We start from the raw sequence: 144,179 nt of genomic DNA on the forward strand, positions 1-144,179 counted from the left end.
TTTTTCTTTTTCATTTTGCTGAAGAGAATAAATAGAGAAAATATAATTTGGAGATTTCTTTGCTGTAGGTCTTTAGGCAGTTGTTAGGAGAGAATAGATAAGATCTTGAAAAGGGAAAATGAAGCAAAGGGAAAGAAAATTATGTTACTATGAATAATTATTAACTGCATTTGGTGTTTGAGTAGGAATTGATGTTTTCCTGCATCATGAAATTTTGAGGAGGGAGGAGGTTCTTTTATTAATTTTTTAATATATTTTTAAGATCCTTCAAGAATAATTTGTTTTAACAGGTATGAGGCAACTGTAGTTGCATATTTAGTCTAGGACAAAAGGATTAATTACCTTACCCTAAGGCCCATCATGCATAATCAGAAAGTGCAGATTTGACAGGAATGTATTTCACCAGTGGATAGCTCATTTCTCTATTTTACATCCAGAAGTTGGGGCCTCAATATTTAGCCATTGTTTTATTGGGTAGAACACTATTATAGCCCTTAGATATACATGGTATATACTGACATGGAACTATATCCAAGACATAATATCAATTAGAATTAGAATACTGAGAAATAACAGTGTAGCATGATCACTTTTGTAGAAAATATAATTTATATACCTATATCTGTATGTGTGCATAAATAGTCAAAAAATGTGTACACCAAGAGTTAATTGTAGTTTTCTCTAAGTAATGAAATTGCTTAATTTTTGTGTTATTCTTTATATTGTTGTATATTTTTGGTTATGCATACATTAATTTTAGGAAAAAAAAAAACACCTTAAATCCATTGAGCAAAGGAAATAGTTAAAATCAAAAGCAAAACAGAACTTAAGGGGAAAAAAAAAAAAAAAAAAGATCCCAAACTCCACGGTGTAAAATGGGAGTCCTCTTGGTTCCAAACAGTTGACCAAAGTTAAGTGATGTTTTTCTCAGCAATAAGTTAGCAAATAAACACTGGAATAGGATATCAAAATATAGTACAAACAATTTTTGTTTTCAGAGATTATATTAATTAGAATATAACAAATTTTTTCATTGTTGAGTTTATGACTTGACTTTTTAAAGTGAACTGCACCAGAAGACCTACTGAAGTATTTTCTGCTATAAAGTATTACTGATATTGTCTCAGCTGAATCTTCTATATTAAGTGGAAGTGGCTGGCTACTGGGAGGGAAATGTAGATGGATAACAACTGTTATGCCATAGACTCTTGAATAAACCAGGCTTTGGACGTATTTAGGAATATTAACATTTTTCTTTTAAGCCAGGTACAAATAACCATAACACAATTAAGAGCTAAACATAAATTTGATGTATTTGAACAGTATACATAACAATTCTGATTAATTCAGGACTTTAAGTGTGAATTCTATTTTATGCAAATCACACAAATAGGCTCACATCATTGTCTGAAATTACCTCAGAAATGCTGACATTTCCCTTTGAAATAGTAATATAAATCTGGCATTAACATTAGGATAATAAGTATGAAAACTATTTGGTAATTTATAAGTCTTTCTTAAAGATAATATATTTCAGAATTTGAATGGAGACTAAAGCTTCAATTGCATAATTGTTATAAAAATATTTTAAGTTTGTTTATATAGGAAAAGTCAATTCAACTATTGTTAGATGGTAGCATACTTTAAAATTTCAAGCCACTTCATACCCATTAGAATGGCTATTTAAAATACATATATATATATATATATATATATATATATATATATATCAAGTATTGGACAGAAAACAACATCTGTTGGCCAGATTGGGATTGGCATTGGCACCTTGTTGGGGATATAAATGGGTGAGGCCTCTGTGGAAGATGATACAGTGATTCTTTCAAGAAATTTAAACAATTACCATATGACCTAGCAATTCCACTTCTGGGTATTTACCCAAAAGAAATGAAAGCAGAGACTTGAACAGATATTTGTACACCTTTGTTTGTAACAGCATTACTTACAATAGGCAGAATGTGGAAGTGACCTAAGTGGCCGTTGATGAATGAATACACAAATTGTGGTAAATATATTATATATATGTATATACACATCTTTTAGTATTTGACTTACCTCAACCATAATTCCATCACCTTCACTAGGTTTGTTCATAGTAATGCATCCTAAGGGCATCCTTTGCACTCCAGGATGTCTGGCTCTAGGTGAGTGATCACACCTCCATGGTTATCTGTGTCATTAAAATCTTTTTTGTATAGTTCTTCTGTGTAGTCTCACCATCTCTTCTTAATATCTTCTGCTTCTGTTAGGTCCATACCATTTCTGTCCTTTATCGAGCCCATCTTTGCATGAAATATTCCCTTGGTATCTCTAATTTTCTTAACAAGAACTCTGTTTTACCCATTCTATTGTTTGCCTCTATTGCTTTACATTGATCACTTAAGGAAGGCTTTCTTATCTCTTCTTGCTATTCTTTGGAACTCTGCATTCAGATGGGTATATCTTTCTTTTTCTCCCATGCCTTTGGCTTCTCTTCTTTTCTCAGCTGTTTGTAGGGCCTCCTCAGACACCCATTTTGCCTTTTTGCATTTCTTTTTCTTGGGGAAGATTTTGATCTCTGCCTCCTGTACAATGTCATTAACCTCTGTCCATAGTTCTTCAGGCACTCTGTTTATCAGATTTAATCAAATCTATTTGTCCCTTCCACTGTATAGTCATAAGGGATTTAATTTAAGTCCTACCTGAATGATCTACTGGTTTTCCCTACTTCCTTCAATTTCAGTCTGAATTTGGCAATAAGAAGTTCATGATCTGAGCCACAGTCAGCTCCCAGTCTTGGTTTGCTGACATGAAGAGCTTCTCCATTTTCGGAGTTCAGTTGAGTTCAGTCACTCAGTTGTGTCCGACTCGGTGACACCATGGACTGCAGCACAACAGGCTTCCCTGTCCATCACGAATTCCCAGAGCTTACTCAAGCTCATGTGCATTGGGTCAGTGATGCCATCCAAACATCTCATCCTCTGTTGATCCCTTCCCCTCCTGCCTGCAGTCTTTCCCAGCACCAGGGTCTTTTCCAAAGAGTCAGTTCTTCCCATCAGGTGGCAAAAAGTATTGGAGCTTTAGCTTCAGCATCAGTCCTTCCAATGAATATTCAGGACTGATTTCCTTTAGGATTTTCTGGTTGGATCTCCTTGCAGTTCAAGTGACTCTCAAGAGTGTTCTCCAACACCAAAGGTCAAAAGCATAAATTCTTCAGTGCTCAGCTTTTTATATGGTCCAACTGTCACATCCATACATGACTATTGGGAAAAACAACAGCTTTGACTATACAAAGTTGTGTCAGCAAAGTAACATTTCTGCTTTTTAATACTCTAGCTTTGTAATAGATTTTCTTCCAAGGAGCAATATTCTTTTAATTTCATGACCACAGTCACAATCTGCAGTAATTATGGAGCCCAAGAAAATAAAGTCTGTCACTGTTTCCATTGTTTCCCCATCTATTTGCCGGGAAGTGATGGGACTGGATGCCATAAATTTATTTTTTATGTAAATTTATTTCAATTGGAGGTTAATTACTTTACAATATTGTATTGGTTTTGCCATACATCAACATGAATCCACCACAGGTATACATGTGTTCCCCACCCTGAACCCCTCCCATCTCCCTCCCAGAACCATCCCTCTGGGTCGTCTCAGTGATTCAGCCCCAAGCATCCAGTATCATGTATTGAACCTGGACTGGTGAATCATTTCATATATGATATTACACATGTTTCAATGCCATTCTCCCTAATCATCCAACCCTCGCCCTCTCCCACAGAGTCCAAAAGACTGTTCTATACATCTGTGTCTCTTTTGCTGTCTCGCATACAGGGTTAACATTACCATCTTTCTAAATTCCATATATATGTGTTATATACTGTATTGGTGTTTTTCTTTCTGGCTTACTTCACTCTGCATAATTGGCTTCAGTTTCATCCACCTCATCAGAACTGATTCAAATGTGTTTTTTAATGGCTGAGTAATATTCCATTGTGTATATGTACCACAGATTTCTTATCCATTCATCTGCTGATGGATATCTAGGTTGCTTCCATGTCCTGGCTATTATAAACAGTGCTGCAATGAACATTGGGGTACACGTGTCTTTCAATTCTGGTTTCCTCAGTGTGTATGCCCAGCTGTGGGATTGCTGGGTCATGAGGTAGCCCTATTTCCAGTTTTCTAAGGAATCTCCATGCCGTTCTTCATAGTGGCTGTACTAGTTTGCATTCCCACCAACAGTGTAAGAGGGTTCCCTTTTCTCCACACCCTCTCCAGCATTTATTGCTTGTAGACTTTTGGATCGCAGCCATTCTGACTGGCACGAAATGGTACCTCATTGTGGTTTTGATTTGCATTTCTCTGATAATGACTGATGTTGAGCATCTTTTCATGTGTTTGTTACCCATCTGTATGTCTTCTTTGGAGAAATGCCTATTTAGTTCTTTGGCCCATTTTTTGACTGGATCGATTATTTTTCTGGAATTGAGCTGCAGGAGTTGCTTGTATATTTTTGAGATTAGTTGTTTGTCAGTTGTTTCATTTGCTCATATTTTCTCCCATTCAGAAGGCTGTCTTTTCACCTTGCTTATAGTTTCCTTTGTTGTGCAGAAGCTTTTAAGTTTAATTAGGTGCCATATGTTTAGTTTTGCTTTTATTTCCAATATTCTGGGAAGTGGGTCATAGAGGATCCTGCAGGAATGCATATCAGAGAGTGTTTTGCCTATGTTCTCCTCTAGGAGTTTTACTGTTTCTTGTCTTAGTTTAGATCTTTAATCCATTTTGATTTTATTTTTGTGTATATTTTGAGAGACTGTTCTAGTTTCATTCTTTTACATGTGGTTGACCAGTTTTCCCAGCACCACTTGTTAAAGAGATTGTCTTTTCTCTTTTCTTGCCTCCTTTGTCAAAGATAAGGTGTCCATAGTTGCGTGGATTTATCTCTGGAATTTCTATTTTGTTCCATTGATCTATATTTGTGTCTTTGTGCCAGTACCATGCTGTCTTGATGACTGTGGCTTTGTAGTAGAGCCTGAAGTCAGGCAGGTTGATTCCTCCAGCTCCATTCTTCTTTCTCAAGATTGCTTTGGCTATTCGAGGTTTTCTGTATTTCCATACAAATTGTGAAATCATTTGTTCTAACTCTGTGAAAAAACTGTTGGTAGCTTGATAGGGATTGCATTGAATCTAAAAGTTGCTTTGGGTAGTATACTCATTTTCACTATATTGATTATTACGATCCATGGACATGGTATATTACACCATCTATTAGTGTCTTCTTTGACTTCCTTCACCAGTGTTTTATAGTTTTCTATATATAGGTCTTTAGTTTCTTTGGGTAGATATATTCCTAAGTATTTTATTCTTTTCGTTGCAATGGTGAATGGAATTGTTTCCTTAATTTATTTTTCTACTTTCTCATTATTAGTGTATAGGAATGCAAGGGATTTCTGTGTGTTGATTTCATATCCTGAAACTTTCTTATATTCATTGATTAGCTCTAGTAATTTTATGGAGGAGTCTTTAGGGTTTTCTATGTAGAGGATCATGTCATCTGCAAACAGTGAGAGTTTTGCTTCTTCTTTTCCAATTTGGATTCCTTTTATTTCTTTTTCTGCTCTGATTGCTGTGGCCAAAACTTCCAGACCTATGTTGAATAGTAGCAGTGAAAGTGGGCATCCTTGTCTTGTTCCTGACTTTAGGGGAAATGCTTTCAATTTGTCGCCATTGAGGATAATGTTTGCTGTGTGTTTGTCATATATGGCTTTTATTATGTTGAGGTACGTTCCTTCTAGTCCTGCTTTCTGGAGAGTTTTATCATAAATGGATGTTGAATTTTATCAAAGGCCTTCTCTGCATCTATTGAGATAATCATATGGCTTTTATTTTTCAATTTGTTAATGTGGTGTATTACATTGATTGATTTGCGGATATTGAAGAATCCTTGCATCCCTGGGATAAAGCCCACTTAGTCATGGTGTATGATCTTTTTAATGTGTTGCTGGATTCTGATTGCTAGAATTTTGCTGAGGATTTTTGCATCTATGTTTATCAGTGATATTGGCCTGTAGTTTTCTTTTTTTGTGGTATCTTTTTCAGGTTTTGGTATTAGGGTGATGGTGGCCTCATACAATGAGTTTGGAAGTTTACATTCGTCTGCAATTTTCTGGAAGAGTTTGAGTAGGATAAGCGTTAGCTCTTCTCTATATTTTTGGTAGACTTCAGCTGTGAAGCCGTCTGGACCTGGGCTTTTGTTTGTTGGAAGATTTCTGATTACAGTTTCAATTTCCTTGCTTGTGATGGATCTGTTAAGATTTTCTATTTCTTCCTGGTTCTGTGTTGTAAAGTTGTACTTTCTAAGAATTTGTCCATTTCTTCCATGTTGTCCATTTTATTGGCATATAATTGCTGATAGTAGTTTCTCATGATCCTTTGTATTTCTGTGTTGTCTGTTGTGATCTCTCCATTTTCATTTCTAATTTTATTGATTTGATTTTTCTCTCTTTGTTTCTTGATGAGTCTGGCTAATGGTTTGTCAATTTTATGTATCCTTTCAAACAACCAGCTTTTGGCTTTGTTGATTTTTGCTATGGTCTCTTTTGTTTCTTTTGCATTTATTTCTGCCCTAATTTTTTAGATTTCTTTCCTTCTACTAACTCTGTGGTTCTACATTTCTTTTTTTTCTTGTTGCTTTAGGTGTAGGGTTAGGTTATTTATTTGACTTTTTTTCTTGTTTCTTGAGGTATGCCTCTATTGCTATGAACTTTCCTCTTAGCACTGCTTTTTTAGTGTCCCACAGGTTTTGGGTTGTTGTGTTTTCATTTTCATTCATTTCTATGCATATTTTGATTTCTTTTTTGATTTCTTCTGTGATTTGTTGGCTATGCTTGAAATGATTTCGATGTTTTTAAATTTATTAAAGTTACATGTATGGCCTAGGATGTGATCTATACTGGAGAACATTCTGTGAGCACTTGAGAAAAAGGTGAAATTCATTGTTTTGGGGTGAAATGTCCTATAGATATCAATTAGATTTAACTGGTCTATTGTATCATTTAAAGTTTGTGTTTCTTTGTTAATTTTCTCTTTAGTTTATCTGTCCATAGGTGTGAGTAGGGTATTAAAGTCTCCCACTGTTATTGTGTTATTGTTAATTTCCCCTTTCATACTTGTTAGCATTTGTCTTACACATTACGGTGCTCCTATATTGGGTGCATATATATTTATAATTGTTATATCTTCTTCTTGGATTCATCCTTTGATCATTATGTAGTGGCCTTCTTTGTTACTTTTCATAGCCTTTGTTTTAAAGTCTATTTTATCGGATATGAGTATTGCTGCTCCTGCTTTCTTTTGGTCTCTATTAGCATGAAATACCTTTTTCCAGCCCTTCATTTTCAGTCTGTATGTGTCCCTTGTTTTGAGGTGGGTCTCTTGTAAGCAGCATAGAGAGGGGTCTTGTATTTGTATCCATTCAGCCAGTCTTTGCCTTTTGGTTGGGGCATTCAATCCATTTACGTTTAAGGTAATTATTGATAAGTATGATCCCATTGCCATTTACTTTATTGTTTTGGGTTCGGGTTTATACACCCTTTTGTGTTTCCTGTCTAGAGAATATCCTTTAGAATTTGTTGGAGAGCTGGTTTTGTGGTGCTGATTTCTCTCAGCTTTTGCTTGTCTGTAAAGCTTTTGATTTCTCCTTCATATTTGAATGAGATCCTTGCTGGGTACAGTAATCTGGGCTGTAGGTTATTTTCTTTCATCACTTTAAATATGTCTTGCCATTCCCTCCTGGCCTGAGGAGTTTCTATTAAAAGCTCTGCTGTTATTCTTATGGGGATCCCTTTGTGTGTTATTTTTTATTTCCCTTGCTGCTTTTAATATTTGTTCTTTGTGTTTGATCTTTGTTAATTTGATTAATATGTGTCTTGGGTGTTTCGGCTTGGGTTTATCCTGTTTGGGACTCTCTGGGTTTCTTGGACTTGAGTGATTATTTCCTTCTCCATTTTAGGGGGGTTTTCATCTGTTATCTCCTCAAGGATTTTCTCATGGTTTTCTTTTTGTCTTCTTCTTTGGGACTCCTATAATTCGAATGTTGGATCATTTCATATTGTCCTGGAGGTCTCTGAGATTGTCCTCATTTCTTTTAATTCGTTTTTCTTTTTTCCTCTCTGATTCATTTATTTCTACCATTCTATCTTCTATTTCACTAATCCTATCTTCTGCCTCCATTATTCTACTATTTGTTGCCTCCGAAGTGTTTCTGATCTCATTTATTGCATTATTCATTATATATTGACTCTTTTTTATTTCTTCTAGGTCCTTGTTAAACCTTTCTTGCATCTTCTCAATCCTTGTCTCCAGGCTATTTATCTGTGATTCCATTTTGATTCCAAGAGTTTGGATCAGTTTCACTATCAATATTTGGAATTCTTTCTCAGGTAGATTCCCTATCTCTTCCTCTTTTGTTTGGTTTGGTGGGCATTTCTCCTGTTCCTTTACCTTCTGAGTATTCCTCTGTCTCTTCATCTTGGTTATATTGCTGCGTTTGGGGTGGCTTTTCTGTATTCTAGGAATTTGTGGAGTTCTCTTTATTATGGAGCTTCCTTACTGTGGGTGGGGTTGTATCAGTGGCTTGTCAAGGTTTCCTATTTAGGGAGGCTTGTGTTGGAATTCTGGTGGGTGGAGCTGGGTTTCTTCTCTCTGGAGTGCAGTGGAGTGACCAGGAATGAGTTATGAGTTGTCAGTGGTTTTGGAGTAACTTAGAGCTGCCTGTATATTGAAGCTCAGGTGTGTGTTCCTGTGTTGCTGGAGAATTTGTGTTGTATGTCTTGCTCTGGAACTTTTTGGCCCTTGGGTGGAACTTGGTTTCAGTGTAGGTATGGAGGCATTTGATGAGCTCCTATTTATTAATGTTCCCTGAATTCAGGGGTTCTCTGATGTTCTCAGGCTTTGGACTTAAGCCTCCTGCTTCTAGTTTTCAGTTTTATTTTTACAGTAGCCTCAAGACTTCTCCATCTATACAGCACCAATGATAAAACATCTAGGTTAAATATGAAAAGTTTCTCCACATTGAGGGACACCCAGAGAGGTTCACTGAGTTACATGGAGAAGAGAAGAGGGAGAGGGTAGTTAGAGGTGATTGGAATGAGATGTGGTGAGATCAAAAGAGGAGTTAGCAAGCTAGCCAGTAATCACTTCCTTATGTGTGCTCCATAGTCTGTACTCAGAGGTATTCATGGAGTTAAATAAGGAAGAGGAGAGGGAGAAAGTAGAGAGAGGTGGCCAGAAGGATAAAAGAGGGAAATGAAAAGGAGAGAGACAAATCCATCCAGGAACCAGTTCCTTCAGTGTTCTCCACTGTCTGGAACACACAGAGATTCACAGAGTTGGATAGAGAAGAGAAGGGGGAGGGAAGAGACAGAGGCCACCTGGTGGAGAAAAGGAGAGTCCAAAGGAGGAGAGAGTGGTCAAGCCAGTAATGTCACTCTCAGGTAAAACTGGGTAGTGAAGTTTGTGTTTTTAAATGTACGAAAATGACCACAAAAACAAAAAAGCAAAGATTAAAAATTTAGAGTAGAGGTTGGATTTTCAAAAATACAATATTAAAGAAAAGAAGAAGGGAAAAAGAAAAAAGAAAAAAAAAACAAGAAAACAAAAAAAAAAAAAACAAAGCCACAAGAATTATTAAAACAACAACAACAACAACCACACAAAGACTATATATGGCGATTGCTTTTAAAAAATAGAGTCTTTTTTTTGAAAAGTAATAGTAGGTTATAGAAATAAAAATTAGAGGAGAAATAGAAGACTTAACAATTTTAAAAAGTTAGAGAAAGAAAGAAAAAGAAGAAAAAGAAAAGAAGAAAAAACAACCCCACAAGAGCATGAACAAAAAACAAACAAAAAAAAAGGAAAAAAAAGGAATGATTGTAAAAAATAGTTGATGTTGTGGACATTGTGGGGTCACTTCCAAGGCGGTTCCCTCTGTTTAACTTCTTCTGTTTGCTGGTCTGTTCAGTGTCTGATTTCCATCCTGACACAGGGGGGCGGTGGTGGACACTGTTTTTTTTTTTTTTTTTAGGGTTACTTGTTCAGTCACGCTGTGTGGAGGGAGGGACGCTGCAAACAAATAGCACTGTCCTGTGCACACAGTGTCTCAGCCTCGCTGGGCCTGTCCCTGCTCGCGGCACACAAACTGCTCCGGCTCTACTATGCTCGGCTGGGAACCGTCTGAGGCCGGCCCTAGGCTGCGTGCACCTCTCTGAACTAAGCCTCTCAGGTTCAGCACTCAGGTAGCCCTCAGAGGCGCAGATTCAGTTGGGACTGCGTTTTTTGCCCTTTCCAGGTCCGAGTAGCTAAACTTGTCGCCTTTCGTGTCTCTGCTGCTCAGTTTTCTGGGTGTACCACTGGTGCCCCTTGTGAGGCAGATGGTGACTGTCCAGCACCCCCAGAAGTCTTAGTAAAGAAGCTTGCTTGCAGTTTGGTAGGTAAAGTCTCTCCAGGGCTGTGATTGCCCCTCTCTAGCCCTTACGCCTCTGGCTGCCTGTCCCCGGCAGGGGATGGTCTGCAGCAGGCTATTTCCTTTCCGTCCTTTGTTCTGTGCATGGTCCTGGCAGTGTCTTATGTTTGAGCTTTTTGCATGGTAGCTATCCCACAGTCTGGTTTGCTAGCCCAAGTTAGTTCGTTCTGGTTACGTGCAGGGCGTTCCTGCCTGATTCTAACAAAAGCACTACAGCCCGCACCTCCCGTGCCTCCTTGCCCTGCCCCCACTTGTTAGTGGTGGATGCAGGCATCTGTGCTGCTTTTCCACTGGGGGAGTTACTGTTGGGCTTGTAATCTGTTGGTTTTAATTATTTATTTATTTTTCCTTCCTGTTATGTTGCCCTCTGTACTTCCAAGGCTCACCACAGACTCAGCAGGGAGAGTGTTTCCTGGTGTTTGGAAACCTCTTTTCTTAAAATTCCCTTCCCGTGATGGGCTTCCCTTTCCGGGACAGAGCTCCCTCCTAACCTCCTTTGTCTCTTTTTTCATCTTTTATATTTTTTCCTACCTGTTTTTGAAGACAATGATCTGCTTTTCTGGGTGCCTGATGTCCTCTGCCAGCATTCAGAAGTTGTTTTGTGGAGTTTGCTCAGTGTTGAAATGTTCTTTTGAGGAATTTGTAGGGAGAAAATGGTCTACCCATCCTATTCCTCTGCCATCTTAGGACTGCCCCTGAAGATTGGGTTCTTAAAGGTAAAAAATTGATAATAAATACCAAAAAGCCAAGATTAAAAATCTAGAGTAGAGTTTGGAATTAAAAAAATACAATATTAAAGAAAGGAAGAAAAACAAAGAAAGAGGAAAAAAGTCACAAAAATTACTATATATATATATATATATATATATATATATATATATATATATGAAGTTTGCTCTTACAAAGTAATAGTAGGTTATAAAAGTGAAAATTAAAGGGGTAATAGAGGACTTAAAATTTAAAAAATAAAATAAACATTAAAAAAAATAATGGTAAAAATATATCTAGGACTTTCTCTGGTGTTGTTGTGGGTATTGTGGGGTCAGTTCATTTTCAGAAAGTTCCTTGGTCTCGCTTATATTTCTCAAGATCTGTAGGCCCCTTCCCATGTAGTCGGTACTAACGACAGGGTTTTAATCTATATCACCCGTCACTTCCAAGGTGGTTCCCTCTGTTTTAGCTTCTTCTGTTTGCTGGTCTCTTCAGTGTCTGATTTCCGCCCTGACACAAAGGGGGCGGTGGTAGACACTTTTTTTAGGCTCACTTGTTCAGTTGCACTGTGGGGAGGGAGGGACACTGCAAACAAATAACACTGGTGTGTGCTTGCAGTGCCTCAGCCACACTGGGCCTGCCTCTGCTCATGGCGCATGTACCCTCCCTGCCCACACTGCTCAGGCTCTAGGTTGCTCTACCAGGAATCGTCCGAGGCCGGTCCTGGGCTGTATGAACCTCTCAGGTCTAAGCCGCTCAGGTTCAGGCACTTGTGTAGTCCTCAGAGGCGCAGACTCGGTTGGTCCTGCATTTTGTGCCCTTCCTAGGTCTGAGCAGCTCAGGTGATGAGGTGTTTGGCGAGCGCAGTAGCTGCGACTTATCACCTCCCCCGATCCCTGCTGCTTGGTTTACTGGGTGTACAACTGGCGCACCTTCTCAGGCAGATGTTGACCATCCAGAACCCCAAGAAGTCTTAGTTAGCAAAGAAGCCTGCTTACAGTTTTGTAGGTAATGTCTCTCTGGGGCTGCAATTGCCCCCTTCCAGTTCTGGCTGCTTGTCACTAGAGGGGGATGGTCTACAGCCGGCTATCTCTGTTCAGTCCTTTGTTCTGTGTGCGGGCCTGGTGGTTTCTTAGGTTAGGGCTGGTTTTTCGCATGGTAGTTATCCCACAGTCTGGTTTGTAGCCCAAGTTAGTTCGTTCAGATTGCTCTCGGAGCATTCAAGCCAGATCCATACTTTAAGCAATGCAGCCCGCGCCTCCCTGCCCAGCCACCACTTGCTAGTGGCGGGTGCAGGGGTCTGTGCTGCTTCTCTGCTGGGGGAGTTACTGTTGGGCTCGTAATCTGTGGGTTTTGTTTATTTATTTATTTTTCCTCCCTGTTATGTCGCCCTCTGTGCTTCCAAGGCTCACCACAGACTCGGTGGTGGTGTTTGGAAGCTTCTCTCCTTTTAAGACTCCCTTCTTGGGATGGAGCTTCATCCCTACCTCTTTTGACTCTTTTTTTGTCTTTTATATTTTTTTCCTACCTCCTTTTGAAGACAATGGGCTGCTTTTCTGGGTGCCTGATGTCCTCTGCCGGCATTCAGAAGTTGTTTTGTGGAATTTACTCAGCGTTCAAATGTTATTTTGATGAATTTGTGGGGGAGAAAGTGGTCTCCCTGTCCTATTCCTCTGCCATTTTAGGACCACCTCTGCTATTTTTTGAACGTTGAGTTTTTCGCCAGCATTTTCACTCTCTTCTTTCACCATCAACAAGAGTCTCTTAAGTTCTTCTTCACTTTCAGGCTAAGAATGTTGTCATCTGCGTATCTGAGGCTATTTATATTCCTCCCAGTGATCTTGATTCTACCTTGTGCTTCATCCAAGCCTGGCATTTCACATGATATATTCTTCATGCAAGTTAAATAAGCAAGGTGACAATAGAGAGCCTTGATGTACTCCTTTCCCAATTTGGAACCAGTCTGTTGTCCCATGTCTGGTTCTAACCGTTGATCCTTGACCTCCACATAGATTTCTCATGAGGCAAATAAGGCAGTCTGCTATTCCTATCTCTTTAAGAATTTTCCACAGTTTGTTTTTATCAGTACAATGAAAGGTTTTGGCATAGTCAATACAACAGAAATAGATGTTTTTCTGGAATTCTCTTGCTTTTTCTATGATCCATTAGATGTTGACAACTTGATCTCTGGTTCCTCTGCCTTTCCTAAATCCAGCTTGAACATCTGGAATTTTTTGGTTCATGTACTGTTGAAGACTAGCTTGGAGAATTTTGGGTATTACTTTGCTAGCATTTGAGATGAACACAATTGTGTGGTAGCTTGAACAATCTTTGGCATTGCCTTTCTTTGGGATTGAAATGAAAACGGACATTTTCCAGTCCTATGGTCACTGCTGAGTTTTCCAAATGTGCTGGCATATTGAGTGCAGCAGTTTAACAGCATCATCTTTTAGGATTTGAAATAGCACAAATGGAATTCCATCACCTCCACTAGCTTTGTTTGTAGTGATGCTTCCTGAGGCCCACTTGACTTCATAGTCCAGGATGTCTGGCTCTAGATGAGTGATTTCACCATCGTGGTTATCTATGTCACTAAGAACATTTTGTGTAGTTCTTCTGTGTAATCTTGCCATCTGTTCTTAATATTTCTTCATTTCTGCTCTAAGGTTGGTGTCATCTGTATATCTGAGGTTAGAATATAATTAATAAGATTTTGGTATTAACCATCTGGTGATGCCCAAGCCTTCTCTTGTGTTGTTGGAGGAGTGTATTTTCTGTGACCAGTGTGTTCTCTTGGCAAAACATATTAGCCTTTGACCTGTTTCATTTTGTATTCCAGGCCAAACTTTCCTGTTACACCAGGTAGCTCTTGATGTCCTACTTTTGCATTCCAGTCCACTATGATGAAAAGGACAACTTTTTTGGTGTTAGTTCTAGAAGGTATTGGAGGTCATCATAGGACTGGTAAGCTTTTTTAGCATTAGTGGTTGGGGTATAGTCTTAGACTATGGAGATATTGAATGGTTTGCCTGGAAATGAACAGGGATCATTCTATCACTCTTGAGATTGCAACCAGGTACTGCATCTCAGAATATTTTGTTGACTATGAAGGCAACTTCATTTCTTCTAAGGGATTCTTGCCCAAAATAGTAGATATAATGGTCATCTGAATAAAATTTGCCCATTCTCGTGCATTGTAGTTCACTGATTCCTAAAATATCCGTGTTCACTCTTGCCATCTCCTGTTTGACCACTTCCAATTTATCTTTATTCATGACCTAACATTCCAGGTTCTTATGCGATATTGTTCTTTACAACATAAAACTTTACTTCCATCACAGTCACCTTCACAACTGGGATGGTTTTTGCTTTGGCTTCATCTTTTCATTCTTCCTGGTTTTATTTCTCCACTCTTCAGTTTAGTTCATTCACTCAGTCGTATCTGACTCTTTGCAACCCCATGGACTGCAGCATGCCAGGCTTCCTTGTGCATTACCAACACCCAGAGCTTGCTCAAAATCATGTCCATCGAGTCAGTGATACCATCCAACCATTTAATCCTCTGTTGTTCCCTTCACCCCACCTTCAACCTTTCCCAGTATCAGGGTGTTTTCCAGTGAGTCAGTTCTTCACATCAGGTAGCCAAAGTATTGAAGTTTCAGCCTTAGCATCAGTCCTTCCAATGAATATTCAGGATTGATTGCCTTTAGGATTGACTGGTTTGATCTCCTTATAGTCCAAGGGACTCTCAAGAGTCTTCTCCAACACCACAGTTCAAAAGAATCAATTTTTCAGTACTCAGCTTTCTTTTTAGTCTAGCTCTCACATCCACACATGACTACTTTACAAACCATAGCTTTCCAGTAGTAAATTGGCCACCTACACACTTGGGGAGTTCATCTTTTAGTGTTATATCTTTTTGGCTTTTCATACTGTTCATGGGGTTCCCAAGGTAAGAATATTGAAGTGCTTTGTCATTCCCTTCTCCAGTGGACCACATTTTATCAGAATTCTCCACTGCGACCTGTCTGTCTTGGGTGGCTCTACACGACATGGCTCATATTTCATTGACCTAGACAAGGCTGTGATCCATGTGATCAGTTTGGTTATTTTTCTGTGATTGTGATTTTCATTCTATCTGCCCTCTGATGGGTAAGGATAAGAGGCTTGTAGAAGCTTCCTGATGGGATGGACTGATGTGGGGAAATCTGGGTCTTGTTCTGATGGGTGAGACCATGCTCAGTAAATCTTTAATCCAATTTTCTGTTGATGGACAAGGCTGTGTTCCTTCCTGTTGTTTGGCCTGAGGCCAAACTATGGTAATAGTGACATCCTTCAAAGAAATTATGCCAGGATTGTTGTATTCAGTGCCCCTGACCCAACAGCAGGCCTCTGTTGACCCACGCCACCACTGGAGACTTTTGCACACTCATAGGCAATCCATGATCAGTCTCTGAGGTCACTGCTCCTTTCTCCAGTGCCCTGGTGTGAACAAGGTTTTGTTTGTGTCTGTTTCCCCAGTGCTGTAGAAGTTCTGTAATCAAATCCCACTGGCCTCCAAAGACAAATTCCCTGGGGCTTCTCATCCCTTTGTCAGATCCCCAAGTTGGGAAATCTGTTGTGGGTCCTAGTACTTTTATAACAGTGAGAGAACTTCTTTGATATAATTGTTTTCCAGTTTGTGGGCCATCTGCTCAATGACTCTATGGTGAGGCTAATGGCAACTTCCTCCAGAGGACTTATTCTATATGCCATGCCTCCCAGGCCTGCTGCAGCCAGAGATAGTGTCCCTGTGAGAGGGCACTGCTGACCCATGCCCCTGCAGGAGACAAGGAAACAATGAAAGGCAGGTCTGGTGCAGTCTCTATGGGGTCTATAGTTCATGGTGTGCACAAGGTTTGTCTGTGCCGTCCAAGTGTTTCTGGAAAATATGGGGCTCTATTCTAAATGCAATTTTTCCCCTTCTAGAAAGCCTTCTTCAGCAATCTATGCAAAGAAATAGAAGAAAAGAACAAAATGGGAATGACTAGAGGTCTCTTCAAGAAAATTAGAGACACCAAGGGAACATTTCATACAAAGATGGGCTCTATAAAGGACAGAAATGGTCTGGACCTAACAGAAGCAGAAGATATTAAGAAGAAGTGGCAAGAACACACAAAAGAACTGTACAAAAATATCTTCATGACCCAGATAATCATGATGGTGTAATCACTTATCTAGAGCCAGACATCCTGGAATGTGAATTCAAGTGGGCTTTGGAAAGCAACACTATAAACAAAGCTAGTGGAGCTGATGGAATTCCAGTTGAGCTGTTTCAAATCCTGAAAGATGATGCTGTGAAAGTACTGCACTCAATATGCCAGCAAATTTGGAAAACTCAGCAGTGGCCACAGGACTGGAAAAGGTCAGTTTTCATTCCAATCCCAAAGAAAGGCAATGCCAAAAAATGCTCAAACTACCGCGCAAATGCACTCATCTCACATGCTAGTAAAGTAATGCTCAAAATTCTCCAAGCCAGGCTTCAGCAATACCTGAACTGTGAACTTCCAGATGTTCAAGCTGGTTTTAGAAAAGGCAGAGGAACCAGAGATCAAATTGCCAACATCCACTGGATCATTGAAAAAACAGGAAAGTTCCAGAAAAAACATCTATTTCTGCTTTATTGACTATGCCAGAGCATTTGACTGTGTGGATCACAATAAACTGTGGAAAATTCTGAGAGAGATGGGAATAAGAGACCACCTGACCTGCCTCTTGAGAAATCTATATGCAGGTCAGGAAGCAACAGTTACAGTTCGACATGACACAACAGACTGGTTCCAAATAGGAAAAGGAGTACATCAAGGCTGTATATTGTCACCCTGCTTCTTTAACTGATATGCAGAGTACATCATGAGAAACGCTGGACTGGAAGAAACACAAGCTGGAATCAAGACTGCCAGGAGAAATATCAATAACCTCAGATATGCAGATGACACCACCCTTATGGCAGAAAGTGAAGAGGAACTAAAAAGCTCTTGATGAAAATGAAAGTGGAGAGTGAAAAAGTTGGCCTAAAGCTCACCATTCAGAAAACAAAGACCATGGCATCTGGTTCCATCACTTCACGGGAAATAGATGGGGAAGCAGTGGAAACAGTGTCAGACTTTATTTTTTTGGGCTCCAAAATCACTGCAGATGGTGATTGCAGCCATTAAATTAAAAGACACTTACTCCTTGGAAGAAAAGTTATGACCAACCTAGACAGTATATTCAAAAGCAGAGACATTACTTTGCTGACTAAGGTCCATCTAGTCAAGGCTATGGTTTGTTCGGTGGTCATGTATGGATGTGAGAGTTGGACTGTGAAGAAGGCTGAGCACCGAAGAATTGATGCTTTTGAGCTGTGGTGTTGGAGAAGACTCTTGAGAGTCCTTTGGACGGCAAGGAGATCCAACCAGTCCATTCTGAAGGAGATCAGCCCTGGGCTTTCTTTGGAAGGAATAATGCTAAAGCTGGAACTCCAGTCCTTTGGCCACCTCATGTGAAGAGTTGACTCATTGGAAAAGACTCTAATGTTGGGAGGGATTGGGGGCAGGAGGAGAAGGGGACGACCGTGGATGAGATGACTGGATGGCATCATGGACTCGATGGACATGAGTCTAAGTGAACTCCGGGAGTTGGTGATGGACAGGGAGTCCTGGCGTGCTGCAATTCATGGGGTTGCAAAGAATCAGACACGACTGAGCAACTGAACTGAAATTAACTGAACAGTCTTACTGGGGCTTCTCCTTTGCTCTTGGATATAGGGTAGCTTTTTTTGGTGTGGTCCAACAATCTCCTGTCCATAATTATTCAGCAGAGATTCTGGAGTTCTCACAGAAGATGAGTGCATGTCCCTCTACACCATCAGTTTTACCTAAAATAGGCAAATTCATAGACAGAAAGTAGAACAGTGTTTTCCAGAGCTAGAGAAAGGTGAGAATGAAGAGTTATTTTTTAATGGGTACAGACTGTCAGCTGGGAAAGATGAAAAAGTTCAGATGATAAATGGTGGTGATTGTTGTGAGAGCTGTGAATGTATTTAATGCTACTGAACTACTTAAAATGGAAATAAAAGAAAAGCCTCAAAGCCATTTGAAATGCTACTATGAAACAGCATAATTCTGATGGCTAGCCTCAGTTATCATAATTAAATTGATTTGCAGTTTTCCTTGAATAATGAGTGAATAAGCATTTTAACTTAAATTTCAGCAGATATTCAATTTATATCTTTATTAAAGTCATTTTGAGGAAACTTTTTCAGCAATTTATGCATACTTGTTTGGTTGTGTATACAGTGAACACGGGTATGGATTACAAAAATTTTAGTACTCACAAACAGAACTGTCCTTTGAAATGTTTTTAGTCCAATATTGAGATAAACTGACTTAGATGTAGAAAGTCCCTGAATGTCTGAATTTGCTACACTTAAAGTTCATATTTCTTCTTTTCAGTGAGTCTCCCTCTCTATCTCAACCTCAATTAGTCTTTCAGACCATCTTTGTAATGCATATATTGATATTTTAGCTTTGATGAATGCATTTATGAAAATATATTTATATGGTGAATGCCCATAATGAATCCAGGTATTTTTTTCAGCCGCTGTCATGGAACAGCCAAGTCAGTCCCATCTGCTGCACCTCAGGATCAAGACATTATGGATAATATTCAAGACCTACTGGCTACAAACCTTTATAGGATCAGGAGAGTGGTAAGATTGTTATTCTGTACATACGACTTTATTCATCACACAAATGGAATAAATCTATATACACTTCTTTTTATAATTTCAAATGAACGTTCCCCCTATATATGTCACAGAAATGTTAGCAAGGTAAATGAAATGACAAATCAGTGTTTAAGTTACTCGAACTTTTGTTACTCATAGGAAAGTCCTATAACATTTTCTATTTAATTGCCAGTTTTTTAAGGAAACTCCATACTTCTTCCATAGCGGGTGTATCAACTTACAGTCCCATCAGCAGTGCAAAGGTTTCCCTTTTCTCCACACTGACTTGAGCACTTGCTGTTTGTGGATTGTTTTGAGGATGGCCATTCAGACCAGTGTGAAGTGATACCTCATTATAATTTTGATTTGCATTTCTCTAATAATGAGTGATATTGAGCATCTCTTCATGTGTTTGTTAGCCATCTGTATGTCTTTTATGGAGAAATCTGTTTAGTTTTTTTGCCCACTTCTTGATTGAGTTGTTTGTTTTTCTGGTATTCAGTTGTATGAGCTGCTTGTATATTTTGTAAATTAATCTTTCATCAGTTGTTTCATTTGCTATTATTTTCTCCCGTTCTGAGGGTTGTCATTTCACCTTGTATATAGTTTCCTTAGCTGTGCAAAAGTTTTAAAATTTAATTAGGTCCCACTTGCTTATTTTTTGTTTCTATTTCCATTTCTCTAGGAGGTGAGTCACAAAAGATCTTGCTATGCTTTATGTCATACATTGTTCTGCCTATATTTTCTTCTAAGAGTTTTATAGTTTCTGGTCTTACATTTAGGTATTTAATCCATTTCAAGTTTATCCTTGTTTATGGTGTAAGAAAGTGTTCTAATTTCATTCTTTTACACATAGTTATCCAGTTCTCCCAGCACCACTTATTGAAAGTAAATAAGTGTTATTTGCTCATTTGTGTCTGATTCTTTGTGATCACACAAACTGTAGTCCACCAGGCTCCTCTATCCATGGAATTATCCAAGCGAGAATACTGGAATGGTTTGCCATAACTTACCTGATTTCAGATAACACTACAGTGCTACAGTCATCAAGACACTGGCACAAAACCAGAATTATAGACCAATGGAACAAGATGGAAAACCCAGAGACAAACCCACACACCTACGGGCACATTATCTTTGTATATTCTTGCCTCCTTTGCCAAAGATGAAGTTCCTATAGGTGTGTGGGTTTATCTCTGGGTTTTCTATCCTGTTCCATCGGTCTATATTTATGTTTTTGTGCCAGTACCATACTGTCTTGATGACTGTTTCTTTGTAGTATAGTCTGAAATCAACCAAGTTGATTCCTCCAGCTCCATTCTTCTTTCTCAAGATATCCGGGGTCTTTTGTGTTCCCATCCAAATTGTGAATTTTTTTTTTTGTTCTAGTTCTTTGAAAAATGCCATTGGTAATTTGATAGGGATTGCATTGAATCTGTAGATTTTATTTGGTAGTATAATCATTTTCATAGTATGGATCCTTTCAACCCAGGACCATGGAATATCCCTCCATCTGTTTATGTTGTCTTTGATTTCTTTGATTAGTATCTTATAGTTTTCTGTATGCAACTCCTTTGTCTCCTTAGGTAGGTTTATTCCTAGGTATTTTATTATTTTTGTTGCAATGGTATATTTATACCTTTAAATTCTTTCATTATGCTGAAATATGAAAATTTCTTCCAGTGCCCACATCTGATCAGGCAACTCATCCAGCTAACTCACTCAATGCTGAAGTCCTAACTTCACTCCCTGACTGACAGGAGAATCCTGTCATCAACTCTGAAATACAATGGACCACTACTAGGAACCAATATTTGACCACAGATGTTCATTTCATTTTGAAGTACTCATTTCAATTTGAAGAAACATACATTTCCATTTGAAGAACTCCTGTTAGCAGTTCTTATAGAGCAGGTCTGATGGTGACAAACTCCAATTTTTGTTTATTTTAAAAAGATATTTATCTCTCCTCTTTTTGAAGAACAGTTTTGTCATTTACAGTATACTTATTTTGTGGTTATTTTCCTTTCAATACTTTGATTGATTATTCCACTTTCTCCTGGCCTGCAAGATTTTTGCAGAGAAAAATGTATATATTCTATTAACGGCTTTCCTAAATTTGTGATGAGTCATTTTTCTCCTGTAATTTTAAAAATTCTCTCTTTGTCTTTGACTTTTGACAATTTAATAATAATGTTTCTTATATAGACCTCTTCAGGTTTAACATATTTGTGGGTTCATGTGAATATGAATGTCCATTTATCTCTCAATATTTATATATTTCAGCCATTATTTTATCTTACAGTAGCTTATTTTAATAAACTTTTATCCTTTTTCTTATTTACTTCTGGTACTCTTATTGTGCATATATCGATTTACTTGATGGTTTCTGAAAGTCTCATAGGCTTTCTTCATCCTTTTTCCTCTTGTTCCTCTGATTATGTAATCTGAAATGAATTGGCTTCAAGTTCACAAATATATTTTTTTGCTTGAATGAAATTGATATATGAAGCTTGATATTTAAATTTTCTCTTCAGTAACTATACAACTCTTGGATTTCTGTATACACCTTCCCCCTTGAAAGGTTGTTATTGAACGATGCAAAGACGCTGGACTTATTGGTCTCCAGAGGAGAGGAATTCAATCCGAGGCCAGAGACAAGGCTTGATCATTGAGAGATTTTGTGGAATAAAGTGTTATTAAAGTATAAAGGAGATAGAGAAAGCTTCTGACATATGAATCAGAATGGGGCAGAGAGAGTACCCCTCTCTTTAATTAGCTATTACAGTGAATCAAAAGAATGTCTGGAGGTTGTAAAGACCTCACTAGACCTACTCCCATAATTTACATTTTAAGATAACAGAATTCAGTTCAATTCAGTTCAGTTCAGTCGCTCAGTCGTGTCTGACTCTTTGCGACCCCATGAATCGCAGTGTACCAGGGCTCCCTGTCCATCACCATCTCCTGGAGTTCACTCAGACTCACGGCCATCGAGTCAATGATGCCATTCAGCCATCTCATCCTAGGTCGTCCCCTTCTCCTTCTGCCCCCAATCCCTCCCAGCATCAGAGTCTTTTCCAATGAGTCAACTGTTCGCATAAGGTGGCCAAATTACTGGAGTTTCAGCTTTAGCATTATTCCTTCCAAAGAAAGCCCAGGGTTGATCTCATTCAGAATGGACTGGTTGGATCTCCTTGCAGTCCAAGGGATTCTCAAGAGTCTTCTCAAACACCACACTTCAAACGCATCAATTCTTTGGCGTTCAGCCTTCTTCACAGTCCAACTCTCACATCCATACATGACCACAGGAAAAACCAGAGCCTTGACTAGACAGACCTTAGTTGGCAAAGTAATGTCTCTGCTTTTGAATATACTGTCTAGGTTGGTCATATCTTTTCTTCCAAGGTGTAAGCGTCTTTTAATTTCATGGCTGCAGTCTCCATCTGCCTTGATTTTGGAGCCCAAAAAATATAAAGTCTGACACTGTTTCCACTGTTTCCCATCTATTTCCCGTGAAGTGATGGGACTGGATGCCATGATCTTTGTTTTCTGAATGTTGAGCTTTAAGCCAATTTTTGTGCTTTCTTCTTTCACTTTCATCAAGAGCTTTTTAGTTCCTCTTCACTTTCTGCCATAATGGTGGTGTCATCTGCATATCTGATGTTATTGATATTTCTCTCAGCAATCTTGATTCCAGCTTGTGTTTCTTCCAGTCCAGCATTTCTCATGATGTACTCTGCATATCAGTTAAATAAGCAGGGTGACAATATACAGACTTGACGTACTCCTTTTCCTATTTGGAACCAGTCTGTTGTTCCATGTCGAATTGTAACTGTTGCTTCCTGACCTGCATATAGATTTCTCAAGAGGCAGGTCAGGTGGTCTGGCATTCACATCTCTTTTAGAATGTTCCACAGTTTATTGTGATCCTCACAGTCAAAGGCTTTGGCATAGTCAATAAAGCAGAAATAGATGTTTTTTCTGGAACTCTCTTGCTTTTTCCATGATCCAGTGGATGTTGGCAATTTGATCTCTGGTTCCTCTGCCTTTTCTAAAACCAGCTTGAATATCAGGGAGATCACGGTTCACATATTGCTGAAGCCTGGCTTGGAGAATTTTGAGCATTACTTTGCTAGTAGGTTAGATGAGTGCAATTGTGCAGTAGTTTGAGTATTCTTTGGCATTGCCTTCCTTTGGGATTGGAATGAAAACTGAACTTTTCCAGTCCTGTGGCCACTGCTGAGTTTTCCAAATTTGCTGGCATATTGAGTGCAGCACTTTCACAGCATCATCTTTCAGGATTTGAAACAACTCAACTGGAATTAAATCAGCTCCACTAGCTTTGTTTGTAATGATGCTTTCTAAGGCCCACTTGAATTCACATCCCAGGATATCTGGATCTAGATTGGTGATCACATCATCATGGTTCTCTGGGTCGTGAAGATCTCTTTTGTGTAATTCTTCTGTGTATTCTTGCCACTTCTTCTTAATATCTTCTGCTTCTGTTAGGTCCAGACCATTTCTGTCCTTTATCGAGCCCATCTTTGCATGAAATATTCCCTTGGTATCTCTAATTTTCTTGAAGAGATCTCTAGTCATTCCCATTTTGTTCTTTTCTTCTATTTCTTTGCATTGATCACTGAAGAAGGCTTTCTTATCTCTTCTTGCTATTCTTTGGAACTCTGCATTCAGATGCTTATATCTTTCCTTTTCTCCTTTGCTTTTCACCTCTCTTCTTTTCACAGCTATTTGTAAGGCCTCCCTGGAAAACCATTTTGCTTTTTGGCATTTCTTTTCCATGGGGATGGTCTTGATCCCTGTCTCCTGTACAATGTCATGAACCTCATTCCATAGTTTATCAGGCACTCTATCTATCAGATCTGGGCCCTTAAATCTATTTCTCACTTCCACTGTATAATCATAAGGGATTTGATTTAGGTTATACCTGAATGGTCTAGCGGTTTTCCCTACTTTCTTCAATTTGAGTCTGAATTTGATAATAAGCAGTTCATGATCTGAGCCACAGTCAGCTCCTGGTCTTGTTTTTGTTGACTGTATAAAGCTTCTCCATCTTTGTCTGCAAAGAATGTGCTCAATCTGATTTCAGTGTTGACCATCTGGTGATGTCCATGTGTAAAGTCTTCTCTTGTGTTGTTTTAAAAGGGTTTTTGCTATGACCAGTGCATTTTCTTGGCAAAACTCTATTAGTCTTTGCCATACTTCATTCCGCATTCCAAGGTCAAATTTGACTGTTACTCCAGGTGTTTCTTGACTTCCGACTTTTGCATTCCAGTCCCCTATAATGAAAAGGACATCTTTTTTGGGTGTTAGTTCTAAAAGGTCTTGTAGGTCTTCATAATACCGTTCAAACTCAGTTTCCTCAGTGTTACTGGTTGGGGCATAGACTTGGATAACTGTGATATTGAGTGGTTTGCCTTGGAGATGAACAGAGATCCTCCTGTCGTTTTTGAGATTGCATCCAAGTACTGCAATTCGGACTGTTTTGTTGACCATGATGGCTACTCCATTTCTTCTAAGGAATTCCTGCCCACAGTAGTAGACATAATGGTCATCAGAGTTAAATTCACCCATTCCAGTCCATTTTAGTTCACTGATTCCTAGAATGTCGATGTTCAACCTTGCCATCTCTTGTTTGACCACTTCCAATTTGCCTTGATTCACGGACCTGACATTCCAGGTTCCTATGCAATATTGCTTTTTATAGCATCGAATCTTACTTCTATCACCAATCACCTCCACAACTGGGTATTGTTTTTGCTTTGGCTCCATCCCCTCATTCTTTCTGGAGTTATTTCTCCACTGATCTCCAGTAGCATAATGTGCATCTATGGTATCCTATCATTTTTCCTTTTCATATTGTTCGTGGCGTTCTCAAGGCAAGAATACTGAAGTGGTTTGCCATTCCCTTCTCCAGTGAACCACATTCTTTCAGACCTCTCCACCATGACCCGCCTGTCTTGGGTTGCCCCACAGGCATGGCTTGGTTTCACTGAGTTAGACAAGGCTGTGGTCCTAGTGTGATTAGATTGACTAGTTTTCTGTGAGTATAGTTTCAGTGTGTCTGCCCTTTGATGCCCTCTTGCAACACCTACCATCTTATTTGGGTTTCTCTTACCTTGGGCATAGGGTATCTCTTCACGGCTACTCCAGCAAAGCACAGCGCTGCTCCTTACCTTGGACGAGGGGTATCTTCTTACCGCTACTGTTCCTGACCTTCAACAGGATTAGCCAGAAGGTTTTTTCCAGAGACTGTCCTCAAGCAGGATACATTATTGTTATATAGTCCTAAGGAATGTAGAGGGAAAAAAAAGAAAGTTTGTCCTTTCTTCCTCCTTGAGAATTCCAGACCCCTCTCTCCTTGGGGACCCCTAAACTTCTTATCAACCTGCCTAGGAAATTACTTTCTCATACTCCCTTTTCTTTTAGAAGAATTAGGTTGCCAAGGGAAAGGGGGGTCGTGTTCATTCCATAACTGCTTCCGAGCTGATAAGGGGCACTGTCCCTAAATTGGTGAGGCAACATATTCTCCTAACCCTCGTATTGAGGGTCTCTGATCCAGGGGCTCCAAGTAGTAGTTGGTGGAGGCTGTGGCACTCGTAGGAGCTCGGACAACCATTTGTAACTTGAAAGTTGTTAGACGGTTAGAAAACTCCATTATACAGTTACAGACATAAGACAAAATAGTCATTAAACCAAGTTAAAATCCAAATGTCACATTATGTCCATAGTTACATCAGTCCATCTTAAGGTTGTTAGATGTCATCAGTTTAAGAAGAGGCATCACATGCGATTGTTGTCGAAGATATTTGCAGACTGGGACAAAGTCTTTTCCTTGAAGTGGAGATGTCCACCATGGGAAGCTTTCCACTAATGAAGAGGGGAGTGCTCTGCAGACCCAGTAGTTAGACTGATTGTGGAATGCAATGTAGGAGTGAGCCCAGGACAGGAAGGCATTGTCTTGAGGATCAAATCACAGACTCAAGATTTTTGGAGTCAGCAGAAATAGGCTCACATAGATTATCAGGCCCATCTGAAAAGTATAAAGTCAGAGCATAGAAAGTAAAGACATAAAATGAAGTTACTTAGTTCTGGTCAGAGTGCCACCTCTTAACTCAAGTATGATGTACCCACGAATCAATTCCTGGCATTTTGACAGCTGTGAGAGAAGAAAGAATAACCTGATAAGGGCCTTCCCAGAGGCACTCAAGGGATAGGCCCCCAGACCACAGTGTTTTTATGAGGAACTCGGTTCCTTGCTCAAATAGAGGCTTGCTTGACTCAGAGGCTGGGTCAGGAGTTGTCTTCTGGAGTTCTGTTAATGCCTGTTGTAAAGCTGAGAGCTGAGTTACATAACTAGTTAATTCCAAGGCTTCAGGGTCTATAACTATGTTCGTCTTTAAGAATGGCCTTCCATAAATACATTCAAAGGGGGACAGTTCAAGCCCTCATTAAAGCTATGGGTAGGATTTTAATCCAAATGTCTTGTGTCTTTTGAATTAATTTGTGCAGATGTCTTTCGATAATTTCATTAGCTTTTTCAATCTTTTTTGAGGATTGGGGTCTCCAGGAACAGTGTAAGTGATATTATATTCCTAGAGTTTTAGACACCCCCTGAGTTACAGCAGTTTAAAGGCGGAGCCATTGTCATTCTGAAGGCTCCATGGCAGCTCAAACCTGGTGATAATTTCATGGATTAAAATCCTTATAACCTCCTTAACCTGTTCACTATGGCAGGGAAAAAGTCTCAATCCATCCAGTAAAAGTATCCACCCAAATTTGTAAGCAAGAATATCCATTAGCTTTTGGCATATGAGTAAAATCAATTTCCCAGTCCTATCTAGGATACTTTCCACTTTGTTGTTATCCAGATTTTGCTAGCTTTTCTTTGGGTTATTTTTCTGACAAACGCACACCTTTTGATAATGTTCTTTAAAGTATTTATTACATTTTTACCTTCGAACAAATGAGAAGCCATCTGGTAAGTACTCACTGCACCCAACTGAAAACTCTGGTGTAAACCCTTAAGAATTTTCCATTGAACATTTTCAGGAATTATTAATCGTCCATCCTCAGACTGTAACCATCCTTTATCAGTAATCTTTGTTCCCCTTTTCTCATATCTGTCTAGTTCTCCCTCAGTATATTATGGTTTTTCATGTTCCAAAGGACCTGTCCAGACCAAAGGCATCTGTAGTGAACGGGTTTTGAAAAGTGCTGCTTTTCTGCCTTGACAGTCAACCAGCTGATTACCTTTGGCTGCTTTACTCCCATCCCTGTTGTGTGCTTTGCAATGCATAACAGCTACTTCTTTAGGACAATATATAGTAGTTAAAAGTCTCTCGATCTCTCTGAAATGCTTAATAGGTTCTCCTGTTGCAGTTTTAAACTTTCTTTTCATATTGCAGCAAGAACATGTAAAGTCAAATAAGCATACTTAGAATTAGTGTGGATATTTACCTGCTGCCCTTTGCTTAACATTAGAGCTTGGGTCAGAGCCATAAGCTATGCTAACTCAGCACTGATTCCCTCGGGGAGAGATTTTGTTTCTAAAACCTGTTCAGCAGTCAACACAGCATAACCTGCTTTACGCTTTCCATCCTGAACAAAAGAACTGCCATCTGTAAATATTTCCATGTCAGAATTCTCTAATGAGGTATCCATTAGATCTTCCAGAGCTGCATAGTTTAAAGTTAGGAATTGGGAACAATCGTGATCAGGTGTTTCATTTTCCTTCTCAGGAAGGAAAGTGGTAGGATTTAAATTTCCACAAAGTTTAAGCTTAGTTACTCGTTCTTCTAACAACAATGATTGATATTTAAGAAGCCAAATATTCTGTCATCCAAATATTAACCTTAAAAATTAAGATTCCACTCACATCATGAAAAGTCAGTATAGTAAGGTGTCATCCCTTAATTATTTTTAAAACTTCAAGTGCTAATAAAGCTGCTGCCCCAATAACTCTTAAATACTGTGGCCACCCACGTGAAATTGCATCCAATTCTTTGCTTAGATAAGCAATAGGTTACAGGTGACCTGTCTCTTAAGAAATCTGTGTGCATGTCAGGAAGCAACAGTTAGAACTGGGCATGGAACAATACACTGGTTCCAAATAGGAAAAGGAGTACATCAAGGCTGTATATTGTCACCCTGCTTATTTAACTTATATGTAGACTACATCATGAGAAATACTGGGCTGGAAGAAACACAAGCTGGAATCAAGATTGCCGGGAGAAATATCAATAACCTCAGATATGCAGAATACACCACTCTTCTGGCAGACAGTGAAGAGGAACTAAAAAGTCTCCTGATGAAAGTGCAAGAGGAGAGCGAAAAAGTTGGCTTAAAGCTCAACATTCAGAAAATGAATATCATGGCATCTGGTCCCATCACTCCATGGGAAATAGATGGGGAAACAGTGGAAACAGTGTCAGACTTTATTTTTTTGGACTCCAAAATCACTGCAGATGGTGATTGCAGCCATGAAATTAAAAGACACTTACTCCTTGGAAGAAAAGTTATGACCAACCTAGGTGGTATATTCAAAAGCAGAGACATTACTTTGCCAACTATGGTCCCTCTAGTCAAGGCCATGGTTTTTCCTGTGGTCATGTATGGATGTGAGAGTTGGACTGTGAAGAAGGCTGAGTGCCAAAGAATTGATGCTTTTGAACTGTGGTGTTGGAGAAGACTCTTGAGAGTCCCTTGGACTGCAAGGAGATCCAACCAGTCCATTCTGAAGGAGATCAGCCCTGAGATTTCTTTGGAAGGAATGATGCTAAAGCTGAAACTCCAGTCCTTTGGCCCCCTGATGCGAAGAGTTGACTCATTGGAAAAGACTCTGATGCTGGGAGGGATTGGGAGCAGGAGGAGAAGGGGATGACAGAGAATGAGACAGCTGGATGGCATCACTGACTCAATGGACGTGAGTCTGAGTGAACTCTGGGCATTGGTGATGGACAGGGAGGCCTGGTATGTTGTGATTCATGGGGTCACAAAGAGTCAGACACGACTGAGTGACTGAACCGAACAGAGGCCCTCGGGGCTGTGTCAAAACTGCCAAGGCCACACCTTTTCTTTCAGTGACAAACGAATTAAATTCTGACCCTGTGGGCAAGCTCAGAGTGGGAGCTTGTAGGAGAGCAGTCTGAAGAACCTTAAAAGCCTTTTGAGTATCTGGAGACCAAACCAGTTTTTTGGTTTGGGCCTGCTGAGTTTCAACTATATGGTTATATAAAGGCCGGGCAAGTTCCCCATAACCCGGAATCCAAATTCAACAGTAACCTATGATTCCCAAAACTCCTCTCAATTGTTTTAAAGTCATAGGTAGGGGTTGATTTAGTTTAGGTTTAATTCTCTGGGGGCCTGTGACCCTACTCCCTTCTGATATGATTAGGCCCAGATATCTAACAGATTGTTGACAAAGCTGAGGCTTTTCTCTTGATGCCTTGTAACCGCAGCCCGCCAGAAAGTTTAAGAAGTCTTCTGAGGCTCGTGAACAAGCTTCCTCTGTCTCAGCACAGAGCAAAATATCATCTACATATTGTAACACCACTGCTTTGGAGCTATAAATGTTTTGTAGATTCCGTGACAAACTTTATCCAAATAAGTGAGGACAGTCATGAAATCCCTGCAGCAAAACTGTCCAGGTTTACTGAGAAGCTGGCTGTGTAGGGTCCTCAAAGGCAAATAGAAATTGACTTTCATCCACCAAAGGCACTGAATAGAAGACATCTTTTAAATCAATTACTGAAAAATATTTGGCTCATTCAGGAATTTCAGACAATAGAGTGTAAGGATTAGGCACCACGAGGTGTAAAGGAATTACAGCCTCATTTATTATTTGTAAATCTTGGACCAGTCTCCATTTATCATTTGATTTTTTTTATATCAAAAATAGGAGTGTTGTATGGACTGTTATAGGAAATTAATAGTACCTGCTCCTTTAAATTTTTGATGATGTGTTTAAACCCTTCCTTAACCTCAGGATTCAGTGGATACTGCTTCTTATGTGGAAATAAGTGTCGGTCTTTGAGTGTGACAACTACAGGAATAGAATTTTGTGTTTGACCCACAGTTTTTCCATCAGCCCACACTCTAAGATTTACATTTTGTTCAATTAGAGAGAAAGGGAAGTCTCCATATTCATGAAAACAGAGGCATGGACTTTGCTCAGTATATCTCTCCCTAAAAGGGGTGATGAGACTCTGGCATGATCAAAAGTTCATGTGAAAATAGCACAGAGTAAGTCACAATTTACAGAAGAACTAAAATAATAACTCGGCTCATCCAAACAGTCCCATTACAGAAGCAGATCCAGAAGAAAGTGGGCCAGGGGCTTCAGTAAGGACGGAGTAAATTGCCCCAGTGTCTAAAAGAAAATCGACAGATTGACTCCCTACAGTTATTAATATGTGGGGTTTCTCAGGTGTAATTGGGATGAAAGCTTGTGTGGGGACACCCGGGCACCTTCATTCCTGATTGTCTTGAGAGTCTGACCCCTGAAACCTACACCTCTGGGGGCAGTCTCTTCCAGTGTGGTCCCTTGCAGACCGGACATGCAGCTGGGGTAGTTTGGATGCCTGAGGGCAATCTTGCTTGAGGTGCCCCTCCTTTCCACAGTAATAGCATGCCTATACCTTTTCACCTGGGTCCCTCTGGGCATTTTTCTCAGGCTGTTTAAGAACGGTTTTCATAGCCATTGTGAGGGCTTCTGCCTGCTCCTTTGTCTTTTTCTGCCTTTCTTTCTTTTCCTCATATTCCCTACCATAATAGACTGTCTGAGCCAGTTGTAACAGATTATCTAAAGACTGATTTGGTCCATATGCCCATTTTAATAGCTTACAGTGGATATCTGGAGCTGACTGAGTGAGAAATCTAACCTTTAAGATCACTTTTCCCTCTTCACTTTCAGGATCAATCTCAGTGAATCTGCAAAGGGCTTCTCTCAATCTAGGAATTTACCAGGAGCTTCCTTCTCCTCTTGTTCTATGTCTGCCAATTTGCCATAGTTTAAAGGCTTAGCACACACATGCCTGAGTCCTTTAAGAATACATCTGACAAAATGACTCTGATCTCATCTTCTCTCAGCTGTGTTGTAGTCCCAGTCTGGTTCTGTAGTTGGGCCCGCCTGGTCCTCAGTGAGGAGGGCAGCTATCTCATCCTCCCTCTTCCCTACTGATTCATTACCAAGCCATTTATCTCCATAAGCAACCACTTTTCCCAAAAACTCGAGTCTTTGAGTCGGGAATCAGTGTTTGTCCCAAGATATATGTTACATCTTTCCAAGTAAGGTCATAAAGCAAAGTAACACCTTTAGAGGTGAGGACCCAGCTCTAATATTTAGAGCTCTAAATATAAGCTCTAATATATTTTTCTGGATCCTCTAAATAGTCTCTCAGATCCTCCTTGATTCTTTGTATTTCTTGATAAGAAAAAGGCTCTCATAGACTGATTTTTTTCTCCTGGTGGGTGCTTCATGAAGAGGCAACAGATTGTGTGGCTGTTCCTCAGTCTCTCTGGCTGCTCTGTGCATATGATCCCAGGGATAGATTGGAGAAATCTGCTTTTCTTTTTCTGTCTCCTGTTCCCCATCTCATCTAGTAAAGTAGGAGGACAGGAGGGAGCTGAAGGTGTCACACCCAAATCTATATCCTTAGGACATAAGTCTGGGATATTTCACAGAGAGAAAAGGGCAACACATATACCACCCATTTTCCTTGTTTTCTACAGAACCGGTCTAACTGTAAAACAGTATTATACTTAAGAGACCCTCCAACCGTCCACCCACGGCCATGTAATATCACATAGGAAGACCAGGCATGTCTTCTTTAAGCCCTGAGGATCAAATCCATCCCAGTTTTTCAGGATACAGTTCAAAGGAGTGAGGCTGGAATTGTTAGCTCCCATCAGTAAGAGAGAAAAAAAGTGACCAGCGCCCTCTTTCTACCGGAGGTGTCCCTCCCTGAGCTCGGTGGGGGTGTAGACAGACCTTACACCAAAGCTTTACTTTCTTGGTCGGACTTAGTCTGTCCCTTACTGACACAGACGACATACTCGTCCCTCCCGGTACTACAACTGAGACAGGGTGGGGATGCACCAGGGGTAGATCTGATGGCATCCCTGACTGATGTCCAGCCCCTTACCATTAAAACATTGCTTGCCTCTGATGCCACCTGGGGTGCGATCAGAGTAACCTTCCAGAATGCCTCCCAAGCCAAGACTGCTGGGGAAAATATTTTCATCAACTGAGTGCACAACCCTTAGTATATTCCTGACCACAATAAGACTGATACGAACATAAAACTGAGATGGTCCTTCCAAGCATCACCACACCATTATAAGAGTCTCCTCTGGTCCACTAAGAGCCAGCATTAAAAAAGGGGAAAAAAAATCCATTGTAGTTCCAGTCTGAATAACCTTTAACCTCAGAGATGCTCTTGGAGCTACAGCTCCATCTGTCTTCCAAACTTTCTATGCCTAGCAAAGCTAGGCGCTTCCTGATTACCAATCGAAATTTGGGACCTAAGTCATAGTACACAGTAACAGCATAAATCACAAGTCCCTTGAAAGTCTGCTAATCTGAAAGATCAGGTTAGCACTTCTAAATCCCAAGGAGTTATGAAATGGTCAAAGAGACTGAAAAGTTTGACTGAGAAAGGAGAGTTCAGTCCACACACTTTGCCCATTTCTGGTCAGTTCCCAAAGGAGACATGGGGTGTCTCATGACATTGACAGGTCAGTATAAACTCCTGACAGGTTTCTGCCATAAGCTGTATGAGGTCACTGTGGAACCACAGAGCAGGGTTCCTCACTTGCTTTGCACAAGGTGTTTCATTCATTCACACAAGCACACCATCAGTTCAGTTCAGTTCAGTTTAGTCACTCAGTCATGTCCGACTCTTTGCGACCCCATGAATCACAGCACACCAGGCCTCCCTGTCCATCACCATCTCCTGGAGTTCATTCAGACTCACGTCCATTGAGTCTGTGATGCCATCCAGCCATCTCATCCTGGGTCGTCCCTTTCTCCTCCTGCCCCCCATCTCTCCTAACATCAGAGTCTTTTCCAATGAGTCAACTCTTCGCATGAAGTGGCCAAAATACTGGAGCTTTAGCTTTAGCATAATTTCTTCCAAAGAAAGCCCAGGGTTGATCTCCTTCAGAATGGACTGGTTGGATCTCCTTGCAGTCCAAGGGACTCTCAAAAGTCTTCTCCAACACCACAGTTCAAACACATCAATTCTTCAGTGTTCAGCCTTCTTCACAGTCCAACTCTCACATCCATACATGACCACAGGAAAAACCATGGCCTTGACTAGACGGACCTTAGTCGGAAAAGTAGTGTCTCTGCTTTTGAATATACTATCTAGGTTGGTCATAACTTTTCTTCCAAGGAGTAAGCGTCTTTTAATTTCATGGCTGCAATCACCATCTGCAGTGATTTTGGAGCCCCCCCAAAAAAGCCTGACACTGTCTCTACTCTTTCCCCAACTATTTCCCATGAAATGATGGGACCAGATGCCATGATCTTCGTTTTCTGAATGTTGAGGTTTAAGCCAACTTTTTCACTCTCCTCTTTCACTTTCATCAAGAGGCTTTTTAGCTCCTCTTCAGTTTCTGCCATAAGGGTGGTGTCATCTGCATATCTGAGGTTATTGATATTTCTCCTGGCAATCTTGATTTCAGCTTGTGTTTCTTCCAGTCCAGCATTTCTCATGATGTACTCTGCATATAAGTTAAATAAGCAGGGTGACAATATACAGCCTTGACATACTCCTTTTCCTAGTAAAGTACAGCAGAAAACGTGTTCTCTAGGAGAACAAAGAACTAAAGTTCCAAGCATCCTTACCTTGTCCTGAAGAATCCCGGATGAACCCACGAGATGAAAGGTTGCTTTTGAACCACACAAAGACGCTGGGATTCTTGGCCTCCAGAGGAGAGGAATTCAATCCAGGGCCAGAGACGAGGCTTGATTGCTCAGAGCTTTTGTAGAGTAAAGTTTTGTTAAAATATAAAGGAGATAGAGAAAGCTTCTAACATAGGCATCAGAAGGGGGAAGAAAGAGTACCCTCTTGCTAGTGTTAGCAATGGAATTATATACTCTCTAATTAGTTATTATAGAGAATCAAAAAAAAATGTCTGGAGTTTGTAAAGACCTCAGTAGACCTACTCCCATAATTTACATTTCAAGATAACAGGATTAGCCAGAAGGTTTCTTCCAGAGACTGTCCTAAAGCAGGATACATTATTGTTATATAATCCTAAGGAATGTAGAGGGGAAAAAAAAAATGTTTGTCCTTTCTTCCTCCTTGAGAAGTCCAGACCCCTCTCTCCTTGTGGACTCCTAGACTTCTTATTAACCTGCCTAGGAAATGACTCTCTCACACTGCCATGGTTTCTTTTCTTTACAGAAATTTTCATTTTGAACTGTTGTGTGTGTGTGTGTGTTTTTTTTTTTTCCTGTGTTCTTTTAGTTCACTGAACTTTTTAAAGATTACTATTTTGAATTATTTGTCAGGTAGTTCATTGACCTCCATTTCTGTAGGGTTATTTGTTGGAGCTTTATTAGTTTCCTTTGGTAATATCATGTTTCCCTGATTCTTTGTGATCCTTGAGTTGCCTTTTGTGCATTTGAAGATATGATCACCTCGTCTAGTTTACAGGCTGACTTTAAGAGAACAAGACAGTTGTTAATCAGTACAGACTTGAATTCTGGGAATGACAGCTGACTATGTCCATAAACAGGCAATGTCTTCTTCCGGGGTCTGCTAGTAGCTGAGAATTGCTGTCAGTTTCTGTGGATCTGATGGGCCTGTTGCTAGAATCTATGCTCAGATGTTAACTCCTAACAGTGCTTCATGGTATGTCAGAGTTGTTGACAGGATTTTACCATCAGTGAGGGGATAAAGGTAGGACTTCAAGCTTAGGTGAGTTAGCTAGATGAGTTGCCTGATTAGGTGTGGCCACTGGCAGAGCTCCATGAATGGGATAGGCAGAGTCTACTGGCTGGGCTTTGTGCCCAAGAGGGGCTAGTTGGGCTCTATAGTTCCATTGGGCCAACTGGTAGGCTCTGGGCTTTGCTGATGCCACACTTAGTGCTCCATGGTGAGGCAGGGGACATTGGCTTAGTTCCAAATTTACGTGCAGCAGACTGGATTGACTGCAGTTTAATGGGTCAGTCTATAGGGACCTCTGTTGTATAAGGCTGAAGGTTGTACTCCAGTGTTGGGCTAAGCTACTGGAAACCTCCTCTTTGGGCAGATTTGGGTGGCACTATTCTGTGGTTAGATGAGGTTGCTGTTAGGGGCTGTCATCTTGCCATATAGCTGTCAGAGACTGCAGAATGACTTTCCAGATCTGTGCATTTTTCCTGCTGAGATTTCCTTGCCCCTTTTACTTTTTTTCTAGATGTCTCCAAGTAGTCTACCTGTACTAATTCCTCCAGTGTTATGCATGAACAGAAATGGGCCTCTGAGGCATTTCCCTCAAGGTTACCAAAGTACAAAGTCCACTTCAGTTTCTCTTTCCCTCACTGGAAAATTTACAAACATTATATATCCTTAGAAATGTGCTGTGCTGATTTTGGGGAAGAGCAATGTGAAAAAAAAGTAAAACTTTTTTCCTTACCCTCTTTGGATGCATTTTTCCCCTCATTTTTTTGTGTTCTACTAGAGTGTTATAACCTCTCCCCTGGAATTTGGAATTCTCACAAAGACATTCTTCTCTGTGGATATCTAAAAATTAGTGTTTCTATACTAGGGGTGTCCTTTTCTGCCATCTTTGCTGGCATCACTCCAGGATGGAATGCTTTATCATTGTGAAACGACCTATCTTATTGCAGGCTTCCTCTCCTTGCATCAGGGCACGGGGGCTCTTCTCAAGGCAATTAGCTGAGGAAATGTCAAGCCTTATCTCCTTAGTTGCCCATTTTTCTGGCTTCACTCTCTTCCATTGCTTGATTTAGTATTTTACTCATCTTTTTTTCCCCAATTTGTTGTTTTTCATTCTCTAAGTCATGTCCAACTCTTTAGAAACCCCTGACCTGCAGTACACCAGGCTTCTCAGTCCTTCACTATCTTTAAGAATTTGCTCAAACTCATGTCCATTGAGTCAAAGGTGCTATCGAACCATCTCATCCTCTGCCACCCCCTTCTCTTTTTACCTTCAGTGTTTCTCATCATCAGGGTTTTTCCATTGAGTCAGCTCTTCCAGTCAGGTAGTCAAAGTTTTGGAGCATAAACTTCAGCATCAGTCCTTCTAATGAATATTCAGGGTTGATTTCCTTTAGGATTGACTGGTTTGATTTTGCAGTTCAAGGGACTCTCAAGAGTTTTCTCCACCACTGTAATTCAAAATAATCTATTCTTCAGCAATCAACCTTCATTATTATTTCGTCACACTAAATCTCACATCTGTACATAACAGCTGGAAAAACCATAGCTTAAAATATGAAACCTTTGTCAGGAAAGTGATATCTCTACTTTTTAATATGCTTTCTAGGTTTGTCATAGTTTTTCTGCTTTTAATTTCATGGCTGCAGTCACCATTTGGAGTGATTTTGGAGCCCGAGAAAATAAAATCTGTCACTGCTTCCACTTTTTCCCCTTCTATTTTTCATGAAGTAATGGGACCAGATGGCGTGATCTTAGGTTTTTGGAATGTTGAGTTTTAAGCCAGGTTTTTCACACTCCTCTTTCACCCTTATCAAGAGACTTTTCAGTTCCTGTTCATTTTCTGCCATAAGGGTGGTGTCATCTGTGTATCTAAGGTTATTGATATTTCTCCCTGCAATCTTGATTCCAACTTGTGATTCATTCAGCCTAGCATTTCACATGATGTAATCTGCATGAAAGTGAAAGTGTTAGTTCCTCAGTAGTGTCTTATTCTTTGTGACCCCATGGACTATAGCATGCTAGGGTACTCTGTCCATGAGATTCTCCAGGCAAGAGTACTGGAGTGGGTTGCCATTTTCTTCTTGAGGGGATCTTCCTGACCTAGGGATCAAACCAGAGTGTCCTGCATCTCAGGTGAATTCATTACCCACTGAACCACCATGGAAACCCTGTCCAGTATGTAGTAGTACTCTGAACAGAAGTTAAATAAGCAGGGTGACAATATACAACATTGTCATACTCCATTGGAACCAGTATGTTTTTCCATGTCTGGTTTTCTTTGTTGCTTCTTGAGCTTCATGCAGGTTTCTCAGGAAATAGGTAAGGTGGTCTGGTATTCCCATCTCTTTAAAATTTTTCCACTTTTTTTTTTTTTTTTTTGATTCACACAGTCAAAGTCTTTAGCACATTCCATGAAACAGAAGTAGATATTCTTCTGGAATTCCCTTGCTTTCTCTTCGATCAAATGGATGTTGGCAATTTGATCTCTGGTTCCTCTGCCTTTTCTAAAGCCAACTTGTACATCTTGGTTCTTAATTCACATACTTCTGAAGCCTAGTTTGAAGGATTTCACCATGTGAAACAAGTGCAGTTGTACGGTAGCCTAAACATTCTTTGACCTTACCCTTCTTTGGGATTGGAATGAAAACTGACCTTTTCTGTTTCTGTGGCCACTGCTGAGTTTTCTAAAATTTCTGGCATATTGAGTGCACTTTCACAACATCTTTTAGGATTTGAAGTAGTTTAGCTGGAATCCCATCACCTCCACTAGCTTCGTTTATAATAATGGTTCCTCAGGCTCACTTAACTTCACACTCCAGGATGTCTGTTGCTAGGTGAATGACCACACCATAGTGGTTATCTGGGTGCCCTTGTTTGTATGGTTTTGTGTATTAATGCCATCTATTAATCTCTTCTGCTTCTGTTTCTGCTATAGTTTTTTCTATTGGTTTACTTCAGGAGACAGGATAAATATGATCTCTGTTACTAACTCTTGACTGGAACTCAGTTTTGTTTTCAATTTTTCTCCTTTTTGTCTTTTTAAAAAATTACATAAAATATTTTTAGTTCAACTATTCAATGTATAGTGCAAGAAACATTCAGATAAGTCTAGCTTTCATTGTTATTTCCTCCTACACTGTTTTTTTTTCTTCCATCTAAAGGTAATGGATTTTTAATTAGAGGTAGTTTGTATTCATTTTTTTCCTTTGTGAAAAAGAAAAAAAGAATTATTTTCTAATGGTGATCTAATTCAGTCACCAAAATTGGGACATATACTCAGTTTCAAAAGTATCATCAAAATCTCTAAAATTAAATTGATTATAAAATAAACACTGTTTGTTGTTGCTGTTGTTCAGTTACTCAGTTGTGTCCAACTCTGTGATGCCATGGACTGCAGCACACCAGGCTTCCCTGTCCTTCTCTATTTTCCAGAGTTGGCTCAAAGTCATGTCCACTGAATCAGTGATTCCATCCAACCATCTCATCCTCTATCAACCCTTTCTCCTACTGACCTCAGTCTTTCCCAGAATCAGGGTCTTTTCCAGTGAGTTGGCTCTTCACATCAAGTGGCCAAAGTATTGGAGTTCCAGCTTCAGCATCAGCCTTTCCAGTGAATATTCAGGACTGATTTCCTTTAGGATTGACTATTTTGATCTTCTTGCCTGTCCAGGGGACACTCAAGTGTGTTCTCCAGCACCACAGCTTGAAATTATCAATTCATCAGTCCTCATGCATCTTTATGATCCAACTTTCACATCCATACCTGACTACTGGAAAAACCATAGCTTTGACTATATAAACTACAGTCCATGGGGTCACAAAGAGTCGGGCACAACTGAGCGATGTCACTTCACTTCACTTTGACTATATGAAACTTTGTTGGCAATGTGAGGTCTATGCTTTCTAATATACTGTCTAAGTTTGGCACAGCTTTTCTTCCAAGGAGCAAGTGTCTTTTATTTATTTAATTAGTTTTTTGAAATTTTATTTTCAATTTTATATTTAGTGGACAATATTGATGTGCTTCTTTTATTTATTTATTTTATTTTTTAAAAATATAAATTTATTTATTTTAATTGAAGGATAATTACTTTACAATATTGTATTGGTTTTGCCATACATCAACATGAATCCACTACAGGTATACACGTGTTCCCCATCTTGAACACCCCTCCCTCCTCCATCCCCATACCATCCCTCTGGGTCGTCTCAGTGCATCAGCCCCAAGCATCCAGTATCATGCATCAAACATGGACTGGCTATTCATTTCATATATGATATTATACATGTTTCAATGCCATTCTCCCAAATCAACCCCCCCTCGCCCTCTCCCACAGTGACGAAAAGTCTGTTCTATACATCTGTGTCTCTTTTGCTGTCTCGCATACAGGGTTATTGTTACCATCTTTCTAAATCCCATATATATGCATTAGTATACTGTATTGGTGTTTTTTTCTTTTGGGATTGCTTCCCTCTGTATAATAGGCTCCAATTTCATCCATCTCATTAGAACTGATTCAAATGAATTCTTTTTAAAGGCTGAGTAATACTCCATTGTGTATATGTACGACAGCTTTCTTATCTATTTATCTTCTGATGCACATCTATGTTGCTTCCATGTCCTGGCTATTATAAACAGTGCTGCGATGAACATTGGGGTACACGTGTCTCTTTCAATTCTGGTTTCCTCAGTCAGTATTCCCAGCAGTGGGATTGATGGGTCATAAGGCAGTTCTATTTCCAGTTTTTTAAATAATCTCCACACTGTTCTCCATAGTGGCTGTACTAGTTTGCATTCCCACCAACAGTGTAAGAAGGTTCCCTTTTCTCCACACCCTCTCCAGCATTTATTGCCTGTAGACTTTTGGATCACAGCCATTCTGACTGGCATGAAATGGTACCTCATTGTGGTTTTGATTTGCATTTCTCTGATAATAAGTGATGCTGAGCATCTTTTCATGTGTTTGTTAGCCATCTGTATGTCTTCTTTGGAGAAATGTCTGTTTTGTTCCTTGGCCCATTTTTTTGATTGGGTCGTTTATTTTTCTGGAATTGAGCTGCAGGAGTTGCTTGTATATTTTTGAGATTATTTGTTTGTCACTTGCTTCATTTGCTCTTATTTTCTCCCATTAAGAAGGCTGTCTTCTCACCTTACTTATAGTTTCCTTTGTTGTGTAGAAGCTCTTATATTTAATTAGGTTCGATTTGTTTATTTTCGCCTTTATTTCCAATTTTCTGGGAGATGGGTCATAGAGGATCCTGCTGTGATGTATGTCGGAGAGTGTTTTGCCTATGTTCTCTTCTACGAGATTTACTGTTTCTGGTCTTATGTTTAGATTTTAATTCATTTTGAAATTATTTTTGTGTGTGGTGTTAGAAAGTGTTCTAGTTTCATTCTTTTACACGTGGTTGACCAGTTTCCCCAGTACCACTTGTTAAAGAGGTTATCTTTTCTCCATTGTATATTCTTGCCTCGTTTGTCAAAGATAAGGTGTCCATAGGTGCGTGGATTTATCTCTGGACTTTCTATTTTGTTCTATTGATCTATATTTCTGTCTTTGTGTCAGTACCATATTGTCTTGATGATTGTGGCTTTGTAGTAGAGCCTGAAGTCAGGCAGGTTGATTCCTCCAGCTCCATTCTTCTTTCTCAAGATTGCTTTGTCTATTTGAGGTTTTCTGTATTTCCATACAAATTGTGAAATTATTTGTTCTAGCTCTGTGGAAAATACCATTGGTAGCTTGATACGGATTGCATTGAATCTATAAATTGCTTTGGGTTGTATACTCATTTTCACTATATTGATTCTTATGATCCATGGACATGGTATATTTCCCCATCTAATAGTATCCTTTTTGATTTCTTTCACCAGTGTTTTATAGTTTTTTATATATATAAGTCTTCAATTTATTTAGGTAGATATAATCCTAAGTATTTTATTATTTTGGTTGCAATGGTGAATGGAATTGTTTCCTTAATTTCTCTTTCTATTTTCTCATTATTAGTGTATAGGAATGCAAGGGATTTCTGTGTGTTGATTTTGTATCCTGCAACTTTACTATATTCATTGATTAGTAAGTTTCTGGTGGAGTCTTTACGGTTTTCTATGTAGAGGATCATGTCTTCTCCAAACACTGAGAGTTTTACTTCTTCTTTTCCAATTTGGATTCTTTTTATTTCTTTTTCTGCTCTGAATCCTATGGCCAAAACTTCCAAAACTATGTTGAATAGTAATGGTGAAAGTGGGCACCCTTGTTTTTCACCATTGAGGATAATGTTTGCTGTGCGTTTGTCATATATAGCTTCTATTATTTTGAGCTATGTTCCTTCTAGTCCTGCTTTCTGGAGAGTTTTTATCATAAATGGATGTTGAATTTTTTCAAAGGCTTTCTCTGCATCTATCGAGATAACCATATGGCTTTTATTTTTCAATTTGTTAATGTGGTGTATTACATTGATTGATTTGTGGACATTGAAGAATCCTTGCATCCCTGGGATAAGGCCCATTTGGTCATGGTGTATGATCTTTTTAATATGTTGTTGGATTCTGATAGTTAGAATTTTGTTGAGGATTTTTGCATGTATGTTCATCAGTGATATTGGCCTGTAGTTTTCTTTTTTTGTGGCATCTTTGTCAGGTTTTGGTATTAAGGTGATTGTGGCCTCATAGAATGAGTTTGGCAGTTTACCTTCCTCTGCAGTTTTCTGGAAGACTTTGAGTAGGATAGGTGTTAGCTCTTCTCTATATTTTTGGTACAATTCAGATGTGAGGCCATCTGGACCTGGGCTTTTGTTTGCTGGAAGATTTCTGGGTACAATTTCATTTTCCGTGCTTGTGATGGGTCTGTTAAGATTTTCTAATTCTTCCTGGTTTAGTTTTGGAAAGTTGTACTTTTCTAAGAATTTTTCCATTTCTTCCACATTGTCCATTTTATTGACATATAATAGCTGATTGTAGTCTCTTATGATCCTTTGTATTTCTGTGTTGTCTGTTTTGACCTCTCCATTTTCATTTCTAATTTTATTGATTTGATTTTTCTCCCCTTGTTTCTTGATAAGTCTGGCTAATAGTTTGTCAAATTTATTTATCCTTTCAAAGAACCAGCTTTTGGCTTTGTTGATTTTTGCTATGGTCTCTTTTGTTCCTTTTGGATTTATTTCTGCCCTAATTTTTAAGATGTCTTTCCTTCTCTAACCCAGGGGTTCTTCATTTCTTCCTTTTCTAGTTGCTTGAGGTGTAGAGTTAGGTTATTTATTTGACTTTTTTCTTGTTTCTTGAGGTATGCCTGTATTGCTATAAACTTTCCCCTTAGCACTTCTTTTACAGTGTCACAGAGGATTTGGGTTGTTGTGTTTTCATTTTCATTCTTTTCTGTGCATATTTTGATTTCATTTTTGATTTCTTCTGTGATTTGTTATTCAGGAGCATGTTGTTCAGCCTACATATGTTGGAATTTTAAATAGTTTTTCTCCTGTAATTGAGATCTAATCTTACTGCATTGTGGTCAGAAAAGATGCTTGGAATGATTTTAATTTTTTGAATTTACCAAGGCTAGATGTATGGACCCAGGATGTAATCTATCCTGGAGAATATTCCATGCGTGCTTGTGAGAAAGGTGCCATTCATTGTTTTGGGATGAAATATCCTATAGATATCAATTAGGTCTAACTGGTCTATTGTATCATTTAATGTTTGTGTTTCCTTGTTAATTTTCTGTTTAGATGATCAATCCATAGGTGTGAGTGGGGTATTAAAGTCTCCTACTATTATTGTGTTATTGTTAATTTCCCCTTTCATACTTGTTAGCATTTATCTTACATATTGCAATGCTCCTGTTAGGTGCATATATATTTATACTTGTTATATCTTCTTCTTGGATTGATCCTTTGATCATTATGTAGTGTCCATCTTTGTCTCTTTACACAACCTTTGTTTTAAAGTTTATTTTATCTGACATGAGTATTGCTACTCCTGCTTTCATTTGGTCTCTATTTGTGTGGAAAATCTTTTTCCAGTACTTTACTTTCAGTCTGTATGTGTCCCTTGTTTTGAGGTGGGTCTCTTGTAGACAACATATATAAGGGTATTGTTTTTGTGTCCATTAAGCCAGTATTTTTCTTTTGGTTGGGGCATTCAATCCATTTACGTTTAAGGTAATTATTGATGAGTATGATCCTGTTGCCATTTACTTTATTGTTTTGGGTTCGAGTTTAGACACCCTTTTTGTGTTTCCTGTCTAGAGAATATCCTTTAGCATTTGTTGGAGAGCTGGTTTGGTGGTGCTGAATTCTCTCAGCTTTTGCTTGTCTGTAAAGCTTTTGATTTCTCCTTCATATTTGAAAGAGATCCTTGCTGGGAATGGTAATCTGGGCTGTAGGTTACTTTCTTTCATCACTTTAAATATGTCTTGCCATTCCCTCCTGGCCTGAAGAGTTTCTATTGAAAGATCAGCTGTTATCCTTATTGGAATGCCTTTGTGTGTTATTTGTTGTTTTTCCCTTTCTGCTTTTAATATTTTTTCTTTGTGTTTGATCTTTGTTAATTTGATTAATATGTGTCTTGAGGTGTTTCACCTTGGGTTTATCCTGTTTGGGACTGTCTGTGTTTCTTGGACTTGGGTGATTATTTCCTTCCACATTTTATTGAGGTTTTCAACTATTATCTCCTCAAGTATTTTCTCATGGTCTTTCTTTTGTCTTCTTCTTCTGGGACTCCTATGATTCAAATGTTGGGCGTTTAACACTGTCCTGGAGGTCTCTAAGATTGTCTTCATTTCTTTTATTTTGTTTTTATTTTTTCCTCTCTAATTCATTTATTTCTACCATTCTATTTTCTAATTCACTAACCCTATCTTTTGCCTCTGTTATTCTACAATTTGTTGCCTCCAGAGTGTTTTTGATCTCATTTATTGTATTATTCATTATATATTTCTTCTAAGTCCTTGTTAAACCTTTCTTGCATCTTCTCAATCCTTGTCTCCAGGCTATTTATCTGTGATTCTATTTGATTTCAATATTTTGGATCATCTTCACTATCACTATTCGGAATTCTTTATCAGGTAGATTCCCTATCTCTTCCTCTTTTGTTTGGTTTGTAAGGCATTTATCCTGTTCCTTTACCTGCTGTGTATTCCTCTGTCTCTTCATCTTGTTTGTATTGCTGAATTTAGGGTGTTCTTTCTGTATTCTGGCAGTTTGTGGAGTTCTCTTCTTTATGGAGTTTCCTCAATGTGGGTGGGGTTGTACAGGTAGCTTGTCAAGGTTTCTTGGTTAGGGAAGCTTGTATTGGTGTTCTGGTGGGTGGAGCTGATTTTTTCTCTCTGGAGTGCAATGAAGTGTCCAATAATGAGTTATGTCAATGCTTTTCGGTAGCCTGTATATTTGAGCTCAGGGCTGTGTTCCTGTTTTGCTGGAGAATTTGCATGATATGTCTTGCTCTGGAACTTGTTGGCCCTTGGGTGGTGCTTGGTTTCAGTGTAGGTATGGAGGCATGTGATGATCTACTGTCAATTAATGTTCCCTGGAGTCAGGAGCTCTCTGATGTTTCAAGGTTTGGACTTAAGCCTCCTGCTGCTGGTTTTCAGTCTTATTTTTGCAGTAGTCTCAAGACTTCTTCTTCTATACAGAACTGTTGATAAAATATCCAGGTTAAAGATGAAAAGTTTCTCCACAGTGAGGGACACCCAGAGAGGTTCACAGAGTTACATGGAGAAGAGAAGAGGGAAGAGGGAATTAGAGGTGACCCGAATAAGATGAGATGGAATCAATAGAGGAGAGAGCAAGCTAGCCAGTAATCACTTCCTTAGGTGCATTCCACAACTGGACCACTCAGATATATTTATGGAGTTACACAGAGAAGAAAAGAGGGAGGAAGGAGACAGAGGTGGCCAGGAGGATAAAAGGGGGGAATGAAAAGGAGAGAGACAAATCCAGCCAATAATCAGTTCCGTAAGTGTCCTCCACCGTCTGGAGCATACAGAAATTCACAGAGTTGGGTAGAGAAGAGAGCAGGCATGGAGGAGACACAGACAACCTGATGGAGAAAAAGGAGAGTCCAAAGAGGGAGAGAGCAGTCAAGCCAGTGATCTCACTCCCAAGTAAAAATGGGTACTGAAGTTTGAGTTCTTAAAGGTATAAAATTGATAACAAATACCAAAAAACCAAGATTAAAAATCTAGAGTAGAGTTTGGAATTTAAAAAATACAATACTAAAGTAAGAAGAAAAAAAAAAAGAAAGAGAAAAAAAAACTCACAAAAATTATAAAAATGCATATATATATATATATATATATATATATATATATATATATGAAATTTACTTTTGAAAATTAGGGTCTTTTCTTTTTTACAAAGTAATAGTAGGTTATAAAAGTGAAAATTAAAGGAGTAATAGAGGACTTAAGAATTTAAAAAAATTAAAAAAAAATAAAAAAAGAATAATCATAAAAATAGTAAAATATATCTAGAACTTTCTCTGGTGGTGTTGTGGGTATTGTGGGGTCAGTTCATTTTCAGATAGTTCCTTGGTCCAGCTTATATTTCTCAGGATCTGTAAGCCCCTTCCATGTAGTCGGTACTAACGACAGGGTTTTAATCTATTACACTTGTCACTTCCAAGTCAGTTCCCTCTGTTTTAGCTTCTTCTGTTTGCTGGTCTCTTCAGTGTCTGATTTCCGCCCTGACACAAAGGGGGTGGTGGTAGACACTTTTTTTAGGCTCACTTGTTCAGTTGCACTGTGGGGAGGGAGGGACACTGCAAACAAATAACACTGGTGTGTGCTCGCAGTGCCTCAGCCACACTGGGCCTGCCTCTGCTCATGGCGCATGTACCCTCCCTGCCCACACTGCTCAGGCTCTAGGTTGCTCTACAGGGAACTGTCTGAGGCCAGCCCTGGGCTGTATGCACCTCTCAGGTCTAAGCTGCTCAGGTTCATGCACTCGGGTAGTCCTCAGAGGTGCAGACTCGGTTGGCCCTGTGTTTTGTGCCCTTCCCAGGTCTGAGCAGCTCAGGTGATGAGGTGTTTGGCGAGTGCAGTAGCTGCAACTTATCACCTCCCCCATCCCTGCTGCTTGGTTTTCTGGGTGTACAACTGGCGCACCTTCTCAGGCAGATGTTGACTATCCAGAACCCCAAGATGTCTTAGTTAGCAAAGAAGCCTGCTTCCAGTTTTGTAGGTAATGTCTCTCTGGGGCTGCAATTGCCCTCTTCCAGTTCTGGCTGCCTCTCATCAGAGGGGGATCGTCTGCAGCCAGCTATCTCAGTTCAGTCCTTTGTTCTGTGTGCGGGCCTGGTGGTGTCTTTGGTAAGGGCTGGTTTTTCGCATGGTAGTTATCCCACAGTCTGGTTTGTAGCCCAAGTTAGTTCGCTCAGATTGTGCTCGGGGCATTCAGGCCAGATCCTTACTCTAAGCAATGCAACCTGTGCCTCCCTGCCCAGCCCCAACTTGCTAGTGACGGGTGCTGGTGTCTGTGCTGCTTCTCCGCTGGGAGAGTTACCATTGGGCTCATAATCTGTTGGTTTTAATTATTTATTTATTTTTCCTCCCTGTTATGTTGCCCTCTATCCTTCCAAGGCTCACCACAGACTCAGTGGTGAGAGTGTTTCCTGGTGTTTGGAAACTTCTCTCCTTTTAAGACTCTCTTCCCAGGACGGAGCTCCATCCCTACCTCTTTTTTCTCTGTTTTTGTCTTTTATATTTTTTCCTACCTCCTTTCAAAAACAATGGGCTGCTTCTCTCGGTGCCTGATGTCCTCTGCTGGCATTCAGAAATTGTTTTGTGGAATTTACTCAGCGTTTAAATGTTCTTTTGATGAATGTGGCTGAGAAAGTGGTATCCCCGTCCTATTCCTTTGCTATCTTAGGACCGCCTCCTCAAGAAGCAAATGTCTTTTAATTTCATGGCTGCAGTTGTCATCTGCAGTGATTTTGGAATCCAAGAAAATAAAATCTTTCACTGTTTCTCTTGTTTCTCATCTATTTGCCATGAAGTGCTGGAAATGGATGCTGTGATCTTAGTTTTTTGAATGTTGAGTTTAAGCCAGCTTTGTCACTCCCCTCTTTCACCTTCATCAGGAAGTTGATGAACAATTTAAATATAATTATATGAGGTTAAATGTAATATTTTGTTCTGTTACATTTTTACAATTTCTTTAGCTTCAGAAATTTTGAATATGTTTAGATGATAAATATTTCTCAAAACCTTAGCTTAATGCAGGATTATAAAAAGGAAAAAAAGAAGTTTCATGTATTCTTGAACTTCTTTGATAAACTCTAATACATTTTACACAATAACAATTATGTTAATTTTATTAAGATATAGACTGAGTTTATTCATTAATGTTCATATTCTTGGCACTTTAATTATGAAACCTCTGTGTTGTGTATTCTGACCAGGCTCCAACATATAATAGGTATACCCTTCCAGGAAAAAGAGGAACAACAGAACAAGTAAACGAAATCCTTATTCACAGACACAAGAGCCTGCAACAAAGTCTTTCTCAAAGTGATTCTGGTCAGTCTCAAAAAAAGGTATATTTAACGTTTTCTCTTTATTCTAGTTCTTCTGTTGTAATTAGTTCTTATTTGGAAGCTTTTTTCCCTGGACTAGAAACAGGATTATATGCACTTTTTTTTTTTTTTTTAATCAGCTTCTTAGTAGGCAAGCCTTACCAGTGGAAGTGGAAAGTCTAATTTACCCTTGTTACAAATTGTTATTGATACAGTAGTGGAAGAACTCAGTTTAAATAATAGAATTATATATAGCTATATAGCAGGACCTTGGGATCTGTGTACCAAATAAACTATTTATTAATACTCTTGATTTAGGGCTATATTTTCTATCTCCTCATTTAGAAACACCACCTGCTAGCTACCATACTGATTTAGGATGGACATAAGGGAGGAATATAGGTAGAAAGGGAGCCCTAAATTCCCTTATGCAATGTTAGCAGCAAAACATGGAGGTTAATTCCAAGGTTTGGATTTTCTAAGTAGAAATTGCAGTAATAGAAAGTGAGAATTCGGAAGAAGGCAGTTTGTGGTTGACTTCAATATATATAGTCTTTGTGAGCTAGATTCTAAATTCTTTAAAATAGTGGGCTATGATTGTCTTGTTTACCACTCTGTCTCCAGTACCTGGCAATAGCCTACTGTGTAGTAATGAGTAATAATGGTATTGATATAATAAGTAACATTATATAAATTTTTATTATATATTCAGTAATCATTTTAAACATTTTACTTTATCTCATGTAATTCTCACACTCCCTTTGATGCAATTATCATTATGGGCTCCCCTGGTAGTTCACACAGTAAAGGATCTGCTTGCAGTGCAGGAGGCCTGGGTTCAATCCATGGGTCAGGAAGATCTCCTGGCGAAGGGAATGGCAACTCACCCAAATATTTTTGCCTGGAGAATTCTATGGACAGAGAAGTCTGGTGGGCTACAGTTCATGGGGTCGAAAAGAGTCAGGCACGACTAAGTGACTAAGGCTATGCTTAAAATCATTATGCCCCTTTTTAAAAAGAAGTAACTAATAAAGAAGGAAAAGTAGATAACTAATCCAAAGAATCAAAATACAAATACGTTCAGTGTAGGTGCTCAAAAATTCTATGATAAAAACATGAATGTGTGAATGAATGAACTGATTTACTAGGTTACTCTCTACACCAAGAGAGAGTAATTTGAGCTACTGAGCATGCTGAAGCTGGAGTTGATTTATAAAACTATCTGATATCCCTGAACATATCATGGTATGGACTTGTTACCCTTGGGTCAAAGGTCAGCTGTTTCTTTTGTCATAGAGCTGAAGCTTATATTGCAAGAAAATATTTTTCCAGTTTATTCTATAGTGGAAGAGATGGTATTAGAGCAATAAGAATGGTAATGCCCAGATGGAGCACCTACAAACTAACGTAGGCTGTCATAGAAAGAACTATTGTAGTTCATGATCTGTCTGTTCTGAGATTCTCAAACATGAGTGGATATCAAAAATGAACACCAAGCTCTATTATAATTTAGTTCCAAAATAAAAGTCATTCAGTTCAATTCACTTCAGTCACTCAGTCGTGTCCGACTCTTTACAACATCATAAATTGCAGCACGCCAGGCCTCTCAGTCCATCAAAACCTCCTGGAGTTCACTCAAACTAACATCCATCAAGTCGGTGATGACATCCAGCCATTGCATCCTGTGTCATCCCCTTTTCCCCCTGCCCCCAATCCCTCGCAGCATCAGAGTCTTTTCCAATGAGTAAACATTTTGCATGAGGTGGTCAAAGTACTGCAGTTTCAGCTTTAGCATCAGTCCTTCCAATGAACGCACACGATTGAGCTCCTTTAGAATGGACTGGTTGGATCTCCTTACAGTCCAAGGGACTCTCAAGAGTCTTCCCCAACATGACAGTTCAAATGTATCAATTCTTTGGCACTCAGCTTTCTTCACAGTTCAAATCTCACATCCATACATGACTACTGGAAAAACCATAGCCTTGACAAGACAGTTCATGTATTGCTGAAGCCTGGCTTGAAGAATTTTGAGAATTACTTTATTAGCCTGTGAGATGAGTGCAGTTGTGCAGTAGTTTCAGCAATACGTGAACCGTGAACTTCCTGATGTTCAAGCTGATTTTAGAAAAGGCAGAGGAACCAGAGATTAAATTGCCAACATCAGCTGGATCATGGAAAAAGCAAGAGAGTTCCAGAAAAAACATCTATTTCTGCTTTATTAACTATGCCAAAGCCTTTGACTGTGTGGATCACAATAAACTGTTTAAAATTGTGAAAGAGCTGGGAATACCAGACCACCTGACCTTCCTCTTGAGAAATCTTTATGAAGGTCAGGAAGCAACAGAACTGGAAATGTAACAACTGAGGCCACCTCATGCAAAGAGTTGACTCATTGGAAAAGACTCAGATGATGGGAGGGACTGGGGGAAGGAGGAGAAGGGGATGACAGAGGATGAGATGGCTGGATGGCATCACTGGTTTCAAATAGTTTCAAATGGTTTCAAATAGGAAAAGGAGTACGTCAAGGCTGTATATTGTCACCCTGCTTATTTAACTTATATGCCGAGTACATCATGAGAAACGCTTGACTGGAAGAAACACAAGCTGGAATCAAGAGAGAGAGAGAGAGAGAGAGAGAGAGAGAAATATCAATATTTCTCCCTTGCCAGGAGAAATATCAATAACCTCACATATGCAGATGACACCACCCTTATGGCAGAAAGCGAAGAGGAACGAAAAAGCCTCTTAATGAAAGTGAAAGTGGAGAGTGAGAAGGTTGGCTTATAGCTCAACATTCAGAAAACGAAGATCATGGCATCCAGTCCCACCACTTCACGGGAAACAGATGGGGAAACAGTGGAAACAGTGTCAGACTTTATTTTTTTGGGCTTCAAAATCACTGCAGATGGTGACTGCAGCCATGAGATTTAAAGATGCTTGCTCCTTGGAAGAAAAGTTATGACCAACCTAGATAGCATATTCAAAAGCAGAGACATTACTTTGCCGACTAAGGTCCATCTAGTCAAGGCTATGGTTTTGCCTGTGGTCATGTATGGATGTGAGAGTTGGACTGTGAAGAAGGCTAAGCGCTGAAGAATTGATGCTTTTGAACTGTGGTGTTGGAGAAGACTCTTGAGGGTCCTTTGGACTGCAAGGAGATCCAACCAATCCATTCTGAACGAGATCAACCCTGGGATTTCTTTGGAAGGAATGATGTTAAAGCTGAAACTCCAGTCTTTTGGGCACCTCATGTGAAGAGTTGACTCATTGGAAAAGACTCTAATGTTGGGAGGTATTGGGGGCAGGAGGAGAAGGGGACAACAGAGGATGAGATGGCTGGATGGCATCACTGACTCAATGAACGTGAGTCTGAGTGAACTCCAGGAGTTGGTAATGGACAGGGAGGCCTGGTGTGCTGCGATTCATGGGGTCAAAAGAGTCAGACATGACTCAGCGACTGAACTGAACTGACAAGACGTACTTTTGTTGGCAAAGCAATTTCTCTGCTCATGAATATGTTATTTAAGTTGGTCATAGCTTTCCTTCCATGGAATAAGCACCTTTTAATTTCGTGGCTCCAGTCACCATCTGCAGTGATTTTGGAGCCCCCCAAAATAAAGTCTGACACTGTTTCCACTATTTCCCATCTACTTCCCATGAAGAGATGGGACTGGATGCCATGATCTTCGTTTTCTGAATGTTGAACTTTAAGCCAAACTTCTCTCTCCTCTTTCACTTTCATCAAGAGGCTCTTCAGTTCCTCTTCACTTTCTGCCATAAGGGTGGTGTAGTCTGCATATTTGAGGTTATTGAAATTTCTCATGGGAAACTGCATTCCAGCTTGTGCTTCTTCCAGCCCAGCATTTCTCATGATGTACTCTGCACAGAAGTTAAATAAGCAAGGTGACAATATACAGCCTTGATGTACTCCTTTTCCTAGTTGGAACCAGTCTGTTATCCCATGTCCAGTTCTAACTGTTGCTTCCTGACCTGCATACAGATTTCTCAAGAGGCAGGTCAGGTGGTCTGGTATTCCCATCTCTATCAGAATTTCCACAGTTTATTGTGATCCACACACTCAAAGGCTTTGGCATAGTCAATAAATAAGAAATAGATGTTTTTCTGGAACTCTCTTGCTTTTCAATGATCCAGCAGACGTTGGCAATTTGATCTTTGGTGCCTCTGCCTTTTCTAAAACCAGCTGGAACATCTGGAAGTTCATGGTTCATGTATTGCTGAAGCCTGGCTTGGAGAATTTTAAGAATTACTTTACTAGTGTGTGAGATGAGTGCAATTGTGTGGTAGTTTGAGCATTCTTTGGCATTGCCTTTCTTTGAGATTGGAATAAAAACTGACATTTTTCAGTCCTTTGGCCACTGCTGAGTATTCCAAATTTGCTGGCACATTCAGTGCAGCACTTTCATAGCATCAACTTTTAGGGTTTGATATAGCTCAACTGGAATTCCATCACCTCCACGAGCTTTGTTCATAGTGATGCTTTCTAAGGCCTACTTGGCTTGAAATTCCAGGATGCCTGCCTCTAGGTGAGTGATCACACCATCGTGATTATCTTGGTCATGATTATCTTTTTTGTACAATTCTTTCTGTGTTCTTCTGACAGAATGTCACTGCAGAAGGGAATAACAAGTCACCTCAGCATTCTTGCCTTGAGAATCCCATGAAGAGTATGAAGAGGAAAAAATGATGGGATACTGAAAGAGGAACTCCCCAGGTCAATAGGTGCCCAATATGCCACTAGAAATCACTGGAGAAATAACTCCAGAAAGAATGAAGGGATGGAGCCAAAGCAAAACCAATACCCAGTTGTGGATGTGACTGGTAATAGAAGCAAGATAAGATGCTGTAAAGAGCAATATTGCATAGGAAGGTGGAATGTCATGTCCATGAATCAAGGCAAATTGGAAGTGGTCAAACAGGAGATGGCAAGAGTGAATGTCAACATTCTAGGAATCAGTGAATGAAAATGGACTGGAATGTGTGAATTTAACTCAGATGACCATTATATCTGCTACTGCGTGTAGGAATCCCTTAGAAGAAATGGAGTAGCCATCATAGTCAACAAAAGTGTCCAAAATGCAGTACGTGGATGGAATCTCAAAAACGACAGAATGATGTCTGTTCATTTTCAAGGCAAACCATTCAATATTACAATAATCAAGTCTATGGCCCAACCAGTAACGCTGAAGAAGCTGATGTTGAATGGTTCTATTAAGACCTCCAAGACCTGTTAGAACTAACACCCCAAAAAGATGTCCTTTTCATTATAAGGGACTGGAATGCAAAAGTACTAAGTCAAGAAACACCGGGAGTAACAGGCAATTTTGGCCTTGGAATATGGAATGAAGCAGGGGAAAGGCTAATAGAGTTTTGCCAAGAGAATTCACTGGTCATAGCAAGCACCCTCTTCCAACAGCACAAGAGAAGACTCTACACATGGATATCACCAGATGGTCAACACCAAAATCAGATTAATTATATTCTTTGCAGCCAAGATGGAGAAGCTCTATAAAGTCAACAAAAACAAGACCAGGAGCTGACTGTGGCTCAGATCATGAACTCCTTATTGCCAAATTCAGACTGAAATTGAAGAAAGTAAGGAAAACCACTAGACCATTCAGGCATGACCTAAATCAAATCCCTTATGATTATACAGCACAAGTGAGAAATAGATTTAAGGGCCTAGATCTGATAGATATAGTGCCTAATGAACTATGGGCGAGGTTCATGACATTTTACAGGAGATATGGATCATGACCATCCCCATGGAAAATAAATGCAAAAAAGCAAATGGCTGTCTGTGGAGACCTTACAAATAGCTGTGAAAAGAAGAGAAGTGAAAAGCAAAGGAGAAAAGGAAAGATATAAGCATCTAAATGAAGAGTTCCAGAGAATAGCAAGCAGAGATAAGAAAGCCTTCCTTAGTGATCAAGGCAAAGAAATAGAGGAAAAGAACAGAATGGGAAAGACTAGAGATCTCTTCAAGAAAATTAGAGATACCAAGGGAACATTTCATGCAAAGATGGGCTCGATAAAGGACAAACATGTTATGGACCTAACAGAAGCAGTAGATACTATGAAGAGGTGGCAAGAATACAGAGAACTATACAAAAAGATCCTCACGACGCAGATAATCACGATGGTGCGATCTCTCACCTAGAGCCAGACATCCTGGAATGTGAAGTCAAGTTGGCCTTATGAAGCATCACTATTAACAAAGCTTGTGGTGGTGATGAAATTACAGTTGAGCTATTTCAAATCCTGAAAGGTGTTTCTTTGAAAATGCTGCACTCAATATGTCAGCAAATTTGGAAAACTCAGCATTGGCCAAAGGACTGGAAAAGGTCAATTTTTATTCCAATCCCAAAGAAAGGGAATGCCAAAGAATGCTCAAACTACCACACAATGGCACTCATCTCACACACTAACAAAGTAATGCTCAAAATTCTCCAACCCAGGCTTCAATAGTACATGAACTGTTAGCTTCCAGTTGTTCAAGCTGGATTTAGAAAAGGCAGAGGAACCAGATATCAAATTGCCAATATCTGTTGGATCATCAAGAAAGCAAGAGAGTTGCAGAAAAACATCAGCTTTATTGACTATGCCAAAGCCTTTGACTGTGTGGACCTCAACAAATTGTGGAAAGATTCTTCAGGGGATGTGAATACCAGATCACCTTACCTGCCTCCTGAGAAATCTGTATGTAGGTCAAGAAACCTCAGTTAGAACTAGACATGGAATGACAGACTGGTTCCAAATCAGGAGAGGAGTACATCAAGACTGTATATTATCACCCTTCTTATTTAACTTCTATGCAGAGTACATCGTGAGAAATGCTGGGCTAGAAGAAACACAAGCTGGAATCAAGATTGCTTGGAGAAATCTCAATCACCTCAGATATGCAGATGACACCACCCTTATGACAGAAAGTGAAGAGGAACTAAAAAGCCTCTTGATGAAAGTGAAAGTGGAGAGTGAAAAAGTTGGATTAAAACTCAACATTCAAAAAACTAGGATCATGGCATTTGGTCCCATCATTTCATGGCAAATAGATGGGGATGCAAAGGAAACAGTGACAGACTTTTTATGTTTGGGCTCCAAATTCACTGCAAATGGTGATTGCAGCCAAGACATTAAATGATGCTTGCTCCTTGAAAGAAAAGCTATGACCAACCTAGACAGCATATATATATGGATTTAAGAAAGATGTTAATGATCACCTTATATATAGACATTAAAATAGACACAGATGTAAATAACAGACTTTAGGATTCTGTGAGAGAAGACGAAGGTGGGATGATTTGAGAGAATAGCATTGATACATGTATATTACCATATGTGAAATAGATCATCAGTACATGGCTAATGGGTGAGACAAGGTGCTCAGGGCTGGTGCACTGGGATGACCCTGAGGGATGGGATGGGGAGGGAGGCGAGAGGGGATTTCAGAATGGGGGACACATGTATACCCATGGCTGATTCATGTTAATGCATTGCAAAAACCACTACAATATCATAAAGTAATTAGCCTCCATTAAAATAAATAAATTTATAATAAGTAAATAAAATTAATTAATTAAAAAAAAGGAGAGACATTACTTTGCCAACAAAGGTCTGTATAGTCAAAGCTATGGTTTTTCCAGTAGTCACATAATGATGTGTGAGTTAGACTATAAAGAAAGCTGATCACCGACGAATTAATGCTTTTGAAGGGTAGTGTTGGAGAAGACTCTTGAGAGTCCCTTGGACTGCAAGGAGATCCAACCAGTCCATCCTAAAGGAAATCAGTTCTGAATATTCTTTGGAAGGACTGATGCTGAAGCTAAAACTCCAATAATTTGGCCATCAGATGTGAAGAACTGACTCATTTGAAAGGACCATGAGGCTGGGAAAGTTGAAGGTGAGATGAGAAGGGGATGGCAGAAGACAAGATGGTTGGATGGCAACACCAATTCAGTGGACATGAGTTTGAGTAAACTCCATGAATTGGTGATGTACAGGGAGGCCTGGCGTGCAGCAGTCTATGGGGTCACAAAGAGTAGGACATGATTGAGCCACTGAACTGAGCTGATTAATCAGTCATCACTAATGATACAGATACATGTTCATTCATGAAATATTTATTTCTGGCATAGTGACAGAATTTTGGCTCTCTTTTATATGCTAGGTTCCTATTATTCTGGGAACAGTTTCTGAGTAAAACATTTCATTTGGTCAGAAATTATTCCTGAACTATTGTTTGTGGCTTGCCTTTCTGAAACTGCTGGAGAAAAGCCAGCACCAGCTGGATGTGGAAGGAGAAAGAGGGAGAAACTGTAGCTTTTTGAAGTAATGATCAAAATTGGGGAACAGGTCTACCTACTTTGGCTAGTAAGCATAATACATTAATTCTTTTACAATTATCTTTCTTTCTCCTGGTTGCTTGAAAGACTAGTTTAAAGGTATTGATATTTTGTATTAAAGTATTTTCTTTTACCACCTAAAACTAATTAACGCATTTATATTTATTAATTTTTATTAAATTAGTTTGATTTTATTATTTGACATCTCTCTGGGTATAGTATGATTTTAGATCCCTACATTTCTCATTATCTTAAGCTACTTAATTATTTTAAAGTCAAGTCAGCACTATGTTTCACCCCTTATATTCTTGGGAACCAGACTCTTGAAAGTCTTTTTACTAAGTACATAGTTTTTACACTTATCTACTTCTTTGCTCTATCATGACAACTGTGTTCTATAATTTACTACTTTAATTTTCTCACCCAGTTATTATAATGAAACATACTAGAAGTTTCTATCATTCCATTTGTATTACCTTCATTCTTCTTCCCCCTCCCTGTACCCTCTGTATCTTTATCTCTACTTGTCTTACTCAGATTTAATGTAAACCATTTTTGTTAGAAAAAAAAAAAAGCCATGTTGATGGTGCAGCATATGTAGTAAGCCCTGCTTTCAACCTCTGTCAAGTTTTAAAGATGCAGCAATATTTAACTGTCTTAGTCTGACTACTAGTTTGTGTATCCATGCCTAGTTTTATACATTACAGAGAGAAGAACTAATAGAAATGACTTACCATGAAGCTCTTTTAGTAACAAAAAAGGGAATATTAATTATTTTATGCTTTGAAGTTCTAAATTTTTGCCTTTTTCAATTAAATAGTCAAGGTAAGCATAAGGCATGCACACTTGGCTCTTGGTAGATCATATATCATTATTTAAAAAAATGTTTGCAGAAAATCAGAACTATTTATTGCAGTTTTATATTATCTACTGTGAAAAGTGCTTCATGTGGGTTGGCCTCTCTCTCTTTCTTATATTATCTCTCCTTTTCTTTTTCTTTATTCTTTCTTCCCTCCCTCCTTTTCTTATTTTGTCTCCCACCCTCCCTTTCTTCATTTTTTTGCTTTTTTCTTTTTGGATTAAAAATATCTGAAGGGAAACTTTTAGTTTATTTTTCTGCATTTAGTTGTGGTGTAATTTTTTCCTAATCACTATATTGAAGTTCTTCTACAGCATTTCATAAATTCCTGTTTCATACTTATGTTTACATTAACCTGCAACATAAAGAAGAGAATAATGGTTTCTGAATAACAACTGAGAGTAAAGGAGACTCTCACAAGCAATTATTTTTCCAAGATTATTGGTTTTATGAAGTAGTTTTTGAGTAATAATTAAAACTTAAGCAGTCGAACAATAAATATTTATTGAATCACTACCATGTGACTAGAAGGCAATATAGTAGTGAGAACACAAAACTATAAAAGGAAATTATAGGTATAGTCTTACTTTGATTACTATATGATCTTAGGTAAGTAAATTTACTGGCCTGATATCTACTTTATGAATCTGTGAATTAATATAAAACAGTGCATATGTTTGACTTATAGAAAAAAAGTAGTAAAATGTAATGTGAATGTGCTTTCTGAATTATATGAGAAATAACTTCTATGATGTATCCAAATTTTAAGAAAAAAAACATTAGAATTAAAGGATAGTCACAATACAATTTAGAATCATCTCAAGGTGTCAGGTGACCTGTCCACAAGTTATCTTACTCAGTTTGTGCTGATATAACAGAATACCATAGACTGGGTGGCTTAAATAACAAAAATGTATTTATCACAGTTCTGGAGCCTGGAAATCCAAGATCAGAGTGTCAGCATGGTCAAGTTCTCAGTAGAAACTCTTTTCCTCATTACAGACAGCCATCTTATTGCCATATACTCACACGTTAGAAAGCAGAGAGGAGGCTATCACATGCGTTGTTTATAAATGCATTAATCCTTTTATGAAGGCTCCATACTTATGTCTCTAAAAGTCCTCATCTCCAAATACTATCTCATTAGGATTAGAATTTCAACATATGGATTATGTGGGAACACATACATTCAGTCTATAACAGAACTGATACATTTTGGGTTAAGCATGTGGAAAGACAAATGTGGAGAATGTTGTTCTTTAGCTGGAAAACTGTGAGGTCATAAGAAAAGTAATTATGAATATAATGAAGAGCTTTTATACATATGGAAAACTTTTCCATATGTATAAACTTTTATACATATGGAAAAACGATTTTTGATGAGGGTGTTAAAATCATTCAATGGAGAAAGGAGAGTCTCTTCAACAAATGGTGATATAAAAGCTGTATATCCAGAGGCAAAATAATGAAGTTGGGTCCTTACCCTATACCATATACGAAAATTATGTCAAAACAAATTAAAGACCTAAATTTAATTGCTAAAACTGTAAAACTCTTAGGAAAAATGTAGGGGAAAATCTTCATGACATTGGATTTGGCAATGATTTCTTTGACATGACTCCAAAGCAAAGGCAGAAAAATAAAAGCAGATAAATTGGATTGAAAAATAAATGCATCAAAGTAAACAATAAACAGTGAAAAGTCAATCTAAGAAATGGGAGAAAATATTTACAAATTATATATTGTAGGGGGATATTATCCAGAATAAACACAGAACTCTTATTTCTTTATAGAATATATGTATATTTCAAATGGCTAGCAATAATATAAAAAGAAGCTCAATACTAGTAATCATTAAGGAAATGCAAATCAAAGCCACATGATACCCTTCACATCCATTAGGATGGTTGCTATTTAAAAAGTAATACATATAATATAACAAACATTGGCAAGGATGTAGATAAATTTGAATCCTTGGGCATTGTTGATGGGAATGTAAACTGATGCAACCACTATGGAAAACAATATAATGGTTCCTCAAAAATTAAAACATGGAATTAATATATGACCCAGCAATTCCAAATCTGAGTATATACAAAAATAATTGAAAATGAGGTCTTGAAGTGATGTTTGCATACTCATGTTCATAGCAGCATTATTCACAAGCCAAAAGATGGAAGCAACACAAGTATCCATTAGTGGATGAACAAAGCATAGCACATACATACAATGGAATATCATTTAGGTTTAAAAAAATAAGGAAGTTAGGACACATGTTACAATATGAATGAAACTTGAAGATATTGTGCTAAATTAAACAAGTCAGTCACAAAAGATAAACAATGCTTGACTCTACTTTTAGGAGATATCTAGAGTAGTCAAATTCATAGAAACAGAAAATAAAATTGTCGTTTTTAGGGTGGGAAGAGTGAGAAATTGGGAGTTTGTATGTTGTATGTATTATGTATGCATTTCTATATTTAAGGTGACTTATTTAATGCAATAATTTAATGGTCTGTACACCTGGTCTTTTAGAACTATAGATGATGCCAACCACCACTTTGTTCCTAAGAACAAATCTGTGTTAGGAAAATGATTCTGAAGGGTGAAATTGAACAAACTCTCTCAGCAAAAGTTTTCAGGTGTGCATTACTAGCTATCTCTTGTTTTGCTTGGCATTAAGAAGAAGATTAATTTTATTCCACTTCAACTATTTAATTGTTGGCTTGATTTTCATTCCAGATTCTGAGCTTGTCACAGATCATACTTATTAATTCAGTTCCATGTAATTCAGGGATGCTTTTAAGGAATAAGAAATATGTTTTGGCAGATTTATTCTTGAATATCTTTGTAACATTAGTATATTTATTTTGAGAAATAATATTCTTGTTTTACATTTTCTTATCAATTCATAAATAAGGGATGAAAAATAACAGTGAATAATATAGTTTTAATAAATACAAACTACATTAATAATTGTACAAGCAGTTTTTATGAGTACAACAATTCATTTTCTCTTTTCATTTTAGAAAGATACCTATTCTTCATCACATGATGGTTCTGAAAGAATGAATAAACAATGCCAGTCATTCACTAGTAAGTTTGCAATAATATGACTATAGATGTTGTCCCTCTTAATGTTTTCATCGTGGTGACATTGACCATAGTTTCCATTACATACAATGTGACACATGTACAGGTGCATGTTTCCAGTTTCCAGTAGTTCCAATAATTGATAATTTTGTTAACAATGTAACACTCAGAAATACTCTATCAAATTAATTGATGAAAGCCTCACTTGTTTAGTTTTTCCTCATAAAATAAAGTTTCAAAGTATTTAATATAAAAATTAGAAGTCAATTTTCAGCCACTTGTGTGAATTTATTATATATGCACATATCAATATTCTAAGTCAGTTGGAAATAGTGGGTTTGTTTGCTTTTAGAAATTCTAAAAATACTTGACAGAACTTAATAATGTGTGTATAATGAAATCATTAACTACACTATACTTCCCCTAAAATAATTTGACTAAAACAATTAAATTCTCTAACCTCCTATAGCCTTAGTCGATAAACCAACAGTGATCCTGCCATTAATGTTTTTTATTTGGGGTGCTTTTGTGGGTTCGACCTCTGGGTCAGGAAGGTCCCCTGGAGAGAGGAATGGGTACCGACTCCAGGATTCTTGCCTGGAGACTCTCATAGCTATCGAAACTCATCATTTGAACTTTTATGATAAGTTTATTCTATTTATTTTCCTATTTATATCAACCCATTCTAATCTGATTGACAAACATGCACATGTTCAATTAATTTAAGTTCATATTTTCAGTTAGCTCAAACAGTTAATTTAATTGAATGCAGGATCATAGCCTTTGTCACATGTGGACCTGTTAGTTTCACTCTCATTCCTTGTTGAAAACTGCATCCTGAACCATGGTCAGTTGTCCTACCTTTCAGTAACTCCAGAATAAATGATAACATGTGCCTGCATTTAATTGGTAAGTTTTCAATCTTATAAAAATAAATATTGTTATAAGCCATTGGTTACAAAAGGAATTCGGTAAGAATTGTGAATAAATAAGTGCAAAACCAATGTTATTGGGCATGCCATCATTACAATGCCTTTGTGTAAAGGGGCAGATGACACATATGTTTTATGAACATGGAAATTATTTTATTTATAATATTTGGATCCTAACAGCAAATGTGCTGACAAGAAACATTATTTTGCCTAATTTAAAAGTTATATTTGTAGTCAATAGTCTGTTTTGGATATGTTTACTGTTCAAAGACTATAGAGTTAATATTTTTTCATCTGAAACAGTGAACCTGGCATTATTATGCAGGATTTGGGAATACATTTGAACTTCTCTCTCCCTTGTGACATTAGTCGGTTATTCAAAAGTTCAGAGAGGGTGGCATTTCTTTTCTCTGATAGAAGTCTGACACAAAATGCATTTGTGTTTGCTGAAATGTTGATGGTTTGTGTACCATTCTAGAAGAAATTTTTTTCTGCCCCCCCCACCTTGATTGTGTTTATACCTAGATTGCTTCCCCCTCCCCCAAATTGGGAGAATATGACAAAACACATTAGTCAATGGATACTTTTATTCAGTCAGTCACATGGTTGTTTTGGCCTTTTTTGGTTGCTTCTAACTTAAAAGATATTTCTTGCTATCTGGCCAATTAAACAGCTGTTCCCTTAATATTAGAAATCTCAGAGACATAGATGAATTTGAAAATAAATGGTTCCCAATATTCTCTATTATTTTCTCTTCAACCAATAAATTAAATAAGACAGAGCAAAAATCAATTTATTAACCATAACCTTGTTCTTCTCACCTGCCATATGAGAAGAAACAGAATGCTAAACTTTCTTGTTATATATATATATTTTTTTCATTTCTTCTTCTTGCTCTCTTATTTAAAGGGAATTCTTTACTAATGATTATCTTAAAATTGGAAACAATCTCCATTAATCCTAAAATATGGAGTAAAATGCTCTAATACGTTTCAGGAGTTATTTCCTTCATCAACATTTGAAAAACAACTTTTGAAATTTTATGAACAGAATGACAAGATTTCCACTTGAAATTGTGGGTTGTAAATAATTTATAGTCCCTGGAGAAGTAAATGGAGATGTAATGGGAGTCAGATGAAAGGAGTATTCTTCATTTATTTTATATCCTTTAAAAGGGGAGAATTTACAATTTCCTTCAGGCAACTAGGACCTCCTCTCACAATAGCTTATTATCTACATCACATTATGTTGTCAAAGAAAGAATCAGTGAGTGTCCATAGTATGGTGGATGAAGGTTTTCTAATATGCAGTTTTCATTGTCAGAGTTGCCAGGAATATCAGCAATTAACAATTCCTTTATAGGGGACAAGAATGCAAAAGTAGGAACTCAAAAAACACCTGGAGTAATAGGCAAATTTGGCATTGGAATGCAGAATGAAGCATGGCAAAGACTAATAGAGTTTTACCAAGAAAATGCACTGGTCATAGCAAACACCCTCTTTCAACAACACAGGAGAAGACTCTACACATGTACATCACCAGATGGTCAACACCGAAATCAGATTGATTATATTCTTTGCAGCCAAATGGAGCAGCTCTATACAGTCAACAAAAACAAGACCAGGAGCTGACTGTGGCTCAGATCATGAACTCCTTATTACCAAATTCAGATTCAAATTGAAGAAAGTAGGGAAAACTGCTAGACCACTCAAGTACGACCTCAATCCAATCCCTTATGATTATACAGCAGAAGTGAGAAATAGATTTAAGGGCCTAGATCTGATAGATAGAATGCCTGATGAACTATGGAATGAGGTTCGTGACATTGTACAGGAGACAGGGATCAAGACCATCCCCACGGAAAAGAAATGCAAAAAAAGCAAAATGACTGCCTGGGGAGGCCTTACAAATAGCTGTGAAAAGAAGAGAGGTGAAAAGCAAAGAAGAAAAGGAAAGATATAAGCATCTGAATGCAGAGTTCCAGAGAATAGCAAGAAGAGATAAGAAAGTCTTCTTCAGCGATCAATGCAAAGAAATAGAGGAAAAGAACAGAATGGGAAAGACTAGAGATATCTTCAAGAAAATTGAGATACCAAGGGAACATTTCATGCAAAGATGGCTTGATAAAGGACAGAAATGGTCTGGATCTAACAGAAGCAGAAGAGCTTGATAAAGGACAGAAATGGTCTGGACCTAACAGAAGCAGAAGATATTAAGAACAGGTGGCAAGAATACACAGAAGAACTGTACAAAAAGATCTTCACAACCCAAATAATCATGATGGTGTGATCACTCATCTAGAGCCAGACATCCTGGAATGTGAAATCAAGTGGGTCTTGGAAAGCATCGCTAGGAATAAAGCTGGAGGAGGTGATTGAATTCCAGTTGAGCTGTTTCAAATCCTGAAAGGTGATGCTGTGAAAGTACTACACTCAATATGCCAGCAAATTTGGAAAACTCAACAGTTGCCACAGGACTTGAAAAGGTCAGTTTTCATTCCAATCCCAAAGAAAGGCAATGCCAAAGAACACTAAAACTACCGCACCATTGCACTCATCTCACATGCTAGTAAAGTAATGCTCAAAATTCTCCAAGCCAGGCTTCAGCAATACGTGAACCGTGAACTTCCTGATGTTCAAGCTGGTTTTAGAAAAGGCAGAGAAACCAGAGATCAAATTGCCAACATCCGCTGGATCATGGAAAAAGCAAGAAATTTCCAGAAAAATATATCTTTCTGCTTTATTGACTATGCCAAAGCCTTTGACTGTGTGGATCACAATAAACTGTGGAAAATTCTGAGAGAGATGGGAATACCAGACCACCTGACCTTCTTCTTTAGAAATCTGTACGCAGGTCAGGAAGCAACAGTTAGAACTGGATATGTAACAACAGACTGGTTCCAAATAGGAAAAAGAGTACGTTAAGGCTGTATACTGTCACCCTGCTTATTTAACTTATATGCAGAATACATCATGAGAAATGCTGGACTGGAAGAAACACAAGCTGGAATCAAGATTGCCTGGAGAAATATCAATAACCTCAGATATGCAGATGACACCACCCTTATGGCAGAAAGTGAAGAGGAACTAAAAAGCCTCTTGACAAAAGTGAAAGAGGAGAGCAAAAAAGTTGGCCTAAAGTTCAACATTCGGAAAATGAAGATCATGGCATCTGGTCCCATTACTTCATGGGAAATAGATGGGGAAACAGTGGAAACAGTGTCAGGCTTTATTTTGGGGGGCTCCAAAATCACTGCAGATGGTGACTGCAGCCATGAAATTAAAAGACACTTATTCCTTGGAAGAAAAGTTATGACCAACCTAGATAGCATATTCAAAAGCAGAGACATTACTTTGCCGACTAAGGTCCATCTAGTCAAGGCTATCGTTTTCCAGTAGTCATGTATGGATGTGAGAGTTGGACTGTGAAGAAGGCTGAGGGCTGAAGAATTGATGCTTTTGAACGGTGGTGTTGGAGAAGACTCTTGAGAGTCCCTTGGACTGCAAGGAGATCCAACCAGTCCATTCTGAAGGAGATCAGCCCTGGGCTTTCTTTGGAAGGAATGATGCTAAAGCTGAAACTCCAGTACTTTGGCCACCTGATGCGAAGAGTTGACTCATTGGAAAAGACTTCGATGCTGGGAGGGCTCGGGAGCAGGAGGAGAAGGGCATGACAGAGGATGAAATGGCTGGATGGCATGACTGGCTTGATGGACGTGAGTCTGAGTGAATTCCGGGTGTTGGTGATGGGCAGGGAGGCCTGGCGTGCTGCGATTCATGGGGTCGCAAAGAGTCAGAGATGACTGATTGACTGAATTGAACTGAAAGAAGAATGCATTTCAGGTTTCAAAAATAGCACTGACATTAAAAAGCCTGGATAACCTTTTTTTTTTTTTTTTTTGCACCTGGATTGCTTTTGACTGGCTATTTAAATAGCTTCTTTGAAAACTATTTGAAATTTCATGTATGTTAAATGTGATTATTATTTTAAAATTCAAACTTCATTCTAAGCACATCCTCATTATCTCTATTAGTATCTTTCTAGAGGAGGTGAATAGGAGTAGGCACAGGTATATAGGTGCACCTCTGGATGGTGGCGATATTCTTTTATTGATATACAATATTGATATGGGCTTTTCATTGAATTCAGAGTTAAAATATTTTCCTAAGCTTATTCCCTATTCTTTGTCTCCCTGACTCAATTTATGAACACATGGGGGAAATGAGAGAATACTAGATTTTTGTATAACTAAATGTAACTCAAATTTTTTCCTCTATTTTCCTTTAGTTACAGTCTAGTGTGAGTAATTCTGATAAATTTTGTTGCTTTTCATTTTTCTCCACTTTTCAGCAGGTGATTATACAGTGCCTTCTGGTGTGAAATACAGTCGTTCTAAGTCAGAAGGTTATATAACTTCCTGGAAGCCTAACAGTGTGGAATGGGTAAATGAAGATGAATCAGATCAAGATCGGAGATTCTGAAGCTGGTGATTTGTTGATATCTCATGGAACTCCTAATTATTGGTTTGACTAATTATTAATTCAATAAGTATTTACCCAGTCTATTATATATGAGTAATTTGCTATGGATTGGATGAATAATAGTAATGAAGTTATAATAATCTATAAGACTGATTTGTAAATGAGCTAAATATAATAATCAGTAAGTTTAATTTTGCTTATGTTATATTGTTTTAAAATTAAATTATGAATATGAATTTTACACAATGTAGAAACATATAAAAAATAGGGCATCTTGACTAGTAGCCAAGATAAGCATTTCATTGTACTCACCATTCACTGAGACAGTTTTGAACTTGTAAATTCACTTTTTAATCTTCACAGTTGAAACATACAAAATCAAATAGTGGTAACTTAGAAAAGATAATCAAAATGCCAAAAAGTATATAAAATAAAGTTCAAGAGGAAATGCTGAAAGACTTTAGCACACTCTGAAAGAAACATCATTACCTTTGTGAGAAGAATGTTACAGCAAGATATACACAAATTATTTTCATTAATACATGACAGCTTTTCTGGCAACTCAGATGGCAAAGACTCTGCCTGCATTGCAGGAGATCTGGATTTAATCCCTGGGTCAGGAAGATCCTACCCACTCCAGTATTCTTGCCTGGAGAATTCCAAGGACAGAGGGGCCTGGTGGGCTAGAGTCCATGAGATTGCAAAGAGTCAGGCATGACCATTACAGCACAGGAAACTTTGAAGAAAACATTCTTTCTTCCTTTATCCACTCTAGTCTGTATCTTTGCCTTTCTTCCCACAATATTTTATATTTACATTCTTCTAATGGTTGTTCCTTTGAAGGAATAATGCTAAACCTGAAACTCCAGTACTATGGCCACCTCATGCAAAAAGTTGACTCATTGGAAAAGACTGAGTTTTACACAGAAATTTTAGGATTCAAAAAAAAAAATCAAAGCAGTGAATAAAAAGAGCTATTGTTAAGAGAATCCCTATATAACTGGAGATGGCCAAGTTAACTGTTCTTGAATGAAATTCTAGAAATGGTAAATATGATTTTGGGATACTTTATAGCAAAATTTCTCCCTCATCCTGCCATTTTCTTCTTCTGTATTATATTGCAATATTCATTTTAACATCTTTATTTAAATATAAATTCAACATCAGCATCATAATCATCAAAAACAAAAACAAAATTGAGTGACAGGAAATTTTATCTTCTTTACTTTGTTTCTTTACTATATTTTTCATGGAACACTTTATAGTTTGCTCAGCTCCATTTTGCTATCACTAGGCAGATTATTCTGTATCTATAGAAGCACCAATAAGAAGCGCATCCAAAGCTCAGCTTTTCTAAAGCTATGGTTCTATGTTTATCTTTAAAGGATGGAAGATAAAATGTTAATTATGAAAATTGAAAATCATCTTGAGTGAAATATACATAGTAATTGTCTTCCATATTAAGGAAAGAGAATACCTTCTTATAAATTTTAAGTATGACATGAATTTCCTGTATAAAAATAATATGCCAAAACATCCGTTCATCCTTTATCCACTCTAGTCTGTATCTTTGCCTTTCTTCCCGCAATATTTTATATTTACATTCTTCTAATGGTTGTTCCTTTGAAGGAATAATGCTAAAGCTGAAACTCCAGTACTGTGGACACCTCATGCAAAAAGTTGACTCATTGGAAAAGATTCTGATGCTGTGAGGGATTGGGGGCAGGAGGAAACAGGGATGACAGAGGATGAAATGGCTGGATGGCATCACTGACTCAATAAACGTGAGTTTGATTGAACTCTTGGAGATGGTGATGAACAGGGAGGCCTGACGTGCTGCAATTCATGGGGTCGCAAAGAGTTGGACACGACTGAGTGACTGAACTGAACTGAACTGAACTGAACTGAATACATAAGAAGCCCCCATATTAGTACTTCCTTGGTAGCTCAGTTGGTAAAGAATCTGCCTGCAATGCAAGAGACCAGGGTTTGATCCTTAGATCAGGGAGATCCTCTGGAGAAGGAAATGGCAAGCTACTCCAGTATTCTTGTCTGGAAAATCCCATGGATAGAGGAGCCTGGCAGGAGCCTCTTTGGGGTTCCAAAGAATTGGACACGACTTAGCAACTAAAGCATCATATTACATTTTAAACATACTGCATTTATGCCACTAAATATGATAGGAATGATTTCTTTTAATGGATTATGTCTTAGTAATTTAAACAGATTTCACTTATTTAAGTGAAATGCTTCATTGTGTTCAATGGAAAAGAGGTCATGTTATTAACTCATTACTCTAATAAAATGTTCTATGAGTTGTTTTTACTTGAATAAACCTAAATTCTACAATGATATCTATTAAAGTCAATTTCTCTGTAAGATATCACATCGTGCATGTTTATGTGAACACTTTGAAACATAGAGTATATATAAGTATTTCTTGTGTGCTTAGTCTCTCAGTCTGTCTGACCCTTTGTAACCCCATGGGCTGCAGCCCAACAAGCTCCACTGTTAATGGGATTCTCCAGGCAAGAATACTGGAGTGGATTGGCATTCCCTTCTTCAGGGGATCTTCCCGAGCTGGAGATTGAACCCGGGTCTCCTGCATTATAGGTGGATTCGTTACCATCTGAGCTACCAAGGAAGCCCATATATTAGTGCTTGTTGATTCTCTATAATGCCATTGTAATTCTCAAACAGAAATGCTTTTACTGATACTTAGCATTGTGTGATTCTTTTCATTTCTTCTTTAGTTGATATCTGAACCTCTTGTTTAGAAGAGAAAGTTACATTTATTATGAAAAAACTTGAATGGCATGGTCAACACAAAGTTTTATCAAATTCTCATGGAAGTAATTATTTCTCACAGATATTATTCAAAAGTAAAGAGGTTGTGTAAAGTTTGAGAGTTTGGATAAAATGGACAGGATTAACTTTATGTCAAATATTCTTGGTTATAGAATACTGATCACTGAGAAATTCTTCTGTATCTATAGAATATTTCTATCTAAGTACTTACTCTATCTTTTAGAATGTAAGACATCCATTTTTTCATTGAGATGCTAATAGTTACACTTTGAAATGTTCTTATTTCTTAAAGGATATATTGAATAAAATATCTGACTGATTGAATAGAAAGAGGTTGATAACAGCCAAGTGAAAATATCACCTGCTATCATGAAAGTTTACATGCCATTTACAAGGGAATCACAGAAAATAATTACAAAATCAAAAACTTGCCTTTATCATGGAGTTCATCTTGTCCCACACTCTAGCTGTCAGGAGTGTTTTCTGAGTTCCCATGTATGGCTTCTGTATGATATGGGGACATATAGAAAATTTTAATGTCTCCAGTCCTCAAAAGACTGCTAAGGCCAGGAAGAAAAATATTCTTTTGATCGTAAAATGCTTCAAAGGTACATTTTTAGGTGATCTGAGTAGAGAAACTAAATCTGAGATTAAAAAAACAAATACTTATGGAACATATAATACATACATGCACATATATATGTGTGTACACACACAGGACTAACTGCTTGGGTTTTTCTGAATGATTAATAAACTGTTCTGTAGCGTGATGTCTATTAGGAGAAATGGATATATGCAAATAATTCCAATCTAGTGTAAAATATAAATGATATAAAAATGATATGGGCAAAGCTCCAAGAATCTGAGAAATTACTGGTGTATATTTGGAAAAAAATTTGTATCAGGAATAATGATTTACTGTAATGGAAAGGATATAATGTGGCAGATAGTAGGTCATTTGATATTTTTGGTAGGGGTGATTTAAACAAAAACTCGAAGGTGGGGAAGAGAAACAGGTCCAACTTCAGTCTAATGAAGATGAGAAACAAACTTGGATTGGATGGTGTGTGTGTGTGTTTCCTGTCGTGTATTACTTAATAATTCTGTTTGCAATACCCAAATTATCAGCTGCCAATTCAAATAATTTTTCATGTTATTTAGCATATATAGTTTCCACATGAGTGGGTAATATTGACTTAAATAGAAATTATTGCATAATAAATGTTCTTTGTGGGAATCAACAGTGTTTTATTTCCTCATATTCTACTAGGGAGGCAGACAAACAATACAAATAACAATGAACTAGAAGTCAAAAGAAATGTATCATAGTTAAAGCCTTATTTCTTCTTCCTTTTTTTAATCCCAGGAGTGATAGTACACCTTATTAACAAAATAGTACTGCACAGGCAAAATCATACTTCAGTGGTAACACATAAACATGTGTGTTCCCACGTGTAGCACTAGGGCATATTTCAGACAAAACTGTAGGCACCAAGTTCACAAACTAGAAACTAGACATAGTTCACTGTCCTTTGATTTTTTTTTTTCTTCAGGTTAGTGTGAGCCCTTATTTAACAGTTGTAACAAGAGCTTTGGTTTCTGACATTGGCTAAATCACATTTGCTTATTGAGCCATAATTTCTGCTTCTTTGTCTTCCAAGAATTTGAAGAGAATGTCAGATAATAAATAGAAATATATTGCAAAGTATGAAACAAAGGACACATTTTTATATAAGATAACATTTATGTTTTACTTTAGAACTTATAAGAACCTTTGCAGTGTTTAAATTGGATTGAATCTCAGTAAAATGAACTCTAAGGACCTGCTTAAATTACTTCATTTTTTTTCCAGAATTTTATTGAATATGAGTTACCATGAAGTGGGAGAAGGGAATGGCAACCCACTTCAGTATTCTTACCTGGAGAATCCCATGGACAGAGGAGAGCCTTGTGGGCTGCAGTCCATGGGATGGAAAAGAGTTGGACACGACTGAGCGACTTTCATTCACTCACTCACTACCATAAAGTGAAAGTCACTCATTTATGTCTGACTCTGTGACCCCATGGACTACACAGTCCATGGAATTCTCAAGGCAAGAATACTGGAGTGGGTAGACTTTTCCTGCTACAAGGGATCTTCCCAACCCAGGGATCGATCTCCTGCAGTGCAGGTGGAGTCTTTACCAACTGAGCCACGAGGAAAGCCCAAGAATACTGGAGTGGATAGTTTGTTTCTTCTCTAGCAGATCTTCCTGATCCAGGAATAAAACCAAGGTCTCCTGAATTGCAGGTGAATTCTTTACCAACTGAGCTAACTGGGTCATTAATTAAGGCTTATAATCTTTCCTTGGTATTATTTTGCCAAATTTTCAGGTTCTGAATGTATTATTGTATCAATCGAATTTATCTACAGATTTTTATTTCAAAATATATCATGGTATATCATAAAACTGTTAGCTGTGAGGAGAGACAAGATGGTGAAGGAGTATGTGGATGTGGAGCACATCTCTCTCCATGAGTGCATCAGAAACACACCTTCAGATGCAGAAAATCTCAAAGAACACCGGCTGAGAGTGGGCAAGAGTCCCTGACCATTGGAAGGGAATATAGACTCACACAAAACTTGTTAGGATGATGCAAGGAAAGGAAAAAGAGGAGAGTGAACAGGACTGGAACTGTACCTGGGGAGTGGGGGAACTGAAGCAGGTATCAGATCCACACATTGAGGCAATTGTTTGGACAGAGGGGAAGCATTTGAGCCTGTAGAAGAGTGCAACAGCTGATCTGTGACAGTCTGAATAGAATGAGAACCACACAGGCAATATTTGTCACAGCCCTACATACCCCAGACTGGTACACAAGTCCCATGGAATGTGCTGAGGCTGGGAGCTGGAGCATAGGAAATGGAGAACAGCCCCAAGATGACGTCTGCTGTTGACTGGAGGGAAACTGACTGAGGGGATGTGAGGGAGGAGTTTGCAGTGGGGAATGCCTTTGAGGAAAACCAGGCAGTCATAGAGTCAAGGCAATACATCTGAGTCATGTGCAGGGGATGGAGCCATCACTGTAGCCTCTCTCTCTCCTCAACTGTCAATGCAGGAAACTGATCAATAGAGAAAGATCCCAAAGAGGGTGGCCTTTTAAACAATAGAGAAGGACCACAGCCACAGGGAGACCTTTGAGGGCCTGCTGTGCCAAGCGACAGTGAAGGACTAGCACGGGAGGCCCTTTGAATTCCAGCTGCCAGAGGCTAGAAAAAGACTTGAATAATAGCATAATTCCTGTGCCTGAGGCTGCTGGCATCCCTGCACACTTGGCAATGTCAGGGTCCTCACAATGCAAGCAGCTACACTACCTGCATGTTTGATCCTCACTAGGGCAGAGAGTCAGAAGCCGGGAAAACCACTGCTGCTGCTGCTAACACTAATAGCACCTTATTTCCTCTCTAGGGTCCCTGTGATCCAAATAGTTGCACCACCACCCCACATGGCCCTCAATAGAACAGAGTCAAGTCCTCTAGGGCCAGCCTCAGGAGCAAACTCCTATAGATGATCCACATGCAGTGGTGATAATAAAGCCACAATTGAACTGCATGGGCAGTGTGGCTAAAACAGATGATCCAGAAGCTTCTCACTAGCTGTACAAGCTGCAGATTAAATCCACATGGTCAACTAGGTGGACTCTGTGTCTAAGAAATGTACAAAAGGACAATGAGAGCTCCCACAAAAGAAAACACACTAGTTCTGGCAGCTGTGAACATTGGAAGCAAGAAGACCCAGGAATAGGGCCACATTAGACTCGAGCTGTACCCATTGCAAGTCCAAAGAACAGCTTAGTAGTGGAGGGCATTCTAGGAAGGCAGTGGTGGACTGTGACTCACAGGGAGGGAAATGATGCTGATACCTGAGATCCCAGAAAAACATTTATTATTCTTCTTATATTTTGATTTCTTCTGAAGTTGGCTCTGGATTTTTTTTCTTTTGCTGTGGTTGTTGGTTTTATTTTTACTATTAACTCTATTTAAGCTTTTGAAAACTTCTTTTTAAAATTACACTATTTATTTCCTTTATATACTTCTAACTCTACATTGGATTTTACATTCTTGTAAGATTTCTGTAATTTTTCTGGAATTTTTGTTTGCTTTTCTTATTGTTCTTTTCTTGATGTAGTTATATATATATATATATATATATATATATATACATACACAAACAAATCATTTTATATGCTTCTATTTAACTTTGCCTGTCGACCTCTTATTTTCTTCCTTTTTTTTTTACATCGTTTGTTAGTTTGTTTCATTTTCTTTGTTTTATTCACCAGTTGGCACTCTGCTTTGGTTTTGTTTTCCAGTTTGTGTTTTAGTTTTCTTATTTTTTCCAAATACTTATTTTAATTGGAGGATAATTACTTTAAAATATTGTGGTCTTTTTGCCATACATTGACACGAATAACGGTTGTACATGCTTCCTCCATCTCAAAACCCTTCCCACTTCCCTCCACATCCCATCCGTCTGGGTTGTCCCAGTGCACTGGCTTTAAGTGCGCTGTTTCACATATCAAACTTGGACTGGTCATCTATTTCACATATGATAATATACATATTTGAATGCTATTCTCTCAAATCATCCCACCCTCACCTTCTCCCACAGAGTCCAAAAGTCTGTTGTTTATATCTGTGTCTCTTTTGCTGACTTGCAGGGTCATCCTTGCCATCTTTCTAAATTCCATATATAAACATTAATATACTGTATTGGTGTTTCTCTTTCCAACTTACTTCACTCTGTAAAATAGGCACCACTTTTATCCACCTCATTAGAACTGATTCAACTGTGTTCTTTTTAATAGCTGAGTAATATTCCATTGCGTACATTCTGATCAGGGTGAGATGGTACCTCATTGTAGTTTTGACTTGCATTTCTCTTATAAGGAGTGATATTGAGCATCTTTTCATGTGTTTGCTAGCCATCTGTTTGTTACCTTTGGAGAAAGGTCTGTTTAGTTGTTTGGCCCAGCTTTTTAGTTCGGTGGTTTATTTTCCTGGAATTGATCTGCATGAGCTGCTTGTATATTTTTGAGATTAATTCTTTGTCAGTAGCTTCATTTGCTATTATTTTCTCCAATTCTGAAGGCTGTCTTTTCACCTTGCCTATAGTTTCCCTCATTGTACAAAAGTATTTAAGTTTGATTAGTCCCCACTTATCCTTTTCATTATAGGGGACTGGAATGCAAAAGTAGGAAGTCAAGAAACAAATGGAGTAACAGGCAAATTTGATCTTGGAGTACAGAATGAAGCAGGGCAAAAACTAATAGAGTTCTGCCAAGAGAATGCACTGGTCATAGAAAACACTCTTTTCCAACAACACAAGAGAAGACTCTACACATGGATATCACTGGATGGTCAACACCAAAATAAGATTGATCATATTCTTTGCAGCCAAAGATGGAGAAGCTCTATACAGTCAGCAAAAACAAGACTGGAAGCTGACTGTGGCTCAGATCATGAACTCCTATTGCCAAATTCAGACTGAATTTGAAGAAAGTGGAGAAAACCACTAGACCATTCAAGTATGACCTAAATCAAATCCCTTATGATTATACAGTGAAAATTAGAAGTAGATTTAAAGGACTAGATCTGATAGGCAGTACCTGATGAACTATGGACAGAAGTTTGTGACATTGTACAAGAGACAGGAATCAAGACCATCTCCAAGAAAAAGAAATGAAGAAAAGAAAAATGGCTGTCTGAGGAGGCCTGACAAATAGCTGTGAAAGAAGGAAAGTGAAAAGCAAAAGAGAAAAGGAAAGATATACCTATTTGAATGCAGAGTTCCAAAGAATAGCAAAGAGAGATTAGAAAGCCTTCCTCAGTGATCAATGCAAAGAAATAGAGGACAAGACAGAATGGGAAAGACTAGAGATCTCTTCAAGAAAATTAGAGATCCCAAGGGAACAATTTTGTGCAAGGATGGGCTCGATAAAGGACAGAAATGGTATGGACCTAGCAGAAGTAGAAGATATTAAGAAGAGGTAGCAAGAATACACAGAAGAACTATACAAAAAGATCTTCACGACCCAGATAATCACGGTGGTGTGATCTCTCACCTAGAGCCAGACATCCTGGAAAGTGAAGTCAGAGGGCCTTAGGAAGCATCACTACGAACAAAGCTAGTGGAGGCGATAGAATTCAAGTTGAGATATTTCAAATCCTGAAAGATGATTCTATGAAAGTACTGCACTCAATATGCCAGTAAATTTGGAAAACTCAGCAGTGGCCACAGGCCTGGAAAGGTCAGTTTTCATTGCAATTCCAAAGAAAGGCAATGCCAAAGAAAGCTCAAACTACCATACAATTGTACTCATCTCACATGCTAGTAAAGCAATGCTCAAAATTCTCCAAGCCAAGCTTCAACAATATGTGAACCATGAAATTCCAGATGTTCAAGCTAGTTTTAGAAAAGGCAGTGAAACCAGAGATCAAATTGCCAACATATGCTGGATCATGGAAAAAGCAACAGAGTTCCAGAAAAAACATCCAGAAGCTTTATTGACTCTGCCAAAGCGTTTAATCATAGTGGATCCCAATAAACTGTGGAAAATCTGGAAAGAGATGGGAATACCAGACCACCTGACCTGCCTCTTGAGAAATCTGTATGCAGGTCAGGAAGCAACAGTTAGAACTGGACATGGAACAACAGACTGGTTCCAGATAGGAAAAGGAGTACGTCAAGGCTGTATATTGTCACCCTGCTTATTTAACTTATATGCAGAGTACATCATGAGAAACGCAGGGCTGGAGGAAGCACAAGTTGGAATCAAGATTGCTTGGAGAAATATCAATAACTTCAGATAAGCAGATGACAGCACCCTTATGACAGAAAGTGAAGAACTGAACAGCCTCTTGATGAAAGTGAAAGAAGAGAGTGAAAACATTGGCTTAAAGCTCAACATTCAGAAAACTAAGATCATGGCATCTGTTCCCATCACTTCATGGCAAATAGATGGAGAAACAGTGGAAGCAGTGGCTGACTTTATATTTCTGGGCTCCAAAATCACTGCAGAAGTTGATTGCAGCCATGAAATTAAAAGACACTTACTCCTTGGAAGGAAAGTTATGACCAACCTAGAGAGCGAATTGAAAAGCAGAGGAATTACTTTGTCAACAAAGGTCCATCTACTCAAGGCTATGGTTTTTCCAGTGGTCATGTATGAATGTAAGAGTTGGACTGTGAAGAAAGCTGAGCACCGAAGAATTGATGCTTTTGGACTGTGGTGTTGGAGAAGACTCTTGAGAGTCCCTTGGACTGCAAGGAGATCCAACCTATTCTTCCTAAAGGAGATTAGTCCTGGGTGTTCATTGATAGGAATGATTTTGAAGCTGAAACTCCAATAATTTGGCCACCTGATAAGAAGAGCTGATTCATTTGAAAATACCCTGATGCTGGGAAAGTTTGAGGGCAGGAGGAGAAGGGGACGACAGAGGATAAGATGGTTGGATGGCATCACCTACTTAATGGACGTGGATTTGAGTGGACTCCAGGAGTTGGTGATGGACAGGGAGGCCTGGTGTACTGTGGTTCATGGGGTGGCAAAGAATCACACATGACTGAGCGACTGAACTGAACTGAATGGTTTATTTGTTTATTTTTTAATTTCCAGTACTCTGGGGGGAGGTTCTTGGAGGATCTTGCGTGATTTATGTCAAAGAGTGTTTTCTCTATGTTTTTCTCTAGGAGTTTTATAGTTTCTGGTGTTACATTTAGATCTTTAATACATTTTGTGTTTATTTTGTGTAAGATATTAGAAAGTGTTCAAGTTTCATTCTTTTACAAGTGGTTGACCAGTCTTCCCAGCACCACCTGTTCAAGAAAGTTTTTCTTCATTGCATATTATTACTTCTTTTGTCAAAAATAAGGTGTCCGTAGGTGCTTGGATTTATCTCTGGGCTTTCTATTTTGTTCCATTGATCTATATTTCTGTCTTTGTACCTGTACCATACTGTTTTGATGACTAGCTTTGCAGTATGATCTGAAGTCAGGCAGGTTGATTCCTCCAGTTCCATTCTTGTTTCTCAAGATTGTTTTGACTATTTGAGGTTTGTTGTTGTTGTTGTTGTTTTCTTTTTTGTATATCTAAACAAACTGTGAAATTATTTGTTCTAGTTCTGTAAAAAATACCATTGGTATCTTGATAACAATTGCTTTGAATCTAGATTGCTTTGGGTAGTATACTCATTTTCACTATATTGATTATTCTGATCCATGAACATGATATATTTCTCCATCTATTTATGTCATGTTTGATTTCTTTCAGCATTGTTTTATAGTTTTCTTCCATGCAGATGGTCTTGATCCCTGTCTCCTGTACAATGTCACGAAGTTCATTCCATAGTTCATCAGGCACTCTATCTATCAGATCTAGGCCCTTAAATCTATTTGTCACTTCCACTAATAATCATAAGGGATTTGATTTAGGTCATACCTGAATGGTCTAGCAGTTTTCCCTGCTTTCTTCAATTTGAGTCTGAATTTGGTATCAAGGAGTTCATGATCTGAGCCACAGTCAGTTCCTTGTCTTGTGTTTGTTGACTATATAGAGCTTCTCCATCTCTGGCTGCAAAGAAAATAATCAACCTGATTTTGGTGTTGACCATCTGGTGATGTCCATGTGTAGAGTCTTCTCTTGTGTTTTTGGAAGAGGGTGTTTGCTATGACCAGTGCATTTTCTTGGAAAAACTCTATTAGTCTTTGCCCTGCTTCATTCCGCATTCCAAGGCGAAATTTGCCTGTTATTCCAAGTGTTTCTTGACTTCCTAAAGGCAATGGCAACCCACTCTAGTACTCTTGTCTGGAAAATCCCATGGACAGAGGAGGCTGGTAGGCTGCAGTCCATGGGGTCGCGAAGAGTCGGACACGACTGAGTGACTTCACTTTCACTTTCCACTTTCATGCATTGGAGAAGGAAATGGCAACCCGCTCCAGTTTTCTTGCTTGGAGACTGTCAGGGATGGCAGAGCCTAGTGGGCTACCGTCTATGGGGTCACACAGAGTCAGACACGACTGAAGTGACTTAGCAGCAGCAGCAGCCCCTATAAAGAAAAATGGATGTGAGTCTGACTGAACTCCGGGAGTTGGTGATGGACAGGGAGGCCTGGCGTGCTGCGATTCATGGAGTCGCAGAGAGTCGGACATGATTGAGTGACTGAACTGAACTGAACTGATATATAGGTTTTCTGTTTCTTTAGATAGATTTATTCCTAAATATTTTATTCTTTTCATCTCAGTGGTGAATGGAATTTTTCCCTTACTTTCTTTTTCTGTTTTTTCATTGTTAGCATATAGGAATGCAAGGGATTTCTGTGTATTATTTTTATATCCTGCAACTGTGTTATATTCATTGATTAGCTCTTGTAATTTTCTGGTGGTTTCTTTAGGGTTTTCTATGTAGAGGATCGTTTCATCTGTAAACAGTGAGAGTTGTACTTCTTCTATTCCAATCTTTCTTTCTTTCTTTCTTTTTTTTTTTTTTTCTTCTCTGATCACTCTGCCTAAAACTTCCAAAACTATGCTGAATAGTAGTGGTGAGAGTGGGCACCCTTCTCTTCTTCCTGACTTTAGGGGTAATGCTTTCAATTTTTTGCCATTGAGGATAATATTTGCTGTGGGTTTATAATATACAGGGGCTTCCCTGGTGGCTCAGAGGCTAAAGCATCTGCCTCCAATGTGGGAGACTTGGGTTTGATCCCTGGGTTGGGAAGATCCCCTGGAGAAGGAAATGGCAACCCACTCCAGTATTCTTGCCTGGAGAATCCCATGGACGGAGGAGCCTGGTGGGCTACAGTGCACGGGGTTGCAAAGAGTCGGACACGACTGAGCGACTTAACTTCACTATAGTATAAGGCTTTTATTATTTTGAGGTATGTTCCTTCTGTGCCTACTTTCCTTAGAGTTTTGGTCATAAATGGGTGGTGAATTTTGTCAAAGGCTTTCTCTGCATCTATGAGGTTTTTATCTTTCAATTTGTTAATGTGGTGTATTACATTGATTGATTTGTTAATACTGAAGAATTGTTGCATCCTTTGGATAAAGCCCATTTGGTCATGATGTGTGATCTTTTTAATATGTTGTCAGTTTCTATTTGCTAGAATTTTGGTGAGGATATTTGCATCTATGTTCATTAGTGATATGGGCCTGTACTTTTCTTTTTCTGTGACATCTTAGTCTGGATTTGATATTAGGGTGATGGTGGCCTCATATAAGGAGTTTGGGAGTTTAACTTCCTCTGCAATATTCTGGAAGAGTTTGAGTAGGATGGATGTTAGCTCTTCTCTAAATTTTTGATAGCAGTCATCTGTGAACTGTCTGGTCCTGGGCTTTTGTTTGTTGGAAGATTTTTGAGTACAGTTTCTTTTCCATGCTTGTGATGGGTTTGTTATGATTTTCTGTTCCTTCCCGGTTCAGTTTTGGAAGGTTATACTTTTCTAAGAATTCGTCCATTTCTTCAAAGTTGTCCATTTTATTGTCATATAGTCACTGATAGTAGTCTCTTATGATCTTTTTTATTTCTGTGTTATCTGTTGTGATTTTTTTCCATTTTCATTTCTAATTTTGTTGATTTGATTCTTCTCCCTTTTTTTGGGAGATGATTTGTTTATTTATCTTCAAAGAGAACCAGCTTTTAGTATTGTTGATTTTTGCTATAGTTTCCTTTGTTTCTTTTTCATTTATTTCTGCTGTAATTTTTATGATTTCTTTCCTTCTACTAACCCTGTGGTTCTCCCTTTCTTCTTTTTCTAGTTGCTTTAGGTGTGCTGCTGCTGCTAAGTCACTTCAGTCATGTCCAACTCAGTGTGACCCCATGGACAGCAGCCCACCAGGCTCCTCTGTCCATGGGGCTCTCCAGGCAAGAGTACTGGAGTGGGTTTGCTTTATGTGTAAAATTAGGTTATTTATTTGATTTTTCTCTTGTTTCTTGAGGTGAGCTTGTATTGCTATGAACCTTTCCCTTAGCACTGCTTCTACTGAATCCCATAGGTTTTGGGTTGATGTGTTTTCATTTTCGTTCATTTCTATACATTTTTTTTATTTCTTCTGTGTTATGTTGGTTATTCAGAAGTGTGTTGTTTAGCCTGCATGTGTTTGTATTTTAATAGCTTTTTTCCTGTAGTTGATATCTATTCTTACTTCATTGAGATCAGAAAAGATGCTTGAAATGATTTCGTTTTTTTTTTTTTTTTAATTTTCCAAGGCTAGATTTATGGCCTAGGATGATCTATCCTGGAGTATGTTCTGTGTGCACATGAGAAAAAGATGAAATGCATTGTTTTGGGCTGAAATGTCCTGTAGATACAACTAAGTCTAACTGGTCCATAGACTCATTTAAAAATTGTGTTTCCTTGCTAATTTTCTGTTTTGTATATCTATCCATAAGTGTGAATGGGGTCTCCTACTATTATTGTGTTACTGTTAATTTCCCTTGTCATACTTGTTAGCATTTGCCTTACATACTGAGGTGCTCCTTTGTTGGGTGCATATACATTTATAATTGTTATATGTTCTTCTTGGATTGATCCTTTAATCATTATGTATCATCCTTCTTAGTCTCTTTTCACAGACTTTATTTCAAAGTCTATTGTATCCAATAAGAGTATTCCTACTCCTTTGATTTTTGTTCTCCATTTGCATGAAATATCTTTTTCCAGCCCTTCACTTTCAGTCTATATGTGTCCCTTGGTTTGAGTTGGGTCTCTTGTAGACAATATATACAGGGGACTTCTTTCAACAATGTCTCCTAGTTTTCAGCATGTAAGTCTTTCACATTCAGAAATGTGCATTGAATCTTGCAAATAATTTTTGCATCTTTTGAGCTGATTAGATATTTTTACCTTTCATGTCTTAATGTGGTATAGCATATTGACTGATTTGCAAATGTTGAATCATCCTTGCACCCCTGCAACAAGTGCCTCTTGATCATGTTATATGATTCTTTTATTGTATCATTTAATTCAGTTAGCTAATTTTTTGTTGAGGATTTTTGCATTTATGTTTACCAAGGATATTGATTTGTAATTTTATTTTTTATACATTTCTTGTCTGATTTTGATATCAGGGCATTATTGGCTTCATAAAATATTTTATGAAGGTTTTCCTTCACTTCATCTTTTAGATGAGTGTGAGAAGGATAAATATTAAATCATCTTTGAATGTTTTGTTGAATTTATCAGTAAAGATGTTTGCTTTTGAGTTTTGTTTGCTGGAAGATTTCTGATTAATGGTTTAATCCCCTAACTAGTACACAGTCTGTTCAGATATTTATTTCTTCATGATTTAATATTGGGAGAAAATGAATTTTTCTAGTAATTTATCAATTTCTTCTCAGTTGTGTTATTTGCTGGTGTAAAATTATTCATAGTAGTTTTTTATCTTTTATATTTCTGTAGTATCAGATATAATATATCTTCTTTCATTTTTGATTATATTTATTTGCATCCTCTCTCTCTAGTAAATCTAGTCAAATATTTGTTTATTTTTATAAAGAATCAGATCTTATGCTTTGTTGACCTTTTTAATTGTTTTCTTAGTCTCTTTATTTCTGTTGTGAACTTTATTATCTCCTTTATTCTATTAATTTTGGCCTTTGTTTTTGTTTTACTAGTTCCTTTAGGTGTAAATTTCAAAAGTTTGTTTGGATTTTTTATTTGTTTAGTGAGGTAAGCCCATATTGCTATTAACATCCTCTTAGAACCACTTTTACTTCATCTCAGAGATTTTCGTATGTCTTATTCCTATCTCAAAATTCTCCAAGCCAGGCTTCAGCAATACCTGAACCATGAACTTCCTGATGTTCAAGCTGGTTTTAGAAAAGGCAGAGGAACCAGAGATCAAATTGCCAACATCCGCTGGATCATGGAAAAAGCAAGAGAGTTCCAGAGAAACATCTATTTCTGATTTATTGACTATGCCAAAGCCTTTGACTGTGTGGATCACAATAAACTGTGGAAAATTCTGAAAGAGATGGGAATACCAGACCACATGACCTGCCTCTTGAGAAATCTATATGCAGGTCAGGAAGCAACAGTTAGAACTGGACATGGAACAACAGACTGGTTCCAAATAGGAAAATGAGTACGTCAAGGCTGTATATTGTCACCCTGCTTATTTAACTGATATGCAGAGTACATCATGAGAAATGCTGGACTGGAAGAAACACAAGCTGGAATCAAGATTGCCGGGAGAAATATCAATAACCACAGATATGCAGATGACACCACCCTTATGGCAGAAAGTGAAGAGGAACTAAAAAGCCTCTTGATGAAAGTGAAAGAGGAGAGTGAAAAAGTTGGCCTAAAGCTCAACATTCAGAAAATGAAGACCATGGCATCTGATCCCATCACTTCATGGGAAATAGTTGGGGAAACAGTAGAAACAGAGTCGGACTTTATTTTTTGTGCTCCAAAATCACTGCAGATGGTGACTGCAGCCATGAAATTAAAAGACACTTACTCCTTGGAAGAAAAGTTATGACCAACCTAGATAGCATATTCGAAAGTAGAGACATTACTTTGCCAACTAAGGTCTGTCTAGTCAAGGCTATGGTTTTTCCTGTGGTCATGTATGGATGTGAGAGTTGGACTGTGAAGAAGGCTGAGCACTGAAGAATTGATGCTTTTGAACTGTGGTGTTGGAGAAGACTCTTGAGGGTCCCTTGGACTGCAAGGAGATCCAACCAGTCCATTCTGAAGAAGATCAGCCCTGGGATTTCTTTCGAAGGAATGATGCTAAAGCTGAAACTCCAGTCCTTCGGCCACCTCATGCGAAGAGTTGACTCATTGGAAAATACTTTGATGCTCAGAGGGATTGGGGGCAGGAGGAGAAGGGGACGACAGAGGATGAAATGGCTGGATAGCATCACTGACTCAATGGACGCTATTCTGAGTAAACTCCGTGAGTTGGTGATGGACAGGGAGGCCTGGTGTGCTGCAATTCATGGGGTTGCAAGGAGTCGGACACAACTGAGCAACTGAACTGATCAGATTCCTATCTTCATTTTTATTGAGGTATTTTAAACGTTTCTCCTTTGAATTTCTTGATCATTCATTGGTTGTTCAGTAACATGTTGTTTAATTTCCATATTTTTTAGTCTTTTCCTTTTTGTGTGTGATTGATTTCTAGGTTCATGGCATTGTGGTCAGAGAAGATGCTTGATTTTATGTCACTCTTCTTGAATTCATTGAGACTTGTTTTGAGTCTCAATTTATAATCTATCCTGAAGAATGTTCCATGCACTTTTGAGAATGGTGTGTATTCTGATGCTTTTGAATAGTATGTTTTGTACATATCTTTCAAGTTCATCTGGTTTATTTCATCATATAAGGCCAATATATCCTTTTTGATTTTCTGTCTTGATCTAGCCATTGATATAAGTGGGGTGATAAAGTCTGCTACTGCATTGTATTGCTTTCAGTTTCTCCCTTTATATCCATTAATATTTGCTTTAGATATTTTGTTGCTCCTTTATTGAGTGTATGAAGTGAAGTGAATTCATTCATTCATGTCTGACTCTTTGTGACCCCATGGACTGTAGCCTACTAGGCTTCTCGGTCCATGGAATTTTCCAGGCAAGAGTACTGGAGTGGGTTTCCATTTCCTTCTCCAGGGAACCTTCCCAACCCAGGAATCGAACCCAGGTCTCCCGCACTGCAGGCAGACGCTTTGCTATCTGAGCCACCAGGGAAGCCCTATTGAGTGTATATACACTTATAAATTTTATGTCTTGCTACATTGACCTTTTTAATCACTATGTTATACTCTTGTTTTTCTTTCATTAAAGTCTTTGTTTCAAAATCTATTTTGTCTCATATGGTACAGATATTCCAACTTTCTTTTCATTTTTATTTGCATAAAATATCTTTTAAATTGTTCACTTTCTTTCTGTGCATCCTTTCCCCTGATTTATGTGTCTTGTATGGGACATATAAATGTGTCCAACCTTTATTTTTAATCTATTAAGCCATTCCATGTCTTTTGGATTAGTTAATTTAATATATTTATATTTAAAGTGGTTATTTTATGTAAGCATGTACTTCAGTATATACATATTGCTATTTTTTTCATTATTTTCTGGATGTTTTTATAGTTTCTCTCTTGGTTAAAACTTTATTTCTTTCAACACTTTGAATGTTATTTCCATCTCTGCCAGTCTGTAATGTTTATTCTGATAGCCTTGTAGGGTTTCTTTTGTATGTAATAAGTTGTTTTATTTTTTTCTTGATGCTTTGATAATTCTTTTATTCTTAACTTTTACCATTTTAATTATAATGTGTCTTGACATATATCTTTTCTGGTTTTTCTTATTTGAAGCTTTCTGTATGTCCCAGACCCAGATGTCTACTTTATTCCCTAGAAGTTTTCAACCACTTCAAATAATTTTTCAGGTATTATCTCTCCTTTTTAATTCTGTTTCAAGTATCTTGCTGTTCTGTCTGGTTGAGTACTATTTTTTGTCTTCCAACTTAATTATTTGTTTTTATACTTCATCCAGTTTGCTGTTTAACCCTTCTAGAGTGTTTTATAGTACAGTTATAACTTCTGTGTGATACTTTCTCATATTTTATACCCCCTATGTTGAAGTTCTCACTGTGTTAATTCATTCTTCTCCCAAGTTCAGTAAGGATTTTATGACCATTATACAAAATTTCTTGCCAAATAGGTTCCTTATCTCAGTTTTGTTTAGCTTTTTTTTTTCAGCAGTTTTGTCTTGTTCTTTCAATTTGAACGTGCTCCTCTGTCTCTTCATTTTACTTAATTCATTGTGTTTGTTTACATGTATTAGATATATCAACCATCTCTTCCAGTCTTGAAGATGTAGTCTTATTTAGCAAATGTTTGTAGGGATCAAAAGCACAATTTCTTCTTGTCATCAGGGTCAGTCACTCAAGGGTTGTCCACTTTGTGGGCTGTCTGCACTCTCCTTTTATATTGGGGCCATGGCTGTTGCAGGGCACTGGTCTGGGGCTGCCTCTGAGACCATCTTCAAGGCCTGACCACAGCTCCTGCTGGGTGTTAGTGGGAAGGTCTGGACCCGAGACCAGCTGTGAGGCTTTCACAGGGAATTGGTGGATGAGGCTGGCTATTAATCATTCTTTACTTTATTTATTAATTTGTACCAAAGTATCTTTACTTTACAATGTTCTGTTAGTTTCTGCTGTACAGCAATGTGAATTAGCTGTATGTATACATATATCTGGATAAGGCAATGGCAACCCACTCCAGTACTCTTGCCTGGTAAATCCCATGGAAGGAGGATCCTGGTAGGCTGCAGTCCATGGGGTTGCTGAGGATTGGACACGACTGAACTACTTCACTCTTAATTTTCACTTTCATGCATTGGAGAGGGAAATTGCAACCCACTCCAGTGTTCTTGCCTGGAGAATCCCAGGGACAGGGGAGCCTGGTGGGCTGCCATCTATGGGGTCACACAGAGTCAGACAAGACTGAAGCGACTTAGCAGCAGCAGCAGCAGCAACAGCAGCATACATTTATCTCCTTTTTTAAAAATTTAATTATTTTCAAAAATGTTTTATGCTGCCTTCTGCCTCTCTTCTCTTTCTAGGAATCCAGTATTGCATAGATGATTTTATAAATGGTATCTCATATTTCATTTCAGCTTTTAATACTCATTTATTTGATCTCTTCTGATTGGATTTTTTCAAAGGATTTGTCTTCTACATCATTTTTTCTTCTGCTTCATTAATTTTTTGTTGATTTCTATTACATTTTTCATTTAACTCATTGTATTCTTCAACACTAGAACTTTTATTTGGCATTTTTATGACATCTGTCTCTCTGTTAAACTTCTCGCTTTGTTTATGTAGTATTTTTCCAGAGTACATTGAATTGTCTTTCTCTGTTTTTGTTATTGTTATTGTGGTTCATTCATTTGTTTTTAAATCTCTCTGAACTTCTTTACAACAACTATTTTGAATTCTTTATCAGATAAATCACAGATCTTCATGTCTTTCAGATTGGTTATTGGAAAATACTGTGATCCTTTGGTGGTGCCATGTTCCTTAGTTTTTTAATGTTATTTGAAATGTTATTTTGCTGTTTTCATATTTGAGGTAGCTGTCACCTCCTCTAGTCTTTATTGATTTACTTTTGAAGTGAAATACCTTCCATCAGTCATGCTATGGATCTTGAGAGTTTTTCAGTTCTTTTATGGGCTTCCCAGGTGGCACTAGTGGTAAAGAGCCTGCCTACCAATGCAGGAGGTCCAGGTTCAATCCCTGGGTCAGGTAGATGCCCTGGAGGAGAGCATGGCAACACACTCCAGCATTCTTGCTCAGGGAGTCTCCATGGATAGAGGAGCCTGATGGGCTGTAATCCATGGGGTCACAAAGAGTCAGACATGACTGAAGTGACTTAGCATGCATGCACATTTCTTTTTTATGTGTACACTTGCTTCACAGTTACTGCTGTTTTTTTGTGGTAAAATTCTTAATTCTTAATACTGTATGCCTTATTTTGATCTTTCTAATCCAGGATGAATGCTTACATTGTTCTTTTTTATTTTCCAAAGGAAACTGCTGGATGTTCAATTTTATGTTAGTTTCTTCTATGACATCATGTTTGGGTCAGCTTTTTGTGCATGCTCAGAAGCCATCTCCAAAAACACATACAGAGTATGCCCAAGATGCTTGCCATGGACTGAGAGTGTTTGTGCGGAAAGCAGGCTCAGTGTTGAGAGTATATATGGTCCAACTGGGGGATCTGATAGTGGAAAAATCCCCAGTGGCTCATGGGTGGGCTTCTCGATAGTGTTCATAATGCGGTTAGTAGAATATGCATCTTTTTGATACATTTTAAGAACCCTATCCTCCACTCTTACAGCCCCTTCTCACTCTTTAGTTGTGCAGCACACGAGTATTCTGGATGTGACTAGAAGAAGGGGGCCTCTTTGCCAAGATCCTGTATAACTGGAGATAAAAAGTGCTAACTTACATGCTTTCACTTTCCTCTACAGGTAAAATCCTGGGTTGGAAAAAAAATCTCTCTTGGCTTTGGGGTGTAAGTTGAACTATTCCCCTTATCCTATTCAATTGCTTCAATTGAATGTTTTTCCTCTGAAGATGTTATGGAACTTTTCTACTGGACTCCTGGATATTCACAAAATTTCCTTGGTCCATTGGTAAATGTCCCAGTTAATGTTTCCAAGGACTCCTGGTATTTGCCAGAGAGGACTTAGAGCTAGTTCATAAATCATTTCAGGATCCACAGCCAAGACTGAGGTCTATTTACCTGACACATGGGTATGTGTGCCTTTTCCAGGGTCTCTTGGCATATGGGCTGGTTGCAAAACCAAAATCAAATTGGACTGTAGTCAAGTCCTCAAGGATAAGAAGCCATTTATGGGATTTTTCTTGGCACCAAAGTTGTTGATTCAGTCAGAGATATAGCTTTGGTTTCTCAAAATGACTCTCTTTTTTAAAATTTATTTATTTTTCATTGGGGGATAATTGTTTTACAATATTATGTGGTGGGTTTTTTTGCCATATATTAACATGAAATACCCAAAGGTAAACATATGTTCCTTACTTCTTGAACCTCCCTCTCACTTCCTATCACATTCAACCTTTCTAGGTTGTCTCAGAGCACTGGAATTGAGCTCACTGCATTATACAGTAAATTTCCAATGGCTATTTAATTTTATGGCAATGCATATGTTTCAATGCTACTCTTTGAATTCTACTCATCACAGAGTCTCCTTCCCCAACTATGTTCCAGGTCTGTTCTCTATGCCTTTGTCTCCTTTGCTGCTCTGTAGATAAGTTCATCAACACCATTTCTCTTGATTCTACTTATTAGCATTAATATGCAATATTTGTCTTTCCCTTTATGACTTTCTTTACTCTGTATAATAGGATCTAGTTTCATCCACTTCATTATACATAAGTCAAATGTGTTCCTTTCTTTTGCTGAATATTACCTTATGTATATGTACCACAGTTTCTTCATTCATCTGTTGATATACATGGAGAAGAAATGCAAAAAAGCAAAATGGCGGTCTGGTGAGGCCTTGCAAATAGCTGTGAAAAGAAGAAAGGCAAAAAGCAAAGGAGAAAAAAAAAAAGATATAAACATCCGAATGCAGAGTTCCAAAGAATAGTAAGAGATAAGACTTCTTCAGCAATCAATGCAAAGAAATAGAGGACGAGACAGACTTGGAAAGACTAGAGATCTCTTCAAGAAAATAAGAGATACCAAGGGAACATTTCATGCAAAGATGGGCTCGATAAAGAACAGAAATGGTCTGGACCTAACAGAAGCAGAAGATATTAAGAAGAGGCGGCAAGAATACACCGAAGAACTGTACAACAAAGATCTTCATGACCCAGATAATCATGATGGTGTGATCACTCATCTAGAGCCAGAGGTCTTGGAAAGTGAAGTCAAGTGGGGCTTGGAAAGCATCACTACAAACAAAGCAAGTGGAGGTGATGCAATTCCAGTTGAGCTGTTTCAAATCCTGAAAGATGATGCTGTGAAAGTGCTGCAATCAATATGCCAGCAAATTTGGAAAACTCAGCATTGGCCACAGGACTGGAAAAGGTCAGTTTTCATTCCAATCCCAAAGAAAGGCAATGCCAAATAATGCTCAAACTACCACACAATTGCATTCATCTCACATGCTAGTAAAGTAATGCTCAAAATTCTTCAAGCCAGGCTTCTGCAATATGTGAAACTTGAACTCCCTGATGTTCAAGCTTGTTTACAGAAAAGGCAGAGGAACCAGAGATCAAATTGCCAACATCCGCTGGATCATGGAAAAGCAAGAGAGTTCCAGAAAAAAACATATATTTCTGTTTTACTGACTATGCCAAAGCCTTTGACTGTGTGGATCACAATAAACTGTGGAAAATTCTGAGAGAGATGGGAATACCAGACCACCTGACCTGCTTCTTGAGAAATCTGTATGCAGGTCAGGAAGCAGCAGTTAGAACTGGACATGGAACAACAGACTGGTTCCAAATAGGAAAAAGAGTACGTCAAGGCTCTTTATTGTCATCCTGCTTATGTAACTTCTATACAGAGTACATCATTTGAAACGCTGGACTGGCAGAAACACAAGCTGGAATCAAGATTGCCAGGAGAAATATCAATAACCTCAGATATGCAGATGACACCACCCTTATGGCAGAAAGTGAAGAGGAGCTGAAAAGCCTCCTGATGAAAGTGAACGTGGAGAGTGAAAAAGTTGGCCTAAAGCTCAACATTCAGAAAATGAAGATCATGACATCAGGTCCCATCACTTCATGGGAAATAGATGGTGAAACAGGGGAAACAGTGTCGGACTTTATTTTTTGGTGCTCCAAAATCACTGCAGATGGTGACTGCAGCCATGAAATTAAAAGACACTTACTCCTTGGAAAAAAAGTTATGACCAACCTAGATAGCATATGCAAAAGCAGAGACATTACATTGCCTACTAAGGTCCGCCTAATCAAGGCTATGGTTTTTCCTGTGATCATGTATGGATGTGAGAGTTGGACTGTAAGAAGGCTGAGAGCCAAAGAATTGATGCTTTTGAATGGTGGTGTTAAAGAAGACTCTTGAGAGTCCCTTGGAACGCAAGGAGATCCAAAAAGTCCATTCTGAAAGCGATCAGCCCTGGGATTTCTTTGGAAGGAATGATGCTAAAGCTGAAACTCCAGTACTTTGGCCACCTCATGCGAAAAGTTGACTCATTGGAAAAGACTTTGATGTTGGGAGGGATTCGGGGAAGGAGGAGAAGGGGTCAACAGAGGATGAGATGGCTGGATGGCATCACTGGCTCGATGTACGTGGGTCTGAGTGAACTCCAGGAGTTGATGACGGACAGGGAGGCCTGGCGTGCTGTGATTCATGGGGTCGCACAGAGTCGGACACGACTGAGCCACTGAACTGAACTGAAGTTGCTTCCATGTCCTAACTATTATAAATAGTGATGAAATGAACTTTGAAGTCCATATTTTCTTTTTCCGTTATGATTTCCTCAGGGTAGATGCCCACTAGTGTGATTGCTGGATTATATGGTGTCGCTAAGAGTTGGGCACGACTGAGGTATTTCAATTTCACTTTTCACTTTCATGCATTGGAGAAAGAAATGACAACCCACTCCAGTATTCTTGCCTGGAGAATCCCAGGGACAGAGGAGCCTAGTGGGCTGCCATCTATGGGGATGCACAGAGTCGGACATGATGGAAGCGACTTAGCAGCAGCAGCAGCAGCAGCAGCAGCAGCAGCAGCATGGTAGTTTTACTTCTAGCTTTTTAAAGTATCTCCATGTTGTCTTCCATTGTGGCTGTATCAGTTTATATTCCCACAAACAGTGCAAGAGGGTTCCATTTTCTCTACACCCTTTCCATCATTTAGTGTTTGTAGATATTTTGATGATGGGCCTGATGATTGGTGTGAGTTGATACCTGATGGTAAGTTTGAGATGCTTTCCCTAATAATGAGTGATGTTGAGCATCTTTTGATGTGTTTATTATTCATCTGTATATCTTCTTGCAAAAATATCTGTTTAGGTCTTCTACTCACTTTTTTACTGGGTTGTTTGTTTTTCTGGCATTGAGATGTATGAGCTGCTTGTATATTTTGGAGATTAATTCTTTGTCAGTTGTCTCATTTGCTATTATTTTCACCCATTCTGAGGGCTGACTTTTCCGTTTGTTTATAGTTTCTTTCAGTGTGCAAAAGCTTTTAAGTTTAATTAGATCCTATTTGTCTATTTTGTTTTTATTTCCATTAATCTAGGAGATCAGTCATAGAGGATCTTGCTGTGATTTATGTCAAAGCATATTTTACTTATGTTTTCCTCTAAGAATTTCATAGTTTCTGGTCTTACATTGAGGTTTTTAATCCATTTTTATTTCATCATTGAGTATAGTGTTAATAAGTGTTCTATTTTTATTCTTTTACACATAACTGTCCAGTTATTCCAGAACCATTTATTGAAGAGACTATCTTTTCTCCATTGTATATTCTTGCCTCCTTTGTCAAAAATAAGTTACCCATAGGTGCACGAGTTTATCTCTGGGCTTTTTGTCTTGTTCCATTGATCTACATTTGTTTTTATGCAAATACCATACTGTATAGATGACTGTAGCTTTGTAGCATAGTCTGAAGTCAGACAGGTTGATTATTCCAGCTCCACTCTTCTTTCTCAAGATTGCTTTGGCTACTCAGGGTCTTTTGTATTTTCATACAAATTGTGAAATTTTTTGTTCTAGTTCTGTGAAAAATACCGTGGAAATAGAAGATCACTTTTCCTGTCTCCTGAGAAACCTGTATGTAGACCAAGAAACATGTTAGATATGAGTGTGGGTCATCCCAGTGTAATTAGCCTCCAATTAAAATAAATAAATTTATATTAAAAAATAAATGAGCATGGAACAACTGACTGGAGTAATATTGGGAAAAGAGTATGACAAGGCTGTATATTATCACCCTGATTATTTAACTTCTATGCAGAGTGTGTGCATGCTCAGTCACTTCAGTGATGTCTGACTCTTTGTGACCTCATGGGCTGTAGTGTGCCAGACTCCTCTGTCCATGGGATTCTCTAGGCAAGAATACTGGAGTGGGTTGCCATTCCCTTCTCCAGAGGATCTTCCTGACACATTGATTGAAAATAGGTCTCTTGCTTCTCCCACATTGGAAGGTGGGTTATTTACCACTGAGCCACCGAGGAAACCCACTTTATGTAGAGTACATCATGCAAAGTGCTGGGCTGTATGAACCACAGTCTGGAATCATGATTTCTGGGGGAAATAATAACAACCTCAGATATGTAGATGATACCATTCTAATGACAGAAAGCAAAGAGGGACTAAAAAAACCTCTTGATGAATGTGAAGGAGGAGAATTAAAAAGCTGGCTTAAAACTCACCATTCAAAAAACTTAAATCATGTAATCTTGTCCCATCACTTCATGAAAAATAAAAGGGGGAAAATTGGAAACAGTTACAGATTTTATTTTCTTGGTCTCCAATATCTCTGTGAATGGTGACTGCAGCCATAAAACCAAAAGGCACTTGCTCCTTAGAAAGAAACCTATGACAAACATGTTTAATATATTAAGAAGCAAGGACATCAGTTTGCTGACAAAATTCCATACAGTCAAAGCTTTGATTTTTCCAGCAGTTGTGTCTGGTTGTGAGAGTTGAACCATAAAGAAGGCTGATGGCTGAAGAAATGATGCTTTCAAACTGTGGTGCTGGAGAAAACTCTTGAGAGTCGGTTGGACAGCAAGGTGATAAAACCAGTCAATCCTAAAGGAAATCAACCCTCAATGTTCACTGGAAGCTCTGATGATGAAGCTGAAGCTCCAATACTTTGGTCACTTTATGCAAAGAGCCAACTCATTGCAAAAGGCCCCGATGCTGGGAAAGATTGAAAGCAGGAAGAGAAAGGGATGACAGAGAATGAGATAGTAGGATGGCATCACCTATTTAATGGACATGAGTTTGAGCAAACTCCAGGATATTGTGAAGGACAGGGAAATCTGATGTTCTGTAGTCCATGGGGTTGCAAAGAGTCAGACACAGCAGAGCAACTGAACAACAACAACAAAGAATTTCATTAGATGTACCAGCTTCTTCTTTGGGATACTGAATACCAGACAGTAGTTCTGGAGCCAAGAGTTTAGAATAACTAGTCTCAGTAACTCACTTGTTATAAAGCAAAATATAAGGTTGAGCCATGCATAATTCATCCATAATGCACATATTTAGCTTGGAATCATTACAGTGTGCCCAGTATCCTCTTTCAGAATTATAACAGTACGTGGTGTAATGTTCTGAGCCAAATTCTTTCCCACGGTGTATTAAGCTATAGATAATGCTTTCTAGTCTTAGGGATTTCAAATATTCCCTGAAACACTAGGGTCCCAGGTTTCAGATTTCTTCAAAGCCAATATGAATACCAATCTTCTGTCAATTTTTATGTCCTTATCACCTGAATTATTTCAGATGTACTCTGAGAACCTGAGGTAACTGGCAAATCATAAGCTGTTTGGCAGCTTCTGTGAGCATAACTGGTTTTGAGGAAAACCTTCTATACTTTGAATTACCCTGGTTATATGTAGGATTTTCCTTCTGAATCTTCAGTTTCTGTGAACTTGTCCAACATTTCAGTAACAAGACATGCCTGGGAAGTAATATATTTTCCACTACATTGGTATCTTTCTTGAAATTCCAGTAACAAGTTCCAGAAAGGTTCTCAGTTATCTCTAGTTCATGTTGTATTTTATTCAAAAGCTCACAAAGAAATTCCTGAGCATCTTGCTGGGCATAACCATGAAAATCAGGAAATAATCTCCATACTGAGTATTGTATAGCAAAATGATGTGACCAAGATCCAGTTTCCAGACCACATGACTTGAAACAAAGTATGCAATTCATGACAAAGAGAAAGGTATTATCAGCTTGACTGTCTTGGTTAAATAAGTCCCGTCTTTCTATTCTTTGATGCTCCACTATGTAGTCCTGATGATAAAGTTGAATATCTGGACTGAATAGAGCCTTTTTTTTTTCTTGATGTTCATTCATTTGATATACCGCATCTGTGATTGAAACATGCTTATAAGATGATCTTGTTTTATCACTAAATGTCATAGCCAGCCATTGGTTCAGATAAAGTTTTGAAAAATATTGGAACAAATAAGTAAATGACTCAACATTTGAACAGTATTCATATGGCCAAGTATTTCTAAAATTTCTCTATCTGGCTACACTAAGAATTACTATTGGCCTTCATTTAACAAAGGAGTCACTGACTTTTTAAATCTTACATCTTCAGAGGTAGATATTACTTTACCTTTTGATGCTGCTGCTGAGGTTTATAGTGATACTTAAACAGGAACTATTTCTATTATGGTGGACCAAGCTAGACCTTGCAAATATAAACTCTTTTTAGAGTTAAATTTTCTAATTCTGGTTTAACTTAATACTCTAATTCTTGCCATCTTTTCTTCACTTCTATGTTTGCCTTTTTTTTCCCCTGAAATTGTGCTTGCCTTTTCATCCAATGGTTAACTGTTCAAATCAAGTTTGAAAGTTTTCACCCATTTGATCCTTCTCTTGCCATGTACCGCTTGACCACATCCAATTTACCTTGATTCATTGACCTAACATTCCAGGTATTTATTCAATACTAAGGAATCAGTGAACTAAAATGGATTGGAATGGTGAATTTAATTCATATGACCATTATATCTACCACTGTGGGCAAGAATTCCTTAGAAGAATTAGAATTGCTCTCATAGTCAGAAAACAAATCTGAAATGCAAAACTTGGGTGCAATATCAAAATCAACAGAGTTTACTTCCAAAGCAAACCTTTCCACATCACAATAATCCAAGTCTATGCCCAAACCACTGTTGATGAAGAAACTGAAGTTGACTGGTTCTATGAAGACCTATAAGACTTTATAGGGAGTGCCAAGTTGCTTCAGTCATGTCTGACTCTTTGCAACTCTATAGACTGTAGCCTGCCAGACTGCTCTGTCCAGGAAATTCCCCAGGCAAGAATACTGGAGTGGGCCGCCATTCCCTTCTCCAGGGGATCTTCCCAACTTAGGGATCAAACCCAAGTCTCTTGCATTACAGGTAGATTTTTTTTTAAAACCATCTGAGACACCTGGGAAGCACAAGAATACTGGAGTGGGTAGCCTATCTCTTCTCCAGGGGATCTTTCTGACTCAGAATTGAACAGGCTTCTCCTGCATTTCAGGCAGATTCTTTACCAGCTGAGCTGCCAGGAAAGCCCTCTTTTTCATCATAGATGATTGGAATGCAAAAGCAAAAAAGTCAGAAGATACCTGGAGTAAAAGGCAAGTTTGGCCTTGGGGTATAATATAAAGCAGGGCAAAGGCTAATAGAGTTTTGTCAAGAAAACATGCTAGTCATAGCAAACAGTCTTCTCCAATAACAGAATCTATGAGTCTACACATGGACATCACTTGATGGATAATACCAAAATAAGATTGATTGCATTCTTTGCAGCCAAAGAAGGAGAAGCTCTATAGAGCCAGCAGAAAGAATAAAAAGAAGACCTGGAGATGGCTGTTACATAGATTATGAGCTCCCTATTACAAAACTCAATCTTAAAATGAAGTAGGGAAAACCACTAGGCCATTCAGGTATGATCTAAATCAAATCCCTTATGATTATATAGTGGAGATGATGGATTAATGCAAAGGATTCGATCTGGTAGACAAAGTGCCTGAAGAACTGTGGACAGCGATTCATAACATTATACAGGAGGCAGCGACCAAAATCATACCAAATTAAAATAAAAGCAAGAAATCAAACTAGTTGTTGAGGAGGCTTTACAAAGAGCTGAGTAAAAAAGAGAAGTGAAAGGCAAGGGAGAAAAGGAAAGATATATCCAACTGAATGCAGAGTTCCAGAGAGGCAGGGGGAGATTAAAAAAAAACAAAAACAAAAACAAAAACAAATTCTTCTTAACTGAATGATGCAAATATATTGAGGAAACCAACAGAAAGGGAAATATTAGACATTTCTTCAAGAATATTGGAGATAAAAAGGGAATATTTCATGCAAGGTTGAACATGATAAAAGACAGAAATGGTAAGGATCAGATGAAGAGATAGCACGAATATACAGAAGAACTATAAAAAAATTCTAAATATTGCAGATAACCATGATAGCTTTGTCATTCACCTATAACCAGACACCCTGGAGTGTGAAGTCAAGTAGGCCTTAAGAAGCATTGATATGAACAAAGCTAACGGAGATGATGGAATCCCAGATGAGCTATTTCAAATCCTAAAAGATGATGCTGATAAAGTGCTGCTCTCAATATGTCAGCAAATTTGGAACACTCAGCAGTGGCCACAGGACTGGGAAAGGTCAGTTTTCATTCCAGTCCCAAAGAAGAGCAAAAAATTTTCAAACTACATTACAACTGTGGACATTTAACATGCTAGTAAATTTTTTTCAATTTCTTCAAGCTAGGTTTCAGCAGTATGTGTGTGACTTAAGAACTTCCACATGGACAAACTGGATTTCAAAGAAGCAGAAGAATCAGAGGTCAAATTGCTAATATTCCTTGGATCATTGTAAAGGCAAAGAAATTCCAGGAAAATATATATATATATATATATGTATATATATATATACATATATATATATATATATACATGTATATATGTATATATATATATATACATATATATATATATACACTTCTGCTTCATTGACTATGCTAAAGAATTTATGTGGATCGAAACACTTGTTGAAAATTCTTAAAGATATATGAATACTAGAAACTTTACCTGTCTCCTGAGAAACAAGTATGTGTATCAAGAAGGAACAGTTATAACTGGACATGGAACAACCTAATGGTTCAAAATTGAGAAAGGGAGTAGGACAGGATTGTATATTGCCAACCTGCTTATTTAACTTAGGACTTCCCTGGTGGCTCAGACTATATGCAGAGTACATCATGTGAAATGACAGGCTGGATGAACCACAAGCTGGAATCAAGACTGCCAGAAGAAATATCAACAACCTCAGATATGCAGATGATGCTACTCTAATGGCAGAAAGTGAAGAGGAAATAAAGATTCTCTTGATGCGGGTGAAAGAAGAGAGTGGAAAAGTTGGCATAAAACTAAACACTCAAAATACTAAGATCATGGCATCCAGCCCCATCACTTCATGGCAAATAGAAGGGGTAAAAGTGGAAGCAGTGATATATTTCCTTGGGTTCAAAAATCACAGATGGTGACTGTAGCCATGAAATTAAAGCATTCTTGCTCCTTAGAAGAAAATCTGTGACATTCCAAGACAACGTATTAAAAAGGAGAGACATCATTTTGCTGACAAAAGTTCATATAGTCAAAGTTATGGTTTTTCCAGTAGTCATGTATGGATGTGAGTGTTGGACCATAAAGGAAGCTGAAAGCCAAAGAACTGATGCTTTCAAGTTGTGGTGCTGGAGAAAAATCTTGAGAGTCCCTTGAACTGCAAGGAGATCAAACCACTCAGTCCTAAAGGAAATCAACCCTGAGTATTCAGTGAAAGGACTGAAGCTGAAACTGAAACTCCAGTATTTTGGCCACCTGATTGGAAGAGCCAACTCATTGGAAAGGACTCTAATTCTTGGAAAGATTGAAGGTCAAAGGAGAAGAGGGTGATAAAAGATGAGATGGTTAGATATGATCAATGGCTCAATGGACATAAATCTGAGCAAACTCTGAGAGATAGTGAAGGACAGGGCAGTCTGGCATCCTGCAGTCTATAGAGTCACAAAGAATCAGACATAACTTAATGACTGAACAACAACACCGAAGTTAACTGTTAAGATTTGCCTTTAAATGCAAACATAGTCTTTGACTTCTAAAACTGGAGAGAAGTCAGATCTATATAATTCTTCATATACTGCCTGTATAAACTCCTCATTTTCTTATTTTAGTTATCAAGTATTTGCCAACAATGCAATTTATTTTTATAAAAGCTAATGGACATTCCCACCAACAGTGTAAGAAGGTGCCCTTTTCTCCACACCCTATCCACCATTTATTGTTTGTAGAGTTTTTGATGATGGACATTCTGACCAGTGTGAGATGATACTTCATTGTAGTTTTGATTTGCATTTCTCTAATAATGACCGATGTTGAGCATTTTTTCATGTGTTTATTAGCCGTCTGTATGTCTTCTTTGGAAAAAGGCTATTTAGTTATTTTGCCCCCTTTTTGATTGGGTTGCTCTTTTTTCTAGCATTGAGCTGCAAGGGCTGCTTGTATATTTTGGAGAATAATAATTCTTTGCCAGTTGTTTCATTGCTATTTTTTTCTCCCATTCTGAGGGTTGACTTTTCACCCTACTTATAGTTTTCTTCACTGTCCAAAAGCTTTTAAGTTTAATTAGGTCCCATTTGTTCATTTTTGTTTTTATTTCCATTACTCTAGGATGTGGGTCATAGAAGATCTTGCTGTGATTTATGTCATAGAGTGTCCTATCTATGTTTTCCTCTAAGAGTTTTATAGTTTCAGGTCTGAAGTTTAGGTCTTTAACCCATTTTGAGTTTATTTTTGTGTATGATGTTCAGAAATATTCTAACTTTATTATTTTGCACATAGTTGTTGTAGTTCAGTTGTTCAATCATGTCTAATTCTTTGTGACCCCATGGACTGCAGCATACCAGGCTTCCCTGTCCTTCTCTATCACCCTAAACTTGGTCAAACTCATGTCCATTGAGTCAGTGATGCCATCCAACCAATTATTTGGAACTGGAATGAAAACGGACCTATTCCAATCCTGTGGCCACTGCTGAGTTTTACAAATTTGTTGGCATATGGATGCAGCACTTTAACAGCATCATCTTTTAGGATTTGAAATAGCTCAGCTGGAATTCTATCACCTCCTCTAGCTTTGTTCATAGCGAGGCATCCTAAAGCCCATTTTGTTTCACACTCCAAGATGTCTGGCTGTAGGTGAGTGATCACACCATCATGGTTATCCAGGACATTAAGACCTTTTTTTGTATAGTTCTTCTGTATATTCTTACCACCCCTTCTTAATCTCTTCTGTTCCTTTTAGGTTCGTTCCGCTTCTGTCCTTTATTGTGCCCATCTTTGCATGCATTTTTTCCTTGGTATCTCTAATTTTCTTGAAGATATCTCTAGTCTTTCCCATTATGTTGCTTTCTTCTATTTCATTGCATTGTTCACTTATCTCTCCTTGCTGTCCTTTGGAACTCTGCATTCAGATGGGTGCATCTTCCCTTTTCTCCACTGCCTTTTGCTTCTCTTCTTTTCTCAATTATTTGAAAGGCCTCCTCAGACAAACATTTTGCCTTTTGCATTTATTTTTCTTGTTAATAGTTTTGATCACTGCCTCCTATACAATGTTACAAGCCTCCATCCATAGTTCTTCAGGCACTCTGTCTATCAGATCTAATCCCTTGAATTTGTTTGCCACTTCCACTGTATAATTGTTAGGGATTTCATTTAGGTCATACCTGAATGGCCTATTAATTTTCCCTGTTTTCTTCAATTTAAATCTGAATTTTGCAATAGGTAGTTCTTGATCTGAACCACAGTCAATCCCCCATCTTATTTTTGCTTATTGTATAGGGTTTTTCCATGTTTGGCTGAAAAGGATATAATCAGCCTGATTTTCATATTGATTTTACACATAGTTGACCAGTTTTCCCAGAAGCACTTGTTGAAGAGGTTCTTTTCACCATTGTATATTTTTTGTCTCCTTTTTGAAAGATAAGTTTTCCATGGGTGCATGAATTTATCTCTAGGCTTTCTATCTTGTTCCATTGATCTATATTTCTGTTTTTGTGTCTGTTTCATAGTGTCTTGTTGACTGTAGCTTTGTAGTGTAGTCTGATCTCAGGAAGGTTGATACAACCACTATGAAGAACAGTATGAAAATTCCTTAAAAACATAGGAATAAATCTACCCAATGACCCAGAAATCCCACTACTGTGCATACACGCTGAAGAATTCAGAATTGAAAAAGATACATGTACCCCAATGTGCCAGGAGCCAACATGGGAGATCCTACCCATGGTAGAGGTCGTGAGGGAGAGACCTGACGAGCAAAGGTGGATCAGGACTCGAGGGACTCCCCGACCCCACCCATGACAAGGTCATGCGGAAGAGGTCTGATGGGCAAGGCGGATCAGGACTCAAGGGGTCCCCTGGATCTGCTCGAGCATTTACCCCCAAAACCAAAATCTTTCTGTTATACTACACTCTTCTGACATTAACAGGGGCTATCCCTGACCACCTCTCTCTGGAAAATTAACTTAGAGTTCCAGTTAATAGTCTCCTGCATATAAAAGGAATGTCTCAGCTCAAACCTCTCTGCTGGCAGTCTAGTTTGTGTGACAGGTTTATCCACACTCTTGCTACTATGCACAGGATTGTTTACAATCTCTCAACCATAAACAGTACAGAAAGTTTGGAGTATTTTGAAAGTCTTAGTTAGCATAAGGCTTTTCTAAAGATAAAAATCATGTTGGTGAAGGGTTTCATTGCTGAGTTAATGATTGCCGCCAGGCCTCCATACCCTTAGGCTCGTGGGAGTATGTTAATCAATGCAATTGGAATGTAGAAAAAGAAATATAGTAGTTTTGATGTTAGCAATACTAGACCTTTGAGTTAATGAATTTTTCTCTTTGTTATAAATCAGTGTACTCCTCTTTCTTTATTATAAATCGTCCTATCCTTGCTACGTAAGAATGTAACTTTATCGCTATCTTAAGACTAAGTAGATTTTAAGGGAAAACAAAAAAGATGGGGCCATAAAATGCTAATTGGTCTCCAGACTAGAAGATATTGTAAACAAATGTAAGACCCTTGTAAGAACAAAGGTATGCAAAGAACGCTTTGTCTTCAGATAAGAGTCAGAGCAGAGTCAGCCCCTACGTGACTCTGTTTTTTACATTTATCTCTATGTACAACTTAAAGTATAAAAGCTTCCCTGAAAAATAAAGAGACAGACCAGGACCAGTTCCACAAAAGCCTGGTTCCCCCATGTCATTCTTTCTTTCTTTCTTCCTTTCTCTCTCTTACTCTCTTTTTCAGGCTGATCCCTTGGAGCACAGGGGCCCTCCGTGTTTGCTTATTTGCCTGGGCTTCTAAGACCTGAACAGGAAGGTGCTCTGCATCTTCACTTCCTCAGGAGACCAGGAGGGCACCTGCGGCCTACGTGAAAGGTGCAAGTCCCTTGTCTTGGGGCGTTATTGGCTTTCTGTGTAAACAAAGGAATATCAGCCTCTATTCTATTCCTCTCTCTTTCCTTATCACCAACACCGTCCACACTTCGATTACCCTGGATCCAACTGGGGCTGGACCCCGGTACCAATGTTCACTGCAGCACTAGTTACAACAACTAGGACATGAAAGCAATCTAGATGTCCATTGGGAGATGAATGGATAAGGAAGTTGTTGTACATATGCACATTGGAATATTACTCAGCTATAAAAAGGAACACCTGAGTCACTTCTAATGAGATGGATGATCCTAGAGCCTATTACACAGAGTGAGATAAATTAGAAATAAAAAGACAGATATCACATATTAATGCATAGATATGGAATCTAGAAAGATTGTGCTCACTATTCTTTGTGCAGGTACAGACATAAAAACAGGCTTTTAGATACATAGGAGAAAGAGAGGGTGGGATAATTTGAGAGAATAGCACTGAAACATATACATTGCTGTATGTAAAATAGATAACCAGTCGATTTTGATGTATGACGCAGGAAACCCAAAGCCATTGTTCTGCAACAACCTAGAGAGATGACTCAAGGAAGGAAGTCGGGGGGGGGGGTTCAGGAGAGAGAGGTCACATGTATGCCTATGGAAAAGTCACACTGATGTTTGACAGAGGACATCACAATACTGTAAGTTAATCATCCTCCAACTAAAATAAATAAATTTTAAAAAGCTAATGGGCAACTTTTATAGGACAGAACACGTTCACCTACACAAGATTCTAGTTCACAGTTTATTTATGAATCTCTCTGCTACTAAGCAAATTAGCTTTACACAAGGTTACTTAAATATTTAAGACACTTTTGAGACTAATAATTTTTAGTCTTCATTCAAAGAAAATGTTCGTAGAAGTCTTTTCCTTTTAGTGCTGATAGTGATTATTGTCTCAAAACCTGTGATAGCTCATCCCAACTTGCTTTCTTGCTAACCTGAAACTATCACAACATTGCTAATTGTCTATACCACAATACAAAATGTTTCTGATGTTAAAAATACGTAAAAAATCTTTTTAAATACTTGGATTTTCTTTGCTTTGTGTGACTTTCCCGGCTACCTTCACTCAGTCAAAGAAAAATGCTTTCAGCCACCCAGTCTGAAGAATTTGAACATGGGTTGCATTACTTTTTTTTACAAGCTATGTGGGATCAGGCTGAGTAGTTATCCATATAGAGCAGTTAGCAGGTCCCTTCTCCTGCTATTTCTATCCTTGCCACTTGTTCATATCCCACACATTTCTAGGTTCTCTGAGCTCTTATAACATTATTTGAACCATATATCACATTTTACTTGTGTGTTAGAGAAATAATCCTAGCTGAGATTAATTTCCCTAAAATTAAGAAAGACTAGATCTTAATGTAACATTCTATTCTCCATAAAATATCACAGAGGGCTTGGCAAATAGTATATTCAAAGATCTATATTTATAAGGCTTTTAGAAGAAAACATAGGCAGTACACTCTGATATAAATCACAGCAGGATATTCTTTGGCCCATTTCCTAGGGTAATGAAAATATAAACAAAAATAAACAAATGGGACCTAATGAAACTTAAAAGTTGTTGCATAGCAAAATAATATAATGTTCTTGCAATGTTATTTTTAAATATATTTTTTCTTTTTACCATGCTGTGCAGCATGTGGAATCTTAGCTCCCTGACCAGGGGTTGAACCTACACCCTCTGTGTTGGAAGCATTAAAATATTAACCATTGAACTTGCAGGGAAGTTCCTGCAACATCTTCTTATGAGAAAAAAAAAATATATATATATATATATATATTTGGCATCTGAAGTGACTCTTCAGCAAAGAAGAAAAGTTATTGCTCCTCTTAAAGATGCAGTATCACATAAATAGTTTGCAGCCCATACCAAATATCACTTGATTGTTCTATGTGAAAATTATTGAAATGCTAAAGTCTTGGTTTTCAGGAAATTTGGAGATTGGCAGAAGTTTTCTCTCATAACATCATTTGTTTTCTATTTCATTTTTCCTTTTCAGAGAAGCCTCCATTTCTTCAGCTCTTGACTAGTCAATGTTATTCATGCAGCATTATTGAAAACCTGCTGCTTGCTAAATCTCTGATATACTTATCCATCCATGGATTATGGGTGAATGTTTAAGTACTACCGCTTCCATTAGTATTTGTACTATAAAGAGACCAAATGAATACATTTCTATTGTAGATTCAGGCTATATTAGTTTTTGGCTCTAAGGCTGTTTTCTAAGAGGTTGCCTTCTTTGAATCTGTGGTATTATACTACTTAGGATGCTACAAACTCCATTTACATATATGGTCAGTTAGAAGTCTTAGGAACTGTCACTCCACACCAGGGAATAGTACTAGATGTATACAAACTTTTCAGAACTTTCAGACTAAAAACTAGACTGTTAGAACTGGAAGTGATCTTAGAAATTATCTAGTATAAGTTGCAATAAGGACCAACACCTCACTCCCAAAAAAGTGCTTTTTTTATTACACTAATTTTATAGCAAAGCTGGGTAAAGGCTAACAGTTTTGCCACGATAACACTCTGGTCATAGCAAACACCTTCTTTCAACAACACAAAAGATGACCCTTCACATGGACATTGCCAGATGATGAATGTCAAAATCAGATTGATTATATTCTTTGCAGCTGAAGATTGAGAGGCTCTATACAATCAGCGAAAACAAGACCAGGAGCTGAGTGTGGCTCAGATCATGAACTCATTCCAAAATTCAGACTTAAATTGAAGTAGGATAAACTACTAGGCCATTCAAGTATGACCTATATCAAATCCCTTATATTTACACAATGGAAGTGGCAAATAGATACAAGGGATTAGATCTGATAGACAGAGTGCCTGAAGAACTATGGATGGAGGTTCATAAGATTGTATAGGATGAAGTGGCCAGAACTATTCCGAAGCAAAAGAAATGTGAAAAGGCAAAATGATTATCTGGGAAAGTCTTACAGATACCTGAGAAGAGAAGTCAAAGGCAAAGGAGAGAAAGAAAGATATACACAATTGAATGCAGAGTTCCAAATCATAGCAAGGTGAGATAAGAAAATCTCTGTAAATGAAATATGCAAAGAAATAGAGGAAAACAATAGAATGGGAAAGACTAGAGATTTCTTAAAGAAAATTAGAGATATCAAGGGAACAATTCACACAAAGATGGCTCAGTAAAGGACAGAAATGGTATGGATTTAAGAGGAGCAGAAGAGATTAAGAAGAAGTGGCAAGAATATACAGAAGAACTGTACAAAAAAGATTTAATGACCTGGACAGCCACAATTGTTTAGTCAAACAGAGCCAGACACTATGGAATGTGAACACTAGTGGGCCTTAGGAAGCATCACTAAGAAGAAAGCTAGTGGAGGTAATGGAATTCCAAGTGAGCTATTTCAAATCCTAAAACATGATGTTGTTAAAGTGCTGCACCCAATATGCCAACAAATCTGGAAAACTCAACAGTGGCAAAAGGACTAGAAAAGGTCAATTTTCATTCCAGTGACAAAGAAGGGCATGGCCAAATATTATTCAAACTACCACATAGTTGTACTAATTTCTCTTTCTAGCAAGATAATGCTTGAATTCCTTCAAGTTAGGCTTTGACAGTACATGAACTGAGAACTTCGTTTGAACAAGCTGGATTTAGAAAAGGCAGAAGATCCAGAGATCAAACTGCCAACATCTGTTGCATTATAGAAAAAAAAAAAAAAACACAATTGAATTCCAGAAAAATGTCTACTGCTTCATTGACTGTGTTAAAACCTGTGATTGTGTGGGTCATAACAAACTGGGGGACATTCTTAAAGAGATTGAAATACTAGACCACCCTTACCTGCCTCTTGAGAAACCTGTATGCAGGTCAAGAAGCAACCGTTAGAACCAGACATGGAACAATGGACTGGTTCAAAATTGGAAAAGGAGTACATCAAGGCTGCATATTGTTACCCTGCTTACTTAACTCATGTGCAGGGTACATCATGTGAAATGCCAAGCTGGGTGAAGCACAAGCTGAAATCAAGATTGCTGTGAGAAATATTAATAGCCTCAGATATGCAGATGACACCACCCTTATGGCAGAAAGCAAAGGGAAACTAAAGAACCTTTCAACGAAGGTGAAAGAAGAGACAGAAGAAGTTGTCTTAAATCTCAGCATTCAGAAAATGAAGATCATGGCATCCAGTCTTCATGGCAGTATATGAGGAAACAATAGAAACAGTGGCAGACCTTATTTTATTGGGCTCTAAGATTACTGCAGATGGTGGTGACTGCAGCCATGAAATTAAAAGACACTTTCTCTTTGGAAGAAAATCTATAACAAATCTAGACAATGTATTAGAAAGCAGAGCCGTCACTTTCCCATAAAGGTCTGTATAGTCAAAGCTATACATTTTCCAGTTGTCATATATGGATGTGAAAGTTGGACCATAAAGGTGTCTGAGTACCAAAGAATTGATGCTTTAGAACTGGAGTTGGAGAAAACTCTTGAGAGTCCCTGGGACAGCAAGGAGATCAAACCAGTCAATCCTAAATGAAATCAGCATTGAATATTCATTGGAAGGACTGGCACTGAAGCTGAAGCTCCAATATTTTGGCCACCTGATAGATGAAGAATGATCTTGTTGAAAAGACCCTAATGCTTTGAAAGATTGAGGGCAGGAGAAGAAGGGAGTGACAGAGGATGAGGTGGTTGTGTTAGGTAGGTAGAATAAGGAAAAGGAGTCCAAAATGGCGGTGGCTACAAGACAAGGAAGGGAAAGCCCGAGAAAATGAAACAAAAGAAGGTCCGAGGACCAGAGTGAAGACTTCAGGTAGAACAAACAGCACTACTAGCTAAGCCCAATTTGCATAGGGCAGGCCCAGGTGGAGGAAAAAACATATAAAAGGAGGAGCCAAAGTGCTTTCTCTCTCTTTCTCTCCAGCGTGCGTGTGCTCTCTCCCTCTCTCTCCCATACACTCCTCCACTCTCTTCTCTTCAAGTCTTTGGGTTGGCATGCCCTCACGCTTTGAGGATGGATTCTCCTACTATCTTCTGAATAAAATAGAGTTGTAACACTGATTTGCCTAAGAGCTATAACACGGTTTGTCCAAGACCCAAGAGCTGTGACACACAGAGGCCTTTAATGTCCATCACTCCAAATCTTTGTTGTGACGAGACAAAGAACCAAGGAACATACACCCACGTGACGGTTGGATGGCATCATCGACTCAATGGACATGAGTTTGAACATCTCTTGGAGGTAGTGAAGGATAGGGAAGCCTTGCATGCTTCAGTCCATGGGATTGCAAAGGATTGGACAGCGAGTGACTGAACAACAATGACAAATTTGATGATATTTCTTATAAAATCTATTTTTGTAGCTAAATTAATAAGTGCATTGATAAATAGATATTTGGCTCTTAGTAAACATCTACTGAATGAATTATCCAGATGAAGAAGTTGTTGTTAGAGAAGCGAGCCCCAAAGCAATGTTGTTGTTTTTAGTTAGTAAGTTGTGTCTGACTCTGTGACCACATAGACTGTCAGGCATGTAAGGATTCTTCTGTCCATGGAATTTCCAAGGTAAGTATACTGGAATGTGTTGTCATTTCTTTCTCAAAGGGATCTTCCTGACCAAGGGATCACATCTGTGTCTCTTGCATTGGCAAACGGATTCTTTACTGAGCCATCAGGGCAGCCAAAGAACTAGTGACTGAGCAGCAACTAAAATCTAGGTTTTCTTGTCTCTCAGTCCATTGTTCTTTCCAATGCCTTCTGATAATTTTATTACTTCAGGATATATTTTGTATTTTCTTCACGTGTGCAAGAAACAAAGATCAGGTCTGGAGCTAATGTCTCATAAATAGGAAATGATAATTAGCAAATCAATAACTTAACACTTCTGTTATTCCAATAATAATTTGTTGAAACTATCTCCAGTTCTTCAAAAATACAAATGCTAATGAGTTAGGAGGAAAATGAGTTTGTATATGCAGATTTCATATATTAGTATTTCATACAAATCACATATTTATAGATACATTTTCCAAAATCACAGTTGTCAGCAAGCCAGAAAAATATTATTTAAGGTATTTCAAATGTTTTAATTATGAAAGTGTAAAAGGAAACCATATTGTTGATAGCAGTAATTATGATTTTGTACTGTCTACTATTCCCACATTAAGAATACTGTTAATAATGTACTAGCTGGAAATAAGAAATTAATGAAATAATTAATCAGAAGATCTGAAATACTCAGTCTTTATTTAATGTATTTATTTATGTTTTCTAATGAAAGAGTCATTTCCTAAGTAGGTTGATAAGAAGTCTAGGGGTCCCCAAGGAGAGAAGGGTCTGGAATTCTCATGGAGGAAGAAAGGACAAAGGTTTTTGTTTTTGTTTTTCCCTCTACATTCCTTAGGATTATGTATCCTGCCTGAAGGCAGTCTCTTGACTAAAATCTTCTAGCTAATCATGTTGTCTTAAAATGTAAATTATGGGAGTAGGTCTGGTCTTTACAAGGATTATATAACAATAATATATCCTGCCTGAAGGTGGTCTCTGGACTAAACCCTCTAGCTAATCCTGTTATCTTAAAATGTAAATTATGGGAGTATGTCTGGTGAGATCTTTACAACCTCCAGACATTCTTTGGATTCACTATAATAACTAATTAGAGAGTATATAACTACATTGCTAACACTAGCAAGGGGGTACTCTTTCTACCCTCTTTTGATGTCTATATCAGAAGCTTTCTCTATCTTCTTTATATTTTAATAAATATTTATTACACAAAAGCTCTGAGTGATCAAGCCTCGTCTCTGGCCCTGGATTGAATTCTTATCTGGATGCCAAGGATCCCGGTGTCTTTGTGTGGTTCAGCAACAACCTTTCACTAGTGAGGAGTTACATCAAATGAGAAAATATTATGACATGTTTAATATTTATAATGGAGAAAGCAGAGAAAAACATGAGGACACTATGTTGGATATATGCTTGCTTGTCACCAACATAGTATTGTTGAACAGTAATAATGGAAGCACAGAGAGAGGAAAGAAAAATGTTCATCCATAGCGAATCTCTTATCTTAGGTTGGTTTGTAATTCCCAGCCATGTTTTCTCATAATACACAGCTAACCATAGCTCTTAACAAACTAAAAAATATCATCAGTAGATCCTTTCTTGGTTGGCCAGTATTGAACCAAAGGTTTATCAGAATATTGTGTGCTATAAAATTACCAGGGGAGATTAAAAAAAAAAAAATTGCTCCCTTGCCTTCGCTACTCAGAGAATAGTTTGAGAGTATGAGTCAATATTAGTTTGTATTTTTAACACTTGAATCATAAGCATGCTTTTCTTTACTATGGAAAAAATCTATACATGAAAACTGAAGTTTGGAGAAAATACCCAGTATCTAGTTTAGAGATTGACAGAAGTATTGAAAGCTATATTTACATTGCCCAAATACATTAATCATATACAATAGTCACTTTTTTGGTTTCCATTAATTCAGATTATCTGAAGCTGTACTTTAGTTTCCAGGTTTCATGATATTATTCTGTATCTCAACTCATTGACTGTGACCATGCTATAATTGTTAATCAAAAGTTACAGTACAGTTATATTTTACACTTTATTATCTAGGGAGATATATAAAATAAATAGATAACCTCTAAGGGTAAAAAAATAATTTAGGCCATAATATTTATGTTTTAGTGGGGCACTTGCTTAACTATCTTTTTCAGAACACTAATCCCCAATCACACTGTATAAAATAACACTCTCTCTAAGGTCCTTCTACATTTCAGGAATACATAAAATGTATGTTTTCCATTTAAATTGCTATTGATTAGGTGGTCAGTCAAGTAAAGATATGTATTGAGCCTATGCTAGGCCTAATATTTGCATATATTTTTAAATCATTATTTAAACTTTTTATTTAAAACTTTTTATTATGAAAAATCTTCAACATATAAACAATAGATGGAATAGTTTAATGATCATTTATTTACATACAATCAGACATGAAAATATTAACACTTTCCCATTCTTTAGATTTCTTTAGCAATATAAATTCATCCTACACAAAATAAAGTTTACATGCCAGAAGCAGTATGAAAGTGCAGAATTTTAGGCTCCATCTATATGTAATAAGTAAGAATATACATCTTCAGAAGATCTGTAGTTAATTTGTGTGCACTGTAAAATTTGAGGGGCGTTGATATAAGGCAAATGCCATACAGCACTTCCCATAATGCCGTTACTACACTGCAGATAAATAATACTTGATATGATATAGAGATCCATGCAAAATCAGATTTAATTTGCACAGCAAGAGTTTTAAAAATTAAAATTGTAATTTTTCATAGTATGTTGAAGGTATGAGACCAGAATGAAATATCTGTCATAAATCATTGTAAAGACTTCTGGAGGTGTTGCATTTCTGGATATGATACATAAACTTCAGTTTGGAGATAATGAGTATAAGATATTATTATGTGATATTTCAAAGGTATACATTTATATAATACATTAAATTAACAAATTATAGAATAAAAGCAATATGATCATCTCAAAATATGAAGAAAATGCTTTTGGCAAAACTCAACACCAAATTATGGTTAAAAACTCTCCAGAAAGTGGGCATAGATGGACTCTACCTCAGCATAATAAAAACCATATATGGCAAACCTACAACTAATATACTCAATGAAAAGGTGAAAGCATTTCCTTTAATATCAGTAACAAGACAAGGATGTTCACTCTAGCCACTATTATTCAACATAGTTTTGTTAAGTCCTAGCCTTGGCAATCAGAAAAGAAAAGAAATAAAAGAAATTCAAACTGGAAAAATAAGCAAAACGGTTGTTGTCTATGACATGATAATGGGAGAGTTAATGCTTAGATAGATTGATAAGGAGTGCAGGGCCCTTGAGGAGGAGGGACAAACTTTTTTGTTTTTCTACATTTCATCCTCTTAGTCACATAAGTCATTTTTTTCTTAAGCCCTGAGTTTCTATGGCAACAATCTATTTTGCCTAAGACTTACACATCAGAGGTTGGGGCAGTTTTCAAGAGTGCCAAGCTGCGACAGTGCAGGAGCAGCTGTGAGGAGCTACCTGCCACCAAAGGTCAGGGGTGGCAGCCAGGAGGAGCTACCCCACGTCCAAGGAGCGGTGGCTGTGTGAATCCAGTAGGGCCTAGAGGGTTATTTCATGTTGAAGGTCAGGAGGGGCAGCAGGGAGGAGATACCCCTCATCCAAGGTAGAAAGCAGCAGCTGTGCTTTGATGGAGCAGCTGTGAAGAGATACCCCACATCCAAGGCAAGAGAAACCCAAGTAAGATGGTAGGTGTTGCAAGAGAGCATTAGAAGGTAGACACACTGAAACCATAATCACAGGAAACTAGTCAATCTAATCACACTAGTTCCACAGCATTGTTTAACTCAATGAAACCAAGCCATGCCCTGTGGGGGCCACCCAAGTTGGGTGGGCCATGGTGGAGAGGTCTGAAAGAATTTGGTCCACTGGAGAAGGGAATGGCAAACCACTTCAGTATTCTGGCCTTGAGAAACCCATGAATAGTACGCAAAGGTAAAATGATAGGATACTGAAAGAGGAACTCCCCAGGTCAGTTCAGTTCAGTTAGGTCGCTCAGTCGTGTCCGACTCTTTGCGACCCCATGAATTGCAGCATGCCAGGCCTTCCTGTCCATCACCATCACCTGGAGTTCACTCAGACTCACATACATCGAGTCAGTGATGCCATCCAGCCATTTCATCCTCTGTCGTCCCCTTCTCCTCCTGTCCCCAATCCCTCCCAGCATCAGAGTCATTTCCAATGAGTCAACTCTTCGCATGAGGTGACCAAAGGACTGGAGTTTCAGCTTTAGCATCATTCCTTCCAAAGAAATCCCAGGACTGATCTCCTTCAGAATGGACTGGTTGGATCTCCTTGCAGTCCAAGGGACTCTCAAGAGTCTTCTCCAACACCACAGTTCAAAAGCATCAATTCTTTGGCATTCAGCCTTCTTCACAGTCCAACTGTCACATCCATACATGACCACTGGAAAAACCATAGCCTTGACTAGACGGACCTTAGTCGGAAAAGTAATGTCTCTGCTTTCGAATATGCTATCTAGGTTGATCATAACTTTTCTTCCAAGGAGTAAGTGTCTTTTAATTTCATGGCTGCAATCATCATCTGCAGTGATTTTAGAGCCAACCCAAAATAAAGTCTGACACTGTTTCCACTGTTTCCCCATCTATTTCCCATGGAGTGATGGGACCAGATGCCATGATCTTCGTTTTCTGAATGTTGAGCTTTAAGCCAATTTTTTACTCTCCTCTTTCACTTTTATCAAGAGGCTTTTGAGTTCCTCTTCACTTACTGCCATAAGGGTGGTGTCATCTGCATATCTGAGGAAATGATATTTCTCCCGGCAATCTTGATTCCAGCTTGTGTTTCTTCCAGTCCAGTGTTTCTCATGATGTACTCTGCATAGAAGTTAAATAAGCAGGGTGACAATATACATCCTTGACATACTCCTTTTCCTATTTGGAACCAGTCTGTTGTTCCATGTCCAGTTCTAACTGTTGCTTCCTGACCTGCATACAGATTTCTTAAGAGGCAGGTTGCTAAGTTGGTTTGGTCATGTCCGACTCTGTGCAACCCCATAGATGGCAGCCCACCAGGCTCCGCCATCCCTGGGGCTCTCCAAGCAAGAACACTGGAGTGGCTTGCCATTTCCTTCTCCAATACATGCAAGTGAAAAGTGAAAGTGAAGTCACTGAGTCACGTCCAACTCTCAGCGACCCCATGGACTGCAGCCTACCAGGCTCCTCCGTCCATGGGATATTCCAGGCAAGAGTCCTGGAGTGGGGTGCCATTGCCTTCTCCGAAGGGAAGAGGCAGGTTAGGTGGTCTGGTATTCTCATCTCTTTCAGAATTTTCCACAGTTTATTGTGATCCACACAGTCAAAGGCTTTGTTATAGTCAATAAAGCAGAAATAGATGTTTTTTCTGGAACTCTCTTGCTTTTTCCATGATCCAGCAGATGTTGGCAATTTGATCTCTGGTTTCTCTGCCTTTTCTAAAACCAGCTTGGACATCAGGGAGTTCATGGTTCACGTATTGCTGAAGCCTGGCTTGGATATGCTACTGGAGATCAGTGGAGAAATAACTCCAAAAAGAATGAAGGGATGGAGCCAAAGCAAAAACAATAACCAGCTGTGGATGTGACTAGTGATAGAAGCAATATCTGATGATGTAAAGAGCAATATTGCATAGGAACCTGGAATGTCAGGTTCATGAATCAAGGCAAATTGGAAGTGGTCAAACAGGAGATGGCAAGAGTGAACGTCGACATTCTAGGAATCAGTGAACTAAAATGGACTGGAATGGGTGAATTTAACTCAGATGACCATTATATCTACTACTGTGGGCAGGAATCCCTTAGAAGAAATGGAGTAGCCATCATGGTCAACAAAAGAGTCCGAAATGCAGTACTTGGATGCAATCTCAAAAACGACAGAATGATCTCCATTCGTTTCCAAGGCAAACCATTCAATATCACTGTAATCCAAGTCAATGCCTCAACCAGTAACACTAAAGGAGCTGACGTTGATTGGTTCTATGAAGACCTCCAAGACCTTTTAGAACTAGCAACCTAAAAAGATGTCCTTTTCATTACAGGTGCCTGGAGTGCAAAAGTAGGAAGTCAAGAAACACATGGAGTAACAGGCAAATTTGGCCTTTGAAAACATAAAGAAGCAGGGCAAAAGCTAATAGAGTTTTGCCAAGAGAACGCACTGGTCATAGCAAACACCTTCTTCCAACAACATAAGAAAAGACTCTACACATGGACATCACCAGATGGTCAACACTGAAATCAGATTGATTATATTCTTGCAGCCAAAGATGGAGAAGCTCTATACAGTCAACAAAGCAAGACCAGGAGCTGACTGTGGCTCAGATCATGAACTCCATATTGCCAAATTCAGACTTAAATTGAAGAAAGTAGGGAAAACCGCTAGACCATTTAGGTATGACTTAAATCAAATCCCTTGTGATTATACAGTGGAAGTGAGAAATAGACTTAAGGGTCTAGATCTGATTGATAGACTGCCTGAGGAACTACAGATGAAGGTTCGTGACAATGTACAGGAGACAAGGATCAAGACCATCCTCATGGAAAAGAAAAGAAAAAAAAAAAAGCAAAATGGCTGTCAGGTGAGGCCTTACAAATAGCTGTGAAAAAAAGAGAAGCAAAAAGCAAAGGAGAAAAGAGAAGCAAAAAGCAAAGGAGAAAAGAGAAGCAAAAAGCAAAGGAGAAAAGGAAAGATATAAGCCTCTGAATGCAGAGTTCCAAAAAATAGCAAGGAGAGATAAGAAAGCATTCCTCAGTGATCAATGTAAAGAAATAGAGGAAAATAACAGAATGGGAAAGACTAGAGATCTCTTCAAGAAAATTAGAGATACCAAGATAATATTTCATGCAAAGATGGGCTCAATAAAGGACAGAAATTTAAGGACCTAACAGAAGCAGAAGATATTAAGAAGAGGTGGCAAGAATATACAGAAGAAATGTAAAAAAATATATATATATATTTTCATGACCAAGATAATCACAACGGTATGATCACTCACCTAGAGACAGACATCCTGGAATGTGATGTCAATTGGGCCTTAGAAGGCATCACTACGAACAAAGCTAGTGGAGGTGATGGAATTCCAGTTGAGCTATTTCAAATCCTGAAAGATGTTGCTGTGAAAGTGCTGCTCTCAATATGTCAGCAAATTTGGAAAACTCAGCAGTGGCAATTGGCCTGGGAAAGGTCAGTTTCATTCCAATCCCAAAGAAAGGCAATGCCAAAGAATGTGCAAATTACCACACAGTTGCACTCATCTGACACACTAGTAAAGTAATGCTCAAAATTCTCCAAGCCAGGCTTCCGCAATATTGAACCGTGAACTTCCAGATGCTCAAGCTGGTTTTAGAAAGGGCAGGGAAACAAGAGATCAAATTGCCAAGAACCCCAGGATCATCAAAAAACCAAAGGAGTTCCAGAAAAACATCTATTTCTGCTTTATTGACTATGTCAAAGCCTTTGACTGTGTGGATCAAAATAAACTGTGGAAAATTCTGAAAGAAATGGGAATACCAGACCACCCGACCTGCCTCTTGAGAAACCTATATGCAGGTCAGGAAGCAACAGTTAGAACTGGACATGGAACAACAGACTGGTTCCAAATAGGAAACAGAGTACGTCAAGGCTGTATATTGTCACCCTGCTTATTTAACTTCTATGCAGAGTGCATCATGGGAAACTCTGGGCTGGAAGAATCACAAGCTGGAATTAAGACTGCCAGAAGAAATATCAATAACCTCAGATATGCAGATGACACCATCCTTATGGCAGAAAGTGAAGAGGAACTCAAATCTCTTGATGAATGTGAAAGCGGAGAGTGAAAAAGTTGGCTTAAAGCTCAACATTCAGAAAACGAAGATCATGGCGTCTGGTCCCATCACTTCATGGGAAATAGATGGGGAAACAGTGGAAACAGTGTCAGACTTTATTTTTTGGGGGTGCAAAATCACTGCAGATGGTAACTGCAGCCATGAAATTAAACGACACTTACTCCTTGGAAGGAAAGTTATAACCAAACTAGGTAGCATATTGAAAAGCAGAGATATTACTTTACTGACTAAGGTCCATCTAGTCAAGGCTCTGGTTTTTCCTGTGGTCATGTATGGATGTGAGAGTTGGACTGTGAAGAACGCTGAGCACCAAAGTATTGATGCTTTTGAATTGTGGTGTTGAAGAAGACTCTTGCGAGTCCCTTGGACTACAAGGAGATCCAACTAATCCATTCTCAAGGAGATCAACTCTGGGATTTCTTTGGAAGGAATGATGCTAAAGCTGAAACTCCAGTTCTTTGCCCACTTATGTGAAGAGTTGACTCTTTGGAAAATACTCTGATGCTGGAAGGGATTGGGGACAGGAGGAAAAGGGGACAACAGAGGATGAGATGGCTGGATGGCATCACCAGCTCGATATACATGTTTGTTTGAGTGAACTCTGGGAGTTGGTGATAAACAGGGAGGACTGGTGTGCTGCGATTTATGGGGTCACCAAGGTTCGAACACAACTGAGTGACTGAATTGAACTGAACTAAACGTTCTTTAAGCCCAGAGCTAATGATTACAAAACAAAGCAGTACATGTTGCTCAAGGATATATTTTTCCTTAATTTCTGTGGTAATGATTATGTAACAATAATATATCTTGCTTGAGGACATGTTTCTTCTTCTTAACAGGAACCTATTCTTTCTGGCCAATCTTGTACTGGATTTATTTTAAGATGTATGTGTAGGAGTGGGTCTGTTAACAACTTTACAATCCTAAGATATTCTTTTGATCAATTATTAGGAACCAATTGAAAAAATTATAAAATGCCTTGCTAAAGCTAATGAGGGGATACTCTCTCTGCCCCCTTCTGATGTCTATGTCAGAAGCTTTCTCTATCTCTTTTCACTTTAATAAATCTTAGGCTGCATGAAGTTGTGAGTGACTGAAAATCCTTCTTTGGCCCTGAAGCAAATTTTTCTCCTTTGGAGATCACAAATCTGACACCATTCACCATAAGCTATCAATGCTACACAGAGAAAATCCTAAAGATGCTACCAGAAAACTATTAGAGCTCATCAATTACTTTGGTAAACTTACAGGATGCTAAATTAATGTACACAAATCTCTTTTATTCATATAAATTAAGAAATGAATAATTAAAAAGAAAAATTAAGAAAACAATTCAATTTACCATTGTATGAAAAAGAATAAAATACCTAAGAATAAAAGTACCTCAGGAGGCAAAAGACCTATACTCTGAAAACAATGAGACACTGATGAAAGAAATCAAAGATGACACAAACAGAAAGATACACCATGCTTTTGGATTGGAAGAATCAATGGTGTCAAAATGACTATACTATTCAAGAAAATATAGAGATTGAGTGCAATCCCTATCAATATATTGAATATATTTTTCACAAAACTAAAAGAAAAAAATCTTAACATTTGTATGGAAACACAAAAGACCCCAAATGGCTAAAGCAATCCTGAGAAAGAAACGTGGTAATGTAAAAATCATGCTCCCTGACTTCAGACTATACTACATAGTTACAGTAAGCAAAAGAGTATAATACTGGTACAAAAACAGAAACATATATCAGTGAAACAAGATAGAAAGCTCAGAAATAAATGCATGCACCAGCTATAGTCAATTAGTCTACAACAAAGGATGAGAAATATACAGTAGAGAAAAGAAAGTTTCTTCATAAGTAATGCTGGGAAAACTGGACAGCTACAGGTAAAAGAATGAAATGAGAGCATTCTCTAGCATCATATACCAAAAAAAAAAAAAAATCTCAAAATGGATTAAAGACTTAAATGTGAGGCCTCTTGCTATAAAACTAAAAACTTAAGTAGAACACTAATTGATATAAGTTGCAACAATATCCTTTTGGATCCACCTCCTAGAATATTGAAAATATAAGAAAGCTGTTGTACATATACACAATGGAGTATTATTCAGCCATTAAAAATAATACATTTGAATCAGTTCTAATGAGGTGGATGAAACTGGAGCCAATTATACAGAGTGAAGTAAACCAGAAAGAAAAACACCAATACAGTATACCAACACATACATATGGAATTTAGAAAGATGGTAATGATAATCCTGTATGCGAGACAGCAAAAGAGACACAGATGTATAGAACAGTATTTTGGACTCTGTGGGAGAGGGAGAGGGTGGGATAATTTGGGAGAATGGCATTGAAACATGTATAATATTATATAAGAAACGAATCGCCAGTCTCGGTTTGATGCAGGATACAGGATGCTTGGGGCTGGTCCACTGGGATGACCCAGAGAGATGGTATGAGAAGGGAGGTGGGAAGGGGGTTCAGGGTTGGGAACACGTGTACACCCGTGGCGGATTCATGTTGATGTATGGCAAAACCAATATAGTATTGTAAAGTAAAATAAAGTAAAAAAAAAAAAAAAACTAGAATAAAAAAATTAGGACCTAATTAAATTTACAGCCTTTTATAGCAAAGGAAATGGCAAACAAAACAAAATGACAACGTACACAATGAGAGAAAATATTTGCCAAAGATGCAACTCACAAGGGATTAATCTCCAAACATACAAGCAGCTCATGCAAAGCAATTAAAAAAAATTTAAAAAAAAAAAAAAAACACTACCCAGTCAAAAAATGGGCAGAAGATCTAAACAGGCATTTCTCCAATGAAGATGTACAGATGGTGAAAAATTACATGAAAAAATTGTCAACACTGCTAGTTATTATAGAAATGAATACCAAAACTACAATGACGGTGCAATACTGTTTAAAACAACCAAGAAATGGAAGGAACCTAAATATCCATTGACAGGTGAATGGATTAAAAAAAGATGTGGTACAGATATACAATGGAATCTTACTCAGCCATTACAAAGTAGCACAGGGAACTCTATTCAGTATTCTGTAATAACTTATATGGTAAAAGAAGCTGAAAAAGAATGGATATATGTATAACTGAATCACCTAGCAGTACACAAGAAACTAACACAATATAGTAAATCAACTATATGCAATATAAAATAAAACAAGTTAAATAAACAAAGGTATGGCCTCAGCTTCAATAACAATGTACAGCAGTTGAAGGGATATATGTTAGGAATATATATTTAACATAAAAAGCCCAAGATTGCGAGACATCATTTTCCCTTTTTACTTGTTTTGCTTAAGAGGCAGCTGTTTATTTTGAAACCATCTGAGTATGATCCTACTTGCCTTATAGTCAGAAACAAAACCATCCATGTTTTTCCCCAAGATGAGATAGTTATATTATTTGGCTATTTATGCTTTTCTATATTATTAAAAGTTGCTTGCTAAGTTGTAATTAGAACAACAACAGAAAAGGTGGCAACACAAAGTTTCTAAAGTTGGGCGATTCATTTAAAGTTTTTAAAACCACTTTGAATAGCAGTGATGTACAAAGAGTCTGTATTTATTAAATGTATACAGCTTAATAAACATGAAGATAAGTATATACTCACGAAATCACCAGCACATTCTATACTGTAAACATATCCATTCTCTCCAAGAATTTCTTCCTGTTGTTTTAATTTTTAAATTAAAAATCACTGCAATAATGGGCTTCCCAGAGAACCAACCTGCCAATGCAGAAGACATAAGAGATTCAGCCTGGGCCAGGAAAATCCCCTGAAGGAGGAAATGTCAATCCAATCCAATACTCTTGTCTGGAGAATCCAATGGATAGAGGACTCTGGCAGGCTACAGTCTGTAGGGTTGCACAGTAGGGTTCACATGACTGAAGTGACTTAACATGCACACACAGAGTAGTAGTGGTTTAAAACATTGTATGTTTCATATGTACATTGTATTTTAATTTCTGTATTCACTATAAGATGCTACCAATAAAAGTTAAATTGCTATCCATTCTCTTTTCTTTATCAATGGATTTGTTTCTGTTTGGTTAAGGTTTTTTTTTTTTTTTTTTGTATTTGCTTTAAAAATCCACATGCAATTGAAATTATACAGAATTGGTCTTTGTCTGACTTACTTCACTTCAGCATAATGCCTTCATGGTTTATCTGTTTTGTTGCAAATGGCAAGATTCATCTATTTATGGGCTTCCATCGTGTCTCAGTGGTAAAAAATTTGCATGCCAATGCAGGATACTTGGGTTTGATCTCTGGGTAAGGAAGAGCCCCTGGAGAAGGAAATGGCAACCCACTCCAATATTGTTGCCTGGGAAACCCCATGGACAGAGGCAACTGGTGGGTGACAGTCAATGAGGTTACAAGAGTCAGACATGACTTACTTAGTGACGACACAACAACAAAGTATTTCATTGTATATACACCCCATATCTTCTTTATCCATTGATCTGTTGATGGACATTTAGTTTGTTTCCTTATCTTGACTTGAGTGCTACAATGAACATAGAGGTGCATATTTCTTTTTGAATTAGTGTTTTTGTTTCTTCAGATTAGCACCCCAGATTGGAAAAACTGAATTATACAATGGCCTTGTTCTTAATATTTTGAGATTTATTCATTTTGTTTCTACAGTGACTAAAACAATTTGTATTCCCAGCAAGAGTGGTAATCTCCACATCCTCACCAACTCATGTTATAGAAATAACAGCAAGTGCCTTTTTTATAATATCCATCAGCATGAGGTATTATCTCATTGCGGTTGTGATCTGCATTTCCCTGATGGTAAATAATGTTGGGCACCTTTTTAGAGGTCTCTTGGCCATCTGCACATTTTCTTGTAAAACATTCAGCTCTTCTGCCCATTTTAAATCAGGTTGTTTCCTTTTTTGCTGTTAGGAATTTTTATATATTTTAGCTATTAACGACTTAGTAGATATATTACTTGCAAATATCTTCTCCCATTAGGAAAGTTGTCTTTTTGTTTTGCTGATGGTTTCCTCAGCTGTGAAAAAGCTTTTTATTTTGATGTGGTCCTATCCATTGATTTTGCCTTGCCTACAGAGATATATCCAGAAAAATATTGCTAAGACCAATGTAAAACATACAGCCTATATTTTATTCTAGGAGTTTTATGGTTTTATGTCTTACATCCAAGTTATTAATCTATTTTGAGCTGTATATAGAGTCAAATTGTGGTCTGGTGCCATTCTTGTGCACGAGAATGCCCAGTTTTCTCAAAACTATTTATTGAAAAGATTTTTTCCCCACTTAAACCTTGTTTTTCCTTTTCCTTTTTTCTGTTTTTAAAATTAACTTTATTTGGCATATAATTGCTTTACAATATTGTGTTAGTTTCTCCTGTACAGCAAAGTGAATCAGATCTATGTATACATACATTTTCTCCTTTTTGGATTTCCTTCCTATTTAGGTCACTACAGATCATCAAGTTAGTTATTTTTTATATATAATAGGTTATATATGTAAATCCCTATCTCCTATTCATCCCATCCACCTTCTCCCTCCCTACCTGGTATCTATATGTCCATTCTCTATGTCTCTGTTTCTGTTTCTGCTTTGCAAATAAGTTCATCTGTGTCACTTTTCTAGATTTCACATATAAGTGATATTATACAATAGTTATTTTTCTCTTTCTTACTTGTTTTACTCTGTATGACAGTCTCAATGTCTATCCAGGTCTATGCAAAATACACAATTTCATTCCCTTTTATGGCTGAGTAATATTGCACTATATATATATATATATGTACCAAATCTTCTTATTCATTCCTCTGTTGATGGGCATTTAAGTTGCTGCCATATTCTGTTTTTTTTTTTTTTCCTCCAAGTATATGCTCAAGAGTGAGATTGCTGGGTCATAGGTAGTTTTAATTCTAGTTTTATTTATTTTTTCTTTTTTTAAGGAAACTGCATACTGTTCTCCATAGTGGATGTATAAATTTACATTACCACCAGCAGTATAAGATGTTTCTCTTTTCTCAATACCCTCTCCATCATTTATTATTTGTAGATTTTTCAATGATGTCCATTCCGACCAATGTGAGGTGATATTTTATTTTTGACTTGCATTTCTCTAATAATTCATGATGTTGAGCATCTTTTCATGTTTGTTGGCCACCTTTTTTTATCTTTGGAAAAGTCTCTATTGAGGTCTTCTGCCATTTTTTTTTTTAAATTGCAATGATTGTTTTTATATTGAACTGCATGAACTGTTCATATATTTTGCAGATTAATCATTTGTTAGTTGTTTCTTTTGCAAATATTTTCTCCCATTCTATGGGTTGTATTTTCATCTTGTTTATGGTTTCCATTGCTGTGGAAAAGGTTTAAGTTTAATTAGGTTCCATTTGTTTACATTTGTTTTTGTTTTCATTACTCTAGGAAGTGGGTTAAGAAAGATTTTTCTTCAATTTATGTCAGAATATTCTGTCTTTGTATGCCTCTAAGAGTTTTGTAGTCCATTTTGAATTTATTTTTGTGTATGTTGTTAGGGAGTGTTCTAGTTTCATTCTTTCACATACAGCTGTCCAGGTATCCTAGTACCACTTATTGAAGAGGCTGTCTTTTCTCAATTGTATATTTTTGGATTATTTGTAGTAGCAGACTAGATGCCCCATTGTTGTGTGGGCTTACCTCTGGGATTTTATCCTTTTTTTAAAATAATACCGTACCATCTTGTTTACTGTAGGTTTGTAGTATATTCTGAAGTCAGGGACCCTGATTCTTCTAGCTTCACTTTTTTATATTCAATGTCTTTTTTGTTTCCATACAAGTTGTAAACATTTTTGTTTCAACTTGTGAAAAATAACGTTGGCGATTTGGTAGAGATTGCATTGAATCTGCAGATAAATTTGAGTAGTATGGTCATTTCCACATTATCAAGTTCTCCAATCCATGAACATGTTATATCTCTCCATCTGCTTCTGTGTCATCTTTAATTGTTTTCATCAGTATCTAACAGTTTTCCATGTACAACTTTTACCTATATAGATAGGTTTATTCCCAGATATTTAATTGTTATATGAGATGTTAAACAAGATTGTTTTCTCTATTACACTTTCCAGTATTTTGTTGTTAATGTATATGAATAAAAAAGATTCTTGTGTATTAATTTTGTATCTTATACCAAATTCATTGATTAACTCTAGTAGTTTTCTGGTGGCATTTGCCAGGTTTTCTATGTATAGTATCGTGACATCTGCAAACAATGACAGTTTTGCATCTCTCTTCTTTTACAGTTTAAATTTGTTTTATTTCTTTTTCTTCTCTGATTGCCCATGGCTAGAATTTTCAAAACAATGTTGAATAATAGCGGTGAGAAAGCACATTCTTGTCTTGTTCCAGATCTTAGATGAAATTATCTCATATTTTCACCATTGAGAGTGATGCTTGCTATCGTTTGGTCACATATGGTCTTTATTCTATTGAGGTAGGCTCCCTTTATGTCCATTTATTGGAGAGTTTTTTCTTTTTTAAAAAAATTTTAATCACAAATGGGTGTTGGATTTTGTCAAAAGCTTTCTCTGCATCTATTGAGATGATCATATGGTCTTTATTCTTTAGTTTGTTAATATGGTGATATTTTGCTGAAAGTTTTAACTTCCATTTCATGTTTAAAGGACTTGTTAACAAAAGAAACCATTTGTTATACACAAACATCTTCAATATTTAATAATTATCTAAATTACTTTCATTATACAAAAATCATTAAATGAAAAGAAGAAATAGAAACAGTAGAGGAGATTACATACATCTTCTAATTGGAGGTTGCTAACATCCAGACTCAAAGAGTCCTGGGAAGTCTCATGTAACAGCAATCTGATGTCCCAGTTGGGAAAAGGTCCCTGGCCGTACATTCACTCCGTGATGAGACTTCATCCCAAAATTTGTCTTTTGGGGGGTTTCTGCTTATAATCCTGGGCCACAAACTTATAACACTATTAGTTTGCAAGTAAATTGCAGCTCTGGTTTCACATTAATCTTTATTACAATGATGTTTTTCTTTTTTTATCTTGTGAGTTGTAGAATTTGTTGACCCCTGGGTATGGTTGGCCAGACCTCGTCCAGGGGTTAAAGAATTCCAAGACTTACTCCCTATCATATCTATAATGCCACTAGTCTTACTGGTAGCAAATAGGTGCACTCACAAACAGACATGTAGTCAAGGCAGTGTCCAGGCAGGTCAGAAGCAAAGTCAGAGGTCTGTTCTGCTCTCTTGTGTCTGAAACCTGAACAAGACTAATTCCATTTAATTTCCCTAACAGTAGACTTCAGGATTGTTTAGGTTGGAGAGATAGGAATAAGGCAAAATAGCATGATCAGTCTTATTAATTCTATAAGACAAATAACAATTTCAAATGGTCAAAAGAAACAAGATATTCAAAGAAATAAGCAAGGGGTTAAATGATGTAGCAAAATCATTTCTGAGTGGCAGGTGATGTTATGAAGAAGCAGTGTCACCATGAGTAACAAGTATATTTTTTTACATTAATCCCTATATCCATTAACTTATTGACTGTAATAGTATTAATAACAGAATATTCTACTAATTGAGGGGCTATTAAAAAAATGTTGTAGGTTTAGGAAAAACAGTCCACCCAGAGTAGTTGATTGAATGCTGCAATAAGCAGGGTTCCCAAATGTGAGAATTTGGCCCACAAAGCAGTTCCTTCACAGCCTTGTAATAGCCTCTCAGTAAGCAGGTGTGGTTATCAAAGTCCAGATAATTTCTAGTAAAATGAAGTAACAAATATTCTTTTCAAAGAACAGATAACACATGAAATTGGAACATAATGATCATCTGACCCTACATCTAGGATGGGCAGGGAAATAAACATTAAAATCATCTTTGCAAGAGGCTATGCTTTTATGCTTCTTTTGGCCAATTGTAGGACCAAGAATTTCTGAAATACTACAACACATCATAGAAGCACAAAGGTTTAGTTCTACTGTTAAGGAGATGTTTAGAGATTGTAAAAAAGCTCAATTCCATAAGCTGTCAGGATTTACTCCCAACCAGACAGGTAAATTTTGGCCATAAAAAGTCAAAATCAGGGAAAGACAGGCCTTGTTCACAGATCAGGTGAAGTTTATTTGAGTGTTGGCTGGGTGTATTCTTTTTTAAAAAAATATAAATTTATTTATTTTAATTGGAGGCTAATTGCTTTATAGTATTGTATTGGTTTTGCCATACATCAACATGAATCCACTACAGGTGTATACATGTTCCCCATCCTGAACCCTCCTCCCACCTCCCATTCTTATACTACCATTTGGAGATTTATTTACTGTATTTTTGAAGAAACAAAAACAAGGTTAAAGATGCATAAAAGTAGAGCTACCAAGGTGCCTTAGAAGAAAGGCTATCGAGGAGAAACAATAGCAGACACTGGTCCATGATGTTAGTGTTTCTCTCGGTATGAGAAGATTCAAGAATTTGGACTCATAAAAATCTTTACCTGAAAACATCTATCTGAAGGCCTGTTCTGCCAGGTTTTTCCCGAGCACACAGTGCCTTGTTACTGATCTCTACCATGAACTCCTTTTAGGGGCTGTTCAAGGTCAGCAACTTTCAATGGTAATAATTTAACTCTTGTAGATGCAGATGACAGGGGCATCCCTAGTGGTTCACTTGGTAAAGAATCTGCCTACAATTCAGGAGACCCAGATTTGATCCCTGGGTTGGGAAGATTCCCTGAAGAAGGAAATGGGATCCCACTACAGTATTCTTACCTGGAGAATTCCATGAACAGAGGAGCCTGGTGGATTACAGTCCATGGTGTCACAAAGAGGCGAACATGATTGTGTGACTAACTTTCATTTTCACACTTTCAGAGGCAGATGACAATTGTCAATTTCCAGTTGGCAGAGCCCCTTCAGGGTCATAGATTTATCATCATTTTGAGGCATTTCATGGACATTGTGTCCCACAGTGCTGGGAATGTTCTTTCCAGATCTGGGAAAGATTCCTCTGATAGGCCACTAAATGTACTGTTACTGGACCAGGCCCCACGAATAGCAAAAGACTCCAGATAATACCTGTCTTATTAGCCTCTTGCTTCAGGAAAATATGCCCTCTTGTTGCTTTTTTCCATATCTAAAGTTACATTATTAAAATCGTTGATCTCATATGGAACTCTATATATCCATCATTTTATCAGTGCCTCAGTCACATACTTGGTAATCTAAGAGACAACAATTTTTTTTTTTTTTTGAAACAGGTGACACAGAAAATAATGCTTGGGGCTGGTGCATGGGGATGACCCAGAGAGATGTTATGGGGAGGGAGGTGGGAGGGGGGTTCATGTTTGGGAACGCATGTAAGAATTAAAGATTTTAAAATTTAAAAAATAAAAAACTAAAAACAAAAAAATAAAATAAAATAAATAAAAAAAATAAAAATAAATAAGTAAATAAATAAAACAAAGAAATAAAAAAAAATAAAAAAGATCACGTCTGAATGGCTTAAGTTTTTCAGTAAAACAGAAATAGATTCACAGGTACAGGAGACAAACTAATGGTAACCAAGGGAGAAAGAGAAGGAAGGAATAAGTTGGGAGATTTGGGTTGACTAGTAAGGGAACTCTAGTCAATCCTCTGTAATGACCTATATGAGAAAAAAATCTAAAAGTGAGTGGGTATATGTATGTGTATAACTGATTCACTTTGCTATACACCAGAAACTAACACAACATTGTAAATCAATAATAAAAATTAATTTTAAAAAGAAAAAAAGAAAAGAAAATAATATAGCAAGCAGTTATTAGTAAGATCACAAGTAAGAATTTGAGTCAAGAGCTATCATTAGGTATAGCCCAGTATATCCCCAGGTCATTTGACTTACTTAAATGACTTAGCTGAGTGTTAGTTGCCTGGTTGTAGATCATGGAACATCTGATCTTCATCCAAAGACTGACTACTGATATAAGCTTTAGAAACAAACTTAAAGTGTCCTTTTAACAACTTAACTAAACTTTTAAAAATATAACAACAAGGTACTATCTCAGAAGTGAGTGCTGCTGCTGCTGCTGCTGCGTCGCTTCAGCCGTTTCTGACTCTGTGTGACTCCATAGACGGCAGCCCACCAGGCTTCCCCGTCCCTGGGATTCTCCAGGCAAGAACACTGGAGTGGCTTGCCATTTCCTTCTCCAACGCATGAAAGTGAAAAGTAAAAGTGAAGTCGCTCAGTCGTGTCCGACTCTTCGCGACCCCATGGACTACAGCCTACCATGCTCCTCCGCCCATGGGATTTTCCAGGCGAGAGTACTGGAGTGGGGTGCCATCGCAGTGAGTAACAAACTAAAATTTAATGTTCTCAGTGAAACATAAATATTTTTCGTTGTGAGGGCATTTACACTGCAGCCAGGAAAGGCTTTATCCCATCAAATAAAAATGAGTTTTTTCAGGGAGCTGGGAAAAGCCAAGTGGCTGTCTTGGATGTCCCATAGTCCTGACTGTTTGATTTATAGCTATTGCTTACCCATTTTAAATTCTCCAATTTAATAATAGGTTATTGCCATGTTTTAAGGACATCAGGATAGCAATAATCTAACAATGAGGGGTTAGTTGTGTAGAAACAGAATTAACTTCAACTATATGTACCATAATCTTCATAGATCATTGTAAATAATACTTATGTACTTTACCAAAGTAACAAAATATTTTGAAAACAAATGTAGATCACTTAAAGGCAAAGAGGTTCAAAATCTATTATCAAAAGCCACATTCTAAGAAAACTTTGTTCTGTTAACAGAGAGAGAAAACCAAATTCCAGTCTGCTATCACCTTACTATTAATAACCAATTATGTTTATCTGGCTAATCTTAGAAAGCTCTTTTCCATAAATCTTGAAGTAGTAGTATTCTTTAAAGGCATCAGAGTGAAACCATGCTTAAAATCTGATTATAGTACAATTGACAAAGCAACCTGGTCATTTTCATGGCATGTAATACTTTAATATAACTAGAATTATAATTGACAACATTTTATCAGGACATATCAGATCTTCATGAATTCCATATAATTTTAGGATAGCTACATTAGTAATGTCAACCATACAATACAACCTGAGGAGATTTATCACTCCTTCAATAATAATTCCCATATAAGTTAACATGTCAAATGAACACAGTTTAATACTCACTTTTTGTATGTCTCAGGTGCCCTCAGAAGCACCCCAAAGTCAGTTAGAGGTCAAAATAACTTCATTATAATTTAATTTTGGAAGTTTTCCCAAAAATATCAAAAGGATTTACAACAGTCAGGCAGGATCATATATGTTACTGTGAAACAACAGTTCACTTAACCAAAGTAACACAAAACTTCAAAGGTAAACAGAACAGATAACTTTAGAGGTAAAAACACTTAAAATCCATTATTAAAGGCAGTTCAATATCTCTAGAAAACTTGTATTATGCATGAACCTCTTCTTTCTGTCCACTTTCCATGTATGTATATATATATATATATATATATATATATATATATATACACACATATATATATATACATATATATATATATATCTTTAAATCACTTTGTTCATTTAAAAACAGCCACCTGTAAGTCAGACCGACTTTCCGTTCCCTTAATACAATGTAATTTCATTTCTCATAACTTTTTACTAAAAACATCCTACGTTGCTTAAGCAACCATGAACTTTCCTTTATATTAGCATTCTGTACATTGGTGAACATAAATACCAGTGATGCTTTCTAAAAACATTTGTCTTTTTATAGATAATGTCTCAGGATGGCACCGCAATTAATCATCAATAGTCTAAAATCTCTTTAGTTTCTCTGTAAGAGGAAGTTAGTGTTCAGTAGTTTATGCTTCAAAATCTTATTTGGAAATGGCCTGGTTATTTAACAAGTTTCCATAATTTTATTTTAGCACAACCCTAGAAATTCAAGTTACCCCAATCTGGAGAGACTATTTTAAACAGACATTCCTAAAGCATAATTATTCTTAATAGGGTTTATCCAAAATCTGTTATCCCATTTGCACTTTCTTTCTTTAAATATTTCTTCACTGGAGTTACTGTCCTTGTTGAAAAATTTAGCTTTCACTAAACCTAGGCACAATATTGATGACTCAACACATGTACTAATTAGATTAGCAGACAAACATTAATATTAGATATTAATATTGAACATTTCCTAGTTCATGTGAACCTGAAATTTATTTAGGTAAATTTATCTTGCAATTGTTTGATTTGCAAGTGCTTACTTCTTTATTAAGCCAATTGAATTAAAGCTCATTTAAAATTAACCTCAACAATATTATTCAAAAACAAAGACACACATTGTGACATAAATTTCAGACAGAGAGACAGACAGAGATCTCATAATTTTCTGCTGGAGATTTAAAATTTCTCTTTGAGCTTTTTTTTGGGGGGGGGGGGCTTGAGGTTCTAATTTGCCCAAGACTGAGGTCACAGGCAAAGTGAGATGTGTATTTTAAGGACCTGGTAAGAGTTAACTTCAAGCTACTCCCTAGGCAGGCTTTTATAACAAGTTAGTTGTTTTTAATCACATGCACAAAATGAACAAATTTTGCAGTTTCTGAGAATAAACAAGGCAAAAAAAATTTAACCATTTTTTTTTTCTGAAGTCTAAAAAATATCATGGCCATCCTGTGTCAAAAAAAGGCATCTTTCTTTTCTGTGGTCATAGCTTTATAGCTAAAATATAGACCAAGTAGTGCTCAAATTGACTCTCATATCAGGGACAGATCAGCTGATACAAATCTTGGATTGTCCTTCTGGGGAAGTGGGGTCTTTGTTTGATAAGAAGAATCAGGAGGGATAAGGGAACTTGCAAGAGTGGGGGAAGCTTGGCCCCCTCCCCAAGCGACAGAAGTTAGAAGGGGAATTTTTAATGTTAAAAGAGTTTTGTTTTGTTTTGTTTTGTTTTGTTTTGTTTTGTTTTGTTTTTTAGTTCCCCCAGGATTTTGAATATAGGAGAAAGCCCTAAATCAAAGGAAACTTCAGAATCTTGTCTGACAATAGAGATAAAAGGTGGATAGGAAAGGTCAAATGGGGGTTGTCTAGGAAATCTGATGGAGAGCAAGACAGAGGGGGGTCGGGGAGAGGGAGGCAACACATGCCTTAAGAATGCCTCAAATCTGGATTCTGACTAGGGGCTATGAAGGACTGAATGTGAGGAATCTCTGTGTCCTTTCCTTGCTTTTGACAAAAGAGATAAAGTTGAAGGATTGTGCTATAATCTGTGTGCCATTCAGAGGCCAATTTTTTGGTCCCCTAGTTTGTATATGTATGCAGGTCAAGAAGCAGCAGTTAGTTAGAACTGGACATGAAACAACAGACAGGTCCCAAATTGGGAAAGGAGTATGTCAAGATTGTATATTGTTACCCTGCTTATTTAACTTATATGCAGAGTATATCATGAGAAATGCTGGGCTGGATGAAGCACAAGCTGGAATCAAGATTGCAAGGAGAAGTATCAATAACCTCATATATGCAGATGACACCACCCTTATGGCAGAAAAGGAAGAAGAACTAAAGAGCCTCTTGATGAAAGTGAAAAAGGAGAGTGAAAAATTTGGCTTAAAACTCAACATCCAGAAAACTAAGATCATGGCATCCAGTCCCATCAGTTCATAGCAAATAGATAGGGAGACAATGGAAGCAATTTTGGACTCCAAAATCACTGCAGATGGTGACTGCAGCCATGACATTAAAAGACATTTGCTCTTTGGAAGAAAAACTATGACCAACCTAGACAGCATATTAAAAAGCAGAGACATTAGTTTGCTAACAAAGTTCCATCTAGTCAAAGCTATGGTTTTTAAAGTAGTCATGGATATGAGAGTTGGACTATAAAGAAAACTGAGTGGCAAAGAATTGATGTTTTTGAACTGTGGTGTTGGAGAAGACTCTTGAGAGTCTCTTGGATTGCAAGGAGATCCAACCAGTCCATCCTAAAGGAAATCAGTCCTGAATACTCATTGGAAGCATTGATGCTGAAGCTGAAGCTCCAATACTTTGGCCACCTGATGCAAATAATTGACTCATTGGAAAAGACCCTGATTGTAGGAAAGACTGAAAGCAGGAGAAGAAGGGGAAACAGAGGATGAGATGGTTGAGTGGCATCACCAACTCAATGGACATGTATTTGAGTAAGCTCCAGGAGTTGGTGATGGACAGGGAAGCCTAGAGTGCTGCAGTGCATAGGGTCACAAAGAGTTGGACACAACTGAGCGACTGAACTGAACTGAGTTTTTATTGGGGCCAGGCCTTCTGAGCTTTTCAGGGTCACTTCTTTTTCAATTCCTGAGATGTAACCAAGGGGTGAGTCTGAGAGAGGCTTCTGCAATGCACCTGAACCCACTCTTAGCCTACATGTCATAGAATGGGAGTGCTGAGAGTCACTGGCTGAAAGAAAAAAGTGTCCCTTTTGTCCCAGTGATCTCTCCATGCTTCTAATGGCACAAAATGCCCAACTGTCCCAATAGTCACGTCTGAAAGTGAGAGGTGACACCCCTGTAAACCGTGCAGCTTAAGGCATCTTGTGATCCTGGCAGAGACAGAGATTCCTGATAGCAATGATGTGATTTACAATTTGCTGATTTCCTGAAACATGGTAAAGTACTCTTAGGATTGAAGCAAAAATTGCTAAGCAGTCAGTGTAGGACTATGAGACCTTGATCTTGCTTTCAAGAAATATCTCATTCCATTAACCTGAAACTATACCCTTTGTTCCAAATTCCTTGAATGCGTCCTTGGTCTGATAAATTATCAGCACTGCAATCCAGGAAAGGGCAGTAATTAACTTCTGCTCCACATGCCTGAGATAAAAGCAACTGATGATCATTAATCTTTACCCATACATCTTGTCCATTGTAATTTGGCCAGGAGCCATGAAAAAGGGTGGCAAATTAATCTGAGGATCAAGAGAAGCCATAAAGATGTTAAGTTCAACATCCTGACCTTTAAACTGATTGGTTAGAAATTACATATTTTAAGGACAGGAGCCAAGCAAAAATGTACAGATCAGTGCTAATAAGGATAAAAATTGCTGTAAGTCCACCTTTTTGGAAACACTTTACTCTCTCTCAGTATCTATGATGAGAGCTTTGTACTTTTATTTTCTCTAAAATAAATCCTATTTGCTTGCTACTGTGACTGTTTGTGCGTTTGTGAAGTTCATTCTTGGGCTCTGTGAACAAGGACTTAGATTCCTGTTTCAGGATAGCTCAAAGACAACACTTAGGCTCCTGTAAATCAATACAGACCAAAAGGGAAAGAAGTGAAAGTGACAAGGAAGACAGGCTGAGGAATCCATCTTACAATCCTATCAGGAAGACCAGGGGATGATGGGCTCTATGTTTTGCTTCAAACACTATGTGCCTGACACAGAACACAGAAGTTGTCTTACTGGAGGTGGATGCCTTTATGGCCTGATCCATTTCGTGACACATTTATCCTCTCATGGGTGTCTTCATTTGACAGGCAGCCTAATGGTTTTGAAATGCCTGACCCGTGCCCACATAATATTGTTTGGCCTAGTATTCAATTGAAAAGGAGTCAAAGAGACCCTCATCCATTTGAGTGGCAGCTACTGGGGCACAGTGGGTGATGGGGTCTTTGGAACATACAAGAGGGTAACTCTTGCCAGAGTTCCTCATTGCTATCATAGCCACTTGCCTGTTTGCAAAGGATCCCAATGAGAAAAGAGAGGCGAGAAGATGGGGGAAGAAACTCCGAGTCCCTGTACAGGCTACCAAAAAATTCCGTGGTCCATACATGAGTTGGAAAATAATTTTCAGACATTATTCAACATGTGAGGAGAATAAAGTCTGTTAGAATAGAAGACACTGTTAGAGCAGCAAGCCAGCTCAAAGGAGAGCCAACTAACAAAGTGAAGATTTAATCAGCTAAAATATAATTTTGACATTGTAAGATGGATAATCATCCTCACAAATCACATAATTCTTTTTCTAATTGTAACTTCTCTTCAGACAATTTTAACTTAGCTTCATGTACTTTCCAGTAGGCAGAGAGGAGGATCCAGCCTCTCACCTAATGTGGCATATTCTTAGCCTTTCTCAATCAGCATTAGTCACATTCAGTAACTTCGAAATGTTTGCCCCACTTTAATTTAAGGTTCCAATTCTCACACAATCCAGTGAATGTGTCACGTTCATTAGCTAATGAGCAATAAGGTGAGTATTCCCATCTGGGAATAAAAACTTCATCAACCTTAATCTCTTTCTTCTTAAATGGTAGAATTTTTGTCTCACAAATCCTGGTCACAGTGCCAATTATTGTTTTGCCAAAGTTTTCACTTTCATCTCAGATTCAAATGATTTTTAACAAAATAAGTCACTTTTTATATACAAATAAATATCAATATTTATTAAAGCAATATCTAGCTTACTTTCAATATACTAGCATTAAAAAATAAATGAGAAATAGAAACAGTGGGCATCACAAAGTTGGGGTTTGAAAAACATCCAGACTCAAACATAGCTGGCAAGTCCCATGACACAGCACATTTGAAGTTCCAGTTGGAAAAAGTTCCCAGGCAGTATGTCTGCTTTGTGGGTGAGACTTCAAAAATTGGAGCTCAGTGTTCCCATTTATAATCCCAGGATGCAAACAGGTATCATCATCCATCTGTGAGCAAACTGCAGCTCTGATTTTATGTTAATGCTGTTTGCTTGGTCTTGTAAAAGTTGGAATATTGTTAAGCCTTGGGCCTGGTGGGCCAGACCCCCTCCAGGGGCTCAACAGTCTTAAGATTTGTCCCCTATCTTATCTATTGTGTTTCAAGGCTTGCACTCACAGTCAGGGAAGTGTCCACGTAGGTTAAAAGCAAGGTCAGAGGCTTGCTCTGCTTTGTCTCTGAAGCCTAACCAAGACTATTTATTTAATTTACCTAATACTGGGTAAAAAGCAGAAAGTAGAAAGCAGAATCCCTATTTTTGGGACCACCCTACATGATCTTGTTGAAAGCCCTCACTCTTTGCTTTAAGAGTACCCCTTCGGTGTATAAAGAAGTTTCTAGCAAGGCAGCCTGCGGAACTAGGGTGGAAACCTCTATTAGGCCACAACTCTGTAATGTGGCTCTCTTAGCTGTCTGATCGGCACCTTGTTTCTCTTGTGACACCTCTGTACTTGCTTTTTGCTGTCTCCTGCAGTGGGAGACTGAAACCTCTGCAGGAAAATGGACTGTTTCAAGGAACCAGGGGATTTGGTCATCATATTTAATTGAAGACTCTCAGGTGGTTATCTGGCCCCTTTCTTTCCAAATAGAAACCTGTACATGCAGTACAAGAATGGCATAATTGAAGTCAGTATAAAGAGCTACTCATTTCCTTTTCACAGCTCTAAAGCTTGAGTCAGGGCTTAAAATTGAGCCGACTAGGCTGAAGTTTCTTGTGGTAAAAGTTAAGCCTCCATGGTCTTGCAATTGGAGACTAGGGCATATCCTGCTCTCCTTTTCCCATCTAAGATAAAACTACTCCCATGAGTACACAACATTTTCTCAGGATTGTTCAGAGTATCTTATGAAAATGCCTCTCAGGGTTTGTACAATGGTCTAAAGTTTCTAGGCAAGAAGGAAAGGGGAGAGAACCTGTTTGGGTTTGCAGGAGAACCAGGTCCTATAGATATAGCTAGCTCTGGATTTTCCATAAGTATTACTTGATATCTGAGGATCCTTTGATCAGTTAGTCACTTCAGCCACTCAGTTCAGTTCAGTTCAGTTCAGTCACTCAGTCGTGTCCGACTCTTTGCTACCGCATGAATCGCAGCACGCCGGGCCTCCCTGTCCATCACCAACTCCTGGAGTTCACTCAGACTCACGTTCATCAAGTCCGTGATGTCATCCAGCCATCTCATCCTAGGTCGTCCCCTTCTCCTCCTGTCCCCAATCTCTCCCAGCATCAGTCTTTTCCAATCAGTCAGTTCTTTGCATGAGGTGACTAAAGTACTGGAGCTTCAGCATGAGCATCATTCCTTCCAAAGAAATCCCAGAGTTGATCTCCTTCAGAATGGACTGGTTGGATCTCCTTGCAGTCCAAGGGACTCTAAAGAGTCTTCTCCAACACCACAGTTCAAAAGCATCAATTCTTCGGCACTCAGCCTTCTTCACAGTCCAACTCTCACATCCACACATGACCACAGGAAAAACCATAGCCTTGACTAGACGGACCTTAGTCAGCAAAGAAATGTCTCTGCTTTTGAATATACTATCTAGGTTGATCATAACTTTTCTTCCAAGGAGTAAGCGTCTTTTAATTTCATGGCTGCAGTCACCATCTGCAGTGATTTTGGAGCCCCCCAAAATAAAGCCTGACACTGTTTCCACTGTTTCCCCATCTATTTCCCATGAAGTGATGGGACCAGATTCCATGATCCTCGTTTTCTGAATGTTGATCTTTAAGCCAACTTTTTCACTCTCCTCTTCCACTTTCATCAAGAGGCTTTTTAGCTCCTCTTCACTTTCTGCCATAAGGGTGGTGTCATCTGCATATCTGAGGTTATTGATATTTCTCCCGGCAATCTTGATTCCAGCTTGTGCTTCTTCCAGTCCAGCGTTTCTCATGATGTACTCTGCATATAAGTTAAATAAGCAGGGTGACTATATACATCCTTGACATACTCCTTTTCCTATTTGGAACCAGTCTGTTCTTCCATGTCCAGTTCTAACTGGTGCTTCCTGACCTGCATACAGATTTCTCAGGAGGCAGGACAGGTGGTCTGGTATTCCCATCTCTTTCAGAATTTTCCACAGTTTATTGTGATCCACACAGTCAAAGGCTTTGGCATAGTCAATAAAGCAGAAAGAGATGTTTTTCTGGAACTCTCTTGCTTTTTCCATGATCCAGGGGATGTTGGCAATTTGATCTCTGGTTCCTCCTCTTTTTCTCAAACCAGCTTGAACATCAGGGAGTTCACTGTTCACGTATTGCTGAAGTCTGGCTTGGAGAATTTTGAACATTACTTTGCTAGCAAGTGAGATGAGTGCAATTGTGGGTGGTTTGAGCATTCTTTTGCATTGCCTTTCTTTAGAATTGGAATGAAAACTGACCTTTTCCAGTCCTGTGGCCATTGCTGAGTTTTCCAAATTTGCTGGCATATTGAGTGCAACACTTTCATAGCATCATCTTTCAAGATTTGAAATAGCTCAACTGGAATTCTGTCACCTCCACTAGCTTTATTAGTAGTGATGCTTTCTAAGGCCCACTTGACTTCACATTCCAAGATGTCTGGCTCTAGATGTGTGATCACATCATCATGATTATCTGGGTCGTGAAGATCTTTTTGTACAGTTCTGTGTATTCTTGCCACCTCTTCTTAATATCTTCTGCTGCTGTTAGGTCCTTACAATTTCTGTCCTTTACTGAGCCCATCTTTGCATGAAATGTTCCCTTGGTATCTCTAATTTTCTTGAAGAGATCTCTAGTCTTCCCCATTCTGTCGTTTTCCCCTCTTTCTTTGCATTGATCTCTGAAGAAGGCTTTCTTATCTCTTCTTGCTATTTTCTGAAACTCTGCATTCAGATGCTTATATCTGTCCTTTTCTCCTTTGGTTTTCACTTCTCTTCTTTTCACAGCTATTTGTAAGGCCTCCCCACACAGCCATTTTGCTTTTTTGCTTTTCTTTTCCATGGGGATGGTCTTGATCCTTGTCTCCTGTACAATGTCATGAACCTCATTCCATAGTTCATCAAGCACTGTGTCTATCAGATCTAGACCCTTAAATCTATTTCTCACTTCCACTGTGTAATCATAAGGGATTTCATTTAGGTCATACCTGAATGGTCTAGCGGTTTTCCCTACTTTCTTCAATTTAAGTCTGAATTTGGCAATAAGGAGTTTATGATCTGAGCCACAGTCAGTTCCCGGTCTTGTTTTTGTTGACTGTATAGAGCTTTTCCATCTTTGCTTCAAACAATATAATCATTCTGATATTGGTGTTAACCATCTTGTGATGTCCATGTGTAGAGTCTTCTCTTGTGTTTTTGGAAGAGGGTGTTTGCTATGACCAGTGCATTTTCTTGGCAAAACTCTATTAGTCTTTGCCCTGCTTCATTCCACATTCCAAGGCCAAATTTGCCTGTTACTCCAGGTGTTTCTTGACTTCCTACTTTTGCATTCCAGTCCCCTATAATGAAAAGGACATCTTTTTTGGGTGTTAGTTCTAAAAGATCTTGTAGGTCTTCATAAAACCGTTCAACTTCAGTTTCTTTAGCATTACTGGTTGGGGCATAGGCTTGGATAATTGTGATATTGAATGGTTTGCCTCGGAGATGAACAGAGATCATTCTGTCGTTTTTGAGATTGCATCCAAGTACTGCATTCGGACTCTTTTGTTGATCATGATGGCTACTTCATTTCTTCTGAGGCATTCCTGCCAGCAGTAGTAGATGTAATGGTCATCTGAGTTAAATTCACCCATTCCAGTCCATTTTAGTTAGCTGATTCCTAGAATGTCGACATTCACCCTTGCCATCTCTTGTTTGACCACTTCCAATTTGCCTTGATTCATGGACCTGACATTCCAGGTTCCTATGCAATATTGCTCTTTACAGCATTGGATCTTGCTTCTATCACCAGTCACATCAGTCACTCAGTCATGTCCAACTCTTTCTGACTCCATGGACTGCACCAAGCTAGACTTCCCTGTCTATCACCAGCTACTGGAATTGCTCAAACTCATGTCCATCAAGTCAGTGATGCCATACAACAATTGCATCCATGTTGTTCTCTTCTCCTCCTGCCTTCAATCTTTCCCAGAATCAGGGACTTCTCCAATGAGTCAGTTCTTAACATCAGGTGGACAAAATTTTGGAGTTTCAGCTTCAGCATCTGTCCTTCAAATGAATACTCAGGACTGATTTCCCTCAGGATTGACTGGTTTGAACTTGTAGTCCAAGGGATTCTCAAGAATTTTCTCCAACACCACAGTTCAAAAGCATCAATTTGTTGGTGCTCAGCTGTCTTTATAGTCCAAATCTCAGGTCCATACATGACTACTGTAAAAATCATAGCTTTGACTAGATGGAATTTTGTCAGCAAAGAAATGTCTCTGCTATTTTAATATGCTGTCTAGGTTGGTCATTGCTTTTCTCCCAAGGAGCAAGTGCCTTTTAATTTCATGGCTGCAGTACCAATCTTCAGTGATATTGGAACCCCCCCAAAAAAAAATAGTCTATTACTGTTTCCATTGTTTCCCCACCTATTTGCCATGAAGTGATGGGACCAGATGCCATGATCTTAGTTTTCTGAATGTTGAATTTTAAGCCAACGTTTTCACTCTCCTCTTTTTTCACTTTCATCAAGAGGCTCTTTAGTTCTGCTTACCCTTCTGCCTTAAGGATGGTGTCATCTGCATATCTGAGGTTATTGATATTTCTCCTGGCAGTCTTGATTCCAGCTTGTGCTTCACCCAGCCCAGCATTTCACATGTTGTATTTTGCGTATAAATTAAATAAACAGGGTGACAATATACAGCCTTGATCTACTCCTTTCCCAATTTAACACCAATCTGGTTTTCCATGTCTGCTTCTAACTGTTGCTTCTTGACCTGCATATAGATTTCTCAAGAGGCACGTCAGGTGGTCTGGTATTCCCATCTCTTGAAGAATTTTCCACGGTTTGTTGTGATCCACACAGTCAAAGTCTTTGGCATAGTCAATAAGCAGAAGTAGATTTTTTTTGGAACTCTCTTGCTTTCTTGATGATCCAACGAATTTTGGCAATTTGATCTCCGTTTCTTCTGCCTTTTTTAAAAACCAACTTGAACATCTGGATATTCACAATTCATATACTGTTAAAGCCTGGCTTGGAGAATTTTGAGCATTGCTTTGCTAGAGCATGAGATGAATGCAATTGTGCAGTAGTTACAACATTCTTTGGCATTGCCTTTATTTGGGATTGAAATGAAAACTGACCTTTTCCTGTCCTGTGGCCACCGCTGAGTTTTCCAAACTTGCTAGCATATTGAGTGCAGCACTTTCACAGCATCATCTTTCAGGATTTGAAACAGCTCAACTGGAATTCCATCACCTCCACTAGCTTTGTTAGTAGTGATGCTTCCTAAGGCCCACTTGACTTCACATTCCATGATGTCTGGCTCTAGGTGAGTGATCTCACCATCATGGTTATCTGGGTCATTAAGATTTTTTTGTGTAGTTTTTCTGAGTATTCTTGCCACCTATTCTTAATATCTTCTGCTTCTATTATACCCATACCATTTCTATCCTTTATTGTGTCCATCTTGGCATGAAAATTTACTTTGGTATCTCTAATTTTCTTGAAGAGATCTCTAGTCTTTCCCATTTCATTGTTTTCCTCTATTTCTTTGCATTGATCATTGAGGAAAACTTTCTTATCTCTCCTTGCTATTCTTTGGAACTCTGCATTCAAATGGATATCTCTTTCTTTTTCTCCTTTGCTTTTCTTCTCTCTTCTTTTCTCAGCTATTTGTAAGGCCTCCTCAGACAATTATTTTGCCTTTTGCATTTCTTTTTCTTGGGGATGGTCTTAATCTCTGCCTGCTGTACAATGTCACAAACCTCCGTCCATCATTCTTCAGGCGCACTGTCTATCTATATTCCCTTCAATATATTTGTCATTTCCACTCTATAATTGTAAGGAATTTGATTCAGGTAATACCTGAATGGTTTAGTGGTTTTCCCTATTTTCTTCAATTTAAGTGTGAATTTACGATAAGGAGTTCATGATGTGAGGCATATTCAGCTCCTTGTCTTGTTTTTGCTGACTTTATAGAGAATTTTCATCTTCACCTGCAAAGATTATAATCAATCTGATTTTGGTGTTGAATACCATCTGGTGATATCCATGTGTAGAGTCTTCTCTTGTGTTGTTGGAAGAGGGTGTTTGCTATGATCAGTGCGTTCTCTTGGAAAAACTCCGTTAGCCCTTACCCATACCCATTTTGTACTCCAAGGCCAAACTTGCTTGTCATTCCAGGTATCTCCTGACTTCCTACCTTTGAATTCCAGTCCCCTATGATGAAAAGGACATCTTTTGGGGGTGTTAGTTCTAGAAGGTCTTGTAGGTCTTCATAACTATTCAACTTCAGCTTCTTTATCATTAGTGGTTGGGGCATAAGCTTGGATACTACGATATTGAATGGTTTGCTTGGAAACAAACAGATCACTCTGGTTGTTTTTTGTTTGTTTGTTTGTTTGTTTTTAAATTTTATTTTAGATTTTACCACGTACTGCATTTCGGACTCTTTTGTTGACTATGAGGGTACTTCATGTCTTCTAAGGGATTCTTGTTCTCAGTAGTAGCTATAATGGATATCTGAATTAAATTCACTCTTTTCAGTCCATTTTATTTCACTGACTCCTAAAACATCAATGTTCACTCTTGCCATCTCCTACATGACTACTTCCAATTTACCTTGATTCATAGACTTAACATTACAGGTTCCTATGCAATATTGCTCTTTACAGCATCAGACTTTACTTCCTTCACGAGTCACATCCACAACTGGGCATTGTTTTTACTTTGTCTCCATATCTTCATTCTTTCTGGAGTTATTTCTCCACTCTTCTCCAGTAGCATAGTGGGCACCTACTGACAGGGAGTTCATCTTTCACGGTCCTATCTTTTTGCTTTTTCATACTGTTCATGGGGTTCTTAAGGCAAGAATACTAAGTAGTTTGCCATTCTCTCCTCTAGTGGACCAACTTTTGTCAGAATTCTCCACATTCCCTGTCTGTTTTGGGTGGCTCTATATGGCATGGCTCATAGTTTCATTGAGTTAGACAAGGCTGTGGTCCATGTGATCAGTGTGATTAGCTTTCTGTGATGGTGATTTTCAGAAGGCAATGGCAACCCACTCCAGTACTCTTGCCTGGAAAATCCCATGGATGGAGGAGCCTGGTGGGCTGCAGTCCATGAGGTCGCTAGGAGTCAGATACGACTGAGCAACTTTATATTCACTTTTCACTTTCATGCATTGGAGAAGGCAATGGCAACCCACTCCAGTGTTTTTGTCTGGAGAACCCCAGGGATGGAGGAATCTGGTGAGCTTCCATCTATGGGGTCGCACAGAGTCAGACACGACTGAAGTGACTTAGCAGCAGCAGCAGTCCTCTAATGGATAAGGATAAGAGACATATGGAAGCTACCTGATGGGAGAGACTGACTGTGGGGGAAATTGGGTCTTGTTCTGATGGGAGGGAACATGCTCAGCAAATCTTTAATCTGATTTTTCTGTTGATGTGTGGTGCTGTGTTCTCTCCCTATTGTTTGACCTGAGACCAAACTATGGTGCAGCTAATGAAGAGAATGCCGACCTCCTTCAAAATTTCCAGTGCGCACACTACAGCACCCAGTGCCCCCAATTCTGCAGCAGGCTACTGCCAATCCATGCCTCCACCAGGTACACCTGGACACTCACAGGGTCAGTCTTTTGTGGGGTCACAGCTCCTTTCTCCTGGGTCCTGGTGTACACAATATTCACAAATGGCCTTTCCCTTTCAGAAGTTATTTAACTTGGTGGCTGGTAAAAATAGTTAGCATACCCTCAAGAGAGAGTTTTAAGTCATCTTCTGTGAGGGCTTCAGTAGCTTCAAGGTTTCAAAAGAAGGGAGGTCACCCTTCCTTGGGCAGTTTGGTTGAGCCTTTTGGATAAGTAAGCCACTGGTTGGGGTTCAAGTCCTGACCTTTGAGTTAACATTCCCAAAGCTATCCCTTCCTTCTAGTGGACATACGTTTGGAACATTTTCTCTGGGTCCAGCGACCTCAAAGCTGGTGCCAGGACTAAAGCCTGTTTTGGTGTAACCTCTGCCTCATTTTGAGGAAGTCCCCGCATCAATGGGATCAAATCACCCCTCTTTTTAGGCTTTCACATAAAGACTGGGTGATTAGGCCATAGATGCTTATCCAGATTCTACAATATTCGATTAGCCCCAGAAAAGCTTGCAATTATTTCTGAGTCATGGAGAAAGGCAACTGGAGGATTCCTTGTACCTGATCAGAGGGCAATCTCTTAGACATGTGTGTAATTTGAACTCTCAGGTAAATGATATTTGTCTGGACTATCAGTACCTTGGCAGGGGAGATTTTATATCCCCATTCTGCCAAAAAGTTTAGAAGCTGAATCGCATGCCATTGGGCTTCTCTCTTATCTGTTGAGCAGATTACTAGACCATCTTTGTATTGTAATATTTTTCTATTTGGTCCCAGGTCCTGATCCAGAAGATCCCACCTAAGAGCCTGTCTTAGCAAGTGGGGACTGAATCCTTGAGGTAATACTGTCCAGGTCATTTGTTGGTACTTTTCTCCTGGTGCTTCCCACTAGAAGGCAAAAAGGTTTGCAGACTCCTTAACCAGTGGTATGCAAAAGAAATTGGCCTTAACTTCCAGGATGCTATAACCCTTGGCAGTGTGTGGTATTTCTTACAGGATTACATAGGGGTTTGGAACTGTGGGAGGAAGGGGGCTACAGCCTCATTTATGATATCTATATCTTGAAATATTCACCAGTCCCTAGCCAGAGCTCCTCAATTGCATCCATAGGTGCTTGCCTATTCACAGAGGGTTCAAGGAGACAAGAAGCAAGAAATCATAGAAAAGGCTTTAGAGGAAGTCAAGGTCCTTCCAGTCATAGGGGCAAGGACCCTTGTCTAAAGGCAGTCAGTGATCTGAGTCATTGCACCAAAATGTCAGGTTGGTTCCTTTTTCCCTTGATCTTTGTCTAATCATAGCAAAGATCTGAAATGGTAGACTAGTTACAACTCAAGCGTGCAAGATTTAATAAGCAGGCATTAGTACATAGTACATTTCTAAGACGTGAGAGTAGGCCGACCCCTCTGAAGTACCCTGACTCTTCTTGGTTTCCCTTTTTATATAATATTTTTGTCTCCTCTCTTTGGCAGTTCCTGGGACCTGATTAAATCTGCCCATGAAAAATAGAGCTTGTATCTGCCACCAATCAGGAAGGGGGTGCAAGTAGGGCATATGCTCAAGGTCAATCAGGGAAAGTGGCATGTATGGGCATGGTTTCCTGCCAGACATTCTCACACTTGACCTTGACTTCCTTTTTCATGGTTTGTGTGTGTGTGTGTGTGTGTGTGTGTGTGTGTGTGTGTGTCTGTGTTTGCTCTCATCAAGGTTCTTCTAGTCACCATTTTCTCTAGCCACCATCTTGGACTCCTTTTCTATTCTAACTACCTAGCAGTTTTTTGTTTTTTTTTTTCTGAGAGGGGCGTAGTTTATGGTTTTGAGCTCCAAAAGAAATACATGAAATGATACTACTATTGAAATAGCAATAATAAGCTATCACTCATTAAACAGTATGTTCTTACATAAAACTTATGATTCCAGCATCACCATTACCCTGAGTTATTATCCCCCTTTACTTCTGAGACTGAGAAAAGCTAAGTAAATTACTACAGGCTTCTTAGCTTGGTGGTAACTGTACATTCAGGGGCATGTAAAAAAAAATTCACAAAAGGCATCATGACTACCAAAGGAAAAGCACAATAAATAATATTTGTGTGGGCATTATATCCTCATACACAAGAAATTTTATATAGTATTTGCTCTTACATAGGTGAGTTTGAGTGAACTCTGGGAATTGGTGATGAACAAGGAGGCCTGGCGTGCTGCAGTTCATGAGGTCGCAAAGAGTCAGACATGACTGAGCAACTGAACTGAATTAAGGGCTTCCCTAGTGGCTCAGGGGTAAGGAATCTGCCTGCCAATGCCTGTAATGCAAAAGATGTGGGTTCTGTCCTTGGGTCAGGAAGATCCCCTGGAGAAGGAAATGACAACCTATTCCAGTATTCTTGTCTAAGAAATCCCATGGACAGAGGAATCTGGTGGTCTACAGTCCATGGGGTCACAAAAGAGTCATACGTGACTTAGCAACTAAACAGCAATTGTTCTTTTACTGGAGCTGATATTTGAATTGATAGGATATTTGTTTTATTCTAACTGAAGAATTAAATATATATATATGATATTTGTTTCATTCTAACTGAAGAATTAAATATGTATATGTATATGTATATTTAATTCTTCAGTTAGAATGAAACAAATATCCTATCAATTATATATTTAATTCTAATAAGTATATTATTTTTTATATATAGTATTTATATCTCCTTTCATCCTGGGAACCTTAGGGAGGTGAATAAGCAAACATGTTGACCATTTTCTTAGGGAAAATCACTGCCTTTTCATGGAAGATGGACTGAAGATATACTGATTTCTTAGTTGCAGTGTTTGAGGAAACTACTGCCTTTTTCTGTTGCTTATATGTCTGCTTCAGAAAGTTGCATACTTTAAAATGAAGATATTGCTGTCACTTACAGTCAAGCAAAAAGCTAACTATAACCTTTAATATGAACCTATGTTTCATAATACCAGGAACTTCAAAGCACTTTCTCTAAAAAACAGTAGAGGCTGGATTGTGCAAATTCTTTGAAAAGAAGTTTAAGGTTCTGCATAAATGCAAGGTAGAGAAGTTATTGTCAGCTACTCTATATACCAGTTTCACTTCCTTATCTTCCCCGAGGCAGTCTATCAGGCTGGTGCCTCTTGATTCAAAACACACTTCAAAGCTCAGAGTTACTAGGGTTTGTAAAGATAAAGAGAGTATCTGAAAGTCATTTCAGTTCTTGGGTAAAACATTAAAGTGATAAGACAGAAAAATATGTTTTAAAAATTGTAGTTAAAATGTGTTTACTTGTTTAAAGAATTGAAAGACTTTCTGGAGAAATTAAAGCTCACATTTCACTGTATTTTCTGAATGACTTAGGTCATTCAAAGAAAACTATTATTTGTTTAATTTCACAACTCAGTTACTTGCTTTCAATATTCCACTGCAATTAATATATATGAAGAACAATTGTGTAGAATTTCTTTTTCAGGAGATACATAAGGACCTCCCTGCTGCTGCTGCTGCTGCTGCTGCTGCTAAGTCCGACTCTGTGCGACCCCATAGGTGGCAGCCCACCAGGCTCCCCGTCCCTTGGATTCTCCAGGCAAGAAATGCAAGAAAGTGAAAAGTGAATGTTAAGTCGCTCAGTCCTGTCTGACTCTTAGTGACCCCATGGACTGTAGCCTACCAGGCTCCTCCATCCATGGGGTTTTCCAAGCAAGAGTACCGGAGTGGGGTGCATTTGCCTTCTCCAAGGACCTCCCTAACAATGGTAAAATATATGCAGTCCTGAGCTCCACAGTCTTTTGCTTTGGAGTTTCAGGAAAATAAAGAATAACATGATGCATTTTAAGAATGTGCTTACATATATGAAATATTTGTGAGAGAAGTTCCATCTGCTCACATATCCCACCTGCACAGGAACACAGTTCAGTTCAGTTCAGTTCAGTCGCTCAGTCATGTTTGACTCTTTGCAACCCCATGAATCGCAGCACGCCAGGCCTCCCTATCCATCACCATCTCCCGGAGTTACTCAGACTCACGTCCATTGAGTCAGTGATGCCATCCAGCAATCTCATCCTCGGTCGTCCCCTTCTCCTCCTGCCCCCAATCCCTTCCAGCATCAGAGTCTTTTCCAATGAGCCAACTCTTCGTGTGAGGTGGCCAAAGGACTGGAGTTTCAGCTTTAGCATCATTCCTTCCAAAGAAAGCCCAGGGCTGATCTCCCTCAGAATGGACTGGTTGGATCTCCTTGCGGTCCAAGGGACCCTCAAGAGTCTTCTCCAATACCACAGTTCAAAAGCATCAGTTCTTTGGTGCTCAGCCTTCTTCACAGTCCAACTCTCACATCCATACATGACCACAGGAAAAACCATAGCCTTGACTAGACGGACCTTAGTTGGCAAAGTAATGTCTCTGCTTTTGAATATACTACCTAGGTTGCTCATAACTTTTCTTTCAAGGAGTAAGCATCTTTTAATTTCATGGCTGCAGTCACCATCTGCAGTGATTTTGAAGCCCAAAAAAATAAAGTCTGACACTGTTTCTACTGTTTCCCCAACTATTTCCCATGAAGTGATGGGATCAGATGCCATGATCTTCATTTTCTGAATGTTGAGCTTTAGGCCAACTTTTTCACTCTCCTCTTTCACTTTCATCAAGAGGCTTTTAGCTCCTCTTCACTTTCTGCCATAATGGTGGTGTCATCTGCATATCTGAGGTTATTGAAGAACACAGTCGCTCATAAAGATTGGTGGAAGTAAAGAAATAGTTGCATGTCAGGCTAGGGATAGGCTGTTAGAAAGAACATAGGTTTGTTAAATATATACTGGCTGCTAAGTTAAGCCACTTCAGTCGTGTCTGACTCTGTGTGACCCCATAGACTGCAGCCCACTAGGCTCCACCATCCCTGGGATTCTCCAGGCAAGAACACTGGAGTGGGTTGCCATTTCCTTCTCCAATGTATGAAAGTGAAAAGAGAAAGTGAAGTCGCTCAGTTGTGTCCAACTCTTAGTGACCGCATGGACTGCAGCCTTCCAGGCTCCTCCGCCCATGGGATTTTCCAGGCAAGAGTACTGGAGTGGGGTGCCATTGCTTTCTCCATACACTGGCAGATGCTGGTAAATTTTGTGTGGGAAAGAAAAGAGATACAAGACAAGGAAAAAGGATTAGGAGTCAGGAATATTGCATTTTAATCACTCAATTTTGAGGCCTACGTTTTCCCTTTTGCACATGTGGGAAGCAGTCACAAGTCTTAAAGAATGCCCATAGTCAGAGAACTTAAAGAAAAGAAAGCATACTACAGTTGGAAAAATATTTTCTTTGACATTTTAGAATTGAAGCTGAGTGAATGCATAGGATAGAATGAAGCAAATGCCTCTTGAGGCCTACTATGTGCTGGCCACTTCTTGGTTTTGGGAATCAGTTCAGTTCAGTAGCTTAGTCGTGTCCGACTCTTTGTGACCCCATGAATCACAGCATGCCAGGCCTCCCTGTTCATCACCAACTCCCGGAGTTCACTC

At 38.3% G+C, this 144,179-nt stretch overlaps 1 pseudogene; it reads right to left on the minus strand.

Annotated features, from left to right (window-relative positions):
• Positions 1–27,506: 27,506 nt before the first annotated feature.
• On the minus strand, positions 27,507–93,002 carry LOC101109596 (ubiquitin carboxyl-terminal hydrolase 44-like; annotated as a pseudogene).
• Between the last annotated feature and the right edge of the window lie 51,177 nt (positions 93,003–144,179).

This window comes from Ovis aries, chromosome X (genome assembly GCF_016772045.2).
Source record: "Ovis aries strain OAR_USU_Benz2616 breed Rambouillet chromosome X, ARS-UI_Ramb_v3.0, whole genome shotgun sequence".
Taxonomy (NCBI): domain Eukaryota; kingdom Metazoa; phylum Chordata; class Mammalia; order Artiodactyla; family Bovidae; genus Ovis; species Ovis aries.